Genomic DNA, 144,179 nt, shown 5'->3' on the forward strand with positions numbered 1-144,179 from the left:
TTGCTTAGATCGGATAATAGAGGCTTAAATTCATCTTGTTTGCATAGGCAAGTATGCCAAGAACATTCACGAGTTTGAATTGTATAAATAATTAACACATGTTGCTCAAGCCTTTTTTAAAAATAGAATTTTTGGCGATAGAAAAAATTGAGAAGAAATGGAGAAAAAAATGGAGACTTTAGAAAAGCAATAAAGCTTATTTGCGAATAAATAAATGGTGATGTTTCAATCAACCAATTAAAACATAAAATTTTAGTAAAGTTCTAATATATTTTATATCAAATGTAATCAATTTAAATCATAAGGACTAAAATGCTTTATTTAGTATTTCTTGAACAAAACTAAATTAGTGTTGGGCGGTAATTTTACAAGAGGTCCATGGCAGGAATCCATTGCATAATTCCTCTCTTGGAAAGCTAATCTTTTGGTATCAACACCAAGGTTTAGTATTTGTCCTGCAATGTACCAAAATCTACTCAGTTGAAGATAAATGTGATTATTCATGAGGAGGCATTTGTTGGTTCTATTATGATCTCAAAATGACGTAAATCTATTTTCTGTCTCAAAATCTCACACAAAAAGAACAATATTTTTGTATTTTCTAAGTTTTCAATAAATGCAATCTAACAGTGCAACTAAAATGAGTTCCTATTCTAACAAGGGGTTAGCAAAGAAAATAACGAAACTAAAAGAAAATAACATGAAATCGAAATAGCTTGGAATTGAAATTCTAAACAGACATAAGCTACATAAAACAACATGTTGCAATTTAAACTTTCAAAGAAATCAGTAGGAAACAAATGAAAATGGGAGTAGCGCTTCTTAGAATCCACTGATGCAAACGTCGATGAGAAATTTCAGTAACCGAATGATGTTTCACTCTTCATCAAATTGCAAGGCCACGAAAAGTGCGCTCATGTGAGACAAAGAGTTATGCAAGCACAATTTGTGATCTCTACTCAAGCTAGATACGTTAGTGAAATTTGTAAATCTGTAGCAAAGACAAAAACTAAAAGATCACACAACTAGAAACAATGCAATACCTTTGGCTCAATCACAATCTCATGAATAAAATCTACAAAACAATGACACATCCAGGCAAGAATGACTACACTCCAAATGTGAGCACCAAAAGCATAATTTTATTGCATAATAATGGCAGCCTTTATTACATCTTACAATGGGGTATTTGTAAGAAATAATCTCCTCAATTTGTGTTGAGAGTGAGAGATATCTTCATGCAATAAAATGATTTTAAAACATTAAAACAAACTAAATATATATAGACTAACAATTAATCTAGTGCTTAGAGGGACTCCATCCATATTTTATTCAGTAATTGGATGCATGAGCACTTTACATGTCAAAAAAACTAAAAGCATCAGAGATAAAGTAGGAGGAAGCCTTCAGTCGAAGTGGAAGTGCATGGAGGGACCAAAAATAGAAGTTGGCATGTCACTAGGCATGTGTCAAAGTTAAACTTGCCATGAAAATGCACTCCTGATGCATGGAAAGTGCCATTTTTGGAACTGGCAGTCAACTATTGGTGAACCTCTGAATTGTAGAGCTATGGTCCTCAAACCTATGGAGCTATAGACCTATGGTGTTATGGACCTATAGATCTGTAGACCTCGACAGGGTCAAAATCTCAAAATTTTACTAAGTGTCAAAATTGAAATTCTGACATTTGGGTTTTGTTCTTGTTCATCCCAAAGCTATGTTTAGATGTTTGACATTGAATTTCTCTATCATATTAGTAATTTTTAGCTATTTCTAGAAGATCTAAAGTCTCATACTTGTCCTTGACCTTCTATCTATAGTTTTCTACCTCAATTTGAGTCTTTGCAAAGTCTTCGAGTTTGGTGTCCGATTCCAATAGTGCTTCTTCTATCCTGAAGGCTTCTCTGATATCCTCATCACTAGATGCTTCCTCTAAAGTCTTCTTGAAATTCTCCACTACTACCTCAACTAGCAATGGCTTCTCTCATTCTTCATCTTCAAGTATGTCCAAGCACGCATCACTGTACAACTTTTCTACTTCCAAAATTTGCCCCCGAGCTTGGTCCTTGAGCCGATGGATCTTCTTCTACAATCTTTCCATTACTTTATTGCCATCTGCTATCTTCTCTATCCAATCATCTATCATGTATAGCTCTTCTCTGGTATATATATCAATTAAAATGTGGTACCTTTTCCCTTTTATGGGTTGTAGAGTTTTCAAATCTTTTCTCCATGCCCATACCTCATCTATGATACTAAAGTCTTGCCTCAAAATTGCCACAATCTTATCAACATTCTCTTGCATAGCATGCAATAAATTCAAATTCCCTATCATTGTGGTGACACCTCTATCCTCAACACTTTCTCGCCATTCCTAACAAGCTTTCAAAAACGGGTTAAGCCATACACCTTCCCCTTCTTTAAGAATTGTATTTAGAGTCTCCTCGAGGTGCTTAGGATCATGAGTACCAACAAATTTGGCTAGATATCCCTTTAGGATCTCAACTTTCCTTCAAAGAGTTTAGAGTTCAACTTCATCTTGCTCCATGTGCTTGAGAACTTCTTTGACTCCCATAGTCATCATCTATCGAGTTGAATCTCATGTAGGCTTTCCCAACATAACATCCTTCACTTCATAATCCTCTAGACTAATAGTTTCTTCATCTATACCTTCAGGAGGGAGAGCCACTTGTGCAAATAAATCCGGGTTCTGTATGGTAGTTACAAATATGAATGGTGTTGCATCATGTAATAGAGACTGAAGTTTTTCAAGATCTATACAATATCATAAATATCATCCTCTGAAGCATGGAACTAAGGCTTAGCACTCCTCATTATCTCCTTTCAGAACCATCTTGGAATGTGTTTCTCTACAACCTTGGCTCTTGATGACAAAGGGGTGTGTTCAACTACATCCTTCCCCTTATCACTTTTTCTTGGAGTCGCCTCCTATTTTAAGGACTCTCCTTTTTTAAATTCAATCTTCGTAGATCCTATGAATTTCTCCTCAACATCTTGGGAAGGTTGTTGTGCATATTCTACCATATATCCCTCTTTTGACACTTCTTTAGTAGCCCTTGGCTCTGGTTGCTCTTGTGGTGATGGTTCCTTTTGAACTTGTTCCTCTTTTGAACTTGGAGGTGGGGGAGTTACTAAACCCTTATCTACCACTGTAATCTGTGGTGGAGATGGAGGAGTAAGATCTGGTAGCATCTATGTCTAGTCTTCCTGTTGGAGTTCACCTATAGGGGTGTCTCTAATCTTATCCCCAACCAACTTTGTACCCATGGGCATGAAATAAAAATCCATCATGGAGAAAACATCCTCATCTCCTTCCCTTTGCTCATTCACCCAGTGCTACACTTCATCTTCCAAAGAAGAGAGTTCTAATGGTTCTACTTGGGTGGATGGTGGGTTACTGGTGGCACTCTTTCTTCTTTCTAACTCTATATCTTTAGCCAACTAAGTTCTTCTTTGTAAGGTTATTTGTTCCTCCTCATCTAATTCTATTTCTTCCTCATCTTCTTCTTCCTCTAGAATAGTTTTAAGAATAGATGGATTAGGTACTAACCTTCTACTGATCCTTTGCCTTTTCTTCATCTTAATCTTGATCCTCTTATGTTTCTCAGAGATGGAAGGAGAAGTGGGCTCTTCTTGTATAGGAGGAATGGAGGCTTCTAGAATCTCTCCCTCTTCTGGTTGGCTTGGCACAATAGGAGGCAACTAATGTTCATCCTAGATTTGAGAGGGTCCAATACCTTGGGAATCTTGTGAGCTTTGTTCATACTACTAGGAAGACACATGTTCTATAACCTATTCTATCTGAATCCTCTGAGGAAAGGTTCTCTTCTTCTTTCCCTTCCTTTCAGGAGGGTGATAATATCCCATTGGGTGATCAAGCTTGTAAACTATCTTTGGCCTAATAGGAGACTGGAATGCAAAGATAGGAATTGTGACTTTCCTTCCCTTACCCCTTTCTGGGTGAGCATTTGCATGGAAAATTATAGTATCAGGAATTGGATCAAGTGGAAAAGGTTTCTTGATCCAATTCTTTATCATTCTAACGACATGTCTCACTCGATGATTGATGTAATCTCTTTCCTCTTTGTCAACCTCAACATTCAAAATGGTTCTTTCACCAACCTTATCTGTATTGAACAAGGGAAGCTATAATTTTTTAGAGCCTTGTAGCCTTATCTCATTAGGGATAGTCAAATGGAGAGACTTTTTTGCTAGATATAAAGTCATCCTACAATAGTCTCTTATGTGAACATCATAGTCATTTGTGGCATTCATCCAATGATCTTCAATTGCATCTTCATGACGAAAGTCCTTTCCTGCTAGGCTTTCTACTTTACCCACATTGTGAAAGTATGGCCAAGGAGAGTTGTATTCTTCAAGAGGATAGTTCTCCCATTCCCACTCAAAGGTCAGAATGTCCTATTTCCACTTCACCTCATATGTCCCAATAACCAATGGCCATTCCAAGTAGGGTCTCTATTGTCTTTTGATCCTCTCATAAGCTAACTCAATCTACCAGGAGATTTCTAATAGGACCAAATTGTCACTTGGATATCTTAGAAGCTTCTTAGGATTGATAGATGAACCACCTACTTGAATATATGTGAATGTCTTGAATTGAATAAAGTAAGCTCTGAGAGCCATAATCTGTGCTTTGGCTTCATCAGATAATCTCTTCCCATAGTCCCCCTCAATGAATCAAATGATTGCAAAGATGAAAGCATCATTTACAATTCTATACTCTTTATTTTGTGCTAAGAGCTTCTTCTTCACTGAGGGTAGACTATGTATGGCTAGGCATTGAGATCCTGCATACTGCCCTTCCTGTAAAATCTGAGATAGTTCATTACCCTTGCTGCATGTAGGTACACCAAATAAGAAGTCATGTTGAACTTTTTCTTATCATTTATCATTTTCAGCTACTCACACAGGTTTTCACTTAGTGTGGTGGCACAATCTAGTAGTATCTTTGCATGCCTAATGGTCTCAATGAAGTTGACCATGAATGAAGTCAGATGACCCACTGTAGGTAAGCCCATGACTCTACTCAGGAGAATGATAGAGTATCCAAATGAAGTGCCAAGATACGGTCATGACTACTCTTGACTACTCTTTTATTAGGAACAAAGTGCCAAGATAGGGTGATGACCAATTCAGTTGATTGCACCAACATAGGATCTGACGCTACACTCACTAATTCAGATCAGATCAATGTAGACTCTAAGGTTGACCTTTGTGTCAGATTGTTGCAAACTTTCAAGAACTTGCCCAAGTCCTTGTCTTCGAGGTCATTATCTTTTGATCTTAGCATAATCATCATGTAACCTTGACTTTGGGGGTACATTGTGGAATTTGAAAACTACGGGCTTGGTTGTTGCTTCCAATGTGGATGCCATTTGATCACGTTATGTGCACATCACGAGAAAAGAAAATGTCATTAGTCACCAGATAACATAATTAAAAAAATGTAAAAGAAAAAAAAAGTCCCCCTTGGGGGCTTTTTTTTTTGTTTTTTTTTTCAAATTTATATATATATTTTTTAAAAAATTATTTAATATTTTTTAAAAAGAATTTTACAAAAAAATAAATAAATAAAAAATGTGACATAGGGCATGGGCACACAATGCAAGCATGGGCATTCCACACATGCCACGCGAGTGCAATGCGTTGGTATGCCACACGGGCACGCAAAGTGCTCCGCACAAGCACACTGCGGCGAACGCCTTGCGCCGTCACCTCTGAATGTCTACACAGGTGCAGTGCATGCATGCCAAAAAAGGGTGTAGCGTGCAAGTGCCACCACCTAGATGCACTCAAAGGGCACTGTGCGGGTGCTATCTATGGACCGTCACATGGGCATTTTAAAGCAGAAGCGCTGAATAGAAGTAGTGCGCATATGCCTAATAGGGGCACTGCATGCAGGAGGGAAGGGTTGGTTCACCTTGCTCCCCTCAATGAGTCAATTGAAAGAATGAAGGAAAGAGATAGGGGGGGAGGGTTTTATAACCTCTCCTCCTTGCATGCACCAAACAAAACTGTGATCTGTGCCTCAATGTGCGTGCGTAGGGATGAGGGGAGGATTTTTTATTTTTTATTTTTTTGAAATTTGCATTTCAAATTTTTATATTTTCTAATTTTTTTTGTTTTTTGACTTTTCTTTTCTGTTTTTTTTTGGTTTTTTTCAATTTTTGTGTTTTTTTTTTTTTTTGACTCTACAATTCAAACATTTAACTACATTTTCTTCTCCTGACTCTTGAACTATGAGTCCGAGAGTCAAAAAAAGTAGGGGGTCCCCATTCTTGGCAAGAAATGGGGTATGTGTTGTGGACACCACAACAAAAAGCCCTGAAAAAGGGAAGAAATGACCAAGGCATTTCTTTATTAGCAAACATTCCTCCAACGTGTGTCAAACACCAACTAGACTTTGGATATCTCTAGCATCTTTTGGATGACTAATATCAAAACTTGAAACCTACAAACTCAGTGTGTGTGTTTGTCTATTCATTCCCTTTGATGTGTCAGGATGCGATCAATCAAAGTTTTCTGACAACTCGAAACAATCTTCCACTCCTCATAGCTCTTTCATTCAGAATCTCTAGGAAGGCTTTTATCAATCAATTACTTGACCAGATGAAAGAATCAGTTTGAAGATTCTTGGCAGGATGCCATGTTCTTTTAAATTTTTGGCTTTTGAATAATCGCTCCATGTTGTTCAAAATGTTACTTTTGATGGAACAATACTTTGAATACAAGATACTGTAGACACCTAAATTTGATTACACTATTTTAGTAATCCTATTTAGTTATCTAAAAAGGGATTATTAATTAAATTTCTATTTAATTAATCCTTTGTCATCCCCTAGTTGATTAATTTAATTAATCATCTATAGTCCTAATTGATAAATCAAATAATCTATTATTTATCAATTAAATCCTTAAATAAATCTATTTGATAAATGAAATCCTCAAATTCAAAAACCCCTAACCTATCTCTAATCCTCCATTTAGCCTAATCCACCCCATCCACCCATACTAACCAAGCTTAGCCACTAACTCATCCACCCTCATTAATGTCATCCACTTGTACATCTCTAACTTCCCTAATCTAATCCTAAACCCAAGCCTAATCTAGCCCCTAATGTTGTCACATTCCCTAAACAAGTTTAAGACTTTCCTAAACCAAATCAAAGTCTCCCCTCAAAAATCCCAACCACCAAGTCATGAGTGCTCTTACAAACCATAAAAGACTCTTAGAAGCCCACTCATGACTCTTACATCCATCTTCCACACTCTTCCCTCTTCCACACTCATTCCTCTTACACCTCTCTTACATACTCAACCCCACTCATCATGCCCTTAACCAACCCTTTACCTTACCCTCTCACACTCATCCTCCTTGTGACAAGTGTCACCTTCCCATTGGTGCTAAACAAGCACAATCCATGTGCTCTCCTTTGAGTGCATCCTAGCCCTCCTTAAGCCTTCATCCATCCTTGCATCTAAGCCCTCCATCCCTCTACCCCTTGGCCTATAAATTGAATCCCATCCCAAGCCATTTCATCAACAATCTTGGAGCTAAAGTTACCATGCTATTTTGAGAACCAAAGCCATACCCATACCCTTATAATGCCAAATTGAGAGCTCACAAAGCTACCAATTTGCTATTATCCATCTCCACCATTGAAGCAACTTTGAGCATTTGAGCATACATCCACATCAAAGGACACATCTTCAAAATCAAAGAAGCATGGAGTGTTTCCTTTTTTGGGTTTGCATTCCTTAATTGTTTCTTTTCTCTAATCTCATATGTGAATATAGTTTTAGTTTGTGAATGTTTGCTTTAATGTTAATGTTCTTTGCACACTAAGATTCTTGTTCTACAGATACCTTGTTTTAAGAATGTATCTTTTTCCATTTCTAGATCTTTAAAATCCTTCAAACTTAACACCATATTTTGGCTCTTTTTTTTTTTCCCTTTTTCTTTTTCCTATAGCCTAACTACGCTTAGACTGTGTAGTTAGAACATTAGTGTCATTTCTTAGATTTGATCTCTTGTGAACATCCCTTGCATTCCACTTTTAAAACTTTTGAGAAAACTCTCACGCCAAATCAATGATCTTAGTAACCTTTGAACTAGTTGAAATTTGGATCATCTCTCACCATCTTTTACTTTAAATCAACAACACCTAAAATAATCAAATATTTAAATTTGCAAAGTGTTGAGAACTTGGTGGTCTAGGCCTCTGATTTCCAAATTGAGAGTCCCCTATTTCCACAAGAAATATCTGTTTCTTGGTTGGTATAAGACACACAATCATCCAAATTTTTTGACAAAGAAATACCTCTTCCTGAAATGAGAACCAAGAAGTGGTTAGTGAAATCTTAAGAGAAAACCTCAAGTGCACCTTACCCTTAGGACTGAAAAACCTTTGAAAGTAAACACACAACTGAAAGGAAACATGCAACATGAAAGAAAACAAACCCATAGAAATAAAATCTAAACTAAATGTGAAAATAAAATCTAACTATTTTATTTTTGTTTTTTGTCTTTTAGGCATCAAAATAATGCTTCAAAAACTATCCATTTATGGAAAAGGGAAGAAATTCCCCTTGTAAGGAATTGAGCCTAAAAGTATTTTCTCCCAGAATTTCTGTGATTTGATAAGGGCCTATCCACAAGCGTTGAAATGTGGTATGCCTACTCAGCTTTTCTTTCACCTTATCCTAGAGTAGAATAAGGTTGAAAATCCAGAATGATTTGATCATGTCCCTCTTGTTGAACCATCTTTTCACAACAGCTTGATGTTTAGCTATGTGCTTGAATGCAACTATTCATTTTTCATCCATATCTAAAAGATTCATCAATCTAATTTGTACTATTTCAGCATCTTTAGCATACCCACTCATGGATTTCAAAATGGGAATTCTAAGGTTAAGTGGGAATACTAGTTCTTGCCCGTAAACAAGAAAATATAGAGAAGTCCCCAAGGCATTTTTTTACTCTTACTCGATATGTCCATAGGGCATATTTTAGTTGTGTATGCCAATCCCTAGGATTCTCCTTTAGCAATCATTTTATTACTTAGACCAAGTTCTTGTTTGTAGATTCTGCTACCCCATTTCCTTGCAGGTAGTAGATAAAATGTCCATTGGTTCAAGAATGAAGACACAAATGCAGACCCATTATCACAAACAAGGGCTAAAGGCATTCCAAATTTTGTAACAATGTGTTCTTCTAGAAATATCCAAGGAATATGCCAATGCTTGAATGTGCAGATCTGACAAGTGGAGAAAGTTTTTAGTTGAGTTCCCATGAAAGCCTCAATTTATTGTTTGAGATAACAATGATCTTGTTACCCATGAGTTTATGGGTGGTTTGAAGACTGTCTATGTCATTGGTGCTGGGAAGTTTCTCATTTTTTATTATTTCTCTTGAAGTGCATTCAGTTGTGTTTGGTAATACAATTGCAAACATAATGACCATTTTTTTATGCACAAATTCTTGGAGATCATATTGGCATGTGAATGCATCTTCTGTAGCAAATATTTGTGTTTTTTAGGATTACCAATGTTGAATTTACCATTCAAACTTTACTAAATTATTGTGAAGGCATCATAATTTTAGTTGTCCTTTTTTTCTATTGTCTCTCAATATGCATATGTTCCACACAAACATAAACATGTGTTACTCCATCAAAAGTCAAGGGAAGTAGGCACAGGGAGAATTTAGTGTCTATGATTAATGGACTGCCTGTGGTTATGTATCAATCAACAAATGAGATCGAATTAGTGTGTGAAGAATAAAATCCATGGTGGATACTAGAAAAGTTCTGAATCTCAAATTTTGACATTGTAAATTGGTAAATACTCACATGTATCTTCTAGTTTATATATATATATATATATATATATATATATATATATATATGTATGTATGTCATGTTTTACAAAATGAAAACAGACACATACTTTCCTAAGAGATGCATCAGTGGAATGTATGTAAGGAAGGTGGACACCATCTCATCAACGTCCAGTGTAAATTAGAACAATTTTCTTTTTTAAGGAAAACATAATAATTTTGAATTTTCTAATCCTAAGAGCCTAGGTCATCACTGCAGAGTTAAAACCTCTAAATCATTGAAAGGCCATAGAGAAGAATATATGTACTGCCTATTTTAAAGCTATTTTGTCATCAGAAACTAGCTAAAACCTAACCCGCTTTGCCAAAAAGTATAAATCTTGCTTTTTCCTCTATTTTTCTAGATGGAACATTATATGTTATATTATGTTCACTTTTTAATCTTCATAATAAATTACAATAAATTAGTAGAGGTCTCTACAACATGGTCCTCTAGGAACTAGAATCGTATCCATACCTCGCACGAGCTCTGAGATATGCCCTTTCAAATATTTTAGCTCTACGAAATTTATTTACCCTTAGGGACATTCCAGTTCAACATGCCTGAGAATGTTCGAGTGTTGAATAGGATGGGACAAGGTTGGGGATAGGGTTTGCCTAGCCACTCAGAGCTAACAGAGTAGATAGTTTGATCCCACAATGAAATGTAAGAGAGATTTGGTAGTTGGAAACTTTTTACTAGCCAACACTAAAAGTGTCAGCATCACTCGATATGGCATCACAAAATCAAAATAGAGTATGATCTCTAAAAGGTGAGAGAGATTATTGTAGGTCTCCACAACACAGTTCTATAGGAACTATAATTGCATCCATACCTCGCACAAGCTCCAAGATATGCCCTATCAAAGATTGCAACCCTATGGCATTTAGTGACCCTTAGGGACATTGTAATTCGGTGTGCCCAAGAACATTTGAGCACTCAATAGGATGGGACAAGGTTGGGGATTGGGTTTACCTAGCCACTTGAAGCTAACAAAGTAGATAGTTTTATCCCACAACGAAAGGTGAGAGAGATTTGGTAGTTGAAAACTTTGAACTGACCAACATTACAAGTTTCAACATCACTCGAGATGTCATCACACAATCAAAATAGAGTATGATCTCCAAAAAGTGAGAGAGGCTAGTGTAGGTCTATGCAACATGGTCCTATATGAACTAGAATTGTATCCATACCTCATATGAGCTTTGAGATATGCCCCATCAAAGATCGTAGCTCTATGGCATTTGGTGACCCTTAGGGACATTTTGGTTCAGCATGCCCAAGAAGTTTGAGTGTTGGAAGGGATGAGACAAGGTTGGGGATAGGGTTTATTTGGCCACCTGGAGCTAAAAGGGTAGACAGTTTGATCCCATGACAAAAGGTGAAAGAGATTTGGCAATTAGCAACTTTGTATTGGCCAACACTACAAGTTTCAGCATCACCCGAGATGGCATCACAAAATCAAAATAGCATATGATCTCTAGAAAGAGAGGGAGGTTATTGTAGGTCTCCACAACATGGTCCTATAGGAACTAGAATTGCATCCATATCTTGTAGGAGCTTTGAGATATGCCCCATCAAAGATCACAACCCTATGGCATTTAGTGACCCTTAGAGACATTCTAGTTTGGCATGCCCAAGAATGTTTGAGAACTCAATGGGATGGAATGAGGTTGGGGATAGGGTTTACCTATCCACCTAGAGCTAATAGAGTAGATAGTTTGATCCCACGATGAAAGGTGAGAGAGATTTGGTAGTTGGCAACTTTGTACTGGCCAACACTACAAGTTTCAGCATCACCTGAGATGGCATTATAAAACCAAAACGGAGTATGATCTCTAAAATGAGAGAAAATTTAATATAGGTCTCCACACCATGGTCCTATAGGAACTAGAGTCACATCCATACCTCACATAAGCTCCAAGATATGCCCCATCAAAGATCGCAGCCCTATGGCATTTAGTGACCCTTAGGGATGTTCTAGTTATGTGCACCCAAGAATATTTGAGCACTCAACAAGATGGGAAAAGGTTGCGGATAGGGTTTACCTAACCACCTGAAGCTAACAGAGCAGACAGTTTGATCCCACAATGAAAGCTGAGAGAGATTTGGCAGTTGGCAACTTTGTACTGGCCAACCCTACAAGTTTCAACATCACCCGAGATGGCATTACAAAATCAAAACAGAGTATGATATCTAAAAAGAAAGAGAGGTTAGTGTAGGTATCTGCAACATGGTCCTATAGGAATTGGAATCACATCCATACCTCATATGAGCTCTAAGATATGCTGTGTCAAAGATCGCAGCTCTATGGCATTTAGTGACCCTTAGGAACATTCTAGTTTGGCATGCTCGAGAATGTTCAAGCACTGAACATGATGAGACAAGGTTGGGAATAGGGTTTACCCAACCACTTGGAGCTAACGGAGTAGAATGTTCGATCCCACAACCCTTTTTCGAATAAGTTGCAAATTTGAGCATCTTTTACAACTTTCAATAATGCAACTTTGCACAAAAAATGCAATGTTTAAATTTTTCACTTGATTCCAATTCTACAACTTGGAAAAGGTTCAGCAATAGTAAAATGACTAATTTCCAAATGCTCAATCCTTCACCAATTTCCAAACTCTTGCAAAGTTGTCAACATTTTTTCAATTTTGCTTTAATAACTTTTGCAATTTTAGAAATCTTAACTCCTAGATGCCTAAAACTTAACCTAATGACCCCAAGGACCTTTATAACCTTCTAAAAAATCCAAGCACTCTTAAGAATCCCCAATCACAAGGAAAACCTATCACAAAGACAACTAATCACTAGTTGCTCTTAAGGGCATCATAAGGCTTATTTGACACAAAACCTCTCAAATACAAATAATGACTAGGGGTGACTTCCAAGCATGAAAAGGCTCTATTTAGGCCCAAACTAACAAGAATTCAACATTAGATTAAAACTATGCAACTTTCATTGGCTAGTTGCTTCACAAACTCAAGACTAGGCTTGTAGCCCTCAACATGGAAAATCACAAACATATCCTCACAACCCAAATAAAGGAATCACTGATGTGGATACCCTTTTTAGTTTTATACAACATACTAAAGCCTTGGGATCTCAAGAGAAGTATGCATAACTGAGTTTTTTAAGGCTCACTTAGGAATGCAGGCAATTAGGCCGCCTTGAGAGAAACTTCAATTCAGAAATTGGAACATGAGGGGAATCATTTCAAATGATCATATACCAATTTTCAAGCCTCAAAACCTTCTCTTCAGCAAGTTACAGAAGATGTTGCTACAAATTTCTAGCATGCACATAGATCTTGCATGCCTAGGGGATCAAGTTTTTCTCTCCAACCTCATTCTTTTGAACTAAAACCAAAAGGAACATAAAAGAGATTTTCCTAACTCAAATTCCACCAAGGGTTTTTAATTTCCCATGGTGGAATCTCAAGATATGATGAAAAATAGATGAAACCCTAGGTAATGGCACAAAATGGGGACAACAATTAGTAAAATAGGAATATCTTGAGTTGTAGAGTGAATTAGAACCTCATTCCAAGTGCAATAGAAATAAGATTCACCATACTAGATATCTCTTTCTTAGAAATAATAATAATAGTTGGCATGAGTAGATTTTCACTGTGCATTATCTTTAGTGTTGAGATTGAGATTGTTGTTAGAGGAATGAAGATAACTCAGAGAAAAAGAGGTGTCATTTCTAGGTTCTCTTACTTGTTTTAGAATATACTAACTATATTTCATATTGACCAACTCTAAAAAGAAACTGATTTGAAAAGAATTATTTTTTGGAACACTGAATCAATAATTTAAGAAAGGACACGTGAGAGTGGCTTGTTTTCAAATTTGAACCCAAAACACATAAGGCAATAAAGATTGTAAGAAGGAACATAACCAAATAAATGTAATATCCTTGTTTGTTCTTTTCAAGGAATCTAAAGGACTAATGTCCTACTTGGTTACAAGTAAATTACTTACCAGTGAACACACTAGGCCCTCTTCCACTAGACCTTCTTCTACCATTGGATCTTCTACCCCTAAATGTCCCTCTATTAGTAGACTCACTTTCAGCATTTGAACCACTAGATTCCTCCTAATTTTTATTAAAAGATATAAGCATGTTAGTCATAATATCATTATTGGTAACAATGTTCCAAATGCAAAGAATTATTTTTTTGAGCTTCTAGCAATGATCAAGCAGCTGACTGAACATGCCTTGATGAGTCTTGGAAACCTCTCCCATTATAGATGGACTATGTATGTATGTATCCGAGTACTATGAGTGATATCATATGTTCCCAATAACAATACAAACATGACTTTAATATGAATGAAGACACCCCACATAGGGGCATGACACTATGTGGTAAGGCCATGACCCTATGTGTTCTTAATTAATTACAATCATAATATATGTTAGTATAGAAGCCCATGGATGTGAGTCTGAATCCTAAGTGGTTGTGAAGTTGCTTACTTTGTAAGCACTTAAGGATGTATGTTGGCCTCTAGCTTTAGTTGTTAATCAATCTCTTCTCTTTTGTAGAATTTTGGAATTTGCTTGATTTACTTACATCCCTCAAGAGTGGAATAGAGTTGTGGACTTCTTGGCTAAATGGGCTTCTGGTAATGTCCAAGATTGGAATATTATGCATAGGGAGAAATTACCCCCAAATTATCTCATGAAATTGATGCCCTTGTTGATTGGGATAGAGCTCTTTGCTATCTCCCTTTTGTATCTCTTCTTGTCTTGATAAATTTTTTACCCGTCTTTTAACTAAAAAGTATAGCAGCCCATGGATATTCGAGGCTTATCATATTTACTTGAAATGAGACATTAATGATGTTTCTCAATTAGATGTAAATAATATTATTATAATAATTAATTTATCAATGCACACACAAACACACTCATGTGTGTGTGTATACACATATATAGACATGTATATATACATGTAAATATATGTATGTATGTATATATGTGTGTGTGTGTGTGTGTGTACATACATAGATACATACATATGTGTGTGTGTGTGTGTGTGTGTGTGTGTGTGTGTGTGTTTATATATATACATCTAATTGAGTAACATCATCAGTGTCTCATTTCAAGTAAATATGATAAGCTTCAATTATTCATGGGCTGGTATACTTTTTTACTAAAAGAGGGGTAAAATTTTTACTAAGACAAGAAGAGATGCAAAAGGGAGAGCTCAACAAAGAGCTCTATCTCAATCAACAAAGTCATCACTATCACAATCATTATACACACACACACACACACACACACACACACACACACACACACACACACACACACACACACACACACACACACACACGATTGAAGCTACATCGTTAACATATTGATTCAATGATTACAACTCTTACAATTCATTCAATAACACCTACTCTAAACTATGATTGTAACAATTTCAAAAATACTAATGACCCCTTGATCACTTTTACAATTGGCAATTATAAGATCGATAGAAATCTCACTATCATAAGATATTCAAGATATCTAATAGAGATAGCATCTCATGTATAGATGCATAAGTATACACTCCTTAAAATTTGTACATGCCTATATTCCTATAGAAGATAATTTTTTTACTAAGTTTCATCTGAGGAAACCTCTATGCTACTGTTCTCATGGTGACCTAAAGAACAATTTTTTCAAAACTTGTCAGAGAAAGAATTGCATGGTAAACTCTCATAGGGTTTGGATTTGTTAAGAAATCTTTAAACAAAAAATATTAAACACTTGTGCTAGAGTGTACATGAAACTATTTTATTTCCACAACCAGCCAATATATCATTTACCAAGCTATAGTACACATTATATATAAATTTTACATCTACATACATTTCATACATCAACCAATATTCTAGCAATCTTTTAAATTTAGTTGCTAAGAACTCCATATTTCAACCATGATCTATCCTACACTTTAATTATGGGCCACCCTTAAACATTACACACTAACAAGAAATTAACTTCAAAACAAAAAGTCAACTTTGACTATTTAACACTTCTAACATAAAAATCAAGCCTTAGTGTGATGTTTAAGCCATCTAATAATTATGTACATTTTTTTCTAACATAAATAATTATCTTATTTTTTGTTAGAGTCACATATTTTTCTCTCTTTCTAGGTATTTGTATATAAAATGTAAAGGTTTTGGGGTAGATTCTATGTCTACTTTCCAGTTCTTGGTTGTTTTGTATTTGTGCAAACTTTTGATCTATTTTTAAAATCAAAATTTTTGTTAATAAATCAATTTTCTATCAAATTTTCTCTACAAAATACTAAGTATTAGTCAAGAGAACATGAGATTAATGGTAAAATCAAACCTTTGACATCAAACATTGAATTTTAGATTTCAATTCATTATTTAAACAATCAATGATTTCAAAGCTTTAAAAATTATTTTGTTTTGTAAAATTACATCCAAATTTAATTTGTATTTCCTACTTTTTAGATATTGAGATATTCTTTGTTAATGTTTGAAGTCCAATTCCTAGAAACTTTCATGAAAAACTATTTGGACAAGTACAAATGAATGTTATCATATTTTTCAATTATTTGATCTCAAATATTGTAAAAATTATATGGACCAAATCATTTCAAATAGTCGAGAGTCCAACCATCTCTACTTACAATTGAAAATAATCACTAGCAATTGTACTTAAACAAAGTGTATTGATTATATTGATAGAAATATATACTTACATTATAATATATTGAAGAAAAAGGAATTTCCAATTTTTTCCTTTAAGATTTTCTTTTAAGTAAAATAAATATAAATTATTATTTGACTTTTACATATATAATTCTAGTCTCTTCTTACTTTTTTTTCTTTAGAATCTATTCAATTACAATATGCTTTTGTCAAAAGTTCAATGTATTATGCACATTGGGTAACCTTCTTCCACTAAAATTGCATGATTGAATGCAAAAGGTACTTCACTAATTGAAAAAGTGATAAGAACATCCCCACAAACACCATTTGGTGCATACCATGCAATCAATGAAATAAAATATTAGATATAAACAAAATATAATTAAATCACAACATTGCAAATGTATATGAAAACAAAGGAGAACCATAATCCCAAATCTAGGTAGCATGGCAAATGTAGAATGCAAACAAAGGAGAAAGATAATCTCAAATTTGGGTAGCATTGCAAATGTAGAATGGAAACAAAGGAGAGATAATGTCAAATTTGGTTGAATTAAAATTGACAAGTTTGACAATCTTGATTAATCCTCACTCATAAATGTCCCACACAAATGTTTAATACTCCAATACAAACACTGAAAAACCAATTTGAAAAAGGATAAACATGGTAATCTACTTATAATTAAAAATAACCATTACTTTCTCATTCACATTTAGTTTGACCAAATGTGTACAAACCCTTTTTTATTGCCTATATAAATTTCATTTTCATCCTCATCATATAATAAGATGGTAATTTCTTGAAGAACCGCTTAAATTTTGGTCTTAGTAAATGACAGATTCATGCAAGTTTTATCATTCGCATCAATCTTACAACAACAATGATCACTGAAGGTGTTGGTAATGCATATTGAATAATCTATTTTATCATCATCTTCTTCAACTTTGCTGTAAGAAATGAGCATCTCATTACCACTAGTGTCATAAAGGTACCTAGCTTTTAAACCATAAATATTTGGTAGTTGATTTTATAAGATCTAACTAGCTCTCCTTACCAATTCCATGGTCACTTTAAATGTTTATTATTAAATTTATTTCAGGTTCAGAGAATATATGTATGTCTTCAATTTCAAAATCTTATTTTTTTGATAATTGATATATTAAGGATGAGATATGCTCTAATACTTAAGTTACTTCCAATGCTCCAAATTATGCTAAGCATTTATAGATTTCAATGCCCGACAAGAATGGATTGTTTAGATATAAATATCATAGGGAGGAATGGGAGTGAATGTGCATGTCTCCATTTTTTAAATTCAACTCTCAATGATTAAAGTTTTCTTTAAATATTTTTTCATTTATAAAGTTTATTAAAAATTTGGTAATAGCCAATAAGCTATTATGGATTGAACTCCCACCATAGAGTCGCATTTCCTGCAATTCATCTCAACTGTGACATTTTAATATACTGTTCATATTCTTTTTTATATGCATCCAAATTTTACATACATGTCTATCATAGTTGCAACCTATGTCAAAATTGCTCTTATCAAATTGCTATCGAGTCTATGAATATTCATACAAAAAATTCATTTTTTTTTAAAAATGCATAAAATTAGGATAAAACAAGTGGCCAATATTTTTTTATAGAATTTTTTTCGGTAAACTATAATATTAAATAAATTTAATAATTATAAAATAGAAAATTTAATTTGAGAATTTTGAAATTTTGAAGAAAATAAAATTGGATGGAATGACACCAAATCTCACAACCTTTACCAACATCGTCCTAACATCCTGCCAACATGTGATAAAATAGAAGTTTTAACATTGAGAATGAACATCCATCAAAGTATAGCAGTTTTAATATTGAGTATGAACATCCATGAAAGTATAATTGACAATTTTTTTTGTGGTCATCTATGATCATTTGAAATGCCTTGTTAGACATGTATGCAAAATATGCAGATGTCATGTATACTCTTTGACAAAATTCCATCTAAATTTAACCCTCTCCAGATCATCTCTAACCAAACAACCCACACCACCTAAGCCTCAAACACCACTAGAGTCTTGCACCTCCTCCCTACAAGTATATAGCCACTAATACCCAACAAAACCTAGAAGAGGATGAAGGAGACTCTCATGCATCTTGGTGATGATCGAGATATCTACAAAGACAACAACATCATGGAGGAGACCCTATAGGGGCCACAAAGAGACATTACCATTCTAATAGTTTACAATAAGAGAGTCAAATTAGGGTCCACCATTATCCAACTACTGGTGAGAATTTCATGTAGCCTTGGGGCCCTGTCTCGATATCCAACTGCTAAGAGGAGATGTTAGAATATATAGTCCACCACTATAACTAAGAGTGGGGGGTAAATAAATTATCCAACTAATATCACAATTAAAAACCTTAAATAAACTTAACCATGTAAGCAATATAATCAACAACACAATAAGATACTAATGTATAATAACATCACATATGTTAACTAGGGCAACCCTTGATTAGAGGGAAAACCTTGGTAGAGATGGTACCCACAAGATGATGTACTAATATAAATATTCCTTATTAGAGGATGCACCCTATTAGGAGTCTATAATAACATTCAATACATATATGTCCTTATTAGGGGACTTTAAATCCCTGTTAGGAGTTGTAGAAGATAGATGGACCCATTGTCCAAATAGCTTCAGGGGTAAGACCAATGAACCCATTGTCCAAATGATCTCTATATTATTTGTTGTAGAATAATAGAAATGAATATTATTTCTCCTTCCTCTTTCTATGTCCTATAAATCAAACTTCTACTCCTTCTGATCTTGTAACCAAATTGCAAATGGCACATGCAATAATCCCTTGGATCGCTTACTCACATTCACCAAACACTTTGCTCCTTTTCACACTTTACATAGAACATATAGAAAATACTTTACAAACAAGGAAAACGTCTTTCCTTTATATGATATCTTCAAAATAATTCCTTGAGTTGGCCTTGAAGCTTTCCTAATTAATTATAATAAGATAATTAATCAATTCATTATTACAATAGAACTACTAGCTCACAGTCTATACAACTTCTCACATGTGCAATACTAGGACTTGCACATTCACTGACATCATCATCAGACTATCTTATGTCAGTGGGTAACTGCACATCTCCAAATTATATGTTTGTTAGAAGATACAATACAAACATTAGAAATTGCTTCTCAAGTACTTTGTCTCTATAATGCTCTTGTAAATCAAGCATAGCTTTTGTACATCTTTGACTTAGATACTATGTATAGAACATGTCCATGAATACGCACCACCAAATGCTCAAAACATTAATCTATACAAATAAGATCTATATATGCTACTCTATTAGTCTTCACAGACTTACTATTGTTCTGACATCAATGAAAAACACAGTTATGAATGTAACATGTCAATACTCTCTAATGCTTAGGATACTACCCCAAAGGAATATAATTCCCTGAGGTTATGGATAACTACCCACTTACCATTGTGCCTAGCCTCAGCCATGAGGCTTCTTAGAATGCTTCAATTTCTTCCATTTGGGATTTTGTGAGGTCCTCGTCTAAGTTAATCTTAGTGTGAAGAGGGAATAAATTCCTCTAAGCCCTAAAAGCCTGTAACATATCAAAGAGGGAGAGAAATTGAATAAAGAGAGTGTTTTTTGGGGCTAACCAACACTTGTCAAGTGTGATGTCCGAGATACAAAGCTAGTTCATGAGAAAGGAGTACCCAGCTAATTATAGGTCTACCAAAGACCCATAGGATCAATTCATGAGTTTTCTGCACACACTCATCATCCATCATCCCTTGAACCAACTTCTCAACACCAAAAAGGGGTACAACAGCAGCAGAGTTGCACAAGGAGGCATGAGTATTCACCTTGTCTTCAATTTCCATCAACAAAAGAAGAATGCATGCCTTTCTAAAATCTTCATTTGATCCTCTTTGATAGAAATTTATACAAAAATAGATCATCCAATGTGTCTATTTTTGTTATGGAAAGTTTTAAATAATTATTTTAGCACAAGAACATACATTGTAATACAACTCTAAGGTGTGATCCTCTCATTTCATCTAAGGGAAAAAATAGTGTAATAAGAATTTCAATCTTTCCTTTTGGTAAAGTTTATTAACATTTTAAATAGATATGGAATATTTACATTCATTAATAGATGTATTTAAACACAAAAATTTGTTCTATTTTTAAAATATTAGAAGTCAAATTTTAACCAGTTCCACAAAGTGGCTAAGTACTTCCTCTAGTTATATAAAAATTAGTATAATTATTTGAATTATATTTTTGTAATTATCATTATAAACAATCAGTATATAGTATTATAATAATACACTATATAAACAATATTAAGCACACTATATAAATAAGATTAAGTAGAAGTATGATCAACGGAGTTATAAATATGCAAAAGGAAGAAAAGGTGGGGAGAATACTGATAGACAAGTAAAAATTCTATTTGGAAGATGTAAGGAAAGTTTTCATGATTAAAATGCAAACCTCAAGGAAGAAATCCACTATTTTTGGTAATATGAATATAAAGCAATAAAAGGACTAATCAAGCTCGCAAAGAAATTACTACATCTTCCATTTATAAAGGAGAATAGTAGTAAGCTCAATATTGATATAGAATTGCAGTATTAAAGTAAATAAAATTTAAAATGAGGTAGGACAAGACTTTAATTTAGAATTAATTAAGATACAGGGTCCTTGAGAGACCTCCACAAAAGAAAAGAAAACTCCTCATATCCAATGTTGATTATGTGTACTTTCAGCCCTCTAAGTAGTATATTCATCAATTATTTATGAGAATTGATGTGCACTTGTCATTGTCAAAATCACTTTTTATAGGAAAAATATATTAAAAAATAAATAAATTTCCTTCATAAATTTGAAAAAACATCACCAAATCTGAAACTAACATTGATTTAGCTTTTGATCGAGCTATTCATTGCTTAGATCGGATAATAGAGGCTTAAATTCATCTTGTTTGCATAGGCAAGTATGCCAAGAACATTCACGAGTTTGAATTGTATAAATAATTAACACATGTTGCTCAAGCCTTTTTTAAAAATAGAATTTTTGGCGATAGAAAAAATTGAGAAGAAATGGAGAAAAAAATGGAGACTTTAGAAAAGCAATAAAGCTTATTTGCGAATAAATAAATGGTGATGTTTCAATCAACCAATTAAAACATAAAATTTTAGTAAAGTTCTAATATATTTTATATCAAATGTAATCAATTTAAATCATAAGGACTAAAATGCTTTATTTAGTATTTCTTGAACAAAACTAAATTAGTGTTGGGCGGTAATTTTACAAGAGGTCCATGGCAAGAATCCATTGCATAATTCCTCTCTTGGAAAGCTAATCTTTTGGTATCAACACCAAGGTTTAGTATTTGTCCTGCAATGTACCAAAATCTACTCAGTTGAAGATAAATGTGATTATTCATGAGGAGGCATTTGTTGGTTCTATTATGATCTCAAAATGACGTAAATCTATTTTTTGTCTCAAAATCTCACACAAAAAGAACAATATTTTTGTATTTTCTAAGTTTTCAATAAATGCAATCTAACAGTGCAACTAAAATGAGTTCCTATTCTAACAAGGGGTTAGCAAAGAAAATAACGAAACTAAAAGAAAATAACATGAAATCGAAATAGCTTGGAATTGAAATTCTAAACAGACATAAGCTACATAAAACAACATGTTGCAATTTAAACTTTCAAAGAAATCAGTAGGAAACAAATGAAAATGGGAGTAGCGCTTCTTAGAATCCACTGATGCAAACGTCGATGAGAAATTTCAGTAACCGAATGATGTTTCACTCTTCATCAAATTGCAAGGCCACGAAAAGTGCGCTCATGTGAGACAAAGAGTTATGCAAGCACAATTTGTGATCTCTACTCAAGCTAGATACGTTAGTGAAATTTGTAAATCTGTAGCAAAGACAAAAACTAAAAGATCACACAACTAGAAACAATGCAATACCTTTGGCTCAATCACAATCTCATGAATAAAATCTACAAAACAATGACACATCCAGGCAAGAATGACTACACTCCAAATGTGAGCACCAAAAGCATAATTTTATTGCATAATAATGGCAGCCTTTATTACATCTTACAATGGGGTATTTGTAAGAAATAATCTCCTCAATTTGTGTTGAGAGTGAGAGATATCTTCATGCAATAAAATGATTTTAAAACATTAAAACAAACTAAATATATATAGACTAACAATTAATCTAGTGCTTAGAGGGACTCCATCCATATTTTATTCAGTAATTGGATGCATGAGCACTTTACATGTCAAAAAAACTAAAAGCATCAGAGATAAAGTAGGAGGAAGCCTTCAGTCGAAGTGGAAGTGCATGGAGGGACCAAAAATAGAAGTTGGCATGTCACTAGGCATGTGTCAAAGTTAAACTTGCCATGAAAATGCACTCCTGATGCATGGAAAGTGCCATTTTTGGAACTGGCAGTCAACTATTGGTGAACCTCTGAATTGTAGAGCTATGGTCCTCAAACCTATGGAGCTATAGACCTATGGTGTTATGGACCTATAGATCTGTAGACCTCGACAGGGTCAAAATCTCAAAATTTTACTAAGTGTCAAAATTGAAATTCTGACATTTGGGTTTTGTTCTTGTTCATCCCAAAGCTATGTTTAGATGTTTGACATTGAATTTCTCTATCATATTAGTAATTTTTAGCTATTTCTAGAAGATCTAAAGTCTCATACTTGTCCTTGACCTTCTATCTATAGTTTTCTACCTCAATTTGAGTCTTTGCAAAGTCTTCGAGTTTGGTGTCCGATTCCAATAGTGCTTCTTCTATCCTGAAGGCTTCTCTGATATCCTCATCACTAGATGCTTCCTCTAAAGTCTTCTTGAAATTCTCCACTACTACCTCAACTAGCAATGGCTTCTCTCATTCTTCATCTTCAAGTATGTCCAAGCACGCATCACTGTACAACTTTTCTACTTCCAAAATTTGCCCCCGAGCTTGGTCCTTGAGCCGATGGATCTTCTTCTACAATCTTTCCATTACTTTATTGCCATCTGCTATCTTCTCTATCCAATCATCTATCATGTATAGCTCTTCTCTGGTATATATATCAATTAAAATGTGGTACCTTTTCCCTTTTATGGGTTGTAGAGTTTTCAAATCTTTTCTCCATGCCCATACCTCATCTATGATACTAAAGTCTTGCCTCAAAATTGCCACAATCTTATCAACATTCTCTTGCATAGCATGCAATAAATTCAAATTCCCTATCATTGTGGTGACACCTCTATCCTCAACACTTTCTCGCCATTCCTAACAAGCTTTCAAAAACGGGTTAAGCCATACACCTTCCCCTTCTTTAAGAATTGTATTTAGAGTCTCCTCGAGGTGCTTAGGATCATGAGTACCAACAAATTTGGCTAGATATCCCTTTAGGATCTCAACTTTCCTTCAAAGAGTTTAGAGTTCAACTTCATCTTGCTCCATGTGCTTGAGAACTTCTTTGACTCCCATAGTCATCATCTATCGAGTTGAATCTCATGTAGGCTTTCCCAACATAACATCCTTCACTTCATAATCCTCTAGACTAATAGTTTCTTCATCTATACCTTCAGGAGGGAGAGCCACTTGTGCAAATAAATCCGGGTTCTGTATGGTAGTTACAAATATGAATGGTGTTGCATCATGTAATAGAGACTGAAGTTTTTCAAGATCTATACAATATCATAAATATCATCCTCTGAAGCATGGAACTAAGGCTTAGCACTCCTCATTATCTCCTTTCAGAACCATCTTGGAATGTGTTTCTCTACAACCTTGGCTCTTGATGACAAAGGGGTGTGTTCAACTACATCCTTCCCCTTATCACTTTTTCTTGGAGTCGCCTCCTATTTTAAGGACTCTCCTTTTTTAAATTCAATCTTCGTAGATCCTATGAATTTCTCCTCAACATCTTGGGAAGGTTGTTGTGCATATTCTACCATATATCCCTCTTTTGACACTTCTTTAGTAGCCCTTGGCTCTGGTTGCTCTTGTGGTGATGGTTCCTTTTGAACTTGTTCCTCTTTTGAACTTGGAGGTGGGGGAGTTACTAAACCCTTATCTACCACTGTAATCTGTGGTGGAGATGGAGGAGTAAGATCTGGTAGCATCTATGTCTAGTCTTCCTGTTGGAGTTCACCTATAGGGGTGTCTCTAATCTTATCCCCAACCAACTTTGTACCCATGGGCATGAAATAAAAATCCATCATGGAGAAAACATCCTCATCTCCTTCCCTTTGCTCATTCACCCAGTGCTACACTTCATCTTCCAAAGAAGAGAGTTCTAATGGTTCTACTTGGGTGGATGGTGGGTTACTGGTGGCACTCTTTCTTCTTTCTAACTCTATATCTTTAGCCAACTAAGTTCTTCTTTGTAAGGTTATTTGTTCCTCCTCATCTAATTCTATTTCTTCCTCATCTTCTTCTTCCTCTAGAATAGTTTTAAGAATAGATGGATTAGGTACTAACCTTCTACTGATCCTTTGCCTTTTCTTCATCTTAATCTTGATCCTCTTATGTTTCTCAGAGATGGAAGGAGAAGTGGGCTCTTCTTGTATAGGAGGAATGGAGGCTTCTAGAATCTCTCCCTCTTCTGGTTGGCTTGGCACAATAGGAGGCAACTAATGTTCATCCTAGATTTGAGAGGGTCCAATACCTTGGGAATCTTGTGAGCTTTGTTCATACTACTAGGAAGACACATGTTCTATAACCTATTCTATCTGAATCCTCTGAGGAAAGGTTCTCTTCTTCTTTCCCTTCCTTTCAGGAGGGTGATAATATCCCATTGGGTGATCAAGCTTGTAAACTATCTTTGGCCTAATAGGAGACTGGAATGCAAAGATAGGAATTGTGACTTTCCTTCCCTTACCCCTTTCTGGGTGAGCATTTGCATGGAAAATTATAGTATCAGGAATTGGATCAAGTGGAAAAGGTTTCTTGATCCAATTCTTTATCATTCTAACGACATGTCTCACTCGATGATTGATGTAATCTCTTTCCTCTTTGTCAACCTCAACATTCAAAATGGTTCTTTCACCAACCTTATCTGTATTGAACAAGGGAAGCTATAATTTTTTAGAGCCTTGTAGCCTTATCTCATTAGGGATAGTCAAATGGAGAGACTTTTTTGCTAGATATAAAGTCATCCTACAATAGTCTCTTATGTGAACATCATAGTCATTTGTGGCATTCATCCAATGATCTTCAATTGCATCTTCATGACGAAAGTCCTTTCCTGCTAGGCTTTCTACTTTACCCACATTGTGAAAGTATGGCCAAGGAGAGTTGTATTCTTCAAGAGGATAGTTCTCCCATTCCCACTCAAAGGTCAGAATGTCCTATTTCCACTTCACCTCATATGTCCCAATAACCAATGGCCATTCCAAGTAGGGTCTCTATTGTCTTTTGATCCTCTCATAAGCTAACTCAATCTACCAGGAGATTTCTAATAGGACCAAATTGTCACTTGGATATCTTAGAAGCTTCTTAGGATTGATAGATGAACCACCTACTTGAATATATGTGAATGTCTTGAATTGAATAAAGTAAGCTCTGAGAGCCATAATCTGTGCTTTGGCTTCATCAGATAATCTCTTCCCATAGTCCCCCTCAATGAATCAAATGATTGCAAAGATGAAAGCATCATTTACAATTCTATACTCTTTATTTTGTGCTAAGAGCTTCTTCTTCACTGAGGGTAGACTATGTATGGCTAGGCATTGAGATCCTGCATACTGCCCTTCCTGTAAAATCTGAGATAGTTCATTACCCTTGCTGCATGTAGGTACACCAAATAAGAAGTCATGTTGAACTTTTTCTTATCATTTATCATTTTCAGCTACTCACACAGGTTTTCACTTAGTGTGGTGGCACAATCTAGTAGTATCTTTGCATGCCTAATGGTCTCAATGAAGTTGACCATGAATGAAGTCAGATGACCCACTGTAGGTAAGCCCATGACTCTACTCAGGAGAATGATAGAGTATCCAAATGAAGTGCCAAGATACGGTCATGACTACTCTTGACTACTCTTTTATTAGGAACAAAGTGCCAAGATAGGGTGATGACCAATTCAGTTGATTGCACCAACATAGGATCTGACGCTACACTCACTAATTCAGATCAGATCAATGTAGACTCTAAGGTTGACCTTTGTGTCAGATTGTTGCAAACTTTCAAGAACTTGCCCAAGTCCTTGTCTTCGAGGTCATTATCTTTTGATCTTAGCATAATCATCATGTAACCTTGACTTTGGGGGTACATTGTGGAATTTGAAAACTACGGGCTTGGTTGTTGCTTCCAATGTGGATGCCATTTGATCACGTTATGTGCACATCACGAGAAAAGAAAATGTCATTAGTCACCAGATAACATAATTAAAAAAATGTAAAAGAAAAAAAAAGTCCCCCTTGGGGGCTTTTTTTTTTGTTTTTTTTTTCAAATTTATATATATATTTTTAAAAAAATTATTTAATATTTTTTAAAAAGAATTTTACAAAAAAATAAATAAATAAAAAATGTGACATAGGGCATGGGCACACAATGCAAGCATGGGCATTCCACACATGCCACGCGAGTGCAATGCGTTGGTATGCCACACGGGCACGCAAAGTGCTCCGCACAAGCACACTGCGGCGAACGCCTTGCGCCGTCACCTCTGAATGTCTACACAGGTGCAGTGCATGCATGCCAAAAAAGGGTGTAGCGTGCAAGTGCCACCACCTAGATGCACTCAAAGGGCACTGTGCGGGTGCTATCTATGGACCGTCACATGGGCATTTTAAAGCAGAAGCGCTGCATAGAAGTAGTGCGCATATGCCTAATAGGGGCACTGCATGCAGGAGGGAAGGGTTGGTTCACCTTGCTCCCCTCAATGAGTCAATTGAAAGAATGAAGGAAAGAGATAGGGGGGGAGGGTTTTATAACCTCTCCTCCTTGCATGCACCAAACAAAACTGTGATCTGTGCCTCAATGTGCGTGCGTAGGGATGAGGGGAGGATTTTTTATTTTTTATTTTTTTGAAATTTGCATTTCAAATTTTTCTATTTTCTAATTTTTTTTGTTTTTTGACTTTTCTTTTCTGTTTTTTTTTGGTTTTTTTCAATTTTTGTGTTTTTTTTTTTTTTTGACTCTACAATTCAAACATTTAACTACATTTTCTTCTCCTGACTCTTGAACTATGAGTCCGAGAGTCAAAAAAAGTAGGGGGTCCCCATTCTTGGCAAGAAATGGGGTATGTGTTGTGGACACCACAACAAAAAGCCCTGAAAAAGGGAAGAAATGACCAAGGCATTTCTTTATTAGCAAACATTCCTCCAACGTGTGTCAAACACCAACTAGACTTTGGATATCTCTAGCATCTTTTGGATGACTAATATCAAAACTTGAAACCTACAAACTCAGTGTGTGTGTTTGTCTATTCATTCCCTTTGATGTGTCAGGATGCGATCAATCAAAGTTTTCTGACAACTCGAAACAATCTTCCACTCCTCATAGCTCTTTCATTCAGAATCTCTAGGAAGGCTTTTATCAATCAATTACTTGACCAGATGAAAGAATCAGTTTGAAGATTCTTGGCAGGATGCCATGTTCTTTTAAATTTTTGGCTTTTGAATAATCGCTCCATGTTGTTCAAAATGTTACTTTTGATGGAACAATACTTTGAATACAAGATACTGTAGACACCTAAATTTGATTACACTATTTTAGTAATCCTATTTAGTTATCTAAAAAGGGATTATTAATTAAATTTCTATTTAATTAATCCTTTGTCATCCCCTAGTTGATTAATTTAATTAATCATCTATAGTCCTAATTGATAAATCAAATAATCTATTATTTATCAATTAAATCCTTAAATAAATCTATTTGATAAATGAAATCCTCAAATTCAAAAACCCCTAACCTATCTCTAATCCTCCATTTAGCCTAATCCACCCCATCCACCCATACTAACCAAGCTTAGCCACTAACTCATCCACCCTCATTAATGTCATCCACTTGTACATCTCTAACTTCCCTAATCTAATCCTAAACCCAAGCCTAATCTAGCCCCTAATGTTGTCACATTCCCTAAACAAGTTTAAGACTTTCCTAAACCAAATCAAAGTCTCCCCTCAAAAATCCCAACCACCAAGTCATGAGTGCTCTTACAAACCATAAAAGACTCTTAGAAGCCCACTCATGACTCTTACATCCATCTTCCACACTCTTCCCTCTTCCACACTCATTCCTCTTACACCTCTCTTACATACTCAACCCCACTCATCATGCCCTTAACCAACCCTTTACCTTACCCTCTCACACTCATCCTCCTTGTGACAAGTGTCACCTTCCCATTGGTGCTAAACAAGCACAATCCATGTGCTCTCCTTTGAGTGCATCCTAGCCCTCCTTAAGCCTTCATCCATCCTTGCATCTAAGCCCTCCATCCCTCTACCCCTTGGCCTATAAATTGAATCCCATCCCAAGCCATTTCATCAACAATCTTGGAGCTAAAGTTACCATGCTATTTTGAGAACCAAAGCCATACCCATACCCTTATAATGCCAAATTGAGAGCTCACAAAGCTACCAATTTGCTATTATCCATCTCCACCATTGAAGCAACTTTGAGCATTTGAGCATACATCCACATCAAAGGACACATCTTCAAAATCAAAGAAGCATGGAGTGTTTCCTTTTTTGGGTTTGCATTCCTTAATTGTTTCTTTTCTCTAATCTCATATGTGAATATAGTTTTAGTTTGTGAATGTTTGCTTTAATGTTAATGTTCTTTGCACACTAAGATTCTTGTTCTACAGATACCTTGTTTTAAGAATGTATCTTTTTCCATTTCTAGATCTTTAAAATCCTTCAAACTTAACACCATATTTTGGCTCTTTTTTTTTTTCCCTTTTTCTTTTTCCTATAGCCTAACTACGCTTAGACTGTGTAGTTAGAACATTAGTGTCATTTCTTAGATTTGATCTCTTGTGAACATCCCTTGCATTCCACTTTTAAAACTTTTGAGAAAACTCTCACGCCAAATCAATGATCTTAGTAACCTTTGAACTAGTTGAAATTTGGATCATCTCTCACCATCTTTTACTTTAAATCAACAACACCTAAAATAATCAAATATTTAAATTTGCAAAGTGTTGAGAACTTGGTGGTCTAGGCCTCTGATTTCCAAATTGAGAGTCCCCTATTTCCACAAGAAATATCTGTTTCTTGGTTGGTATAAGACACACAATCATCCAAATTTTTTGACAAAGAAATACCTCTTCCTGAAATGAGAACCAAGAAGTGGTTAGTGAAATCTTAAGAGAAAACCTCAAGTGCACCTTACCCTTAGGACTGAAAAACCTTTGAAAGTAAACACACAACTGAAAGGAAACATGCAACATGAAAGAAAACAAACCCATAGAAATAAAATCTAAACTAAATGTGAAAATAAAATCTAACTATTTTATTTTTGTTTTTTGTCTTTTAGGCATCAAAATAATGCTTCAAAAACTATCCATTTATGGAAAAGGGAAGAAATTCCCCTTGTAAGGAATTGAGCCTAAAAGTATTTTCTCCCAGAATTTCTGTGATTTGATAAGGGCCTATCCACAAGCGTTGAAATGTGGTATGCCTACTCAGCTTTTCTTTCACCTTATCCTAGAGTAGAATAAGGTTGAAAATCCAGAATGATTTGATCATGTCCCTCTTGTTGAACCATCTTTTCACAACAGCTTGATGTTTAGCTATGTGCTTGAATGCAACTATTCATTTTTCATCCATATCTAAAAGATTCATCAATCTAATTTGTACTATTTCAGCATCTTTAGCATACCCACTCATGGATTTCAAAATGGGAATTCTAAGGTTAAGTGGGAATACTAGTTCTTGCCCGTAAACAAGAAAATATAGAGAAGTCCCCAAGGCATTTTTTTACTCTTACTCGATATGTCCATAGGGCATATTTTAGTTGTGTATGCCAATCCCTAGGATTCTCCTTTAGCAATCATTTTATTACTTAGACCAAGTTCTTGTTTGTAGATTCTGCTACCCCATTTCCTTGCAGGTAGTAGATAAAATGTCCATTGGTTCAAGAATGAAGACACAAATGCAGACCCATTATCACAAACAAGGGCTAAAGGCATTCCAAATTTTGTAACAATGTGTTCTTCTAGAAATATCCAAGGAATATGCCAATGCTTGAATGTGCAGATCTGACAAGTGGAGAAAGTTTTTAGTTGAGTTCCCATGAAAGCCTCAATTTATTGTTTGAGATAACAATGATCTTGTTACCCATGAGTTTATGGGTGGTTTGAAGACTGTCTATGTCATTGGTGCTGGGAAGTTTCTCATTTTTTATTATTTCTCTTGAAGTGCATTCAGTTGTGTTTGGTAATACAATTGCAAACATAATGACCATTTTTTTATGCACAAATTCTTGGAGATCATATTGGCATGTGAATGCATCTTCTGTAGCAAATATTTGTGTTTTTTAGGATTACCAATGTTGAATTTACCATTCAAACTTTACTAAATTATTGTGAAGGCATCATAATTTTAGTTGTCCTTTTTTTCTATTGTCTCTCAATATGCATATGTTCCACACAAACATAAACATGTGTTACTCCATCAAAAGTCAAGGGAAGTAGGCACAGGGAGAATTTAGTGTCTATGATTAATGGACTGCCTGTGGTTATGTATCAATCAACAAATGAGATCGAATTAGTGTGTGAAGAATAAAATCCATGGTGGATACTAGAAAAGTTCTGAATCTCAAATTTTGACATTGTAAATTGGTAAATACTCACATGTATCTTCTAGTTTATATATATATATATATATATATATATATATATATATATGTATGTATGTCATGTTTTACAAAATGAAAACAGACACATACTTTCCTAAGAGATGCATCAGTGGAATGTATGTAAGGAAGGTGGACACCATCTCATCAACGTCCAGTGTAAATTAGAACAATTTTCTTTTTTAAGGAAAACATAATAATTTTGAATTTTCTAATCCTAAGAGCCTAGGTCATCACTGCAGAGTTAAAACCTCTAAATCATTGAAAGGCCATAGAGAAGAATATATGTACTGCCTATTTTAAAGCTATTTTGTCATCAGAAACTAGCTAAAACCTAACCCGCTTTGCCAAAAAGTATAAATCTTGCTTTTTCCTCTATTTTTCTAGATGGAACATTATATGTTATATTATGTTCACTTTTTAATCTTCATAATAAATTACAATAAATTAATGATTTCTAAAAAAATTGTTATTCTTTTTATTGGAAAATCCACTTTTGAGCAGCAGGTGCATAATTACATTTTTGCAGATTACATAAGATGGCAGCACGTCTGCAGGGTTTTTTGAATAAAGGTTCTTTGCAATGCTACACTTCAACCTTAAGGGTGATTTCCAAATAATGTTTCACACATTGTTTCTATTCTTAATATGTTCATTTCCTTAATACTTTCCTTTATTCCTAATCTGATGGATAGCTTCTTGTTTTGCTTTTTTTTTTTCATCATTTGACCTGCATATTAAAGAATTAGCAACAAATGTTAGGGGTATTTAAATCTTACATATTCTTCAAGAGAATTTCATATTTGACTTCTTAATCTTTACTTAGTTGTGGAGTAAGTATCACTTTTTCTCAATGTATAAATAATTTTAAAGGGTGCCTGCACACTTCCTATAGTTTCACCATAATTTAGAAGTAGGTGACTTATATGCTGCATCTGAGGTGTCACTGCTGGTAGATTATTTTATTTTGTATTTTTTATGTAAGGCATGGTTGCAGCTTTGACAAATGATAGTGCAACTAGTAAACCAGTCTATTTTTCCCATTGCACCTGAGAAATGATATTTTTAACGAATATGCTTTCTAAACAACCTAAAAATTGGCTATTTTTTTGATGGCTGATACATATGTTACATTATTGAAGGGATGTATTGCATGGTATGGGAAGAGTCTAAACTAAGTTGCCGGTTCATGGTTCGGTTCCGAGTTCGGGTTCGAGAACCAGTTCACTGGTTCGACAAAATTTTGGAAAGTGGTTTGGGTTCGTTTGGGTTCGTTAGTACAAAAATATGTAAAAATTATATATATATATATATATATATATATATATATATATATATATATACATTTTTATGAAGCATGAGTTAAAATTAGAATGTAGCATAGTACCATAAACACATTTAAAACTTTAAAACAACATAAACAATAACATATCAATGTATCATGGTGAGCATACCATCATATAGTAACATAATTCAATCAACTTCAACATCAAAGATGAAAGATTCAAAACATTTAAAATATCAATTTCAAGTGTCATTGTTTCACGTTCAATGTTTAACAGTAACTAATAGAATGAAAATCTATTAAAATTCTGAATTTCTAGTTCTAAGTTCTTCATTCTTCATCTTCATCTTCTTCATATTCATCTTCTTCTTCTTCTTTATCTCCTCCTTCTTTGCCTACGCTATTACTTGCACCAAGGCCAATGGGATCAGTAGTAGAATCAACAATGGTATTGGCATCAAAGTTATCAAAATCATCAATTGTAAGTGCAGCAGTGGAAGCATCCAAGTCCGCAATCTCTGCATCTACATCCCACTTCTTTGTCTCCCCTTCCTTGTATTCTTGACTCTTGTGTGAAAGAAGGCGCAAGTTTTTATGCACAAATACCAGGTTCTCGACTTTTTTTTATTGCAACCTATTGCGCTTCACCGAGTGGATGAAAGAATAGGTGCTCCAATTTCTTTCTAATGCAGAAGAAATAGCAATCTATAAAGACAACATAGGGTAGGCAATTAAAAAGGAATTAATTCAATCTTATTAAAAAATTATTTTGAAGATAAAGTGAGCTAATTTAAAAGAAAATAAAACTTACTTGTGATATAACTTTGATTGCAAGGGGCTGCAATGTTCAAAAATTTTGGCCATGGTGGTACCACCAACCATGAGCATGCTTCTTGGACCGATGACAAAGAGCATCATTACTTAGACCTATAGCATTGACAAATGCTATGAACTCATCCATGATTACATCTCTTATATCATCATCAGGAAATATTCTTCTAAATGCTGCCTGGTACCCGTCAGACACTTCCATATCTCTGTATGGTGGCAACCTTCCTGGTAGATCACAATATTGTGAGCTATAGTATTTGGGGGTCAAGGCATAGGCAAGCAAATGTAATGGAGTGGTCATTTTGTTCCATCTTTCATCAATAATTTTTTGCACTTGTTTCAAAAAGGTCTCTTGCGGATCTTGCTCCTTCTCATTTATAACTTGCCTGATCTTCTCAATCATTGAGTCTATGCCATCATAGATCTCTCCAAGGCAAGGCCTATCCATGTCAGTGTACCTAAGCATGCTCATAATGGGCTCGGTGATCTTAAGGAGATATTCCACACGTTCCCACCATGAGTCAGCCAATAGCCTATCCTTTATTTTGTTTGCCCTTTCAGTGTTCTTTTGCTTCCATACACCCCAATTATTGCTGATTACCATACCTTGAAGTGCATCTTTCACTTGCACAAGTCATCTTAAGATGATTATATGTGATGCAAAATGGGTCTCAGCAACCTGTGACATAAATTAGAGCACAAAAAAACTATTAGATACATATTTTAGAAAACTAAGAAAAGTATACACATTGGCAATTGCACAAGTAAAATATGAAAAATCAGAAATTGTCAAATATTAAAAATTAAATTACTAATTTGAGTTCAAGTTCATTTACCTTCAATAGCTCCAATTTTGAGTAGTTCTTGAAAAGAGATTGAGTCATGTGGTGGTTTGTGACAAACATTTGTATGTCCTCAGCCTCTTCATACACTGTTTTGATCCACTCAATTTGGTTCCCAATCTTTTGTAGCATAAGATTGAGTGAATGGACTGCACAAGGTGTCCAAAAGATAGGTGGATATCGTGATTCAACCAACAAACCTATTGCTCTACAATTCTTTGCATTGTCCGTTATGACTTGGACAACGTTTCTTGCACCCACTTGTTCAATGGCCTCAATTAAGATATCAGCAATAAATGGCCCATCTTTTACTTTGCCCTCACAATCTACCGCTTTCAGAAACATTGCCCCTTTAGGGGACACTGCAAGGACATTGATCAAGGGACGGTTCCTAGAATCCTTCCAGCCATCTGAAACAATTTTCACCCCTGTCTCAACCCATGAGTCCCTTATGGGCTTCAATTGATTTTCAACCCGTTGGACCTCATCATCCAACGAGGTGGTGTGCACTTTTTCATAACCGGGGCCACAATACCCTTTTGGAGCTTCATTGGCACCCCTCTACATGTCCTTCCAAAATAGAGAGCGGACAACATTAAAAGACAACCCATTTGCATAGAGGCATCTTCCCACCTTAATGTCAGCAATATCTCGAGCCTTGTTTTGAAAAGAAGTTTCTATTGGCCCCTTTCTTTTGTGTACAATGGGGACAGATTTAGTGTCAGTGTCCATTGTAGTATTGAAGAAGGGATGGTCTTGTACAATAACATCTGAGGGGGGCTGCATTCCCTTAGCTTTTTTACTTTTATTGCTACTACTACCGAGTTCTATTGCCCTGTGTCCTTCTCTCTCTTCTGCTGCCTCATGCTCTTCAATATATTTTAACATGGTGTGATTTGGTATAGGGACACCATTTTTGCCAGGGCATTTCTTGACTCCTCTTCCAGTATAACCACATAGATGGCCTACCACACGATAATAAGAACTATTTCTTTCTACATCACATCATCGACATCTCCAACGGAATGCACCACCTCCTGGAATGGGTTTTATAATGTCTACATACTTCCATAGAGGAGAATCAGAGTTGGTTTCCATTCTTTGTTCGGAGTTGCCTATTGATGAAGAGGTAGATGACATTAATTTCGAACCTTTCCCTATGGCAATAAATTACTAATTAGATATATGTTCATAATCTATATGCAAGAAAATGACGAATTTTGAAATAATGGAAAAGATTCAAGAACTTAGAACATATGAAGATTGAAAGAGAAATGAAAAAAAAATGGAAAAACTAGAACAAAACATAGTAAATGGAATAAGATCTTACCTCTTGGTCCTTTTCCAGCCATTGCAAGTTTGCAAATGTGTATAAACGATGCACAAACACTTCAAGAACACCAACAAGTCAATCTTCAAACTCCTCCTTGCACAACCGGATGCTTGCTCAAAAAATTATGTGCTCTCCTTCAAGGCAAAACAACCTATTTAGAAACAACAAATGACTATGAGAGAGCAAAAAACCAATTCATAACACCTTTTTAGGGTACGTGGACCCTAAAAATTATTTAAAAATGCAAATAAATAACTTTAATTTTGCGTCCGTGGGCGGGTTCTTGGCTGGGTTCGAACCTGGTTCGATTTTCCCAGCCTGGTCTGCCTGGGTTCGAACCAGGATTCAAAAATCAAACCTTGGACGAACCGTGGTCGAACCGGACCTGAATCTCGAACCGGTTCGAACCAATTCGAGGTCCGGAGGGGGGGGAGGGGTACCCATGTAACTTAGTGTTAGACAAAAGGGAATTGAGGCTAGAAATGGGTGAGAACCTCAAAGGCAAGGAAATGATGCAGGTAATAATATTATGGCTTTTCATAGGTTCTAAAGTAATCTCCTCTATTCTTACTTCCAATAGAAAATGATTGACCTCTTCAATACTAGATGCCTGCTCAAAATATTTACACCAATATTCCCTGTGCATTTCTTTCTTCCATGGACCATCAAGAGACTATATAATTGACCCTCCATATGTAGAATATAAGCAAAAATGTCTGGAAATTGACAATGTCTACAAGTTTTCTACAAAAATTGAAAATGTTGGAATTCTCTGTCTCAACAAAATAATATCATATTTTTCACTAAATCATCATGCACCACAAACCACATCCACTATCTAGTCCACCCAACCGTCCAACCATCCATCCCACTCATCTGCCTACTTTAGTTTAATATTATTGTTTGTGCAGGTTGTTTTAAACTACAATGATTCACAGATTTTGGCCAAGGGGAGTTTCTTCATGGAGGATCTAGATATCAATGATACCAAACTAGTGCAGAGCAACTGGATTTTGGGATCAAACTAAATTTTATCTTCGAGGGAATTTTTCTATCAATTGAATGTTGTTGTTTACGTATTATGTTATATCTAGGGTTTCAGATTGAGAGAAAGAATGAGGATGTTCTTTGAGATAAAGCGTCATATGATAGTTCATTAAGATGTAGTGTCATCTATAGGAAAATGGATGTTCTTTTCTTATTGTTGGGAAGAAGTACGGGCACCAAATTTCAGCGACATAAGATTCAAATACATGAGGATAGGTAGGTGGATTCATTTGCTGCAGACCGTAAATATGTGTTTTTTTAAATTTTCATGATTCCGATTTGCCAATAAATTTGTATGGTTTTGGTAAATGTGTGTAGGGCATAGTAAATGATAACATTAAGCCAGTGGGCTTGGATTATAGAGAGAGCTTGTCTTATAAACATTGGGATGCATTGACATCTACCATTGCAGGTTGCTCTACTATTCCCTTCTTCTACAAATGCACCAAATACTCCTTAACGCTTAGAGTCTATTGTATGGAAAAAGTACACTTCTTGCAGTAGGATGGCTTCTATGGAACACTTCATACTTAGGGGGTCCTTAATACTTGTTTATAGTGCAAGTTGAACACTCAAACTGAATAATATCTAGTATTAGGTTGTTTTCTTATATGGTTTGTATTTGTACATTTTGCAGGTTGCTAAAGATGGCGGTGAGAAATGGAAATCTCTCTCATAAGAGGTTTGCACCTAGGCTAAAATATGTTTAGTAGAATGTGTAATTCTATTATCAATTATGCAAGATTTTGATGGTTTGTGTTTTTATCTTTTTGATTGGTTTTAGGAGAAGAAGAAATATATCGAGAAAGTTATTGAGTTGAAGGAAGAGTATGAGAAGGCCATGGAAAAGTATGGAAAGGTATTTAATCTCAAAAGTTGGATTGACATGATCTATATTTTAGATGTGATACCTTACTAAAACTTTTAGTATACAATTTACAGGAGGATAGTGCAGTGTCAGGGGAAGCCAATGATCAAGAGATGGTTAGTTTGACTATTTATTTGGTTAAAGTTTATAAAAGGGCTGAAATGATTGTGTTGTAGGATGGTGAGGTAAATGGATTTGAAGCATAGGAAAGTGAACGTGATGACTCAAATTTCACATTATATGAGTTTTTGCATAATAAAGTGATGACAAATTACCCACACATGTACTTTCTTAAGCTTGGTAATTCTCAAATCTCTATTTTAGCACGACTCTTTGTCTTTCTGTTGAGTTTTTTTTGTTTCCTACTATTAATATTTTTCTTTATTTGATTTTGATATCATATCATGTTGTTTTAATCTTAGATTTTTTTCAATTTATAGTTATAATTTACTTTTGTTCTGTACCAATTGGTAGGGTACTAAATTGGTCTTTTGAACAGGTTCCTTGGCACACACCTTGTGGTGGTGTATGTAATGGGGATTGTAACTTGGTATGGTATCTTTCTATTTCTAATTTGTTAAGTATAAGGATTTCTTTTAAAAGACAAATTTTGTCTTTTTGTACATCTCCATGAAGTGATTTGGGACAAATTATTATGTCGAATAGCTAACTTCAAGTTTATGCAATGCAGGTGTTTTAATTGCTTAGTGAAGGACATCTTTTGGGTCTAGTGGATCCAAAATTGGGAGATAATTATTGTGTAGAAGATGTTTTGAGATTTATTCAAGTGGCCCTTTTGTGCACTCAAGGAATGCGTGCATTTTTTCCAACCATAAATGAGCTTGACGCTTTCAGTGCTATTAGGGGAGGCTTCCATTGAGGATATATGTAGAACAAGCTTTGAAAATTCTAAAGAGAGATTCACTACACTTATCAAGTACAAAATCATTTCAGACCACTAGCACTTACTTGAACTCCTATGGTTCTTCAATCACTTTTTAAAAATGTGGAGGGCTATTTGGTGGGCTCTATGGTTCTTCAATCACTTGTCAACCTTTTTTTCTCATTGCAGAAAAAATATAATCCTATTGGCTCTCTGTTGCATGCACATAAACATGGAACTGCTAGTGCTTAATGTTGTGTTCATGTTATGCTCCTTTTCCTTGTGGATTAACTCCCACATTATTTTGTAAGACAACATTGATAATAAATGCAATAAAAATGATTTTTTGATTCAAGTTAGTTTTATAATATTTTGTTGAGTGCTTTGCAAGAATAAAATATTGGGAATAATTATGGTGAATATTCGATTATTCATATTTGGAAACATTAAATGTTTAAAATAATATTAAATAATTTTAAATTTTTATTATTATGATATTTTAAAAGATATTATCTCTCTACAAACAATTGCTAGTCTACAATGAAATAACTTTTACCTTTAGATAAAAACACAAGTGAAATTGTCTCTACAAGACAATAAACACCTTAGTTTTATATTGTCTTTAAGAGACAATAATTAAAGATGACAATTAAAGGTTTTATATCGTCTTAAAGACATTGAATTAAACACAATATTTACGACAATAAACAACTTTTATTTCATCTCAAATTAAGACCAATTTCCAAAGCAAAACTGAATGTGGACATAGTGATACAAATGGCATAGGGAAAAATTAGGTCAGAGGAGAGGAAGATGAGAAAGATGATCCAAGATCTGGCTGAGCAAAATGTACAGTTGCAAAAAGAAGTTTCATCTTGGAAGAATAGTGTGTGGATGCAAGAAGAAATCTTGAAAGAAAATTCTTGTATATCCTATGATGAATCTCTCAAGCAAAATGCAGAAAATCCAGAGGCATATCAACAGGAACAACAGCATAGAGAGGTAATTAATGTTATTTATTTTGCTATTTTAGGGAGTTTTCATTAACATGTTTTTGTGATCAACCATTATTCTTCATTGCTATTTTAGAGTGAGGAGGTTTTCAAACAACTAAAACAAGAACTTAAAGCCAAAACTTTACTGGTCAAGCTTCTACGAGAGAAATTATGTTCCAATGTGGCTGATGTAGAACAAACTGAGGAGAAAGTTGCAACTTTTGAAAGGAGTCAAGAGGTTTTGAGGAGTAACATTGAAAGACTACAGGCTAGGCTCACTTTCTCAAACCAGAAAGAGAAAGATTTGGAGCTTCTGGTATGTGTTGTCATGCTTTCAATTGTTTATATTTAGGATGTCAAACAGTTCCTTAAATGGAAGATTAACTTACTTTTGAAAAGCATTATATTTAGTTCAGATTATGAGCACTAATGCTATGATATATTTTATCTACAGCTTGGAGGGAAGGAAAATACCATAAAATGTTTAAAGACTGACTTAGAAGAATGTCAGAAAGAACTGACGTTGTTAAGAGCAGAGATACCCAAAGTTTCAGAAGAAAGGAATGGATTTCAGCAAGATGCAGAACAACTTACCTTGCAAAACATTAAACTCATCGCTGAAGTTGGAACACTTAAGCTCAGAGAAAACAAACTAGATGAAGATGTATTAGTTAGGGAGGGACAGTTGTCGATTTTGCAAGAATACCTAAGGGAAAAGTTCTTTAAAGAACTGTAGTATTGTCTGGGTTCATTCCTTTTCCACTGACATGCAATTTTCAACATTCTTGGTGGTTGTATTCTAGTTCTCACATTTGTAATATAGCTGATTTTAGTTTCTAAGTGAATTTAGCAAGAACTCCTTCGATGTATAGTTAATCTCTATTTTAAATGTATTAATTTGAAGAAAATATTAGAGGCATTCTGAGACATTAATATTCATACTAATTATAGGAAGACTTCAAGTTTCTGTAATATGTTAAAGGAAAGGTCTCTATAGCTGTATCTCTCTCTATCTATGGCTAACATTTTATTGTGCTGAGAGGCATTCTATAGTGGTATATGTGTTGAACAACCCATCTACAGAAAAGCTCACAAATGGTAAATTAAAACTAGTGCTACCCCAATTTTCTGGGATGGGTACAGCATGGGACGAGTTTTTGGGATGACAACTTTTTTGTGCAATTTTGGGGACAACTATATAACAATAAGTAAATCAAATTAGAATATGTAGAAAAATTTAGAGATTCATATATGTCCCTAGTGGTTCTAAGACCCCCTTTGACCCATATGAATAATTCGAATATGTCCCTAGTGGTTCTAAGACCCCTAGAGACATATGTCATCGTTTAATGGGTCAAAGGGGGTCATAAGTCACCCTATGACCCCCTTTCACCCATATGACCCATTCAAATAAGTTCTTAGGGGTCCGAGGACCTCTAGTGACATATGTCATCGTTTAATGAGTCAAAGGGGGCCATAGGTCACCTTATGACCCACTTTGATTGATATGAATGATTCGAATATATCTTTAGGGGTCCTAGGACCCCTAGGGACATATGTTGTCATTTAATGGGTCAAAAGGGGTCATAGGGTGACCTATGACCCCCTTTGACCCATATGAACAATTCGAATATGTCCCTAAGGGTTATAGGACCCCTAGAGACATATGTCATTGTTTAATGGGTCAAAGGGGGTCGTAGGTCACCCTATGACCACCTTTGACCCATATTACGTATTTTAATATGTTCCTAGGGGTTCGAGGACTCCTAGCGACATATGTCATCATTTAATGGCTCAAAGGGTGTCATAAAGCACCTTATGACTCCCTTTGACCCATATGAATGATTCGAATATGTCCCTAGGGGTTATAGGACCCCTAGAGACATATGTCGTTGTTTAATGGGTCAAAGGGGGTCATAGGTCACTCTATGACCCCCTTTGACCCATATGAATGATTAAGATATGTTCGAATGGGTCTTAGGACCCCTAGGGATATATGTCATCATTTAATGGGTCAAAAGATGTCATAAGGCACCCTATGACCCCCTATGACCCATATGAATGATTCAAATATGACCATACAAGTCTTAGGACCCCTAGGGACATATGTCATCGTTTAATGGGTCAAAGGACCTATGACTCCCTCTGACCCATATGGCCCATTCAAATATGTCCCTAGGACCCTTATGGACATACGTCATCATTTAATGGGTCAAAGGGGGTCATAGAGCACCCTTTGACCCCCTTTGACCTATATGAACAATTCAAATATGTCCTTAGGGGTACCACAACCCCTAAGGACATATGTCATCATTTAATGGGTCAAAGGGTGTCATAGGTCACCCTATGGCCCCCTTTGACTTATATGAACGATTCAAATATGTCCCTAGGGGTTATAGGACCCCTAGAGACATATGTCATCGTTTAATGGGTCAAAGGGGGTCATAGGTCACCCTATGACCCTCTTTGACCCATATGAATGATTCGAATATGTTCCTAGGGGTCTTAAGACCCCTGGGGACATATGTCATCATTTAATGGGTCAAAGGGTGTCATAGATCACCTTATAACCCCCTTTGACCCATATGAATGATTTGAATATGTCTCTAGGGGTTATAGGACCCCTAGGGACATATGTCATCATTTAATGGGTCAAAGGGCGTCATAGGTCACCCTATGACCCCCTTTGACCCATATGAACGATTCAAATATGTCCCTATGGATCCTAGGACCCCTATGGACATATGTCATCATTTAATGCATCAAAGGGTGTCATAAGGCACCCTATGAGTCCCTTTGACCCATATGAATGATTCAAATATATCTCTAGGGGTTATAGGACCCCTAGAGACATATATCGTCGTTTAATGGGTCAAAGGGTGAGCTATGACCCCCTTTGACCCATATGAAAAATTTGAATATGTCCCTAGGGGTTTTAAGAACCCTAGAGACATATGTCGTCGTTTAATGGGTCAAAGCGGTCATAGGTCACCCTATGACCCCCTTTGACCCATATGACCCATTCAAATATGTTCCTAGGGGTACGAGGACCCCTAGCGAGATATGTCATCATTTAATGGAAAAAAGAGGGTCATAGATCACCCTATGACCCCCTTTGACCCATATTACCCATTCGAATATGTCCCTAGGAGTTCTAGGACCCCTAGAGACATATGTTGTCATCTAATGGGTCAAAGAGAATCGTAGGTCACCATATGACCCCCTTTGACCCATATTACCCATTCGAATATGTCCCTAGGGGTCATAAATCCCCTAAGGACATATGTCATCGTTTAATGGGTCAAAGGGGGTCATAGGTCACCCTATGACCCCCTTTGACCCATATGAACGATTCAAATATGGCCCTATGGGTCTTAGGACCCCTAGGGACATATGTCATCGTTTAATGGGTCAAAGGGTGTCATAAGGCACCATATGACCCCCTTTGACCCATATGAACGATTTGAATATATCCCTAGGGGTCCTAGGACCCCTAGGGACATATGTCATCGTTTAATGGGTCAAAAAATGTCATAGGTCAACCTATGACCCCCTTTGACCCATATGAATGATTCAAATAGGTCCCTAGGGGTTATAGGACCCCTAGAGACATATGTTACCGTTTAATGGGTCAAAGGGGGTCATAAGTCACCCTATGACCCCCTTTGACCCATATGAACAATTCAAATATGTCCCTAGAGGTTCTAGGACCCCTAGAGACATATGTCATCATTTAATTCGTCAAAGGGTGTCATAGGTCACCCTATGACCCCCTTTGACCCATATGACCAATTCGAATATGTTCCTAGGGGTTCGAGGACCTCTAGTGACATATGTCATCGTTTAATGGGTCAAAGGGGGTCATAGGTCACCCTATGACCCCCTTTGACCCATATGAATGATTCGAATGTATCCCTAGGGGTCTTAAGACCCCTAGGGACATATGTCATCGTTTAATCGGTCAAAGGGGGTCATAGGTCACCCTATGATCCCCTTTGACCCATATGAACAATTCGAATATGTCCCTAGGGGTTATAGGACCCCTAGAGACATATGTCATCATTTAATGGGTCAAAGGGACCTATGACCCCCTTTGAACCATATGACCCATTCGAATATGTTCTTAGGGGTCCGAGGACCTCTAGCGACATATATCATCGTTTAATCGGTCAAAAGGGGTCATAGGTCACCCTATGACTCTCTTTGACACATATGAACAATTCAAATATATCCCTAAGGGTCCTAGGACCCATAGGGACATATGTCATCATTTAATGGGTCAAAGGGTGTCATAGGTCACCCTATGACCCTCTTTGAACCATATGAACGATTTGAATATGTTCCTAGGGGTTATAGGACCCCTAGAGACATATGTCAATGTTTAATAGGTCAAAGGGGGTCATAAGTCACCCTATGACCCCCTTTGACCCATATGAACAATTCGAATATGTCCCTACAGGTTCTAAGAACCCTAGAGACATATGTCATCGTTTAATGGGCCAAAGGAGGTCATAGGTCACCCTATGACCCTCGTTGACCCATATGACCCATTCGAATATGTTCCTAGGGGTCTGAGGACCCCTAGCAACATATGTCATCATTTAATAGGTCAAAGAGTGTCATAGGTCACCCTATGACCCCCTTTGAACCATATTACCCATTGAATATGTCCCTAGCTGTTCTAGGACCCCTAGAGACATATGTTGTCATTTAATGGGTCAAAGAGAGTCATAGGTTACCCTATGACCCCATTTGACCCATATTACCCATTCGAATATGTCCCTAGGGGTCCTAAAACCCCTAGGGACATATGTCACCATTTAATGGGTCAAAGGGAGTCATAGTTCACCCTATGACCCCATTTAACCCATATGAATGATTCAAATATGTCCCTAGGGGTCCCAGGACCCCTAGGGACATATGTCATCATTTAATGGGTCAAAGGGGGTCATAGGTCACCCTATGACCCCCTTTGACCCATATGAACAATTCAAATATGTCCCTAGGGGTTCTAGGACCCCTAGAGACATATGTCATCGTTTAATGGGTCAAAGGGGGTCATAGGGTGACCTATGATCCTCTTTGACCCATATGACCCATTCGAATATGTTCCTAGGGGTCCGAGGACCCCTAGCGACATATGTTGTCGTTTAATGGGTCAAAGAGAGTCATAGGTCACCCTATGACCCCCTTTGACCCATATTACCCATTTGAATATGTCCCTAGGGGTTCTAGGACCCCTAGAGACATTGTGCAGTTCCATGATTAATATGCAAGAAGTAACATTTACTTAACAATGCAAAATTAAACTCGCACTAAGAATAACCCATAAATGAATCATATATATATATATATATATATATATATATATATATATATATATATATATATATATATATATAATGAGGTGTCATCGTTATGGCTCTAAGATTCTGCATCCATATATGGTATGCCCAAAGTCAACACATAATGGAAATCTCTATTATACTTGTCAATTACAGAATAGAGATATGCCTTTTCTCTGTACTTAACCATATAGGTTAAATCATAGGTAAGGCCAATTATCTTTTTTTATGTAATTCACCCACCCAGTTTATTTTAAAGTTATCACTGAATTAATTAACTGAACAAAGTAAAACAAATTCAGCCACCTCGATATACGTTCATCAAAGCTATCCTTAAAATACACATCAAACAAAATTACAAGAGAATGTACATGCAACAGATCTAACATTAGTTTACAACATGATAATACATCCTTTAATCCATTTGTAATTCATCTTATTCTGCCAAGTTTCAAGGAAAATATAGATAATAATAACAACAGAAACGTAACCTACAACATTAAGATCATGCAAATACAATTAAATCGTTATCTCAGTTTAACGGTACTTACCTAATCTTAAAACCATACAATTAACTTCCTGCTGTCATAATCACCTACATCTAACTTCGAAATGACCAAAGTAACCAATCAAAATTCCTATGATATTCTTGCTTAAAATGAGATATCATTAAACATACATATAAAATCTATCCCATTACTTGAAACAACTTTCATTTCTATCTATAATCTAAAATACATCCTCAGTCCAACTTTTCATTAAGAAAAATCCTTAATTTAATATTGAAAAGAAAGAAAAACATCATTATAAAAATAATTTCATTTCATATTCAAATGATTTTTAGACGACTAATATTTCATATCCATTCAGCACAGTATAAAATGGCATTAATATATCCCCTTCCAATCTAACTTCATTAATAGAATATCACATACTACACCTTATATTAATTTCCCCATAGCATTCATATAACAACTGTTTAATTTAATAGAAATGTTTTCAAACATATATAACTAGATTAATAGTGCTAAACAATCATTTATCTTAAATCCAAACTCAAAAAAATTAAGTTCAACTTTATTCAAACACATAAGATATCTACAGTCTCTATGACAAACAGGAATCTAATTGTCTACTCAAAACAAAGTATATGTTCAAATGATATACGACTATTTCTCTGGTTCAATACAGTTTAACACTAACTGTGATAGATTTAAGTTATCAAAACAAAACTTAGCTATATATTAAGACTATACACAAACCATTTACTAGATTATCCATCTCGCGAAAAAAAAAATCATTAACTACTTTATTCACAGTCATCATACAATTTGAAACTAATCACGTTTAATAATTAAACATCAGGTAATGAATCTTGAAGTCCTAATAGCCTATTTCCTACCGATAATAAGTAACTTTGCTGTTGCAAAAATGTTTACTACTTACTACAAGTTTCCACCTAACTGTTTGTCAAAATGTCTCGACTGACATCAAAATAGCAAATTACTAAATTCCCAAACTTCAAATGATCACTCAATACAGATAACACATAATTCAAACTCCAAAATAATTCCACGACATCGAATAATGTTAGTCAAATGAATTCACATTAACACTATGATAGCAACCACCGAAAATAGCTAAATTCGAGTTTCATGCCATATATTTTGACGACTATTTGATCAAATGACTGTCACAAATTTATGTTGTGGTTCGACCATTAGACTACGTTTTAGGGTTCAACTATTCAAATGCCATTAAAACCACAAAGTAACAAACTCACTGGATTCAAACTTAACAAAAACTAACAGCCACAACCCAAGCACATTAACACAATACAATACAATATAATACACCTCCCAGGCGCAACATAGAATCTGAAAATATCAACACCCTCACACCCAACTCTAAATAGAAACATAACTTCAAAACAAATTTCTGAGTTAAGCATATACTTTATAGTTTGATGTCGAAGTCAACCATATATCATCTATTACATCTACTGAAAACTTAAACACCTTGAACTCGGCTCTATGAAAGCTGCAACCTTAACATTACACATTTCCACAGCATAAACCAACATTCTACTGCAAATAACATTTTCAAATACCGACATCCAAGTATGCAAATAAACACAACTCGACAACTTCACTGTCGAACTCTTCTTACACCCACACCTGGGTGTTGATATAAAACCTCATACAATAGATTTTAACATACAAAAACTAAAAATCCAAACATAACAGGAATAAGATAGACTTTAAGAGAGAGGCCCCCTACCTCAAAACTCAGTTGATGGAGAAAAACGTTCAACTCAAGCTCCAAAATACACCTTGACTCCAAAGCACCAAACTAAACAAAATCTCCACAATGCAAATAACAACAGAATCCAAATTTCCAACCGCAATAAAACTCCCACTGAGTTTCCTTTTTGCTCGATTACATATTCAAGAATATCCTTCCAACTGAAACCCCTCATTTTGCCAGAAACCCAGCAAGAACACACAAGTGTAACTCGAAACAGAGGAAAAAGGCCCAAATTCAGGTCGTTAGCATTGAAATCCATTTTTCAAACCATAGTGGTCGACATTCCTTCAAGGATAATAAAGCCTCAATAAAAGAGCAATTAATAAATCTGCAACTCCCAAAGAGTTGTGCATACGGCTTTCCTTATAGCCTAAAAACAATAAACATATTTTACCTATTCAAAGCATGTGAAACCCTCTAGGGTTTAAGGGTAAATGATTTTTATTCATATATATATATATATATATATATATATATATATAATAAATGCATAACATAATCACCTCCAATGTTTATTGCCATAGTATTTAAACATTACAAGCTCCCAAAACCATTACTCCACACTAGAATTTATGTAAATATATGTGCGAATATCTCATACCTATATTTATACGAATTTTATGTGTGACTTATCAAATTATCCCTTTATATAAATATATTCACAAGTCAAGAACTTAAAGGCATGAAATGAATTTCTCAAAAATAATAAAGATAGCAATATACCTGAGAAATTCCTTATAATACTAGAACGCATTTGTCATACATGTAACAGATATGTTTACTTTCCATCAATAAGATAAAGATTAACATGTACGTAAACATATACATAGTTACATAAAAACACAAAAGAGTTTTACAAGCATCCTTTTAACATTATACTCACAATCTAATATATCTGTAGAAGAATATGAAAATCAAATGTACCAATACATAAGTTATACCAAATAAACATGAAAGATACCAATTCTGATTTTCACAAGCATAGCCATAACTAGAAATCCTACAATTACAATCCTGTAACAAGAATTTCATGAAAACATCAATACTAATCAAAACCTAACTTAGTTCAGAGATCAAGTGATCTATTTCAAAATCAACACTACAACTAAAACTGATTAGCTGTAAACCCAAGAACAGTCCAATTGCAATACAAAAGCAGTATCCAAAATAAAGGTCTCTCATAAAACCAAAACTAACCTATCTGATCATAAACAAAGCAGTGTTCAGAATATAAAATCTCCCAGCCACAGAACTTGTGTCCAAAACAACATCTATAGTAAATAAAGAAAAACAGGAAGAAGTAGGGTCAGGCATGACATCCTTCCCCACTAGGGTTCGACTTTCTCCTGGAAGTCAACAAAAAAATGCGAATGAGTTGTTCTCATCTTCTCCATGTCCTCCCAGGTAGCAGATGTTTCATCATTGGGGTCCCATAGGACTTTTACCTACCTTATTTCTCTTCCTCTTAAACTCATAGTTCCACTTTGCATGATCTGCACTGGTTCCAGCATGATTTGACCATCCAAAATTTGCAAATTTTTCCAGTCAAGCATGTGAGTAATATCAGGGATATACTTACGCAAAATTGAAACATGAAATACATTATGAATGCGAGAAAGACTCGGTGGCAAGGCAAGTTTGTAGGCAACAGGTCCAATCTGTTCCAAAATTTCAAATGGGCCTACAATTCGTGGTGCTAACTTGGATCCTTTTCCAAAGAAAAAAGGAATTTTATGTGGTCTAACCTGGAGAAACACTTTATCACCTACTACGAATTGACGGTCAATCCTATGCTTATCAACATACTTCTTTTGTCTATCTTGAGCAGTAATAAGGTGTTCTTTGATCCTCTTAACCTACTGCTCCAACTCTAGCAACATATCAGGTCCTAGAAGAGTCCTGTCCTCCAAACTGTCCTAGCTAAGAGGTTTCCTATAAGGTCTACCATGATGCAGAGCCACACCTTGGAAAACTCAGGAGGAATCAATCACTCAACTGAGTTGCTTCAAGGGGCATCTACAACCTTCAGGATCACACACAATATATTATAACCACCCATTGTGATTTGAACCAACTGTTCTTATCATTATTATTATTATGAAAACACAACCAGAGATACCTTAGACTCAACTCATAAGACTCCTATAACCATCCACTAGATTCAAAACTTTGAAAATAAATCCCCCCAAAAATTTCTTCTTGCTGCCTCCAGAAAGACCTGCACTCAGACATGAATAAATTTCGAACCAGTAAAGATTTACTCAATCCAACCATTGAGATTTGGTGTAACTAGGTTTCAAACAACATATAAATTTTTTAGAGAGATCCAACAGTTCAAACCCAAGATATTGACCATGCATCAGAGTACATTTTTCTGCAAAACATTGCTTCTTGTTGTCTCTAGATAAGCCTGCACTCAGACATGAATAACTCTTGAACCAAATCAAAACTCTTCAATTGCTCTAGTGACGATGGGCGTAATTAGGCCTATAATAACATATCCAAAGCTCATGAAAATCCAACAGTGCATTTGGGAGATATTACCCATGCACTGAGACTAATTTTTTGCAAACATACCAAATTCGACCCAAAACTAAATTTTTTTTTAATCTTCTGCAAACTATCAACTTGTTTCCAGTGAAAAGATAAGAAAAATGCGTTCAAAACTCAGACCATCAAAAACTTGCACCAAGAAAAAATAAAAAACATTCCATATCTCTCCAAATTCGATTCATGTCTTACATAGCCGACTGGCTCTTTTTTTAAAACTAACTCTCTTTTTCTAACTAAAGGATGTGAAATGTTTTCTTCTTATTTAGAAAAGAAGAACGTCTTCTATCCAAAAAAAGGATAAGAATCTGAAACATTTTTTCTACCAATATTAGACAGTCATTTTCTAAGTCAGGAATATTCCAAAAACTGCCTACTACCTATTATTGGATTCTAAAAATCATTAAACACTCCACCTATGAACTAAAAAAAACTATTCTAATTTAAGATCCACACACCTGGTCCTAGGTGGCTATATCTGGAGAGCTTATCAAACTGCTACTCTAGGTATGCCACCACATGTAGGACGTTATTACAAACTTCAAAAACTAAAAGCATTTAAAACATAACATTAAATTTCCTATTACATTTTCAACAATGTTGCCTCCTATAGCGTTTCTCTTCTCTTCCACTTCAGCATACCATACAATGCTTGAAATGGTGCCATAGCTATGGAACTGTGATATCCATTATTATACGTGAACTCAACCAAGTGCAGATATTCCTCCCATTTATTTTGTCTATCCATTGTGTACATCCTAAGCATGTCTTCCAGAATCTGGTTGACATGTTCAGTTTGTCCGTCCATCTCAGGGTGATAGGCTGAACTGAAATTTAGCTGAGTACCTAACTATCGCTGCAAGGATTTCCAAAGAGATGAAGTAAACACTGGATCCCTGTCAGAAATAATCTTTTTAGGAATTCCGTGTAACTTAACTATCTGTTCCATATAAACTTTGGCAACCGTTGCTGCATTATAGGATGACCTAATAGGAATAAAATGAGTAGCCTTCGAAAAACAGTCCACTACCACCATAATAGCATCATGCCTTCGAGCTATCATAGGTGATCCAGTAATAAAATCTATCAAAATGGTGTCCCATTTCCATTTTGGAATGCTATGTGGCTGTAATAAACCTGCAGGAAGCTGATGTTCAACCTTAACTCGCTAACGTTCCAAGCATCGAGCCACAAAATCAAATATGTCTCTCTTCATTCCAGGCCAATAGTAATGTTGCTTAAGGTCAGCATGCATTTTCTTGACACCTGGATGAGCCAAATATGGTGCTTTGTGGGCCTCAATCATAACCAAATTTCTCAGTTCACCAACGATCTGTAGAAAGATTTTGTAAGATCCTATCCTTAAGATCCATAGTTAAGATCAAAGAAGATAGTTCATGTCACCTTCTACTAAGAGCATCAGTAACCACATTCTCCTTCCCTTGTTCATATTTAATCTCGAAGTCATATTCACATAGGAATTCCATCCATCTTTGTTGTCTAGCATTGAGGTTTGGTTGCGTGAAAGGATACTAAACACTTCGATGATCAGAATGTAACTCAAAAAGTTGACCCAGAAGAAAATGCCACCACTTGGTCAAAGCATGCATAATCGCAGCAAGTTCAAGATCATGAGTAGGGTAATTCACCTCTGGACTCTTTAGTTTTCTGGACTCATAAGCTATGACATGTCCCTCTTGCATCAAAACTGCCCCTATGCCATCTAATGATGCATCAGTGCAAACCACAAACTCCTTAGTTGAATCAGGGACTACTAGAACTAGTGCACTGGTCAAACATTCCTTAAGTTTCTGAAATGCTGCCTCACACTCATCTGTCCACACAAATTTCTTCCCTTTTCTCTGAAGAGATGTGATAGGATGCGCTATACTGGAGAAATTTAATACAACTCTATGGTAATAGCTTGCTAAGACCATGAAACTTCGAACCTCGGATACATTCATAGGTGCTGGCCAATCAACAATAGCCCAAATTTTGGATGGATCTACTTAAATTCCATCTCTTGAAATGATATTTCCTAAGTAGGAAATCTCTGATTTGAAGAATTCGCACTTCTCAAGATTGGCATACAATCTGTTCCTATGAAGGCATTCCAAAACCTGCTCTATATGCTGCTCATGCTCCTCAACAGAGTTAGAATACACCAAAATATCATCCACAAATACCACTATGAACTTATCTAGGTAAGTCCTAAATACACCATTCATTAGGCTCATGAATACAGAAGGTGCATTAGTTAACCCAAAAGGTACCACTGTGAACTCGTAGTGTCCATACCTGGTGTGAAAAGTTGTCTTATGGATATCAGCTTCCTGGATTCTAAGTTGATGATACCCAAATTTCAAATCAATCTTCGAAAAGATTCGGGCACCCTTGACTTGGTCAAACAAGTCATCAATTCTAGGCAAAGGATACCTGTTCTTAATTGTGACCTTATTTAACTGCCTATAATTGATACAAAGTCTTAAGAAACCATCTTTCTTCTTGACAAAGATCACTGGAGCACCCCAAGGAAAAATACTAGGACAAATCAAACCTTTTTCCAAAAGCTCTTCCAACTGAAATTTAAGTTTGACTAGCTCTTGAGCTGTCATTCTATATGGAGTCTTGGAAATTGATTCCATTCCTGGCACTAAATCGATTCGAAAATCAATTTCTCTCTTCGGAGGTATCCCAAGAATCTCCTCAACAAAAACATCTAGAAAGTTTTGCAAAACTGGATGATCGAGAGAAGATCTCTTAACTACGAAATCTTCTAAGTTGTTTACCGAAATGGCAAACAAACTGTAGCCTTTCCAAGCACACCTTGCCAATTGCTTGGTAGAAATTGTTCGCAAAGAGATAGGTCTCTTGATTCCTATGATAACTCTGGCTGATCCAGAATCATCAACGCAACTGATTGACTTATCTTTGCAATCCAAAATAGCTTGATGTTGTTCTAACCAATCCATACCCAAAACTATATCATATGATCCTAAAGGTATAACCCTAAGGTTCACTAAAGTTGAGAAAGATTTCATACAAATCTTACAGTCAGGAGCAATAATATCAACGTTTACCTTAGACCCTAACACTAACTCCACTTGCCATCTATTCCTTGCCTTAACCACAGGTATACCACAATGTGCAACTAAAGTAGAAGAAATGAATGATTCTATAGCTCCTGAGTTGAATAAGATAGAAACTTTTATACCTTGAGCTTCTATAACTGAGTTCTAGTGTTCGACCTACTTCTGATCCAAAGTTGCAAAGATATAGTGGTTCCTGGCAGAATCACCAACTGTCGCTTCAGACCTAGCTGGTTTAGGTCCAACCTTCAGCTTATCCCAATTAGGACACTGAGACTGATAATGCCCTAGCTATCTGCAATGGAAACACTCAATAGATTTCCTAAATCTCATGTTTTGACCAGAACGATTAGAAAATGGCTTGCTACTCTGCACACTCTGAGGTGGTTGAGATGGTTTAGGCTGTTCTAAAACCTTGGAATTCTTATCAAACTTCCTCTTCTTGAATTTCCCACCTAAAAATCCTAATTTCACACTACTCTATGGAGGCTTTTGATTCTTACTAACATCTAGAGTAGGTGGATTCATGCTGGTTTTGTATGAAGCCCCATGATATCCAAACTTGATTTCAATGAGCTTTGCTTGCTCCAAAGATTCCTGCATAGTCAGCAGTTTGAAAGTTCTCACTTCCTCCCAGATCTTGGGCATAAGACCTCTGATGAAGTGTTGTATCATGGCCTTATCATTTTCAGCCCACCCAAAAAAATTCTTAAGCTCGTAGAACCTACGTTCATAAGTTTCCACTGTAGAGCCAGACTGCATACTCTGAAAGAACTCCTCAGCATGTGCCTGATGCCAATACTCTGACATGAATCTCTCCTTGAAATGCTCAACAAAGAGCTTCCATGTGACCAAAGAGATATAAATGCCAAGCTTTTCCAACACCTATTCCCACCACTAGGAACCAAATCCTCTCAAATGTATAACTGTCCATCTGACCTTCACGTTACTCAGGTAATGGTGTAAGACAAAACATCGCTCAATATTCAGCAGCCAAGCTTCTATCATTGTACCCTATTTCATACCATAGAACAATGGTCCTTTCATCTTGGAAAGGTCTTTGAGCTAAGCTCTTGCCATTAGATCTTCCTCTACAAGAAGGTTAATGCCCTGCACAAGAGGTCTCCTATCATTCGCTCCCCCACCAGGAATTTGGTTATTAGCCTCAATAGTATCAAGATGTTCCATTATCCTCTGAAGTACCATAGCTTGGACAACTCGATTATCCTGGTTGTTTCCAAACCCAGCATTCTGATCAAACTGATCATTCCCAACATCATTATGGTACCTAGGACCTCTACCACGGCCCCTACCCCTGCCTCTGCCTCTACCTCTGCCAGCAAAGTTATCCTCAGGAATGCCGCATCCACGAGTTCCTCTAGTGATGGGAGGCATGATAGCAACCTAAAAACAAAAATCTATTAATAACGCATCGATGACGGGTTAAACCCTATAACCCAAGAGTCCTGGTTATTCTAAACTGGCTCTGATACCAAATGTAATGCCACACAAGACATAACCGAAAGAATCTAAAAACAAAATAGAATTCCATAAATGCAATATTTTTTATTTATTAAATCAACTTATTACTACCATAGTACAAAGATTGAGCCACATTCAATCTGAAATCCTCAAAATGAAAGATGATATCATCCAAGTACATTTCTACTATAATGTGAATACACATAGAGTTTAGTACAATAATGAAGTACACCATCTTTTCTTTAACACTAATGTCCATCATATAGACTCTACAAGATACAATTTCTGCTATAAGAAGTAACTTTAGTATTCATCCTTAAGCTAAATGTTAATCAACTCGAAGCACCTGTAAATACACATAGAAGTACAACACAACACAAAGAAGGGGGCTGAATACATACTGAATAGAAAAGCGTAATCCACCTGCATACACATTAAACTTAAACATATACATAATCATAATGCAGATGTCTGATTCACTTAACATTCTGCAGTTCCATGATTAATATGCAAGAAGTAACATTTACTTAACAATGAAAAATTAAACTCGCACTAAGAATAACCCGTAAATTAATCATATATATACTGAGGTGTCATCTTTATGGCTCTAAGATTCTGCATCCATGTATGGTATGCCCAAAGTCAACACATAATGGAAATCTCTATTATACTTGTCAATGACAGAATAGAGATATGCCTTTTCTCTGTACTTAACCATATAGGTTAAATCATAGGTAAGGCCAATTATCTTTTTTTATGTAATTCACCCACCCAATTTATTTTAAAGTTATCACTGAATTAATTAACTGAATAAAGTAAAACAAATTCAGCCACCTCGATATACGTTCATCACAGCTATCCTTAAAATACACATCAAACAATATTACAAGAGAATGTACATGCAACAGATCTAACATCAGTTTACAACATGATAATATATCCTTTAATCCATTTGCAATTCATCTTATTCTGCCAAGTTTCAAGGAAAATATAGATAATCATAACAACAGAAACGTAACCTACAACATTAAGATCATGCAAATACAATTAAGCTGTTATCTCAGTTTAATGGTACTTACCTAATCTTAAAACCATACAATTAACTTCCTGCTGTCATAATCACCTACATCTAACTTTGAAATGATCAAAGTAACCAATCAAAATTCCTATGATATTCTTGCTTAAAATGAGATATCATTAAAGATACATATAAAATCTGTCCCATTACTTGAAACAACTTTCATTTCTATCTATAATCTAAAATACATCCTTAGTCCAACTTTTCATTAAGAAAAATATTTAATTTAATAATGAAAAGAAAGAAAAACATCATTATAAAAATAATTTCATTTCATATTCAAATGATTTTTACACGACTGATATTTCATATCCATTCATCACAGTATAAAATGGCATTAATATATCCCTTGCCAATCTAACTTCATTAATAGAATATCACATACTGCACCTTATATTAATTTCCCCACAACATTCATATAACAACTGTTTAGTTTAATAAAAATGTTTTCAAACATATATAACTGGATTAATAGTACTAAACAATCATTTATCTTAAATCCAAACTCAAAAAATTAAGTTCAACTTTATTCAAACACATAAGATATCTGCAGTCTCTATGACAAACAGAACTCGAAATGTCTACTCAAAAAAAAGTATACATTCACACGATATATGACTATTCCTCTGGTTCAATACAGTTTAACACTAACAGTGATAGATTTAAGTTATCAAAACAAAACTTAGCTATGTATTAAGACTGTACACAAACCGTTTACTGGATTATCCATCTCGCAAAAAACAAATAATCATTAACTACTTTATTCACAGTCATCATACAGTTTGAAACTAATCACCTTTAATAATTAAACATCAGCTAATGAATCTTGAAGTCCTAATAACCTATTTCCTACCGATAATAAGTAACTTTGCTATTGTAAAAATGTTTACTACTTACTACAAGTTTCCACCTAACTATTTGTCAAAATGTCTCGACTAACATCAAAACAGAAAATTACTAAATTCCCAAACTTCAAATGATCACTCAATACAGATGACATGTAATTCAAACTCCAAAATAATTCCACGGCATCGACTGATGTCAGTCAAACGAATTCATATTAACACTATGATAACAACCACCGATAATAGCTAAATTCAAGTTTCATGTCATATATTTTGATGACTATTTGATCAAATGCCTGTCACAAATTTATGTTGTGGTTCAACCATTAAACTACGTTTTAGGGTTCAACTATTCAAACACCATGAAAATGACAAAGTAACGAACTCACTAGATTCGAACTTAACAGAAACTGACACCCACAACCCAACCACATTACCACAATACAATACAATACAATACACCTCCCAAGCGCAACACAAAATCTGAAAATATCAACACCCTCACACCTAACTCTAAATAGAAACATAACTTAACAACAAATTTTTGAGTCCAGCATATACTTTATAGTTTGATGTCGAAGTCAACCATATATCATCTAATACATCTACTGAAAACTTAAACACCCTGAACTCGGCTCCATGAAAGCTGCAACCTTAACATTACACATTTCCATAGCATAAACCAACATTCTACTGCAAATAATGTTTTCAAATACCCACATCCAAGTATGCAAATAAACACAACTCGATAGCTTCACTGTTGAACTCTTCTTACGCCCACACCTGGGTGTTGATATAAAACCTCATACAATAGATTTTAACATACAAAAACTACAAATCCAAACATAACAGGAATAAGATACGGTTTAAGAGAGAGGCCCCCTACCTACAAACTCAGTATATAGAGAAAAATGTTCAACTCAAGCTCCACAATACAGCTCGACTCCAAAGCCCCAAACTGAAAAAAATCTCCACAATGCAAATAACAATAGAATCCAAATTTCCAACCTCAATAAAACTCCCACTGAGTTTCCTTTTTGCTCGATTACATATTCAAGAATATCCTTCCAACTGAAACCCCTCATTTTGCTAGAAACCCAGCAAAAACACACAAGTGTAACTTGATACAGAGGAAAAAGGCCCAAATTCAGGTCATTAGCATCGAAATCCATTTTTCAAACAGTAATGGCCGACATTCCTTAAAGGATAATAAAGCCTCAATAAAAGAGCAATTAATAAATCTGCAACTCCCAAAGAGTTGTGCATACAACTTTCCTTATAGCCTCTGCCATTTTGGCCACATAAAACAATAAACATATTCTACCTATTCAAAGCATGTGAAACCCTCTAGGGTTTTAGGGTAAATGGTTTTTATTCAAATATATATATAATAAATGCATAACACAATCACCTCCAATGTTTATTGACATAGTATTTAAACATTGCAAGCTCCCAAAACCATTACTCCACACTAGAATTTATGTAAATATATGTGCAAATATCTCATACCTATATTTATATGAATTTTGTGTGTGACTTATCAAATTATCCCTTTATATAAATATATTCACAAGTCAAGAACTTAAAGGCATGACATGAATTTCTCAAAAATAATAAAGATAGCAATATACCTGAGAAATTCCTAATAATACTAGAATGCATTTGTCATACATGTACCAGATATGTTTACTTTCCATCAATAAGATAAAGATTAACATCTACGTAAGCATATACATAGTTATGTAAAAACACAAAAGAGTTTTACAAACATCCTTTTAACATTATGCTCACAATCTAATATATCTGCAGAAGAATATAAAAATCAATTGTACCAACACATAAGTTATACCAGATCAACATGAAAGATACTAATTCTAATTTTCACAAGTATAGCCATAACAAGAAATCCTACAGTTACAATCCTGTAACAAGAATTTCATGAAAAAATCAACACTAATCAAAACCTGATTCAGTTCAGAGATCAAGTGATGTATTTCAAAATCAACACTACAACTAAAACTGATCAGCTATAAACCCGAGAATAGTCCAATTGCAATACAAAAGCAGTATCCAAAAAAAATGTATCTCATAAAACCAAAACTAACCTATCTGATCATAAACAAAACAATGTTCAGAATATAAAATCTCCTAGCCACAAAACTTGTGTCCAAAACAACATCTATAGTAAATAAAGGAAAATAGGAAGAAGTAGGGTCAGGCATGACATCCCTAGGGGTCCTAGAACCCCTAGGGACATATTTCATCATTTAATGGGTCAAAGGGGGCCTTTGACCCATATGAACGATTCAAATATGTCCTTATGGGTCCTAGGACCCCTAGGGACATATGTCATCATATAATGGGTATATCAAGAGGATTGTCCTTGGTATGCTTATGTGATTTTTATGCTATCTAATTGTAATAATGGATTCAACTATTTATAATGAAACCTTGTTCATATATTTATGATGGTTTTTACTTATGGGAACTTATGTATGTGTTTCTAGTAGTGATGTTTGGGAACCTATAAGAACTTGGTTGTTGAGTTAGTATAGAATATTCATATATTTAATCAAGTTAGATATATCAAAATATTTAATGTTAGAAGAATTGAAAATGAAATGTATGTGCTTCAATGTTTTGTTAAAAATAGAATAAAATTTATTCCACTTTTACTTTTATTAGTTATGTGATCTCTTAGGTTCCCTGTCAAGGGGATACAAGGAAGTATTACTCTCTAGATTTCCTAGATTACTAGATGGATTTCTTGTAATATTATGGATATTGAAATTGAGACTTGTGATGCATTTGATTCTTTAGGTGTAGATAGGCCACAAAACTTACAAGCAAGTTAAATTTACTAGTCTATTTTAATTTTTAAATAACTTATATATATATGTTATTTAAATATATATGGTGCAAGGTACTCAAGGCACTCAAGGTCTCAATGAAGCATTTTTAGGGACTCTGCATCATTCCACCTTTCTAGGTAAAGGTGGATTTGGTGTTTAAATAGTCCCTAGAAGATATCCTAAGCCCTGCACCTAATGTAGAGCCTCCCACTATTCCCCTAGGAATAACAACTCAACTCTGAGACTCCTTTGTACTCTTGGAATCTACCAAGGAATCTAACTCTACTAGGGTTCAAGAGGAGGTCTTTGACTTGGTAATACCTTTCCACAACCATATCTAAGAGGTTATAATTGAGTTCTTCAGTTTGTCTTCAAAACACCCACGTTGCTACCTATGCACCTAGTGTACCCTGGTGCCTCCAACATACCAAAACCCATCCTAGGCATCACACCATGACCCCAAAACCTTGGTTCATCTCAAAACATCCCATCTAACATGTTCCAACTCATCTCTTACACTTTCCCAATTATTCCTATTCTAGGCTTGACTCAACTAGCCCTTGCCAAACAATAATTCTCAGTTTTATCCAAACGTTTCCATTGACCTTCCCAAACCCTTTGGTATTCTAGATAACCTTTATTACATTCTAAAACATACCAAAATTTCAACTATAGTTTCTTTGGAAAGTATCTCTCAAATCTTGCTATCTCAATTACACAACTAGGCTTAATTAGTGGATATTTACAAAGCAACTCATATCCCCTTATTTTTTGGAACCTTAAAAACATCAAATAGTCTCGCAATATGAATCAAAGGAAAGGATTTCAAAGTTTTTTTGGTCACTCTAGCATTTATACATCCCCTTTCACCAAACCCTCACTTCTATGCCCTTTACCATAGGGCTTTCCCAAAAGCTCATCTCCCAATCTTTCTAGATGTTGTAAATTGACCAAAACATACTTAAAATCATTCGAATAGATGATATCAAACATAAAAATTATCCTTGTTTGAAGAAAACTCTTACTTCTGTACTTGGGGCAGTCACCCATGCCCATGCTCTTCACTGCCCAACTAGTCTTTGGTTCTTTCTCTCTGTCAAAACTCTTACCCTACACACAAAATCATCATATATACATTCATTACAATTGTAACACCCTCTCCCACAAGTTACATCTACATCATAGATAGTGGGAGGGGTAAATCCATTAATCTAGCCTCAAAATAGTGAAGGATTGTCATGTGACAGAGATAGACAATGATGTAGAGCCAGAATAGGATTCTCAAGGTTCAGTTATGATGTAGACCCTAATAGGATTATCAAATTGTGATAGTACTAATGGAATTCAAGTGTGTAATTTTTTAGTCAATCTTAGTATCCCATGTTTCACGAGTAGTGGGACACAAGAACCCATCTCTCGTGAGAGTAAATAGAACGCTTAGCACTCATTGGATCTAGGTGATTCTCATAGAGTTGAGGTACATGGACTTCCTAAGATGTCAGCCACCTCAGTACTACTCTTGCTTTAGCACACTTAACTATAAAGTTTCCTTTATGGTGAAACCCACTCTTCCTATAACATAATTTGCAAACCCTTCACCAAGTGTTGTGCCTTATGAACCGTTCATTAGAATTCTCCTTAAGCTCATTGATTGACAAGTAGAAGACATTTCTACAAGAAGTTAAATTGTGATATTGCTGTCAAAATTCAACTATGTAGTATTTGAGACAAATTCATTGACCCATGTTTCATGAGTAGTGATTTACACAAACTAATCTCTCATGATAATGAATAGAACACTTAGCACTCATTGAATCTAATTGATTCTTAAAGAGGTGAAGTACGAATACTTCTTAGGAGGTCACCTATCCTAGTACTACTCCAACTCAAGTGTGCTTAACTAAAAAGTTTCCCCCATGGTTAAAGCCACTCTTCTTGTAACTCCATTTGTAAAAGCTTCATCAAGTTTTGTGCCTTATGAACCATTCATTAGTAATCCCCTTAAGCTTGTTAATTGATAATTAACATATATATTCCACAACATGTCAAATTGTGATATTTCTATCAAGATTCTACTATGTTGTTTTTGAGTCAAATTCATTGATCCATGTTGCACGAGTAGTGGTTTGCATGAACCCATCTCTTATGAGAATGAATAGAACATTTAGGACTCATTGGATTCTTACTTATCAATTAACACTCGCCAATCCAAACAATACACTACACTATCCCCTGAGCTCCTAGAAGTAGTAATCTGTATGCCACATGCTAGCAATTGTCGCAACACAAACTAAATGAATTGCAAATCCCAAATCATGCACTATTCCAAGTCTTCTACCATGCTTTATGCTCCCAAACCTTAATTCTAGGTCACCAACAAGTTATAACCAAAATATAGTAACAATACCTGACATATTTCTCTATCACTAGCCTGCAACTAGTCTTTACTAAAACATCTATAACTTACTCAAATCATTACATAAAGTATTGAAATTGTAGACATAAGGTCTATACTCATCTTGCAACACATATCCAAGCTCAAATATCCATGAACATTGTACACTATTTGTATTGTTCTAATCACTGACCTTAAAACTATTCATTTTGATAGGGTTTACCTAGCCACCTGGAGGTAATGGAGTAGATAGTTTGATCCTACAATGAAAGGTGAGAGAGATTTGGTGGTTGGAAACTTTGTACTGGCCAACACTACAAGTTTTAGCATCAACCGAGATGGCATCACAAAATCAAAACTGAGTATGATCTCCAAAAAGTGAGAGAGGTTAGTAGAGGTCTCTACAACATGGTCCTTTAAGAACTAGAATCGTATCCATACTTTGCACGAGCTCTGAGATATGCCCTTTCAAATATTTTAGCTCTATGGAATTTATTTACCCTTAGGGACATTCCAGTTCGACATGCCTGAGAATGTTCAAGTGTTGAATAGGATGGAACAAGGTTGGGGATAGGGTTTTCCTAGCCACTCGGAGCTAACAGAGTAGATAGTTTGATCCCACAATGAAATGTAAGAGAGATTTGGTAGTTGGCAACTTTTTACTAGCCAACACTAAAAGTTTCAGCATCACTCGAGATGGCATCACAAAATCAAAATAGAGTATGATCTCTAAAAGGTGAGAGAGATTATTGTAGGTCTCCACAACACAGTTCTATAGGAACTATAATTGCATCCATACCTCGCACAAGCTCCAAGATATGCCCTATCAAAGATTGCAACCCTATGGCATTTAGTGACCCTTAGGGACATTGTAATTTTGCGTGCCCAAGAACATTTGAGCACTCAAAAGGATGGGACAAGGTTGGGGATAGGGTTTACCTAGCCACTCGAAGCTAACAAAGTAGATAGTTTTATCCCACAATGAAAGGTGAGAGAGATTTGGTAGTTGGAAACTTTTAACTGACTAACATTACAAGTTTCAACATCACTCGAGATGTCATCAGACAATCAAAATAGAGTATGATCTCCAAAAAGTGAGAGAGGCTAGTGTAGGTCTATGCAACATCGTCCTATATGAACTAGAATATTATCCATACCTCACACGAGCTTTGAGATATGCCCCATTAAAGATCGCAGCTCTATGGCATTTAATGACCCTTAGGGACATTTTGGTTCAGAATGCCCAAGAAGTTTGAGTGTTGGACGGGATGAGACAAGGTTGGGGATAGGGTTTATTCGGCCACCTGGAGTTAAAAGGGTAGACAGTTTGATCCCATGATGAAAGGTGAAAGAGATTTGGCAGTTAGCAACTTTGTATTGGCCAACACTACAAGTTTCAGCATCACCCGAGATGGCATCACAAAATCAAAATAGCATATGATCTCTAGAAAGAGAGGGAGGTTATTGTAAGTCTCCACAACATGGTCCTATAGGAACTAGAATTGCATCCATATCTTGTAGGAGCTTTGAGATATGCCCCATCAAAGATCACAACCCTATGGCATTTAGTGACCCTTAGAGACATTCTAGTTTGGCATGCCCAAGAATGTTTGAGAACTCAGCGGGATGGAATGAGGTTGGGGATAGGGTTTACCTATCCACCTAAAGCTAATAGAGTAGATAGTTCGATCCCACGATGAAAGGTGAGAGAGATTTGGTAGTTGGCATCTTTGTACTGGCCAACACTACAAGTTTCAGCATCACCTGAGATGGCATTGTAAAATCAAAACAGAGTATGATCTCTAAAATGAGAGAAAATTTAATATAGGTCTCCACAACATGGTCCTATAGGAACTAGAGTCGCATCCATACCTCACATAAGCTCCAAGATATGCCCCATCAAAGATCATAGCCCTATGGAATTTAGTGACCCTTAGGGATGTTCTAGTTATGTGTGCCCAAGAATATTTGAGCACTCAACAAGATGGGAAAAGGTTGGGGATAGGGTTTACCTAACCACTTGAAGCTAACAGAGCAGACAGTTTGATCCCACAATGAAAGGTGAGAGAGATTTGGCAGTTGGCAACTTTGTACTGGCCAACCCTACAAGTTTCAACATCACTCGAGATGGCATTACAAAATCAAAATAGAGTATGATCTCTAAAAAGAAAGAGAGGTTAGTGTAGGTATCTGCAACATGGTCCTATAGGAATTGGAATCACATCCATACCTCACATGAGCTCTAAGATATGTTGTGTCAAAGATCGCAGCTCTATGGCATTTAGTGACCCTTAGGAACATTCCAGTTTGGCATACTCGAGAATGTTCAAGCACTGAACATGATGAGAGAAGTTTGGGAATAGGGTTTACCCAACCACTTGGAGCTAACAAAGTAGAATGTTCGATCCCACGACCCTTTTTCCAATAAGTTGCAAATTTGAGCATCTTTTACAACTTTCAATAATGCAACTTTGCACAAAAAATGCAATTTTTACATTTTTCACTTGATTCCAATTCTACAACTTGGAAAAGGTTCAGCAATAGTAAAATGACTAATTTCCAAATGCTCAGTCCTTCACCAATTTCCAAACTCTTGCAAAGTTGTCAACATTTTTTCAATTTTGCTTTAATAACTTTTGCAATTTTAGAAATCTTAACTCCTAGATGCCTAAAACTTAACCTAATGACCCCAAGGACCTTTATAACCTTCTAAAAAATCCAAACACTCTTAAGAATCCCCAATCACAAGGAAAACCTATCACAAAGACAACTAATCACTAGTTGCTCTTAAGGGCATCATAAGGCTTATTTGACAAAAAACCTCTCAAATATAAATAATGACTAGGGGTGACTTCCAAGCATGAAAAGGCTCTATTTAGGCCCAAACTAACAAGAATTAAACATTAGATTAAAACTATGCAACTTTCATTGGCTAGTTGCTTCACAAACTCAAGACTAGGCTTGTAGCCTTGAACATGGAAAATCACAAACATATCCTCACAACCCAAATAAAGGAATCACTGATGTGGATACCCTTTTTAGTTTTATACAACATACTAAAGCCTTGGGATCTCAAGAGAAGTATGCAATAACTGAGTTTTTTAAGGCTCACTTAGGAATGGAGGCAATTAGGCATCTATTAACATAGGAAGTACCCTACCCCTTGAGAGAAACTTCAATTCAGAAATTGGAACATGAGGGGAATCATGTCAAATGATCATATACCAATTTTCAAGCCTCAAAACCTTCTCTTTAGCAAGTTATGGAAGATGTTGCTACGAATTTCTAGCATGCACATAGATCTTGCATGCCTAGGGCATCAAGTTTTTCTCTCCAACCTCATTCTTTTGAACTAAAACCAAAAGGAACATAAAAGAGATTTTCCTAACTCAAATTCCACCAAGGGTTGTTAATTTCCCATGGTGGAATCTCAAGATATGATGAAAAATAGATGAAACCCTAGGTAATGGCACAAAATGGGGACAACAATTAGTAAAATAGGAATATCTTGAGTTGTAGAGTGAATTAGAACCTCATTCCAAGTGCAATAGAAATAAGATTCACCATACTAGATATCTCTTTCTTAGAAATAATAATAATAGTTGGCATGAGTAGATTTGCACTGTGCATTATCTTTAGTGTTGAGATTGAGATTGTTGTTAGAGGAATGAAGATAACTCAGAGAAAAAGAGGCATCATTTCTAGGTTCTCTTACTTGTTTTAGAATATACTAACTATATTTCATATTGACCAACTCTAAAAAGAAACTGATTTGAAAAGAATTATTTTTTGGAACACTGCATCAATAATTTAAGAAAGGACACGTGAGAGTGGCTTGTTTTCAAATTTGAACCCAAAACACATAAGGCAATAAAAATTGTAAGAAGGAACATAACCAAATAAATGTAATATCCTTGTTTTTTCTTTTCAAGGAATCTAAAGGACTAATGTCCTACTTGGTTACAAGTAAAGTACTTACCAGTGAACACACTAGGCCCTCTTCCACTAGACCTTCTTCTACCATTGGATCTTCTACCCCTAAATGTCCCTCTATTAGTAGACTCACTTTCAGCATTTGAACCACTAGATTCCTCCTAATTTTTATTAAAAGATAAAAGCATGTTAGTCATAATATCATTATTGGTAACAATGTTCCAAATGCAAAGAATTATTTTTTTGAGCTTCTAGCAATGATCAAGCAGCTTACTGAACATGCCTTGATGAGTCTTGGAAACCTCTCCCATTATAGATGGACTATGTATGTATGTATCCCAGTACTATGAGTGATATCATATGTTCCCAATAACAATACAAACATGACTTTAATATGAATGAAGACACCCCACATAGGGGCATGACACTATGTGGTAAGGCCATGACCCTATGTGTTCTTAATTAATTACAACCATAATATATGTTAGTATAGAAGCCCATGGATGTGAGTCAGACTCCTAAGTGGTTGTGAAGTTGCTTACTTTGTAAGCACTTAAGGATGTATGTTGGCCTCTAGCTTTAGTTGTTAATCAATCTCTTCTCTTTTGTAGAATTTTGGAATCTGCTTGATTTACTTACATCCCTCAAGAGTGGAATAGAGTTATGGACTTCTTGGCTAAATGGGCTTCTGGTCATGTGCAAGATTGGAATATTATGCATAGGTAGAAATTACCCCCAAATTATCTCATGAAATTGATGCCCTTGTTGATTAGGATAGAGCTCTTTGCTATCTCCCTTTTGTATCTCTTCTTGTCTTGATAAATTTTTTACCCATCTTTTAACTAAAAAGTATAGCAGCCCATGGATATTCGAGGCTTATCATATTTACTTGAAATGAGACATTAATGATGTTTCTCAATTAGATGTAAATAATATTATTATAATAATTAATTTATCAATGCACATACACACACACACTCATGTGTGTGTATACACATATATAGACATGTATATATACATGTAAATATATGTATGTATGTATATGTGTGTGTGTGTGTACATACATAGATACATACATATATATATATGTGTGTGTGTGTGTGTGTGTGTGTGTGTGTGTGTGTTTATATATACATCTAATTGAGTAACATCATTAGTGTCTCATTTCAAGTAAATATGATAAGCTTCAATTATTCATGGGCTGGTATACTTTTTTACTAAAAGAGGGGTAAATTTTTTACTAAGACAAGAAGAGATGCAAAAGGGAGAGCTCAACAAAGAGCTCTATCTCAATCAACAAAGTCATCACTATCGCAATCATTATACACACACACACACACACACGATTGAAGCTACATCGTTAACATATTGAATCAATGATTACAACTCTTACAATTCGTTCAATAACACCTACTCTAAACTATGGCTGTAACAATTTCAAAAATACTAATGACCCCTTGATCACTTTTACAATTGGCAATTATAAGATCGATAGCAATCTCACCATCATAAGATATTCAAGATATCTAATACATATAGCATCTCATGTATAGATGCATAAGTATACACTCCTTAAAATTTGTACATGCCTATATTCCTATAGAAGATAAATTTTTTACTAAGTTTCATCTAAGAAATCTAAATGCTACTGTTCTCATGGTGACCTAAAGTACAATTTTTTCAAAACTTGTCAGAGAAATAATTGCATGGTAAACCAGTTCGAACCAGGATTCAAAAATCGAACCCTGGGCGAACCGTGGTCGAACCTGACCCGAATCTCGAACCGGTTCGAGGTCCGGAGGGGGGGGAGGGGTACCCGTGTAACTTAGTGTTAGACAAAAGGGAATTGAGGCTGGAAATGGGTGAGAACCTCAAAGGAAAGGAAATGATGCAGGTAATAATATTATGGCTTTTCATAGGTTCTAAAGTAATCTCCTCTGTTCTTACTTCCAATAGAAAATGATTGACCTCTTCAATACTAGATGCCTGCTCAAAATATTTACACCAATATTCCCTTTGCATTTCTTTCTTCCATGGACCATCAAGAGACTATATAATTGACCCTCCATATGTAGAATATAAGCAAAAATGTCTGGAAATTGACAATGTCTACAAGTTTTCTACAGAAATTGAAAATGTTGGAATTCTCTGTCTCAACAAAATAATATCATATTTTTCACTAAATCATCATGCACCACAAACCACATCCACTATCTAGTCCAGCCAACCGTCCAACCATCCATCCCACTCATCTGCCTACTTTAGTTTAATATTATTGTTTGTGCAAGTTGTTTTAAACTACAACGATTCATAGATTTTGGCCAAGGGGAGTTTCTTCATGGAGGATCTAGATATCAATGATACCAAACTGGTGTAGAGCAACTGGATTTTGGGATCAAACTAAATTTTATCTTCGAGGGAATTTTTCTATCAATTGAATATTGTTGTTTACATATTATGTTATATCTAGGGTTTCAGATTGAGAGAAAGAATGAGGATGTTCTTTGAGATAAAGCGTCATATGATAGTTCATTAAGAGGTAGTGTCATCTATAGGAAAATGGATGTTCTTTTCTTATTGTTGGGAAGAAGTACGGGCGCCAGATTTCAGTGACATAAGATTCAAATACATGAGGAGAGGTAAGTGGATTCATTTGCTACAGACCATAAATATGTGTTTTTTTAAATTTTCATGATTCCGATTTGCCAATAAATTTGTATGGTTTTGGTAAATGTGTGTAGGGCATAGTAAATGATAGCATTAAGCCAGTGGGCTTGGATTATAGAGAGAGCTTGTCTTATAAACATTGGGATGCATTGACATCTACCATTGCAGGTTGCTCTACTATTCCCTTCTTCTACAAATGCACCAAATACTCCTCAACGCTTAGAGTCTATTGTATGGAAAAAGTACACTTCTTGCAGTAGGATGGCTTCTATGGAACACTTCATACTTAGGGGGTCCTTAATACTTGTTTATAGTGCAAGTTGAACACTCAAACTGAATAATATCTAGTATTAGGTTGTTTTCTTATATGGTTTGTATTTGTACATTTTGCAGGTTGCTAAAGATGGCGGTGAGAAATGGAAATCTCTCTCATAAGAGGTTTGCACCTAGGCTAAAATATGTTTAGTAGAATGTGTAATTCTGTTATCAATTATGCAAGATTTTGATGGTTTGTGTTTTTATCTTTTTGATTGGTTTTAGGAGAAGAAGAAATATATCGAGAAAGTTATTGAGTTGAAGGCAGAGTATGAGAAGGCCATGGAAAAGTATGGAAAGGTATTTAATCTCAAAAGTTGGATTGACATGATCTATATTTTAGATGTGATACCTTACTAAAACTTTTAGTATACAATTTACAGGAGGATAGTGCAGTGTTAGGGGAAGCCAATGATCAAGAGATGGTTAGTTTGACTATTTATTTGGTTAAAGTTTATAAAAGGGCTGAAATGATTGTGTTGTAGGATGGTGAGGCAAATGGATTTGAAGCATAGGAAAGTGAACGTGATGACTCAAATTTCACATTATATGAGTTTTTGCATAATAAAGTGATGACCAATTACCCACACATGTACTTTCTTAAGCTTGGTAATTCTCAAATCTCTATTTTAGCACGACTCTTTGTCTTTCTGTTGAGTTTTTTTTGTTTCCTACTATTAATATTTTTCTTTATTTGATTTTGATATCTTATCATGTTGTTTTAATCTTAGATTTTTTTCAGTTTACAGTTATAATTTACTTTTGTTCTGTACCAATTGGTAGGGTACTAAATTGGTCTTTTGAACAGGTTCCTTGGCACACACCTTGTGGTGGTGTATGTAATGGGGATTGTAACTTGGTATGGTATCTTTCTATTTCTAATTTGTTAAGTATAAGGATTTCTTTTAAAAGACAAATTTTGTCTTTTTGTACATCTCCATGAAGTGATTTGGGACAAATTATTATGTCGAATAGCTGACTTCAAGTTTATGCAATGCAGGTGTTTTAATTGCTTAGTGAAGGAAAGCTTTTGGGTCTAGTGGATCCAAAATTGGGAGATAATTATTGTGTAGAAGATGTTTTGAGATTTATTCAAGTGGCCCTTTTGTGCACTCAAGGAATGCGTGCATTTTTTCCAACCATAAATGAGCTTGACGCTTTCAGTGCTATTAGGGGAGGCTTCCATTGAGGATATATGTAGAACAAGCTTTGAAAATTCTATAGAGAGATTCACTACTCTTATCAAGTACAAAAGCATTTCAGACCACTAGCACTTACTTCAACTCTTATGGTTCTTCAATCACTTTTAAAAAATGTGGAGGGCTATTTGGTGGGCTCTATGGTTCTTCAATCACTTGTCAACCTTTTTTTCTCATTGCAGAAAAAATATAATCCTATTGGCTCTCTGTTGCACGCACATAAACATGGAACTGATAGTGCTTAATGTTGTGTTCATGTTATGCTCCTTTTCCTTGTGGATTAACTCCCACATTATTTTGTAAGACAACATTGATAATAAATGCAATAAAAATGATTTTTTGATTCAAGTTAGTTTTATAATATTTTGTTGAGTGCTTTGCAAGAATAAAATATTGGGAATAGTTATGGTGAATATTCGATTATTCATATTTGGAAACATTAAATGTTTAAAATAATATTAAATAATTTTAAATTTTTATTATTATGATATTTAAAAAGATATTATCTCTCTACAAACAATTGCTAGTCTACAATGAAATAACTTTTACCTTTAGATAAAAACACAAGTGAAATTGTCTCTACAAGACAATAAACACCTTAGTTTTATATTGTCTTTAAGAGAAAATAATTAAAGACGACAATTAAAGGTTTCATATCATCTTTAAGAGACAATAATTAAAGATGATAATTAAAGACATTGAATTAAAGACAATATTTACGACAATAAACAACTTTTATTTCATCTCAAATTAAGACTAATTTCCAAACCAAAACTGAATGTGGACATAGTGATACAAATGGCAGAGTCAAAGGCGCAGTGACAGGAATCCTGTAGCATATATTTTCTATATCCAATTTCAGATTTTGTTGAAACAATATTTCCAGTTTTTTAATCCGTAAGATCTTTTACAGTATGAGGCGAAACTGTCTCATCATATTGCTCCCATTTTTGTGGACATTGGTGGGATTTTTCTACTGTTCCCACTTGTTTTGTCACCTGTTTTGAGCACGCCCTGTGTCATAAGTGGGTATATAATTGTGATGATGGTGGCACTTTATATGATCTACATCCAGGCGGGGAAAGAAGAAAATATAGTGCCTGACGTGTCTCTTCCTCTACGTAGTGTTTTGATGACGGTGATGAATTACAGGCGCGGGCAGATGGAAGAAATAGCAGTGTGTGTGATATGCCTCAGCGAATTTGAGGAAGAGGAGAAAATTGCGCGAATTGACTGTTGTGGAAGCAGATATCACGAGGAGTGTTTGGGAAGGTGGGGTGAAAGCAAAGACAGGAGAAGTGTATGAACGCGTATGGAAACGAGTTCTTCAATCTTAAAAGATATGCAGTTTTAGTTTGGGAATCTATGTAAGATTTTCCAACTAGATACTGCATAATTTTTGACAGTAAAAAGATTGAGGGATAAACAGGGTATAAATGCTCCTCCAACATATCCATCCTTCAGTATCTATGCAAAATTAAGTCCCTACATTAATATTTCTCAGGCCCTCCGAGAATTTAAATCCGCGGAATTGAATGAAATTAAAGAGGACATGTGTCCTAATTCGCATTCAAGACAGCTGCAACGGCTTCATAAAATTACAGGATATATAGATCAGTATGCAATGAGATTTCTGTATACATACGAACAATTTAGCTATCCTTCTCCTAAAACTAACCGTTCATCCTCTCACAGGTTCAAGGCAAGGGTCGCAATTACATAAACAAAATGAATGCAATTACCCTAAGGCACGTGGTTTCCATAGTTTTTCTTTTATGCATGGGAGTCTTGCACCTGGGGGACTTGCAGGAGAAGCAGAATATCAGCGCTTCCATTTTATCCGAATGTTCTGGTGCATATCTCGTCACTCTAGTTTTTACTTTGTGCCTTTTATTTCTCATTATTCAAATTTTTGCTTCATTGTCGCGCTTCTCAACCTGGTACCCTCTTTAACTGTCGCCAAGATGTTTGAAACCCCCAATGTTTCTTCACCTGCATCGCCATACTCTTTTAGCTTTGTATTCTTATATTTCCTGATGTTTATATGTTTACTGGTTTGAACAGGATCCAAGCCGCCCCTGTCGTCCATGTGGAGCAGCGATGCGAGCAAGAGTGTGAAGCTCCGCTCAAAATTCACCGTCATTAGGGTCCTCATGTGCTGTCTGGTACTATAATGCCATCTTTCAAATCTAACGGCCGAGGCTGTAACCATTCGCTTTTGGTGTGAATGTGTTCGACTATGCTTTTTATAATTCAGTTTACTTCCGGCTTGAAAATGACACGGATTATTTTTTACAGGTTATTGCTAGTGTTGCAGCGATGCGGAGGTTATTTCCATTGAAATGGGTCTCTACATACAACAATATCAGTAATAATTTACCCTGCCAGAGGGTTGATAAGGATGGGCCGCCTTGTTTGGAGAAGGGAAGCGATAGCCCAAAGGAGAATTTTCTTGAAAAGCAGTTGATGGCAGATAATTCTTCTGCTATTCCAAAGGAAACTATCTCTGGGGGAGGGGATTTGAAGCGTTCATCTCCACATTTGAATCGGTCATCTCCCCATTCAGTACGCCATCACAGAGAAAGTCATTCATCAACAACTTCCATCTTTTCCAGTGACAAGAGAGAAACATCTTCAGCAACTAAATCGCTAAGGTTGATTGAAGAAGAGATGGAATGTCGAACAAAGATACTAGAGAGTGAGAAGAATGATTTGCAGTAGACATTAGAAAAGGAGATAGATAGGCGGTCAAATGAATGGGCTTCTATGCTGGGAAAAATTAGGTCGGAGGAGAGGAAGATGAGAAAGAGGATCCAAGATTTGGCTGAGCAAAATGTACAATTGCAAAAAGAAGTTTCATCTTGGAAGAATAGTGTGTGGATGCAAGAAGAAATCTTGAATGAAAATTCTTGTATATCCTATGATGAATCTCTCAAGCAACATGCAGAAAATCCAGAGGCATATCAACAGGAACAACAACATAGAGAGGTAATTAATGTTATTTATTTTGCTATTTTAGGGAGTTTTCATTAACATGTTTTTCTGATCAACCATTATTCTTCATTGCTATTTTAGAGTGAGGAGGTTTTCAAACAACTAAAACAAGAACTTAAAGCCAAAACTTTACTGGTCAAGCTTCTACGGGAGAAATTATGTTCCAATGTGGCTGATGTAGAACAAACTGAGGAGAAAGTTGCAACTTTTGAAAGGAGTCAAGAGGTTTTGAGGAGTAACATTGAAAGACTATAGGCTAGGCTCACTTTCTCAAACCAGAAAGAGAAATATTTGGAGCTTCTGGTATGTGTTGTCATGCTTTCAATTGTGGGAAACCTTTTTATTATCTTATGTCTTCATAAGAGCTTCTTTTTGTTGTGGACAATTCTGTAACATGTTCCCTTTATTTAGATCATTGCGAGCTTCGTTGCAACTGGGCTCATGACTCTGTAATAACTTTGAAAGCGTCATTTCTATCATTTATTGCTTGATATATTGGATGGTTATTTATTGGAATAAGGCTTTATCATGACTGTTAATGAGGATTTCTCCTCGTTGCGATCTGTTTCTTGAAGGCTTCTCCTACATCTAATGATTGTCATATGATTTTACTTTTCTTATTATATGGCTTGCACAATGAGACAATTACGTGGGTTGACATTAAACAACTTGTAAAGACAGTGCCCAGAAATTTAAACAAGAATACTATATGTTTGACTTCTTGTTGGTCTAATCATGTAGTAATTGAATTTTTCTTGTGAACCCTAGAATCATGTTCAGTAAGATTTTATTAAAAATGCCCATAAAAGATACATGCCACAGTAATGTTCCCTGTTGGGAATCTGCTCAAATTTCAGAGATAAACATGTTATACTATGTCTTGAAATTAAGTTCACCATAAAAATAATCAGGGTACATATGCTATTTAGCATACTCAGTCCCGAAATTTCCTATTCCTTTCCCAATCAATAACCTTAAGTAGGATGGGGAATTACTTCTATGTTGTCAAGTCCTTTCGAGAAGACAGACAGTGCAGCTTTCACATCCTATTGAGGGTTTAATTATTTTCTGGTTCTTGAAATTTTAGGTTATTTCTTCACAAGATTGGTCTAAACTCAAAAAGGATGCAAATTTGGTAATATGTTGAAGCACATTGGTGACAATTGGCTCAAGAACTGGAAAGACCATGTGAGAGGCAGAGTGTTTGGTCTTATAGAACGTCAACATGAACTCTAAGGGCTTTGGAAGTGAAATGTGGATTAGGGAGACACATAATCAACTTCAGATGTTGGTACTAGACAAAAGTCATCAAGATCAAGACAAAAAACTAATTCATCCACTCAAATATTTCAGCACCTATTCATTAATAATCTTTGAGAAGCTCTTATGGATTAGGACCTGGTCAATCTTAGTGGACTGGATTGGAGATACTGGATGAGAGTGCTGGCAAGATATCAGGTAAAATCTCACCCTCCCGAGACAAGTATCTACAAGACCATGGTCAAAATAGAGGTCTTCTCTTACAAACAAAGATATATCCATAGAAGAAAAGCTTCAAGAGTTTTTGGCTAATGTAGAGGAAAAAATGACAGACTCTACATCAAAGATGACAACAGCTGCAAACTAGTCTCTTGTAACACCACCACCGACCCTTCGTGGAGTTGGTGGTAGCTCTCTAGGTTCTATCACCTCAGGATCTATCTTGGGCACTCCAAGAACAACTCCCTTGCGGTCTGTCAGAATGTTGCCAAATTCACAAAAATTTAAGACATCTCCAAATAAGGGAGATGTGACCTCCCACCTCCTATGTTGATAGAACAATCAATAGAAGCCTTTCAAAATCTGGGATTGTATCCTCATATAGAACAATGGAGAGACCAGCTTTGGTAGTGGTTCTCTAAAGTTCTGCTAAATCATTTGTTCAAAAAATTGCTGCCTGTCATATCCAGGTTATGTAAGCAAGCTTGGTACCTTTATCACCATAACACAATTAGGGAATAACGTACCAGATTTTGGAGCATCCCCTGTAGCTTTATCTAATAATTCTTCTAATCAATGGCACACAGCATATACTCTTGATGAGAATACTATCCTCCATCAATTATGAGCTACTCTCAGACAAGCATGGGATGCACCTCCTACTCCACAGCCATCATTACTAGACCTTCAACCTCCACAAGAGAAACCTTTCGATCCTGTTATATAGGAATTCTTGGATGCTGTAATAGAGCATCAGAGGCTTTGTGGACTAATGAAAGGGGAGCAAGTTAAGGGATTTCTATCGCAAAGTAGTGTTCATGCTGATTACATTGTACGGCAGATCAGAGACCTTTCTGAAGGAATGATGCAGAGCTACACCTTAGGAACACTTCCCAAGGAATAATCAACTCGATGAGACATCAAGACATCAAATGACTCTATCACATCATTTCAGTATCACAATCCTCAAAAGCATTGTGAGATACAGCTTCCCACATCAAATATCCTTATTCAAAGCACTAATCAACTTCCCATAACAGGGGACAACATTAAGGTTCTCCTTTTACCTCCAAATCCTATCATTCAATAGGCCTTTAAATGGCCACTCAACACCTAATAGTCACCTGGTTCCACATATTAAATAATTCTCTCACTGTTTCAGCATCTATACTCTACAATTCACCAACATCCTATGCAATCATTTGTATATCAGCATTCATATAGCAACATCCTATAATCTTTGTTGGTTCTCGTTCCAGAACTCCTCTACATGCCTCATACTAGGGATCTAAGACCCGATTGTTCAGTGTTCTGTGTCTACCAACATGAGACAACACCAAGCTTGTTGACTGAACCCAAACTCTTAACCCTACTCTAAACCTTGTGACAACTCGTAATTCCTTAATAGTTACCAGCACACTCTGTTCTTACACATTAACCACTCTTAACCCAACAATCTGATTGGCGTACCACCTACCTAGCATCAAGCACAATGTACTCAAGGAAGTGTTTCATTATTCTTCTACCAAAGACTTACCAAAAACCTTCTATGCAATCAAACAAACACAACTTACCAGTTGCTATACTTTATCATAAAAATGCACTCCAGTTTGCAATTCCTTTGCATCAGCTCATCTACTTGGCGGATCTGATCTCTTCCAATTTTCCAAGTCTTTACAATCATCTCTCCACATTTCTCTTATGGATTCAAACCACCTTTATACTCCAACTAAGTGGACAAAGCCCAGATGCAGTGTTGCTTTATCAAAACAAGAACTTCATGGCTTATCCCATAGATCTGTACTGAATTGTTTGTATCTTTGGAACCCAATAATATTTCTTCGATCGCTCTGGTGAGCGTCTTCTTAATTTGGTTCCTACAAACATATCAAAAACTTAGCACTATCCAATGGTTGGTTGGAAAGATGTGACCTCCGCACTGGGACTATTTTCTCAGATAGTCATCCTTTCTTCTTCAACAAGCTTCCATTTTCCACTCAAAACACATTTCCTGCACCTTCAATATAGTTCCCTGCCACACTTCTTTCATGAAACTATAATACATTTGTATGGCCAGCTATTGGGCCTTATTCCACATTAAGTAGATTACTAAACTACATTGTAATGATACCTAATGCCCTACCCCATGGTTAGTGGATCGATTTCAATTCAAGATTTTGACTTTTTATAACAATGAAGTGGAATTCTTTAAATTTCAAAAGATGCTGCACTCAATGGAAAGAACATGTGCAATCCAAGTAACTTCAAAATATTACCATATTAAAGATCATGATCATGCTTTCAAGGCACAATAACAAGAAATCAGAATAACATAATTTGCAGAATACTTCAATTTATTGTTTTTAAAATATCCTTATACATCAATTCATGTATATGTATTGGGTTTCACTATTTTTATAGACTCACTCCCTTTTTGGGGGCAACCAACAACTATTTATAATTGTCATTGAACTGACTGTAACTGTTCCTCAACAGTGTTAACCTTACTATTTTTTTGGGTTGTCTAGTTGACAACAGCTCGACAAGCTTTACTGTTATCCTTGCATCTGTCATTACATATTTGTCATAGTACATTTAAATGACCATATTAAGACTCCTCTAACATCAGACCTTAAACTATCAACCCTTCCATTTAGCCCATGTAGGCCTTTTGACAAGTAAAATAACTATAGTTCTCAACTATTGAATGCATTGCAAGAATAAAATAAGCTCAACCATGCATAACTGGTTTTCCGGAAAATTAGTATAGCATAAATTTGGGTTTGGGAGCTGTCATCATTGACTGCGGTTTGAAGCCCCAGTCATGTCTAATTTAGTTAGAGGAAAAACAAAGAAATAGATGCAACATTATCATTTAATATAAATGCAGAAAAAATAGATTTACGTTTCAGTATAGCTCAGGGATTTGTATATGATCTCATCCTTGTTTGGAAGATGCTATTTGGGTAGGACTTGTATTTGACTTGGTATATGCATACCACTTTTGGCTTGCTGGATATCATAGATGTAGAACACGTTTTGAGGGAATCGATCAACTCACAAAAAAGTTCACTAAAACCTTCTATTATCTTTTCTTGGAAGGAATAAGCATAGGGTCAAAGCTATTGGATATCCCTTCTGATACCTTTTCTTTTCAGGCTAATGGGTCTGGTGGAATTATCATAGACTTTGGAACAACCATCACTTATTTGGAGCAGAGTGGTTATGATGTCCTGAAGAAAGGATTGGAGTCCATAGTTAAGCTTCCATAGGCTGATGGATCTTCTATTGGATTGGACCTATGTTATACTTCTGCAGCTGCCACTACAGAATTTCCAATTGTTACTTTCCATTTCAAAGGAACTGATTATTTTTTGCCAAAGGAGAATTACTTGATTCAGGATACCAGTGGTGTTCTCTGCCTTACAATGTTGCCCAACTTCTGGCCTCTCTATATTTGGGAATGTTTAACAGCTGAACTTCCATATCCTTTACAACCTTGGTGAAAACACCTTGCCCTTTGCTCCCACTGTTTGTGAAGGCCAGTAAATAATTAAGCATGGATCTATGTAATGTATTATTCTAGAGATCCCTTAAATTTGGAGTGAATTTCTTCGTTATGTATCTAAAATTGAAAGCAACTTCTCTCACTTTATAACTGGCACATAAATCTCTAATAGATTGTAAATGTTTGCATTGAATATGATAAATATACATCTTGTTACTGTCCTTTTAATGAATTAGATCCTGGAAGAGTTGATTGATGCATATGTCTTATAGTACAGAAGAATGATCATATATCCATATATTGGAAGAAGAATAACCATAGGTATGTCCAATGTATATTGGTGTATGAATACTAATGTACTTGTTCTCTCAGAACAATTCTCTATATCTTACTTATGTTTATAGCTGAGCTGTGATTGCAATTAAGTGCTCTCATTCATATCTTCTAGTCACCACAGATGATGTTTACACTACTCTAGGATTAGCCTGTACATATCTCTAATTGCTGGCTGTACTTCTTCCTTGCCACTGATTGGATACTTCCCTCAAACACAATGTGTATTGCTAGCTTCTTAATTGCTGCTTATGATCAACCAGTCCATGAAGATAATAATTGATGACTTTAATATTGACCCCAAATTTTGCGTGCTAATTTGTATTGTGGTTGTTGATGTGTGTGTCCCTTTATGACTTACTTTGAGGTAGTGCTAACTGAGTTTCTCGCCTTGCATATGTCCTCGATATGATATTTTGTGACTCATACTATAGTCTGCAAACTTGTCTTTTCCAATCGAATGCAAATGTCTATATGGACCAACTAGAACATCAGAAATATTAAAGGAATATGCCAATGCTTGAATGTGCGGATCTGACAAGTGGAGAAAGTTTTTAGTTGAGTTCCCATGAAAGGCCAAATTTATTGTTTGAGATACCAATGATCTTGTTACCCATGAGTTTATGGGTGGTTTGAAGACTGTCTATGTCATTGGTGCTGGGAAGTTTCTCATTTTTTATTATTTCTCTTGAAGTGCATTGGGTTGTGTTTGGTAATACAATTGCAAACATAATGACCATTTTTTTATGCACAAATTCTTGGAGATCATATTGGCATGTGAATGCATCTTCTGTAGCAAATATTTGTGTTTTTTAGGATTACCAATGTTGAATTTACCATTCAAACTTTACTAAATTATTGTGAAGGCATCATAATTTTAGTTGTCCTTTTTTTCTATTGTCTCTCAATATGCATATGTTCCACACAAACATAAACATGTGTTACTCCGTCAAAAGTCAAGGGAAGTAGGCACAGGGAGAATTTAGTGTCTATGATTAATGGACTGCCTGTGGTTATGTATCAATCAACAAATGAGATTGAATTAGTGTGTGAAGAATAAAATCCATGGTGGATACTAGAAAAGTTCTGAATCTCAAATTTCGACATTGTAAATTGGTAAATACTCACATGTATCTTCTAGTTTATATATATATATGTATGTATGTCATGTTTTACAAAATGAAAACAGACACATACTTTTCTAAGAGAGGCATCAGTGGAATGTATGTAAGGAAGGTGGACACCATCTCATCAACGTCCAGTGTAAATTAGAACAATTTTCTTTTTTAAGGAAAACATAATAATTTTGAATTTTCTAATCCTAAGAGCCTAGGTCATCACTGCAGAGTTAAAACCTCTAAATCATTGAAAGGCCATAGAGAAGAATATATGTACTGCCTATTTTAAAGCTATTTTGTCATTAGAAACTAGCTAAAACCTAACCCGCTTTGCCAAAAAGTATAAATCTTGCTTTTTCCTCTATTTTTCTAGATGGAACATTATATGTTATATTATGTTCACTTTTTAATCTTCATAATAAATTACAATAAATTACAATAAATTAATGATTTCTAAAAAAATTGTTATTCCTTTTATTGGAAAATCCACTTTTGAGCAGCAGGTACATAATTACATTTTTGCGGATTACATAAGATGGCAGCATGTCTGTGGGATTTTTTGAATAAAGGTTCTTTGCAATGCTACACTTCAACCTTAAGGGTGATTTCCAAATAATGTTTCACACATTGTTTCTATTCTTAATATGTTCATTTCCTTAATACTTTCCTTTATTCCTAATCTGATGGATAGCTTCTTGTTTTGCTTTTTTTTTTTTCATCATTTGACCTGCATATTAAAGAATTAGCAACAAATGTTAGGGGTATTTAAATCTTACATATTCTTCAAGAGAATTTCATATTTGACTTCTTAATCTTTACTTAGTTGTGGAGTATCACTTTTTCTCAATGTATAAATAATTTTAAAGGGTGCCTGCACACTTCCTATAGTTTCATCATAATTTAGAAGTAGGTGACTTATATGCTGCATCTCAGGTCTCGCTGCTGGTAGATTATTTTATTTTGTATTTTTTATGTAAGGCATGGTTGCAGCTTTGACAAATGAAAGTGCAACTAGTAAACCGGTCTATTTTGCCCATTGCACCTGAGAAATGATATTTTTAACGAATATGCTTCCTAAACAACCTAAAAATTGGCTATTTGTTTGTTGGCTGATACATATGTTACATTATTGAAGGGATGTATTGCATGGTATGGGAAGAGTCTAAACTAAGTTGCCGGTTCGTGGTTCGGTTCCGAGTTCGGGTTCGAGAACCGGTTCGCTAGTTCGACGAAATTTTGGAAAGGGGTTTGGGTTCATTTGGGTTCGTTAGTACAAAAACATGTAAAAATTATTATATATATATATATATATATATATATATATATATACATACATTTTTATGAAGCATGAGTTAAAATTAGAATGTAGCATAGTACCATAAACACATTTAAAACTTTAAAACAACATAAACAATAACATATCAATGTATCATGGTGAGCATACCATCATATAGTAACATAATTCAATCAACTTCAACATCAAAGATGAAAGATTCAAAACATTTAAAATATCAAGTTCAAGTGTCATTGTTTCACATTCAATGTTTAACAGTAACTAATAGAATGAAAATCTATTAAAATTTTGAATTTCTAGTTCTAAGTTCTTCATTCTTCATCTTCATCTTCTTCATATTCATCTTCTTCTTCATCTCCTCCTTCTTCGCCTATGCTATTACTTGCACCAAGGCCAATGGGATCAGCAGCAGAATCAACAATGGTATTGGCATCAAAGTTATCAAAATCATCAATTGTAAGTGCAGCAGTGGAAGCATCCAAGTCTACAATCTTTGCATCTACATCCCACTTCTTTGTCTCCCCTTCTTTTTATTCTTGATTCTTGTGTGAAAGAAGGCGCAAGTTGTTATGCACAAATACCAGGTTCTCGGCTTTTTTTGATTGCAACCTATTGCGCTTAACCGAGTGGATGAAAGAATAGGTGCTCCAATTTCTTTCTGATGCAGAAGAACTAGCAATCTATAAAGACAACATAGGGTAGGCAATTAAAAAGGAATTAATTCAATCTTATTAAAAAATTCTTTTGAAGATAAAGTGAGCTAATTTAAAAAAAAATAAAACTTACTTGTGATATAACTTTGATTTCAAGGGGCTGCAATGTTCATAATTTTTGGCCATGGAGGTACCACCAACCATGAGCATGCTTCTTGAACCGATGATGAAGAGCATCATTACTTAGACCTGTAGCATTGACAAATGCTATGAACTCATCCATGATTACATCTCTTATATCATCATCAGGAAATATTCTTCTAAATGTTGTCTGGTACCCGTCAGACACTTCCATATCTCTGTATGGTGGCAACCTTCCTGGTAGATCACAATATTGTGAGCTATAGTATTTGGGGGTCAAGGCATAGGCAAGAAAATGTAATGGAGTGGTCATTTTGTTCCATCTTTCATCAATAATTTGTTGCACTTGTTTTAAAAAGGTCTCTTGTGGATCTTGCTCCTTTTCATTTATAACTTGCTTGATCTTCTCAATCATTGAGTCTATGCCATCATAGATCTCTCCAAGGCAAGGCCTATCCATGTCAGTGTACCTAAGCATGCTCATAATGGGCTCGGTGATCTTAAGGAGATATTCCACACGTTCCCACCATGAGTCAGTCAATAGCCTATCCTTTATTTTGTTTGCCCTTTCAGTGTTCTTTTGCTTCCATACACTCCAATTATTGTTGATTACCATACCTTGAAGTGCATCTTTCACTTGCACAAGTCATCTTAAGACGATTATATGTGATGCAAAATGAGTCTCAGCAACTTGTGACATAAATTAGAGCAAAAAACAACTATTAGATACATATTTTAGAAAACTAAGAAAAGTATACACATTGGCAATTGCACAAGTAAAATATGAAAAATCAGAAATTGTCAAATATTAAAAATTAAATTACTAGTTTGAGTTCAAGTTCATTTACCTTCAATAGCTCCAATTTTGAGTAGTTCTTGAAAAGAGATTGAGTCATGTGGTGGTTTGTGACAAACATTTGAATGTCCTCAGCCTCTTCATACATTGTTTTGATCCACTCAATTTGGTTCCTAATCTTTTGTAGCATAAGATTGAGTGAATGGACTGCACAAGGTGTCCAAAAGATATGTGGATATCGTGATTCAACCAACAAACCTGTTGCTCTACAATTCTTTGCGTTGTTCGTTATGACTTGGACAACGTTTCTTGCACCCACTTGTTCAATGTTTCTATATACAATGTGGCATATGCCATCTCAAAATGTCTCATGATGCATCCTACGAAAACTATACTATCCTAAGGTGCTAGTGGATGATCAAAATGCAGCCTCTTCGCTGCACTAGGTGGATCAGATGCCTCCTACATAAACAAAAAAGGAAAACCCAAAGTTAGAGTACTAAATTTATATGATTCTACGTATCTAACATTGAATTACTCAAATGCATAATGATCTTTTCTGTAATGGAGATTAATACTATCAAAATTTTATAATAAATACCTCTCTCGTCAACCTCCTACGTCGGTCAGGAGTCCTCTCGTATGCCCTCGACAATGTTGGTACCTCTCTGATTGTGGGCTGTATATGTTCAAATACCTTTGTCAGATGAATCTACAATTTAAACTATAATATTATAATTCATAGCATGCTAAATTTATAACATATTTAATCATGAATTCAAACTACAACTTACTATTGTAGGCTCCTCCTCAGGAGTGAGTGGCCGCGTCATCAAATCTACATAGTTGTCCCGTCGAACCTCATGTGCACTAGGAGTCTCCTATGAGATACAAAATAGTAGTTGTTAATATCATAGAAACTAGTTTTGAATTTATTTATGAAGATAAGTGATGCAGCAACATCCCATGCTCATCAAGGGAGCATTGAAGATCCAAGGCATTACAGAGGTCATGGAACATCTCTTGAAGTCAATTGTGCAATCCTTGCACCAATTATGGCTCATGGAAGCATACAAATTTATAATGTTGGACCCATATGTGGAAAAAAGTTGTAATTGGGCATGAGATAGGATTTTAGGATTTCATATGGTAGATGAGTCATTTGATAGGTTCATGTAGGTTGTCATGATCATATCTTGTCATTAGACAAGTCAAAATGTTCTAGAATTGAGTTTTGGGGTTTGAACAAGCGGGCCCTAGTTTTTAAGCCATTTTAAGGAGGATTTTGAAGTTTGGGTGTTTAGGAGTGTGATCAAGACCTATAATCTTGAAAATCCTTAGTGTGTTGGTCCCTTTGTTGAAGCCTTGGTGTGTCTAATTCCTCCTTGTGTGTCCCAGAGTTGAAAGGTACATAAGTGGTGTCAAGAGATTTCTTGGTGAGGAAAGAAAGAGAATCAATGAGTTGGCCCTTGGGAAGGAAGAAAACTTGTTGTGAAAATGCCTCCTAAAAATCAAATGGCTAGAGAACTTGAAGAATTGAGAGAAGAGTTGGCAAAAGAGAAAAGAGAGAGGAGAGAACTTGAAGCATCTAGAGTGAGGGAAGAAAGATAGATGAGAAGAGAGAGGCTGAAACTTATTGCAAGGAAAGAATCCTTAGAAAAGGAAAGGCAAGAACCTAGAGGAGAAGAGGTTAGAGGAAGAAATGGAGAGAACCATGAAGAAGAAGAGGTTGGTAATGCAAGGCAAGAGCATGAGACAACAGATGATCTTGAAGAAAGGAGATTTATAAGAATCATTAAGGTAGTACAAGGTAATGGTGGGAAGAACCATATTGATTTTCAAATATACTAGGGTAAAATGGATAGTGAAGAAGTGCTAGGGTGGATAGAGGCCCTTGAGAACTACTTTGATCTTGAAGACATAGAGGCAGATAAGAAGGTAAAAGTAGCAACAGCAAGATTGAGAGGAACATCACTCACATGGTCGACTAGTGTTCAAAATGAGAGAGAGGAAAGGTGGTGCAGGGCAACTAACTAATGTGGCAGGGGGGAACAAGTATCTATGTTGTCGAACACCTTGCCACTCCATGAAAGCGAGGATTCAAGTAGATTAGGAAGTTGGAATAAAGGTTTGGTTCATATTTTACAAGTTGGTCTATGTTTTTTAATAAAAGCACATGTAATGCCCACAAGCATTTTGGTGTGGTTATAAACTAAGTGACTCCATGGGACCAAAAGGCCTTAGAATAGGGTATTTAGAGTCTAAACAGTATTAGCAAAAAGTGGTTGTTTGTTTGTTTTATTGTTGGGAACACCTATATGGTTGTTCCAACGGTCATGTAGACCTTTATATATGTCATATGTGATCTCAGTTGAAAGGGGGAGATCAGTGTGTACGGTGGTTTGGAGAAAAAACAATAAAAACATCAATTTTCTTGAAATTTACTGGTAATTGCTTGGCTATTACGCTGGTACAGATCCGTACAGAACTTTAATGATTGCTAAGTGTATGAAATAGTTGTAGGGGTGAGTTAGGAAAGTTTTGGTTTTGGTTTGACTCAAAAAGGAGTTGGGGTTTAAAAGTTATCTGCATTTTAGTAGAAGTTGGTCTGAAAAGCCTTGTTTCCTAGACCCTTCCACAAATGCATCCCTAACTTGCATTCCCACCAGTGACACCCTCTAAAACTGAGGGATATGCAAGTTAGGAGACTAGGCAACATAATGCCATAGGTTGGAGGCCTAGAGAGAAGGGCAACTATTTTTCCAAGTCGGCCCTAGATCAAGCAAGCATATGTGCTTGACTGGTTTTTGCAAGGTAATTGGTGACAGTCATGGTTGCAAGCACTTCTGATAAGTTTGAGTGCTGGAGTTAGATGCATTGACTACGTTGGAGATTTCCTTAAGTGTTTTGGGTCTTGGGAACCCACCTTTCCCATTCTTCCTTGAAGCCCTAGCCTAACTTGATCAACTAGGCACAGGTACCAAGAAACAGTTTGGAGGGTGCTGGAGCAAGATCAGCCCAAAAGCTTTTGGATTCTTAGTAGGTTCCAAGAAGGGTGTTAGGGCCTATGGAGAAGTCCCTATGCTATTAAGGGATACTAAGAGAAAAGTGCAAAGAAGCTAATTGGAAGGCTACAAGGTTTGTAGGCCTAGAAGTGCAAAGGTGTGTTGGGAGTTTGGTGGAACCAAACAAATTGATGAGTTTGGGTTGGAATTGTATGTCCATGATTTTCTCCATTTCTAGTGATAGTTGGTGAGGCTTTTGAAGTGGGATTTCCTTGTTTGGCTTGGTGGTTGAGTATACCCAGAGTGGGTAAGAGGACTTGTGAGAAGTCCTAGAATCCTAAGTTGGATTGTGACAGCCATTTATTGGCTTATGGAAGGTAGTTGCTGCAAACTCTGCATCAAAAGGGGATTGAATAAGATTTCAAATTAGGAGAGAATGAAGACCATGGTGAGAAATCAATTCTTGCCATCTAATTTAACAATCCAAATTTAAAGATAAGAAGGAACAATTTGAAACAGAGGGATATGGATGTCATGTCCTATACTGAGAAATTCCATACCCTGAGTATTAGGGGAGGATTAGAAGATGAAGATGAGAAGGTGGATAGATACATTAATGGCCTCAAGTACAATATTCAAGATGAAATAGGATTGAATGTACCAAGGACACTTGGAGAATGTTTTCAATTGGCAATCTGGGAAGAGAAGAAGTTGAAAAGAAAGAATGAGAGGTAAGCAAATCAGAGAGGAGGTGGAAAAATGAGAGGAAGAGGTGTAAGAAGTTAGTTTGACACTTCAAACAATCAAGACAAAGATAAAGGAAAAGAGATTACATCTGAGACAAGAGGAAGTTTCAGGGGAGGAAGATTTGGAAGTGGAAGAGGTAATAGTGTTTTCACAGGTAAATGCTTCACATGTGGAGGAGTAGGCAATCAATCCTACAAGTGCCCTGAGAAAGGTGTGGATTTCAAGAAGGAGGAGAGGAGAGTCACCTTGACCCAAGGAGAAGAGGAAGAAAAGAAGTACGATAATGCAGACCCTGAACTTAAAGGAGAATCTTTGATGGTGAGAATAGGACCACAAATGCAGCAGCAAAAGGAGACCAGACCATCCATTTTTAGGACAAATTGCATGAGCCATGGTAGGATTTGTAAGATGATAATAGACTCTAGTTCCTTTGATGATTTAGTGTCTTATGAAATGGTAAATAAACTAGTATTGAAGAAGTATCCTATTGATAGACCATATAGGGCATTTTGGGTCAGTGATGCACAAAATATTGTTGTAAGGGAGCAAGCAATAGTGGATTTCTCTATAGGAGAATATAAAAGATCAAGCTATATGTGATCACATTCTAATGACATGCTGCCATGTAATCCTTGGAAGGCCTTGGCAAGCCTCAAGGAACACTATTCATTTTGGCTCATCAAATGTTTATATAGTACACAAAGATGGTGTGAAGTTTAAGCTAAATCCTTTGACTGGTCATGATGAGGAAAGAGGTATTTGTTTTGGCAAGAAAGAGTTTGTGGACTTGCAGGAGCAGAGGGAGAGTAAACATGATATGACAGATCTACCACTAAAGCCATCTCTTTTGGTTATGAAGGATGAGATTGTTCAAGACAAAACTCAGAATTTTTCTTACAAGCAGATAGTGACAGCAAAAGGAGTGATGATAGGAATAGTATGGTGTCCTTTAGTGATGAGAGTGAACAAAGAAGTGAACATATCCATGGAGGATAAGAGACAAGGTCAGCATGACCTCAGACAACAAGTTACTCAGTCTTTGTCAAGGATAAAACATGACTATTCACAATCAGCAGGCAGTAAGGTTACCATGACTGGTAACAAGGATCCAATGCTTTTTGTTTCTAATGATTTGTATGCAGGTGTGCAGGGTAATACATTGCAGGTGCAAAGTATCAAACATCCCTCTAGAAGGATGGGAGGAAAGAAGATAGTACCCCTTAACTCTTGGAACAAGAGTTGCTTTGAAGGTGGGGTGTTTGGTGCAGGGGCACCTATTAAATCATTTAAGAGAGCCTTGGTACTAGATGAAGATAGAGGATCAAAGACATCATTGATTGTTAATTGGGATATATTAAAACCAATAATAGAATTATGTAATAAATGATGTACTTTGAAAGACAAAAGTCATAAAAAATCCTAGTAAGGACCTAAGGGCAACATGATGTAAAATGGCCAAAAGAGCCATATGGGGTAGTCTTAGGATAGTTTCATACTCAGTTGCATTTAATAAATGCATATGACCAATTTTGAGTCAATGGAATAGTTTAGAAAGTTGGGGAATGCATAAAAACTATAGTTTTAAATTTGAATTTCAAATTCAAATGGTCATATTAGTTTTGGAGGGAAAGTAGTAATTTGGTATTTGTTTGATTAAATAAACCTTTGTAACCAACTTGGTTGGTTGGGCAGGTGCATATAAGCCTATTTAAGTTGTAATGAACATATGCAAGACATGAATCATTATTGGTACGGAAAAAATTGCAGAAATTGTATAGAACAACAATCATACTTTCCTCGGCATCAATAAAAAAAAAAAAAAAAAATGATACTTATACATACAATGGGGCTCTTTGTGCGAATGAAAATCCCTAATGATCTAGGACGCTGAATCTATACAGGCTCTTTGCCAGTAGCCACACCCTATATACAATAAAGAATGTAATTAAATGAGATTAACACAAATATTTTACAAGAATGCATCAATATTTAATCAATTAGAAAAAAATTAATTACCTTTCCTTTGTCAATGCATGCTGGCTCACCCCCCGCACTTTGTCCCCCCGAGGTAGGTGGTATCTACAAGATAAAAGAAAGATTAGCAACCATATATGCTACAATATCAAATTAAAAAAAAAAATGTGAACACAACATAATGTACCGTAGATGTCTCAAGGCCAAATGAAATGGCCGAGAGTGTAGCATCATCCATCTGTCTGAGCTCCTCCTCGGTCATCAACTAAACATGAATGAAGATCACATACATGTAAAAGTCAGTATGGCTTAAAAATTAAAATTACTCTATTATAAAAATTAACCTTAAATCACATATGTCATAAGAAAAAAATGTATACACGTACCGACACCGAAGGAGTCCATGCCTCTGTATTCCCCTCCTCTCTCACATTAGGGTCTATAGCCTCTGCACGTGCGTCTAGTGTATCCTCGTCTAATGCAAAATGATATTCAGGAAGATCACCTATGTGACCCAGGCAAATATTCTTGCATCTAATGCAAGTGTGAGTCACACAAACGTGTGATGAGCTAACCAATGATGAACTGGAACCAACATCATCAACACAAGGAGGCAGGACTAACCTAGCCAAAGATATCATTAGGCTACTTAGCCTATGAATGGCTCTGATGGTCTGAGAGCTAGCCTCTGCCATAATATTTGGATGCTGGACTCGAGGAGGGGGGGAGATATCATGGGGGGGGACAAAAGTGCCAAGTTTCTTCCACTGGGAAGAGGGTCTATCCTGAGGAGCTCCTAGTCCTAAGCCCATGTTGGGCTTCATGCTCCAATAGTTCACTTTAAGTTTCAACACAAATTTTGCATATAATTTTCTAAGGAAATAAAATGGTATGTCTAAATTGCCATGTGGAGGGATATCAAAGACCATCCACCAACAGTCCCAAAAATTTGCAAGTATGGCGTCATTTGTGCACCATTTAATCGATAGTTTGACTTTTTTTGGGTCAACTGGTATACCCATTTTTGGGTTAGCAAAAAGGCTAGCCAAATCGTCTTTGGTTATGTTGAGGGCCGTGACCTCATCATAATCCAAACCATCATCAAACATCTGGTGCATTTCATCACGCCAACGAAGAGCGGCATTTTGCTGGTTTGTAAGGGTTTCAATGTAATCCACTATGGTGTTTAACGTGGATAACATAGGAGCCAGTGTAGGTACATTATTGTATGTTCTATGCAAACAACATCTCAACTCAGTGAGATTTTCATTTATCAATTCCTTGATTCGAGGAGGGTTTTGAGGAGGTAGAGGATCATTTGGTGGAGGGTTTTGTGGGGATACTAGATCGTTTGGTGGTGGGTTACAAGGAATATTATTTCCTGCCTCAGTGTCATCATTTTGATCAGCCATTTCTATTGAATTGCAAAATATAATATATATCTAAAAAAATCTAAATTTTAACCATTTTTGTCAAAAAAGAACCCTAGATTCAACTAAAACAAACAAAATCATGTTAAAATCTATTAAATTTAGCTTAAAAATGAGTCGAGGGGGGGGGAGGGGGAACATACCTGATATCTAATATCCGATCTCGTATCTGATATTCAATCCGCAATGCAATATTGGCTCCAAACTTGTGTAAAATGAGGGCCCGCGGGTCTGTGATTTTATTTAATCCAATGTATAGGTATCGGATATCCGATATGGCACAATAACATAAAATGAGTACAATATATATAATATAACATATAATATATAATATATATTACATTTTATATATTATTATATTATATTTTATATTTATTATATTAATTTACTATATATTATAATATAAAATATTATATTATATAATAATAATATTATTATAATTTATAATATATTATACTTTTTTATTATATATTATATTATAAGATATTACTTTTTATTATTATATTATATCTTATATATATATATTATTACATTACTATATATTATAATATATGAAATATTATATTATATTATTATAATATAATATGTTATTATAATATAATACATTATAATGTTATTATTATAGTATAATATTATATGATTATAATATATTATTATTATTATTATTATTATATGATTATAATATAATAATATTATTATTATTATATGATTATAATATAATAATAATATTATTATTATATTATAGTATAATAATTATAATAATAATAACATTAAATAATAATAATATTATATTAAATAATAATAATAATATTATTATAATATAATAGTATGATATATTATTTAATATTATTATTATTATTATATCTTATTATTATTTAATAATATTATCATATTAAATAATAATAATATCATTAAGTAAATATTAATATTAAATAATAATAATAATATTAACTAATATATCATACTATTATATGATTATAATTATTAGTCGGATATTTGATTTAAAATCAGATATCCAATATTATCGGATATCCGATATCAAATCAAATATCCAATATCATATCGGATATCTGATAAGGCTCGGCTTAACCTTCCAGGTTTGGTTCCTGGATAGGTAAAAAAAAGTCAGAGTGGATTTTGAAGCGCTTTTAGGCGTCTTCAAACTCTCTTTTTTTCACATCGCCACTTTTTGGCACACCATGATCCTGCACATACCCTCATTATACATATGAAATGTGATCAAATTAGTAAATTATAATTGTAATTTACTTGTGTTTCAATGCCAAATGTGTCATTCAAGAACTGATCAGTGACAAGCTCATCATCTGCACCATCTCTAGCATGAGTGCTAAATGTGCATAAGGATCCACATGATGTGCACATGTGATCGTGGTGCATTGAAGGCTCCCCCTTAACTAATGGACTCGTGCAATGGATGAGGGTTTGTGTCAAAGCACTAATGGTCCCTAGAGCGTTGGCCTCTACATGTTCCTTCACAACTAAAGGAATAGTCACATGCTCACCTTGTGGCATGACCACAGGTGCCCTAACTACATTAGGGTCACGACCTGCCCCTGGCCTTTTAAATGATGAACCCCCACCTCTACGCTGGGAGTCTAATATATCAAAATAATTGGGGATCTCCCTAAGGACAAACTCACAATACAATTTCTTTAAAAAATACATGGGGATCTCGTGAGTGTTGCAAGGAGGGGCATCAAAAACCATCCACCATCTATCCCAAAAATTATTTATAATAGCATCGTGTATGCACCAATGGATGGGGAACCATTTAGTACCTTCTCTAATAGTATTTTGTTCACCAGATTTTCTAAAAAATGCACATATTCTACCTTTTGGTTTTTCTTTTTTTTTTTAACATCTTGATATGACAATTTATTTGCATAAAATCCTTTTTGTTCATCCCTCTTAACCCACCAAACATCTAACTAATCACTAATTGAAGCTATCTAGGTCTTAATGGATTCGAGAGACAATGCCAATTGAGCCCTCATTAGATTGGTTAGTCCAGATTCTTTCAACCAACCAATGAGTCCTTCTAATTCTGTTTTGCCTCTTTCTATTTCATTTATTATATTTTCTTGTGTGCTAGGTGGAAGTCTTTCAATTGGTTTAGGTTGCAAAATTTGTTGTTCTTCTTGGGGAGGGTGTTGGTATTGATTTTCTTGAGGGTTTTGAGTTTCTTGGGGATTTGTCGGTTGATTATTGACATTTTCTAATAAAAAATTAATTGAAATCTAAATAAATAAACAAATCTAAAGAAAAATTGTAAAAACCCTACAAAACAATATAAAAAACCTACAAAACAATATAAAAAACATATCAAACAATGCAAAATAAAATTTAGATCATGTACGACATGTTTGTGATCTTGTATTTCATTGGTGAGGAGGCACATTGGCAAGGCAGGTGGTGAAAACTTTGATTTTCTACAATTCGTGTGCGTGCTACTATGTGGAGAGGGCAAAAAAAAGAGTTAAAATGAATGGGCTACAGGTATGTAGCCCATTTATAAGATTTTTCTTTTTTAAAACTGTGTACACGCTATTGAAAATTGAAAAAAAAGGGTTGTCACCTTTTTGGCACCACAACTTGGTGTACATACCCAATGCTAAGTTCAAAAATATGCTAATAAGTGTAAGGATTGCAACCTAAAATGAGTGTCATATGAAAAATTAGCATAAAATGAGTAAAAGTCTATAAGAGTCAAGGTTGATGTGCACATTCACTAGTCAACAAAATATTAAAATTAAATGAAAGAAATTCAAGCATGAAAAGGAAGATAAACCAGCAAGATCTTAATTTACAAAGAGAGTTTTTAAAAAGATTTTGCAACTGAGCAACCTAAATATAAACCAAAGAGACCATAAGTGGGTTACAAAGAATACCATAAGGTTATGAACATATGACCTTCCTAACAAGAACTCTAGACACTTGTTCAAACAAACACAAAGGGTGAGAACATTTTAGGAGAGCTTTTCCATCCTACCACAAAATTCTTAAGCTTCTCTGAAATCTTTCCTAACATGAAAGACACCCAACCCAACATCGAGGAAGACTAACCAAGTTCCCCCCTTCTTATGATGTGTTATTCCATCTATTTCATCCATTGAAACAACACCAAAATATCAATCCACATCACATCATAAATCAATTATTCCCTTATCTCAATGCTTTCAAATAAGTTGCACAATACCTTAAAATCACAACAATGCACACACATACCTTTGCTTGCTTACCATACCTTGGTATTACATAGAATTGACCGTATTAGTGGATAATTCATATCTACTTCATATTATACTCATAAATATATATTCACAATCATTTCGGTTCATTCACAATGTCAAGAGTAACCTTTTTTATTTTCTTGGGATATGATTGAAAAATTTGATTAATGCATTGAAGAAAACACATTAATTAAAGGGGGAAGAATGTCACTACCCATTTTTCAGATACCTAATAAAGTGATATTTTCATTGCCACCTTGGATTAGTTGAAGTCATTTGGAATCAAAATAATATTAATAACAGATGCATATTGTAATGCCCCGCCCAAAGATCCTTGGAACACAAGGATAAAATGTGCACTGAATAATTTTTTTTCTCTTAAGATAAGTTATTAAATCAACAACATAAAGTAACCACATACAATAATGAAACATCAAAACAAGGTGATAAGAATAGGGAACATGGCTAAACTCACATATTGACCTACACCAACAGAAGTCTTACAACACTTCCAAGGATCTCCAAGCACTAAACCATAACTCACAAACCAAAGATCACACGAATTTTGAGATTATACAAGGGGATTTTCTCTTTCAAACCCAAAGTAAAAGCTCCTAGCATGGTTAGACAAAAAAGTCCATTTCCACTAGTTACAACATGATAAAGAATTACAAGTAGGGACCAACAATGGTCATACACAACACAAGGGCTCAAAGTTACAACCTCACTCTTGAAATTTGGCTAAGTCTAAAATCCTAAAGCCTTGAAATTTGGCGAAGTCTAAACTTTTGAAGTTCTAAAATTTCACAGAATATTTATCTTAACTCGGAGAGCTCTGGACCTATCTCAAACGAATCATCACATATATTAAAATATTTCTTAAGAATATATTAAAATATGTCAACTTATACTTAAATGACATATTTTAAACTCCATAGAAAATATGTTTTGAACTAGGAAGGTGTGGAACCTAGTAGGGTGTCCAAAACCAACTTCCAAACTTTCCTCAGCCAAGCCAAAATGCCATTATTTTTCATACGAGGAGACATTGATCTATAGTCTGGCATGAGACTTTGCTTCTCCACATGAGACCTTGCCTAATTGCGTGAGAGGATTTGTATTGCTTCACACACAGCTTCGCAATGTCATGCAGTCTTTGCATCATATCGCACAACCCTTGCATCACATTGCACGAGGAATGCCAATAACACAACATTGAGGCCTTGCCCTTCTAAGGATGTGTCTTCTCCTTGGTCATCGTTCCTCAAGGGTTATTAGAATGTTCATGTCGAAAGCTAATATTTTCACCCATTTGGTTGCTGAGATTTACTTTAGCCTCTTTTTCTATTTTCTCCATAATTTGCAGTAGTTTGTTTGATTTTAGTATCATTATGATTTTATCGTCAATTCCTATGCAAATTCTTACTTTTTAAGGAAGATTTGTGTATTTATATCGCATATGGAGTTTCTATTCCATTAGATTGTTCAATCCAGCTCAAACTTGGAGATGCTTCAAAAAGATTTGATGGTTTAGCCTGACTTGTACTTTTAGAAGTTCAATTATTCAAGTAGATTGTGGATTGTGGGCTTGCAATTTTCACTGCAAATTTTTGTTTGACATCATTATGCTTTGATTATTGCAATTATCTGTTACATGGTCAAATATTTGTTCATTGAGAAATATGCTCTCTAGTCTTACTCATTTTCTCCAAGTTAACTCTTAAGGAAATCAATAATTCCCTTGTATCCTTGTGTTGTCATGGTTCTTATTTGGCCATCCAAAATGTTTTCTCTTGATGGGCCACGTTCCTTGTTGTGGCACCATCTCAATCCATCGCCTATTTTCTAGTCTTAATCATCTAACACTAGTTATACCTACTTTCTCTTATTACCATATCTAATTCTTGTATGTTAAGATATGATGTTGTTTTCCCATTTTGATCTTATTGATTATCTATTCTTCATATTCAAATTAATCACTCCTCTAATTGATATCTTCTTTCTCATCCCTTAGCTATTTAGATCTAGTGGAAAATCGAGTCTTCTTTTACATTTAATTAAGTAGTTGGTATTTGTAAAGTTTGAATTATAAGGGATAGTTTGTGAATTTGAATTAGTTGATTAATAGTAATGATTCTTTTAATTCATATTATGAAAAAGCATGAAGCAATTTATTTATATAGTAATTTGTTCATAATATATATAGACACACACACACACACACACACACACACACACACACACACACACACACACACACACACACACACACACAAAACACACACACACACACATACATACTTGTAATTTATTAATTAATTAGTATCATCATCCTGTAGCATTTGATAGTTCACTGATAGCCCTCATGAGCTCTAAATTATGACCCTCGAAAGATCGACCTCAAAATGCACTTAGAGCACCTTGGAGACTCCACGGTTCAAGGTGGCCGCAAATGATGGATGGTCTTCGTGGCTAGAACAAGGGTGTGACTAGGGTTCACCCACCCATCCGGAGCTAATGGCACTAACGATTCGATGCCAAGATCAGCGGTTTCAAAGTTACACTGTGGTGCACCTATGAACTGAGGCACACTGCGAGTTTTGGCATCAAGCGAGATCGATGTGCTAAATCCAAACGAAATGTGATCTCTTAAAAATGAGATAGGTTATTTTAGGCCTCAGTATCACTGTCTTGTAGTATTTGATAGTTCATTGATATCCCTCATGAGCTCTGAGTTATGACCCTCGAAAGATTGACCTCAAAATGCTCTTGGAGACTCCTCGGTACGGGGTGGCCGCAAATGATGGATGGTCTTTGTGGCTAGAACAAGGGTGTGACTAGGGTTCACCCACCCATACGGAGCTAATGGAACTGACGATTCGATGCCAAGATCAGCGGTTTCAAAGTTACGTTGTGGTGCACCTATGAACTGAGGCACACTATGAGTTTTGGCATCGAGCAAGATCGTTGTGCTGAATCCAAACGAAATGTGATCTCTTGAAAATGAGATAGGTTATTTTAAGCCTCAGTATCACCATCCTATAGCATTTGACAGTTCATTGATAGCCCTCACGAGCTCTGAGTTATGACCCTTGAAAGATCGACCTCAAAATGCACTTAGAGCACCTTGGAGACTCCTCAGTATGGGGTGGCCGCAAATGATGGATGGTCTTCATGGCCAGAACAAGGGTGTGACTAGGGTTCACCCACCCATTCAGAGCTAATGGCACTGACGATTCGATGCCAAGATCAGCGGTTTCAAAGTTACGCTGTGGTGCACCTATGAACTGAGGCACACTGCGAGTTTTGGCACTGACTTGTAGCCGTTAGGAGTTAGATTTTGAAAAGTTGTCAAGAAAGGTTGACCCTTTTGACTTGTATAATGAAAGGTTGCTTTGTGCCTTGCTTGATTGTCTGAAGACTACTCCATGTGTCACTATCTTTCTTGGAAAAAAAATTGCTTTTGAACATCAAGCTTGCAATATTATCACTTATTGTAAAACTTTTTCAACCAAGTCAAAATGTCAAATGCAAATATTTGTTTGCATTTTTTGCTAAGGGGAGTTTCATAAATTGACTTTGGTTTTCTATGTCTCTAGTACTTAAACATGCTTAAAAATTACACATTTTACATCATAATACATCATAAATTTTAGAAATTCTCCCCAATACCACCCCCCTCCAACTCTTCATGATGTACCTACATTCCAATATCATAAAAAAATTACTAACTTATTGTATTAAACAAGATAATCATCAATTCATTAAATCATTATGAAGAAAATAACATAAGAAGTATATATACCTAGTCGAGTATTCCAATAGGGCCCTTTCTCTGTTTTAGGGTCTCCAAGAGGGCTTAATGATCAGCATTAGCAATAGTAAAAAGTTCTTTTACTTTTGGTCTTCCTTGATGATTCAATAACTTTACATTTGTTGCTATAATAAGATGCAAATATATGAGAATTAATTTGTACTTCTGATAGTCTTCAAATGCAGGAATTCCATTCCTTCTAAGTATGTATGTCCGTAGCCATGTTCCAGCAACAACCCTTGAACCAGTAGGATACATGAATCCATCATCATCTGTGATCGGTTGTGCAAGTTTTTTTTTGCCTCTTACACAATGTGCTAACCAATAATCAGATTTCTCATCATTCCCCTGTGGTGCAACCAATGCAAAGACATGTCCTGGCTGAAGTAGATCTGATAGATGGTTATGCTCAAGTGAACTTTCCATGTCATCATTTTTGATAGAGGGTATGATAGACAATGGAGTAAGATAATGTGGAGCCCATGTGTCCACCCACTCACTTGACTCACAATGATCCCAATCACACTAAAAACAAGTACGACAAAAACAAGCTAGTTGTCATGTCCAAATGGTCCATGTACTAGAATTAGAGCTCCGAAATGAATGCATTTTTTATGAGTCTCTCACTGTAGCACAATCTGATCTATCACCTATGGACCATTCCTCAACCAACCAAAACAACCTACGTACCACTGAATCAAGAGTCCTCCCCTGTGATAATGCTAAACTACACCAATCAACAATGCTATGAGCATCAAGAAGCTCTGTTGTTGAAATCTTCAGTTGCTCCTTAACTAGAGCTCTCTTCACACATGCCCTTGCTCCATAATGTTCCCCTTTTCCATGGCCGAACTCAAAAAAACTTCAAATATGAGGCACCCCTCTCTCTACGTGCATCCTACACAATCAATAAAACATGCGAGCATTCTTGAATTGACCTATACAGTTATCTGACCAAATGATATGTCTATTCATAGCAATTGCGTGCTCATGTAAGAAATCAAAAAAAATCTCAAAACAATGTTGCACAAACTCATGAGAGTGAGATCTATCATCACTCATATAAAAATGATACTGTCTAATAATCTTTCGATTGTCTTTTGCACTATGAGGGGTATGTCTATATGTTATGTGAACAAAAATTGCAATCTGAATGGAGTTGTAATACTGAGATTGTATCTCATTTTGAGGTTGCAATGTGTAGTTCTTAGCAAAATCAACTACTAATATAATAGTGCCAATGGGAAAAGTCTCCTTACACATTCTAAATTGTTGATCCAACCACTCAAACCTGTGACTATGTCTTGCATACTTGTAAAAAAGATTTTCCTTAAAATCTGAAATAAAATTAGCCACACTGATATCTTTTCCAACCAATTCACATCTAGAGCTCTCGCTCCCACTCTTCAATGTGTATTTCACCATTTCATATACCTTTTTTTTTAGTATTGTCTTTCCAAGATCTTGTTCACACCCCTCATCGAAACATGTGTCAAACTTGGATAAGCCACCACATTCTGAACACTTCTCATTTAAGCAAGCATTTCTATAAAAGGAACAACCATCAACTCTATGACATAAGAGTTGATTTAGCAAGTCTCTTGATGATTTTGGAAGCCCACTAGCCCCACAATCCTCCAACATTTCTTTACTATGCAAAGTAGAACAGATGGAGCGTAATAGTTCATGGTGCATAGAAAACTCAACATGATATTTGCAACATGTATTTTGAATTTTGAGTGGCACACAATAAAATGGCTTCAAAGATCATTTCAAACTAGCAATAGATCTTTATGATTTTTTTCCTTCCAAACTAGCAATAATCATTTCATCAATTTCAATTATCCATTTTGGTGTTTTAGAACCTTCATGCCAATTATAATTAGGAGATATGTAACGTTCTTGTCCATTAGGTTCCTGTGCATTGTCATCTTCGACATGGTCAATTATGCAATTTGAATTATGACTTGGTGGCATTTCTTCTTCAAAATTTTCATTCTCCAAATTTTCAATTTCGACATTATCATTTTCAATAGGTACATTTTCATTTCCCAACTGTACATATTCATTGTTTGATTCTATGATTTCACCTTCGATTAATTCATCATCAACTTGACTGATATTGAGCATACCTTGTCTTTTTCTTCGGTGTTCGATTTTGTCCCTTTCTCTATATGTCGTAATGTCTTCATTGGATATCTTCCTTTTGCGTTTATTCTTTCGATGACTGCTGCTCCCCATTCAGATGACAAATTCGAACACCTAAGGTTATATTTTTGAATTTTTTTTGATTAGTTGGGCCCCAAAATGCGACTTTTTTCAAAACCTGTGAAAAAAAAAGTGGAAAAGTGATGTTGTCAGGTCTGTAGGGACAAGAAATTATTAGAAATTGGTGCCAGTAAAATCGGATATCCGATTTGAAATTGAATTTTCAATTTGAAATCGGATATCCATATTGCAAAGTGAATTTTTGGAGTGAAAACTTGCTATAATTTCCCTCTTTTTCCATAATTATATTAATATTATCAAAATCAAAACTAGCTATAATTTTTTGACTATGGTTTATTACTAAGCTAATAGTATAGTAGTATTAATATATAATAGTATTAATAGTATAATAGTATTAATATAAAGTATCAATAGTATTAATATATAATAGTATTAATATATAGTAATATTAATATATAGTATTAATATAGCTATAGTATCAATATTATTATATCGATAATAGTATTAATATTATTACTATAGATATAATAGCGTGAATATTTAGTGTTTATTTATATTATTATTATTATGCTACAATATAGTATTAACATATATTATTATAGCTATAATAGTATTATTATTATTACTATAGATATGATAATATTAATATTTAAAGTTTATTTATATTATTATTATTATTATCAAAAAATAGTATAAATACTATATATATTTTCTTTCATTTTTTAACCCATATACATACGAATGATTTGAATATGTCCGCAGGGGTCCTAGCACCCCTAGGGACATATGTCGTCATTTAATTGGTCAAAGAGGGTCGTAGGTCACCCTATGACCCCCTTTGACCCATATGGTCCATTCGAATATGTCCCTAGGACCCTTAGGGACATATGTCATCATTTAATGGGTCAAAGGGGGTCATAGGGCAGCCTATGACCTCCTTTGACCCATATGAATGATTCGAATATGTTCTTAGGGGTCTTAGGACCCCTAAGGACATATGTCATCGTTTAATGGGTCAAAGGGTGTCATAGGTCACCCTATGACCCCCTTTGACCCATATGAACGATTCAAATATTTCTCTAGGGGTTATAGAACCACTAAAGACATATGTCATCGTTTAATGGGTCTAAGGGGGTCATAGGTCACCCTATGAACTCCCTTTGAACCATATGAATGATTCAAATATGTTCCTAGGGGTCCTAGGACCCTTAGGGACATATGTCATCATTTAATGGGTCAAAGGGTGTCATAGGTCACCCTATGACCCCCTTTGACCCATATGAACGATTCAAATATGTCTTTAGGGGTTATAGGACCCCTAGAGACATATGTCATCATTTAATGGGTCAAAGGAGGTCATAGGTCACCCTATGACCCCCTTTGACCCATACGAACAATTCAAATATGTCCCTAGGGGTTCTAGGACCCCTAGAGACATATGTCATCGTTTAATGAGTCAAAGGGGGTCATAGGTCACCCTATGACCCCCTTTGATCCATATGAACAATTAGAATATGTTCTTAGGGGTTCTAAGACCCCTAAAGACATATGTCATCATTTAATGGGTCAAAGGGGGTCATAGGTCATCCTATGACGCCCTTTGACCCATATGACACATTCAAATATGTTCCTAGGGGTCCGAGGACCTCTAGTGACATATGTCATCGTTTAATGAGTCAAAGGGGGCCATAGGTCATCCTATGACCCACTTTGATCGATATGAACGATTCAAATATATCTTTAGGGGTCCTAGGACCCCTAGGGACATATGTTGTCATTTAATGGGTCAAAAGGGGTCATAGGGTGACCTATGACCCCCTTTGACTCATATGAACAATTCGAATATGTCCCTAAGGGTTATAGGACCACTAGAGACATATGTCATCGTTTAATGGGTCAAAGGGGGTCGTAGGTCACCCTATGACCCCCTTTGACCCCTATGACGTATTTTAATATGTTCCTAGGGGTTTGAGGACTCCTAGTGACATATGTCATCATTTAATGGCTCAAAGGGTGTCATAAAGCACCATATGACTCCCTTTGACCCATATGAATGATTCGAATATGTTCCTAGGGGTTATAGGACCCCTAGAGACATATGTCGTTGTTTAATGGGTCAAAGGGGGTCATAGGTCACTCTATGACCCCCTTTGACCCATATGAATAATTCAGATATGTTCGAATGGGTCTTAGGACCTTTAGAGATATATGTCATCATTTAATGGGTCAAAGGATGTCATAAGGCACCCTATGACCCCCTATGACCCATATGAATGATTCAAATATGACCATACAAGTCTTAGGACCCCTAGGGACATATGTCATCGTTTAATGGGTCAAAAGACCTATGACTCCCTCTAACCCATATGGCCCATTCAAATATGTCCCTAGGACCCTTATGGACATATGTCATCGTTTAATGGGTCAAAGGGGGTCATAGGGCACCCTATGACCCCCTTTGACCCATATGAACAATTCAAATATGTCCTTAGGGGTACCACGACCCCTAAGGACATATGTCATCATTTAATGGGTCAAAGGGTGTCATAGGTCACCCTATGGCCCCCTTTGACTTATATGAACAATTCAAATATGTTCCTAGGGGTTATAGGAGCCCTAGAGACATATGTCATCATTTAATGGGTCAAAAGGGGTCATAGGTCACCCTATGATCCCCTTTGACCCATACGAATGATTCGAATATGTTCCTAGGGGTCTTAGGACCCCTGGGGACATATGTCATCATTTAATGGGTCAAAGGGTGTCATAGGTCACCCTATAACCCCCTTTGACCCATATGAATGATTTGAATATGTCTCTAGGGGTTATAGGACCCCTAGGGACATATGTCATCATTTAATGGGTCAAAGGGCGTCATAGGTCACCCTATGACCCCCTTTGACCCATATGAACGGTTCAAATATGTCCCTATGGATCCTAGGACCCCTATGGACATATGTCATCATTTAATGCATCAAAGGGTGTCATAAGGCACCCAATGACTCCCTTTGACCCATATGAACGATTCAAATATGTCCCTAGGGGTTATAGAACCCCTAGAGACATATATCATCGTTTAATGGGTCAAAAGGTGACCTATGACCCCCTTTGACCCATATGAAAAATTTGAATATGTCCCTAGGGGTTTTAGGATCCCTAGAGACATATGTCATCGTTTAATGGGTCAAAGCGGTCATAGGTCACCCTATGACCCCCTTTGATCCATATGACCCATTCAAATATGTTCCTAGGGGTCCAAATACCCCTAGTGACATATGTTGTCATTTAATGGAAAAAAGAGGGTCATAGGTCACCCTATGACCCCCTTTGACCCATATTACCTATTTGAATATGTCCCTAGGAGTTCTAGGACCCCTAAAGACATATGTTGTCATTTAATGGGTCAAAGAGAGTCGTAGGTCAACCTATGACCCCCTTTGACCCATATTACCCATTCGAATATGTCCTTAGGGGTCATAAAACCCCTAAGGACATATGTCATCGTTTAATGGGTCAAAGGGGGTCATAGGTCACCCTATGACCCCCGTTGATCCATATGAACGATTCAAATATGGCCCTATGGGTCCTAGGACCCCTAGGGACATATGTCATCGTTTAATGGGTCAAAGGGTGTCATAAGGCACCATATGACCCCCTTTGACCCATATGAACGATTCGAATATATTCTTAGGGGACATATGTCATCGTTTAATGGGTCAAAAAGTGTCATAGGTCACCCTATGACCCCCTTTGACCTATATGAACAATTCAAATAGGTCCCTAGGGGTTATAGGACCCCTAGAGATATATGTCATCGTTTAATGGGTCAAAGGGGGTCATAAGTCACCCTATGACACCCTTTGAACCATATGAACAATTCGAATATGTCCCTAGAGGTTCTAGGACCCCTAGAGACATATGTCATCATTTAATGCATGAAAGGGTGTCATAGGTCACCTTATGACCCCCTTTGACCCATATGACCCATTCGAATATGTTCCTAGGGGTTCGAAGACCTCTAGTGACATATGTCATCGTTTAATGGGTCAAAGGGGGTCATAGGTCACCCTATGACCCCCTTTGACCCATATGAATGATTCAAATGTATCCCTAGGGGTCCTAAGACCCATAGGGACATATGTCATCATTTAATCGGTCAAAGGGGGTCATAGGTCACCCTATGATCCCCTTTGACCCATATGAACAATTCGAATATGTCCTTAGGGGTTATAGGACCCCTAGAGACATATGTCATCATTTAATGGGTCAAAGGGACCTATGACCCCCTTTGACCCATATGACCCATTCGAATATGTTCTTAGGGGTCTGAGGACCTCTAGCAATATATATCATCGTTTAATGGGTCAAAGGGGGTCATAGGTCACCCTATGAATCTCTTTGACCCATATGAACAATTCAAATATATCCCTAGGGGTCCTAGGACCCCTAGGGACATATGTCATCATTTAATGGGTCAAAGGGTGTCATAGGTCACCCTATGACCCTCTTTGGCCCATATGAACGATTTGAATATGTTCCTAGGGGTTATAGGACCCCTAGAGACATTTTTCATTGTTTAATGGGTCAAAGGGGGTCATAAGTCACCCTATGACCCCCTTTGACCCATATGAACAATTCGAATATGTCCCTAGAGGTTCTAAGACCCGTAGAGACATATGTCATTGTTTAATGGGTCAAAGGAGGTCATAGGTCACCCTATGACCCCCATTGACCCATATGACCCATTCGAATATGTTTCTAAGGGTCTGAGGACCCCTAGCGACATATGTCATCATTTAATAGGTCAAAGAGGGTCATAGGTCACCCTATGACCCCCTTTGACCCATATTACCCATTGAATATGTCCCTAGCTGTTCTAGGACCCCTAGAGACATATGTTGTCATTTAATGGGTCAAAGAGAGTCATAGATCACCCTATGATCCCGTTTGACCCATATTACCCATTCGAATATGTCTTAAGGGTCCTAAAACCCCTAGGGACATATGTCATCATTTAATGGGTCAAAGGGAATTATAGTTCACCCTATGACCCCCTTTAAAGCATATGAATGATTCAAATATGTCCCTAGGGGTCCCAGGACCCCTAGGGACATATGTCATCGTTTAAATGGTCAAAGGGGTCATAGGGTGACCCATATGAATAATTCAAATATGTCCCTAGGGGTTCTAGGACCCCTAGAGACATATGTCATCATTTAATGGGTCAAAGAGGGTCATAGGGTGACCTATGACCCTCTTTGACCCATATGACCCATTCAAATATGTTCTTAGGGGTCCGAGGACCCCTAGCGACATATGTTGTCATTTAATGGGTCAAAGAGAGTCATAGGCCACCCTATAACCCCCTTTGACCCATATTACCCATTTGAATATGTCCCTAGGGGTTCTAGGACCCCTAGAGATATTTGTTGTCATTTAATGGGTCAAAGAGAGTCATAGGTCACCCTATGAGCCCCTTTGACCCATATTACCCATTCGAATATGTCCCTTGTAATGCCACACAAGGCATAACTGAAAGAATCTAAAAACAAAATACAATTCCATAAATGCAATATTTTTTATTTATTAAATCAACTTATTACTACCATAGTACAATGATTGAGCCATGCTCAATCTGAAATCCTCAAAATGAAAGATGATATCATCCAAGTACATTTCTACTATAATGTGAATACACATAGAGTTTAGTGCAATAATGAAGTACAACATCTTTTCTTTAACACTAATTTCCATCATATGGACGCTACAAGATACAATTTCTGCTATAAGAAGTAAGTTTAGTATTCATCCTTAAGCTAAATGTTAATCAACTTGAAGCACCTGTAAATACACACAGAAGTACAACACAACACAAAGAAGGGGGCTCAGTACATACTGAACAGAAAAGCGTAATCCACCTGCATACACATTAAACCTAAACATATACATAATCATAATGTAGATGTCTGATTCACTTAACATTGTGCAGTTCCATGATTAATATGCAAGAATAACATTTACTTAACAATGCAAAATTAAACTTGCACTAAGAATAACCCATAAATGAATCATATATATACTGAGGTGTCATCGTTATGGCTCTAAGATTCTGCATCCATGTATGGTATGCCCAAAGTCAACACATAATGGAAATCTCTATTATACTTGTCAATGACAGAATAGAGATATGCCCTTTCTCTGTACTTAACCATATAGGTTAAATCATAGGTAAGACCAATTATCTTTTTTTATGTAATTCACCCACCCAGTTTATTTTAAAGTTATCACTGAATTAATTAAATGAACAAAGTAAAACAAATTCAGCCACCTCGATATACGTTCATCACAGCTATCCTTAAAATACACATCAAACAAAATTACAAGAGAATGTACATGCAACGGATCTAACATCAGTTTACAACATGATAATACATCCTTTAATCCATTTGTAATTCATCTTATTCTGCCAAGTTTCAAGGAAAATATAGATAATCATAACAACAGAAACGTAACCTACAACATTAAGATCATGCAAATACAATTAAACTGTTATCTCAGTTTAACGGTACTTACCTAATCTTAAAACCATACAATTAACTTCCTGCTGTCATAATCACCTACATCTAACTTCGAAATGACCAAAGTAACCAATCAAAATTCCTATGATATTCTTGCTTAAAATGAGATATCATTAAACATACATATAAAATCTGTCCCATTACTTGAAACAACTTTCATTTCTATCTACAATCTAAAATACATCCTCAGTCCAACTTTTCATTAAGAAAAATCTTTAATTTAATATTGAAAAGAAAGAAAAACATCATTATAAAAATAATTTCATTTCATATTCAAATGATTTTTACACGACTAATATTTCATATCCATTCAGCACAGTATAAAATGGCATTAATATATCCCCTTCCAATCTAACACCTATTACATCTACTACATCATCTATTACATCTACTGAAAACTTAAACACCTTGAACTCGGCTCTATGAAAGCTGCAACCTTAACATTACACATTTCCACAGCATAAACCAACATTCTACTGCAAATAACATTTTCAAATACCGACATCCAAGTATGCAAATAAACACAACTCGACAACTTCACTGTCGAACTCTACTTACACCCACACCTGGGTGGTTATATAAAACCTCATACAATAGATTTTAACATACAAAAACTAAAAATCCAAACATAACAGGAATAAGATAGACTTTAAGAGAGAGGCCCCCTACCTCAAAACTCTGTTGATGGAGAAAAACGTTCAACTCAAGCTCCAAAATACACCTCAACTCCAAAGCCCCAAACTGAACAAAATCTCCACAATGCAAATAAACACAGAATCCAAATTTCCAACCGCAATAAAACTCCCACTGAGTTTCCTTTTTGCTCGATTACATATTCAAGAATATCCTTCCAACTGAAACCCCTCATTTTGCCAGAAACCCAGCAACGACACACAAGTGTAACTTGAAACAGAGGAAAAAGGCCCAAATTCAGAGATCAAAACCTAACTTAGTTCAGAGATCAAGTGATCTATTTCAAAATCAACACTAAAACTAAAACTGATTAGTTGTAAACCCAAGAACAGTCCAATTGCAATACAAAAGCAGTATCCAAAATAAAGGTCTCTCATAAAACCAAAACTAACCTATCTGATCATAAACAAAGCAGTGTTCAAAATATAAAATCTCCCAGCCACAGAACTTGTGTCCAAAACAACATCTATAGTAAATAAAGAAAAATAGGAAGAAGTAGGGTCAGGCATGACATCCTTCCCCACTAGGGTTCGAATTTCTCTTGGAAGTCAAAAAAAAAATGCGAATGAGTTGTTCTCATCTTCTCCATGTCCTCCCAGGTAGCAAATGTTTCATCATTGGGGTCCCATAGGACTTTTACCTACCTTATTTCTCTTCCTCTTAAACTCATAGTTCTACTTTGCATGATCTGCACTGGTTCCAGCATGATTTGACCATCCAAAATTTGCAAATTATTCCAGTCAAGCATGTGAGAAATATCAGGGATATACTTACGCAAAATTGAAACATGAAATACATTATGAATGCGAAAAAGACTCGGTGGCAAGGCAAGTTTGTAGGCAACAGGTCCAATCTGTTCCAAAATTTCAAATGGGCCTACAAATCGTGGTGCTAACTTGGATCCTTTTCCAAAGCAAAAAGGAATTTTACGCGGTCTAACCTGGAGAAACACTTTATCAACTACTACGAATTGACTGTCAATCCTATGCTTATCAGCATACTTCTTTTGTCTATCTTGAGCAGTAATAAGGTGTTCTCTGATCCTCTTAACCTGCTGCTCCAACTCTAGCAACATATCAGGTTCTAGAAGAGTCCTGTCCTCCAAACTGTCCTAGCTAAGAGGTATCCTACAAGGTCTACCATGATGCAAAGCCACACCTTGGAAAACTCAGGAGGAATCAATCACTCAACTGAGTTGCTTCAAGGGGCATCTACAACCTTCAGGATCACACACAATATATTATAACCACCCATTGTGATTTGAACCAACTGTTCTTATCATTATTATTATTATGAAAAAACAACCAGAGATACCTTAGACTCAACTCATAAGACTCCTATAACCATCCACTAGATTCAAAACTTTGAAAATAAATCCCCCCAAAAATTTCTTCTTGCTGCCTCCAGAAAGACCTGCACTCAGACATGAATAAATTTCGAACCAGGAAAGATTTACTCAATCCAACCATTGAGATTTGGTGTAACTAGGTTTCAAACAACATATAAAAATTTTAGAGAGATCCAACGGTTCAAACAAAAGATATTGACCACGCATCAGAGTACATTTTTTTGCAAAACATTGCTTCTTGTTGTCTCTAGATAAGCCTGCACTCAGACATGAATAACTCTTGAACCAAATCAAAAATCTTCAATCGCTCTAGTGATGATGGGCATAATTAGGCCTATAATAACATATCCAAAGTTCATGAAAATCCAACAGTGCATTTGGGAGATATTACCCATGCACTGAGACTAATTTTCTGCAAAGATACCAAATTCGACCCAAAACTTAATTTTTTTTTAATCTTCTGCAAACTATCAACTTGTTTCCAGTGAAAAGATAAGAAAAATCCGTTCAAAACTCAGACCATCAAAAACTTGCACCAAGACAAAATAAAAAACATTCCATATCTCTCCAAATTTGATTCATGTCTTACATAGCCGACTGGCTCTTTTTTTAAAACTAACTCTCTTTTTCTAACTAAAGGATGTGAAATGTTTTCTTCTTATTTAGAAAAGAAGAACGTCTTCTATCCAAAAAAAGGATAAGAATCTGAAACATTTTTTCTACCAATATTAGACAGTCTTTTTCTAAGTCAGGAATATTCCAAAAACTGCCTACTACCTATTATTGGATTCTAAAAATCATTAAACACTCCACCTACAAACTAAAAAAAACTATTCTAATTTAAGATCCACACACCTGGTCCTAGGTGGCTATATCTGGAGAGCTTATTGAACTGCTACTCTAGGTATGCCACCACATGTAGGACGTTATTACAAACTTCAAAAACTAAAAGCATTTAAAACATAACATTAAATTTCCTATTACATTTTCAACAATGTTGCCTCCTGTAGCGTTTCTCTTCTCTGCCACTGCAGCATACCATACAATGCTTGAAATGGTGCCATAGCTATGGAACTGTGATATCCATTATTATACGTGAACTCAACCAAGTGCAGATATTCCTCCCATTTATTCTGTCTATCCATTGTGTACATCCTAAGCATGTCTTCCAGAATCTGGTTGACATGTTCAGTTTTTCCGTCCGTCTCAGGGTGATAGGCTGAACTGAAATTCAGCTGAGTACCTATCTCTCACTGCAAGGATTTCCAAAGAGATGAAGTAAACACTGGATCCCTGTCAGAAATAATCTTTTTAGGAATTCCGTGTAACTTAACTATCTGTTCCATATAAACTTTGGCAACCATTGCTACATTATAGGATGACCTAATAGGAATAAAATGAGTAGCCTTCGAAAAACAGTCCACTACCACCATAATAGCATCATGCCTTTGAGCTATCATAGGTAATCCAGTAATAAAATCTATCGAAATGGTGTCCCATTTCCATTTTGGAATGCTATGTGGCTGCAATAAACCTGCAGGAAGCTGATGTTCAACCTTAACTCACTAACGTTCCAAGCATCGAGCCACAAAATCTGCTATGTCTCTCTTCATTCCAGGCCAATAGTAATGTTGCTTAAGGTCAGCATGCATTTTCTTGACACCTGGATGAGCCAAATATGGTGCTTTGTGGGCCTCAATCATAACCAAATTTCTCAGTTCACCCATCTTCGAAACGTACACACTCCCTCTATACAATAGTAAGGCTTCAGGATTCACCAAATACCCTTCAAAATGTCCTTCCAATACACTACCACTATCAATAACCGCCTTAACATCCTGAAACCAATGATCTGCAGAAAGATTTTGTAAGATCCTATCCTTAAGATCCACAGTTAAGATCAAAGAAGATAGTTCATGTCACCTTGTGCTAAGAGCATCAGCAACCACATTCTCCTTCCCTTGCTCATATTTAATCTCGAAGTCATATTCACATAGGAATTCCATCCATCTTTGTTGTCTAGCATTGAGGTCTGGTTGCGTGAAAGGATACTAAAGACTTCGATGATCAGAATGTAACTCAAAACGTTGACCCAGAAGAAAATGCCACCACTTGGTCAAAGCATGCATAATCGCAGCAAGTTCAAGATCATGAGTAGGGTAATTCACCTCATGACTCTTTAGTTTTCTAGACTCATAAGCTATGACACGTCCCTCTTGCATCAAAACTGCCCCTATGCCATCTAATGATGCATTAGTGCAAACCACAAACTCCTTAGTTGAATCAGGGACTACTAGAACTAGTGCATTGGTCAAACATTCCTTAAGTTTCTGAAATGTTGCCTCACACTCATCTGCCCACACAAATTTCTTCCCTTTTCTCTAAAGAGATGTGATAGGATGTGCTATATTGGAGAAATTAAATACAAATCTACGGTAATAGCTTGCTAAGACCATGAAACTTCGAACCTCGGATACATTCATAGGTGCTGGCCAATCAAAAATACCCCAAATTTTGGATGGATCTACTAAAATTCCATCTCTTGAAATGATATGTCCTAAGTAGGAAATCTCTGATTTGAAGAATTCACACTTCTCAAGATTGGCATACAATCTGTTCCTATGAAGGCATTCCAAAACCTGCTCTATATGCTGCTCATGCTCCTCAACAGAGTTAGAATACACAAAAATATCATCCACAAATACCACTACGAACTTATCTAGGTAAGTCCTAAATACACCATTCATTAAGCTCATGAATACAGAAGGTGCATTAGTTAACCCAAAAGGTACCACTGTGAACTCGTAGTGTCCATACCTGGTGTGAAAAGCTATCTTATGGATATTAGCTTCCTGGATTCTAAGTTGATGATACCGAAATTTCAAATCAATCTTCGAAAAGATTCAGGCACCCTTGACTTGGTCAAACAAGTCATCAATTCTAGGCAAAGGATACCTGTTCTTAATTGTGACCTTGTTTAACTGCCTATAATTGATACAAAGTCTTAAGGAACCATCTTTCTTCTTGACAAAGATCACTGGAGCACCCCAAGGCAAAATACTAGGACAAATTAAATCTTTTTCCAAAAGCTCTTCCAACTAAAATTTAAGTTCGACTAGCTCTTGAGCTATCATTCTATATGGAGTCTTGGAAATTGGTTCCATTCCTGGCACTAAATCGATTCAAAAATCAATTTCTCTCTTCGGAGGTATCCCAAGAATCTCCTCAACAAAAACATCTAGAAAGTTTTACAAAACTGGATGATCGAGAGAATAACTCTTAACTACGAAATCTTCTAATTTGTTTACTGAAATGGCAAACAAACTGTAGCCTTACCAAGCACACCTTGCCAATTGCTTGGCAGAAATTGTCCGCAAAGAGATAGGTCTCTTGATTCCTGTGATAACTCTGGCTGATCCAGAATCATCAACGCAACTGATTGACTTCTCTTTGCAATCCAAAATAGCTTGATGTTGTTCTAACGAATCCATACAAAAAACTATATCATATGATCCTAAAGGTATAACCCTAAGGCTCACTAAAGTTGAGAAAGATTTCATACAAATCTTATAGTCAGGAGCAATAATATCAATGTTTACCTTAGACCCTAACACTAACTCCACTTGCCATCTATTCCTTGCCTTAACTACAGGTATACAACAATGTGCAACTAAAGTAGAAGAAATGAATGAGTCTATAACTCCTGAGTCGAATAAGATAGAAACTTTCATACCTTGAGTATTACCTTGAGGTTCTATAATTGAGTTCTAGTGTTCGGCCTAATTCTGATCAAAAGTTGCAAAGATATAGTAGTTCCTGGCAGAATCACCAACTATTGCTTCAAACCTAGCTGGCTTAGGTCCAACCTTCAGCTTATCCCAATTAGGACACTGAGACTGATAATGCCCTAGCTATCCGCAATGGAAACACTCAACAGATTTCCTGAATCTCATGTTTTGACCAAAAGGATTAGAAAATGGCTTGCTACTCTGTACACTCTGAGGTGTTTGAGATGGTTTAGGCTGTTCTAAAACCTTGGAATTCTTATCAAACTTCCTCTTCTTGAATTTCCCACCTAAAAATCCTAATTTCACACTACTCTATGGAGGCTTTTGATTCTTACTAACATCTGGAGTAGGTGGATTCATGCTAGTTTTGTATGAAGCCCCATGATATCCAGACTTCATTTCAATGAGCTTTTCTTGCTCCAAAGATTCCTTCATAGTCAACAGTTTGAAAGTTCTCACTTCCTCCCAAATCTTGGGCATAAGACCTCTGATGAAGTGTTCTATCATGGCCTTATCATTTTCAGCCCACCCAAAAAAATTCTTAAGCTCGTAGAACCTACGTTCATAAGCTTCCACTGTAGAGCCAGACTGCATACTCTAAAAGAACTCCTTAGCACGGGTTTGATGCCAATACTCTAACATGAATCTCTCCTTGAAATGCTCAACAAAGAGCTCCCATGTGACCAAAGAGATATAAATGCCAAGCTTTTCCAACACCTGTTCCCACCGCTAGGAACCAAATCCTCTCAAATGTATAATTGTCCATCTGACCTTCACATTACACAGGTAACGGTGTAAGACAAAACATCGCTCAATATTCAGCAGCCAAGCTTCTATCGTTGTACCCTATTTCGTACCATAGAACAATGGTCCTTTCATCTTGGAAAGGTCTTTGAGCTAAGCTCTTGCCATTAGATCTTCCTCTACAAGAAGGTTAATGCCCTGCACAAGAGGTCTCCTATCATTCGCTCCCCCACCAGGAATCTGGTTATTAGCCTCAATAGTTTCAAGATGTTCCATTATCCTCTGAAGTACCATAACTTGGACAGCTTGGTTATCTTGGTTGTTTCCAAACCCAGCATTCTGATCAAACTGATCATACCCAGCATCATTATGGTACCTAGGACCTCTACCATGGCCCCTGCCCCTGCCTCTGCCTCTACCTCTACTAGCAAAGTTATCCTCAGGAATGCCACATCCACGAATTCCTCTAGTGATGGGAGGCATGATAGCAACCTAAAAAAAAAAATCTATTAATAACGCATCGATGACAGGTTAAACCCTATAACCCAAGAGTCCTGGTTATTCTAAACTGGCTCTGATACCAAATGTAATGCCACACAAGACATAAATGAAAGAATCTAAAAACAAAATACAATTCCATAAATGCAATATTTTTTATTTATTAAATCAACTTATTACTACCATAGTACAAAGATTGAGCCACACTCAATCTGAAATCCTCAAAATGAAAGATGATATCATCCAAGTACATTTCTACTATAATGTGAATACACATAGAGTTTAGTACAATAATGAAGTACAACATCTTTTCTTTAACACTAATGTCCATCATATGGACTCTACAAGATACAATTTCTGCTATAAGAAGTAACTTTAGTATTCATCCTTAAGCTAAATGTTAATCAACTCAAAGCACCTGTAAATACACACAGAAGTACAACACAACACAAAGAAGGGGGCGCAGTACATACTGAATAGAAAAGCGTAATCCACCTGCATACACATTAAACTTAAACATATACATAATCATAATGCAGATGTCTGATTCACTTAACATTCTGCAGTTCCATGATTAATATGCAAGAAGTAACATTTACTTAACAATGAAAAATTAAACTCACACTAAGAATAACCCGTAAATGAATCATATATATACTAAGGTGTCATCATTATGGCTCTAAGATTTTGCATCCATGTATGATATGCCCAAAGTCAACACATAATGGAAATCTCTATTATATTTGTCAATGACAGAATAGAGATATGCCTTTTCTCTATCCTTAACCATATAGGTTAAATCATAGGTAAGGCCAATTATCTTTTTTTATGTAATTCACCCACCCAATTTATTTTAAAGTTATCACCGAATTAATTAACTGAATAAAGTAAAACAAATTTAGCCACCTTGATATACGTTCATCACAGCTATCCTTAAAATACACATCAAACAAAATTACAAGAGAATGTACATGCAACAGATCTAACATCAGTTTACAACATGATAATACATCCTTTAATCCATTTGCAATTCATCTTATTCTGCCAAGTTTCAAGGAAAATATAGATAATCATAACAATAGAAACGTAACCTACAACATTATGATCATGCAAATACAATTAAACTGTTATCTTAGTTTAATGGTACTTACCTAATCTTAAAACCATACAATTAACTTCCTGCTGTCATAATCACCTACATCTAACTTTGAAATGACCAAAGTAACCAATCAAAATTCCTATGATATTCTTGCTTAAAATGAGATATCATTAAAGATACATATAAAATCTGTCCCATTACTTGAAACAACTTTCATTTCTATCTATAATCTAAAATACATCCTTAGTCCAACTTTTCATTAAGAAAAATATTTAATTTAATAATGAAAAGAAAGAAAAACATCATTATAAAAATAATTTCATTTCATATTCAAATGATTTTTACACAACTGATATTTCATATCCATTCAGCACAGTATAAAATGACATTATTATATCCCCTACAATTCTAACTTCATTAATAGAATATCATATACTGCACCTTATATTAATTTCCCCACAGCATTCATATAACAACTGTTTAGTTTAATAAAAATGTTTTCAAACATGTATAACTGGATTAATAGTACTAAACAATCATTTATCTTAAATCCAAACTCAAAAAATTAAGTTCAACTTTATTCAAACACATAAGATATCTGCAGTCTCTATGACAAACAGAACTCGAAATGTCTACTCAAAACAAAGTATACATTGACACGATATATGACTATTCCTCTGGTTCAATACAGTTTAACACTAACAGTGATAGATTTAAGTTATCAAAACAAAACTTAGCTATGTATTAAGACTGTACACAAACCGTTTACTGGATTATCCATCTCGCCAAAAACAAATAATCATTAACTACTTTATTCACAGTCATCATATAGTTTGAAACTAATCACCTTTAATAATTAAACATCAGCTAATGAATCTTGAAGTCCTAATAACCTATTTCCTACCGATAATAAGTAACTTTGCTGTTGTAAAAATGTTTACTACTTACTACAAGTTTCCACCTAACTATCATCTAATACATCTACTGAAAACTTGAACACCCTGAACTCGGCTCCATGAAAGCTGCAACCTTAACATTACACATTTCCATAGCATAAAGCAACATTCTACTGCAAATAATGTTTTCAAATACCCGCATCAAAGTATGCAAATAAACACAACTCGACAACTTCACTGTTGAACTCTGCTTACGCCCACACCTGGGTGTTGATATAAAACCTCATACAACAGATTTTAACATACAAAAACTACAAATCCAAACATAACAGGAATAAGATAGGGTTTAAGAGAGAGGCCCCCTACCTACAAACTTAGTAGATAGAGAAAAATGTTCAACTCAAGCTCCACAATACAGCTCGACTCCAAAGCCCCAAACTGAAAAAAATCTCCACAATGCAAATAACAACATAATCCAAATTTCCAACCGCAATAAAACTCCCACTGAGTTTCCTTTTTTCTCGATTACATATTCAAGAATATCCTTCCAACTGAAACCCCTCATTTTGCCAGAAATCCAGCAAAAACACACAAGTGTAACTTGACACAGAGGAAAAAGGCCCAAATTCAGGTCATTAGCATCGAAATCCATTTTTCAAATAGCAATGGCCGACATTCCTTCAAGGATAATAAAGCCTCAATAAAAGAGCAATTAATAAATCTGCAACTCCCAAAGAGTTGTGCATACAATTTTCCTTATAGCCTCTGCCATTTTGGCCACATAAAACAATAAACATATTCTACCTATTCAAAGCATGTGAAACCCTCTAGGGTTTTAGGGTAAATGGTTTTTATTCAAATATATATATAATAAATGCATAACACAATCACCTCCAATGTTTATTGCCATAGTATTTAAACATTGCAAGCTCCCAAAACCATTACTCCACACTAGAATTTATGTAAATATATGTGCAAATATCTCATACCTATATTTATATGAATTTTGTGTGTGACTTATCAAATTATCCCTTTATATAAATATATTCACAAGTCAAGAACTTAAAGGCATGAAATGAATTTCTCAAAAATAATAAAGATAACAATATACCTGAGAAATTCCTAATAATACTAGAATGCATTTGTTATACATGTACCAGATATGTTTACTTTCCATCAATAAGATAAAGATTAACATCTACGTAAGCATATACATAGTTACGTAAAAATACAAAAGAGTTTTCCAAACATCCTTTTAACATTATGCTCACAATCTAATATATCTGCAGAAGAATATAAAAATCAATTGTACCAACACATAAGTTATACAAGATCAACATGAAAGATACTAATTCTAATTTTCACAAGTATAGCCATAACAAGAAATCCTACAGTTACAATCCTGTAACAAGAATTTCATGAAAAAATCAATACTAATCAAAACCTGATTCAGTTCAGAGATCAAGTGATGTATTTCAAAATCAACACTACAACTAAAACTAATCAGCTATAAACCCGAGAACAGTCCAATTGCAATACAAAAGCAGTATCCAAAAAAAATGTATCTCATAAAACCAAAACTAACCTATCTGATCATAAACAAAACAATGTTCAGAATATAAAATCTCCTAGCCACAAAACTTGTGTCCAAAACAACATCTATAGTAAATAAAGGAAAATAAGAAGAAGTAGGGTCAGGTATGACATCCCTAGGGGTCCTAGAACCCCTAGGGACATGTTTCATCATTTAATGTGTCAAAGGGGGCCTTTGACCCATATGAATGATTCAAATATGTCCTTATGGGTCCTAGGACCCCTAGGGACATATGTCATCATATAATGGGTATATCAAGATGATTGTCCTTGGTATGCTTATGTGATTTTTATGCTATCTAATTGTAATAATGGATTCAACTATTTATAATGAAACTTTGTTCATATATTTATGATGGTTTTTACTTATGGGAACTTATGTATGTGTTTCTAGTAGTGATGTTTGGGAACCTATAAGAACTTGGTTGTTGAGTTAATATAGAATATTCATATATTTAATCAAGTTAGATATATCAAAATATTTAATGTTAGAAGAATTGAAAATGAAATGTATGTGCTTCAATGTTTTGTTAAAAATAGAATAAAATTTATTCCACTTTTACTTTTATTAGTTATGTGATCTCTTAGGTTCCCTGTCAAGGGGATACAAGGAAGTATTACTCTCTAGATTTCCTAGATTACTAGATGGATTTCTTGTAATATTATGGATATTGAAATTGAGACTTGTGATGCATTTGATTCTTTAGGTGTAGATAGGCCACAAAACTTACAAGCAAGTTAAATTTACTAGTCTATTTTAATTTTTAAATAACTTATATATATATGTTATTTAAATATATATGGTGCAAGGTACTCAAGGCACTCAAGGTCTCAATGAAGCATTTTTAGGGACTCTGCATCATTCCACCTTTCTAGGTAAAGGTGGATTTGGTGTTTAAATAGTGCCTAGAAGATATCCTAAGCCCTGCACCTAATGTAGAGCCTCCCACTATTCCCCTAGGAATAACAACTCAACTCCGAGACTCCTTTGTACTCTTGGAATCTACCAAGGAATCTAACTCTACTAGGGTTCAAGAGGAGGTCTTTCACTTGGTAATACCTTTCCACAACCATATCTAAGAGGTTATAATTGAGTTCTTCAGTTTGTCTTCAAAACACCCACGTTGCTACCTATGCACCTAGTGTACCCTGGTGCCTCCAACATACCAAAACCCATCCTAGGAATCACACCATGACCCCAAAACCTTGGGTCATCTCAACACATCCCATCTAACATGTTCCCACTCATCTCTTACACTTTCCCAATTATTCCTATTCTAGGCTTGACTCAACTAGCCCTTGCCAAACAATAATTCTCAGTTTTATCCAAACTTTTCCATTGACCTTCCCAAACCCTTTGGTATTCTAGATAACCATTATTAAATTCTAAAACATACCAAAATTTCAACTATAGTTTCTTTGGAAAGTATCTCTCAAATCTTGCTATCTCAATTACACAACTAGGCTTAATTAGTGGATATTTACAAAGCAACTCATATCCCCTTATTTTTTGGAACCTTAAAAACATCAAATAGTCTTGCAATATGACTCAAAGGAAAGGATTTAAAAGTTTTTTTGGTCACTCTAGAATTTCTACATCCCCTTTCACCAAACCCTCACTTCTATGCCCTTTACCATAGGGCTTTCCCAAAAGCTCATCTCCCAATCTTTCTAGATGTTTTAAATTGACCAAAACATACTTAAAATCATTTGAATAGATGATATCAAACATAAAAATTATCCTTGTTTGAAGAAAACTCTTACTTCTGTACTTGGGGCAGTCACCCATGCCCATGCTCTTCACTGCCCAACTAGTCTTTGGTTCTTTCTCTCTGTCAAAACTCTTACCCTACACACAAAATCATCATATATAAATTCATTACAATTGTAACACCCTCTCCCACAAGTTACATCTACATCATAGATAGTGGGAGGGGTAAATCCATTAATCTAGCCTCAAAACAGTGAAGGATTGTCATGTGACAGAGATAGACAATGATGTAGAGCCAGAATAGGATTCTCAAGGTTCAGTTATGATGTAGACCCTAATAGGATTATCAAGGTTTAATTATGATGTAGAGCCTAATAGGATTCTCAAGGTTTCATTAATTCCATATGTTAGATCTACCATCATAGAGTACCAATTATAATGGGCACTCACATGTATATGTGCATCTCATAAATCAATCTATCTATCACCATGGAGACTAGTTATCTATGTATATTCCAGGATAGGTCAAATGGTCTAGCAAATTTTGTTATTGATAAGTAGGCTTAGATCTTTTTTCACAAGTCAAATTGTGATAGTACTAATGGAATTCAAGTGTGTAATTTTTTAGTCAATCTTAGTATCTCATGTTTCACGAGTAGTGGGACACAAGAACCCATCTCTCGTGAGAGTAAATAGAACACTTAGCACTCATTGGATCTAGGTGATTCTCATAGAGTTGAGGTACATGGACTTCCTAAGATGTCAGCCACCCCAGTACTACTCTTGCTTTAGCACACTTAACTATAAAGTTTCCTTTATGGTGAAACCCACTCTTCCTATAACACAATTTGCAAAACCTTCACCAAGTGTTGTGCCTTATGAACCGTTCATTAGAATTCTCCTTAAGCTCATTGATTGACAAGTAGAAGACATTTCTACAAGAAGTTAAATTGTGATATTGCTGTCAAAATTCAACTATGTAGTATTTGAGACAAATTCATCGACCCATGTTTCATGAGTAGTGATTTACACAAACTAATCTCTCATGATAATGAATAGAACACTTAGCACTCATTGAATCTAATTGATTCTTAAAGAAGTGAAGTACGAATACTTCTTAGGAGGTCACCCATCCTAGTACTACTCCAACTCAAGTGTGCTTAACTAAAAAGTTTCCCCCATGGTTAAAGCCACTCTTCTTGTAACTCCATTTGTAAAAGCTTCATCAAGTTTTGTGCCTTATGAACCATTCATTAGTAATCCCCTTAAGCTTGTTAATTGATAATTAACATATATATTCCACAACATGTCAAATTGTGATATTTCTATCAAGATTCTACTATGTTGTTTTTGAGTCAAATTCATTGATCCGTGTTGCACGAGTAGTGGTTTGCATGAACCCATCTCTTATGAGAATGAATAGAACATTTAGGACTCATTGGATTCTTACTTATCAATTCAATCATTTAGGACCCATCGCCTCCTATTTTGAGGACTCTCCTTTTGTAAATTCAATCTTCGTAGATCCTATGAATTTCTCATCAACATCTTGGGAAGGTTGTTTTGCATATTCTACCATCTATCCCTCTTTTGACACTTCATCAGTAGCCCTTGGCTCTGGTTGCTCTTGTGGTGATGGTTCCTTTTGAACTTGTTCCTCTTTTGAACTTGGAGATGGGGGAGTTACTAAACCCTTATCTACCACTGTAATCTATGGTGGAGATGGAGGAGTAAGATCTAGTAGCATCTATGTCATTTCTTCCTGTTGGAGTTCACCTATAGGGGTGTCTCTAATCTTATCCCCAACCAACTTTGTACCCATGGGCATGAAATAAAAATATATCATGGAGAAAACATCCTCACCTCCTTCCCTTTGCTCATGCACCCAGTGCTACACTTCATCTTCCAAAGAAGAGAGTTCTAATGGTTCTACTTGGGTGGATGGTGGGGTACTGGTGGGACTCTTTCTTCTTTCTAACTCTATATCTTTAGCCAACTAAGTTCTTCTTTCTAAGGGTATTTGTTCCTCCTCATCTGATTCTATTTCTTCCTCATCTTCTTCTTCCTCTAGAATAGTTTTAGGAATAGATGGATTAGGTACTAACCTTCTGCTGATCGTTTGCCTTTTCTTCATCTTATTCTTGACCCTCTTATGTTTCTTGGAGATGGAAGGAGAAGTGGACTCTTCTTGTATAGGAGGAATGGAGGCTTCTAGAATCTCTCCCTCTTTTGGTTGGCTTGGCACAATAGGAGGCAACTAAGGTTCATCCTAGATTTGAGAGGGTCCAATACCTTGGGACTCTTGTGAGCTTTGTTCATACTACTAGGAAGACACATGTTCTGTAACCTATTCTATCTGAATCCTCTGAGGAAAGGTTCTCTTCTTCTTTCCCTTCCTTTCAGGAGGGTGATAATATCCCATTGGGTGATCAAGCTCGTAAACTATCTTTGGCCTAATAGGAGACTGGAATGCAAAGATAGGAATTGTGACTTTCCTTCCCTTACCCCTTTCTGAGTGAGCATTTGCATGGAAAATTATAGTATCAGGAATTGGATCAAGTGGAAAAGGTTTCTTGATCCAATCCTTTATCATTCTAGCGACATGTCTCACTCGATGATTGATGTAATCTCTTTCCTCTTTGTCAACCTCAACATTCAAAATGGTTATTTCACCAACCTTATTTGTATTGAACAAGGGAACCTATAATTTGTTAGAGCCTTGTAGCCTTATCTCATCAGGGATAGTCAAATGGAGAGACTTTTTTGCTAGATATAAAGTCATCCTACAATAGTCTCTAATGTGGACATCATAGTCATTTGTGGCATTCATCCAATGATCTTCAATTGCATCTTCATGATGGAAGTCCTTTCTTGCTAGGCTTTCTACTTTACCCACATTGTGAAAGTATGGCCAAGGAGAGTTGTATTCTTCAAGAGGATAGTTCTCCCATTCCCACTCAAAGGTCAGAATGTCCTATTTCCACTTCACCTCATATGTCCCAATAACCAATGGTCATTCCAAGTAGGGTCTCTATTGTCTTTTGATCCTCTCATAAGCTAACTCAATCTACCAGGAGATTTCTAATAGGACCAAATTGTCACTTGGATATCTTAGAAGCTTCTTAGGATTGATAGATGAACCACATACTTGAATATATGTGAATGTCTTGAATTGAATAAAGTAAGCTCTGAGAGCCATAATCTGTGCTTTGGCTTCATCAGATAATCTCTTCCCATAGTCCCCCTCAATGAATCAAATGATTGCAAAGATGAAAGCATCATTTACAATTCTATACTCTTTATTTTGTGCTAAGAGCTTCTTCTTCACTGAGGGTAGACTATGTATGGCTAGGCATTGAGATCCTGCATACTGCCCTTCCTATACAATCTGAGATAGTTCATTACCCTTGCTGCATGTAGGTACACCAAATAAGAAGTCATGTTGAACTTTTTCTTATCATTTATCATTTTCAGCTACTCACATAGGTTTTCACTTAGTGTGGTGGCCCAATCTAGTAGTATCTTTGCATGCCTAATGGTCTCAATGAAGTTGACCATGAATGAAGTGAGATGACTCACAGTAGGTAAGCCCATGACTCTACTAAGGAGAATGATAGAGTATCCAAATGAAGTGCCGAGATACGGTCATGACTACTCTTGACTACTCTTTTTTTAGGAACAAAGTGCCAAGATAGGGTGATGACCAATTTAGTTGATTGCACCAACATAGGATGTGATGCTACACTCACTAATTCAGATCAGATCAATGCAGACTCTAAGGTTGACCTTTGTGTCAGATTGTTGCAAACTTTCAAGAACTTTCCCAAGTCCTTGTCTTCGAGGTCATTATCTTTTGATCTTAGCATAATCATCATGTAACCTTGACTTTGGGGGTACATTGTGGAATTTGAAAACTACTGGCTTGGTTGTTGCTTCCAATGTGGATGCCATTTGATCACGTTATGTGCACATCACGAGAAAAGAAAATGTCATTAGTCACCAGATAGCATAATTAAAAAAATGTAAAAGAAAAAAAAAGTCCCCCTTGGGGACTTTTTTTTTTGTTTTTTTTTGAAATTTATATATATATTTTTAAAAAAATTATTTAATATTTTTAAAAAAGAATTTTACAAAAAAATAAATAAATAAAAAATGTGACATAGGGCATGGGCACACAATGCAAGCATGGGCATGCCACACATGCCACACGAGTGCAATGTGTTGGTATGCCACACGGGCACGCAAAGTGCTCCGCACAAGCACACTGCGGCGAACACCTTGCACCGTCACCTCTGAATGTCTACACAGGTGCAGTGCACGCATGCCAAAAAACGGTGTAGTGTGCAAGTGCCACCACCCAGATGCACTCAAAGGGCACTATGCGGGTGCTATCTATGGACCGTCGCATGGGCATTTTAAAGCAGAAGCACTGCATAGAAGTAGTGTGCATATGCCTAATAGGGGCGCTGCATGCAGGAGGGAAGGGTTGGTTCACCTTGCTCCCCTCAATGAGTCAATTGAAAGAATGAAGGAAAGAGATAGGAGGGGAGGGTTTTATAACCTCTCCTCCTTGCATGCACCAAACAAAACTGTGATTTGTGCCTCAATGTGCGTGCGTAGGGATGAGGGGAGGATTTTTTATTTTTTATTTTTTTGAAATTTGCATTTCAAATTTTTCCATTTTCTAATTTTTTTTGTTTTTTGACTTTTTTTTTCTATTTTTTTTGGTTTTTTTCAATTTTTGTTTTTTTTTTTTTCTTTTCGACTCTACAATTCAAACATTTAACTACATTTTCTTCTCCCGACTCTCGAACTATGAGTCCGAGAGTCAAAAAAAGTAGGGGGTCCCCATTCTTGGCAAGGAATGGGGTGTGTGTTGTGGACACCACAACAAAAAGCCCCGAAAAAGGGAAGAAATGACCAAGGCATTTCTTTATTAGCAAACATTCCTCCAACGTGTGTCAAACACCAACTAGACTTTGGATATCTCTAGCATCTTTTGGATGACTAATATCAAAACTTGAAACCTTCAAACTCAGTGTGTGTGTTTGTCTATTCATTCCGTTTGATGTGTCAGGATGCGATCAATCAAAGTTTTCTGACAACTCGAAACAATCTTCCACTCCTCATAGCTCTTTCATTCATAATCTCTAGGAAGGCTTTTATCAATCAATTACTTGACCAGATGAAAGAATCAGTTTGAAGATTCTTGGCGGGATGCCATGTTCTTTTAAATTTTTCACTTTTGAAAAATCGCTCCATGTTGTTCAAAATGTTACTTTTGATGGAACAATACTTTGAATACAAGATACTGTAGACACCTAAATTTGATTACACTATTTTAGTAATCCTATTTAGTTATCTAAAAAGGGATTATTAATTAAATTTCTATTTAATTAATCCTTTGTCATCCCCTAGTTGATTAATTTAATTAATCATCTATAGTCGTAATTGATAAATCAAATAATCTATTATTTATCAATTAAATCATTTTCTCCTATCTAATTCCAAAAATCCCCATTTATTAAATAAATCTATTTGATAAATGAAATCCTCAAATTCAAAAACCCCTAACCTATCTCTAATCCTCCATTTAGCCTAATCCACCCCATCCACCCATACTAACCAAGCTTAGCCACTAACTCACCCACCCTCATTGATGCCATCCACTTATACATCTCTAACATCCCTAATCTAATCCTAAACCCAAGCCTAATCCACCGCCTAATGTTGTCACATTCCCTAAACAAGTTTAAGACTTTCCTAAACCAAATCAAAGTCTCCCCTCAAAAATCCCAACCACCAAGTCATGAGTGCTCTTACAAACCATAAAAGACTCTTACAAGCCCACTCATGACTCTTACATCCATCTTCCACACTCTTCCCTCTTCCACACTCATTCCTCTTACACCTCTCTTACATACTCAACCCCACTCATCATGCCCTTAACCAACCCTTTACCCTACCCTCTCACACTCATCCTCCTTGTGACAAGTGTCACCTTCCCATTGGTGCTAAACAAGAATAATCCATGTGCTCTCCTTTGAGTGCATCCTAGCCCTCCTTAAGCCTTCATCCATCCTTGCATCTAAGCCCTCCATCCCTCTACCCCTTGGCCTATAAATTGAATCCCATCCCAAGCCATTTCATCAACAATCTTGGAGCTAAAGTTACCATGCTATTTTGAGAACCAAAGCCATACCCATACCCTTATAATGCCAAATTGAGAGCTCACAAAGCTACCAATTTGCTATTATCCATCTCCACCATGTGAAGCAACTTTGAGCATTTGAGCATACATCCACATCAAAGGACACATCTACAAAATCAAGGAAGCATGGAGTGTTTCCTTTTTTGGGTTTGCATTCCTTAATTGTTTCTTTTGTCTAATCTCATATGTGAATATAGTTTTAGTTTGTGAATGTTTTCTTTAATGTTAATGTTCTTTGCACACTAAGATTCTTGTTCTACAGATACCTTGTTTTAAGAATGTATCTTTTTCCATTTCTAGATCTTTAGAATCCTTCAAACTTAACACCATATTTTGGCTCTTTTTTTTTTTCCTTTTTCTTTTTCCTATATCCTAACTACGCTTAGACTGTGTAGTTAGAACATTACTGTCATTTCTTAGATTTGATCTCTTGTGAACATCCCTTGCATTCCACTTTTAAAATTTTTGAGAAAACTCTCACGCCAAATCAATGATCTTAGTAACCTTTGAACTAGTTGAAATTTGGATCATCTCTCACCATCTTTGACTTTAAATCAACAACACCTAAAATAATCAAATATTTAAATTTGCAAAGTGTTGAGAACTTGGTGGTCTAGGCCTCTGATTTCCAAATTGAGAGTCTCCTATTTCCACAAGAAATATCTGTTTCTTGGTTGGTATAAGACACACAATCATCCAAATTTTTTGACAAAGAAATACCTCTTCCTGAAATGAGAACCAAGAAGTGGTTAGTGAAATCTTAAGAGAAAACCTCAAGTGCACCTTACCGTCAGGACTGAAACAACTTTGAAAGTAAACACACAACTGAAAGGAAACATGCAACATGAAAGAAAACAAACTCATAGAAATAAAATCTAAACTAAATGTGAAAATAAAATCTAACTATTTTATTTTTGTTTTTTGTCTTTTAGGCATCAAAATAATGCTTCAAAAACTATCCATTTATGGAAAAGGGAAGAAATTCCCCTTGTAAGGAATTGAGCCTAAAAGTATTTTCTCCCATAATTTCTGTGATTTGATAAGGGCCTATCCACAAGTGTTGAAATGTGGTATGCCTACTCAGCTTTTCTTTCACCTTATCCCAGAGTAGAATAAGGTTGAAAATCTAGAATGATTTGATCATGTCCCTCTTGTTGAACCATCTTTTCACAACAGCTTGATGTTTAGCTATGTGCTTGAATGCAACTATTCATTTTTCATCCATATCTAAAAGATTCATCAATCTAATTTGTACTATTTCAGCATCTTTAGCATACCCACTCATGGATTTCAAAATGGGAATTCTAAGGTTAAGTGGGAATACTAGTTCTTGCCCGTAAACAAGAAAATATAGAGAAGTCCCCAAGGCATTTTTTTACTCTTACTCGATATGTCCATAGGGCATATTTTAGTTGTGTATGCCAATCCCTAGGATTCTCCTTTAGCAATCATTTTATTACTTAGACCAAGTCCTTGTTTGTAGATTCTGCTACCCCATTTCCTTGCAGGTAGTAGATAAAATGTCCATTGGTTCAAGAATGAAGACACAAATGCAGACCCATTATCACAAACAAGGGCTAAAGGCATTCCAAATTTGGTAACAATGTGTTCTTCTAGAAAGTTAGTCACCACCTTAGTAGTGAAATTCTTGACTGTCTCTGCCTCCATCCATTGTGTACAATAATTTGTAGTTGTAAGGATGAATGCATGGGCAGTTGATGAGGGTGGATTGAATGGACCTATGAAATCTAGTCCCCACTTTGTGAAGGGGCGTACCTTGTACACCAGTTGTACTGGCATTGCTGGGTGCCTCTCTTTGTTAGCATCGGTTTGACATATATGGAAAGAACACACATGCTCAAAAGTATCCTTGAATATCGAGGGCCAAAAATAACCCAATCTTAAAATCATGTGAGCTATTGCTTCTACTGAACCATGTCTTGTACCATACTTGTCATGATAATGTTCCAAGACATCCTTAGCTTCTTCTCGTATAAGCATTTTAGATAAATCCCTTCATAGTTCCTTTTATACAACTTGTTATCAAGTAACATGTAAGACTCACATTTCATCTTAAGTCCCCTATGTTGTGAACTATTCATCCATTTGGGGGCATTGGTCTTGTAAGAGATAATAAATAATGTCTTGGTACCACAAATCTATCACCACTCCTTGGTTAATATAAACTTGTGATACAACCATCTTCTTTTGATCATCTTCATCTATCTCATCGTCAAACTTGAATTCCTTTTCATTTCCCTCTTGGTTATCAACTATCATTTTTGACAACCCTGGACCTCTGACTAATCTCATAGATTGAATTTCGAGATCCAATTCTTGAAGTATGGTCATTCACTTTCCTCTCCCTTCACCAAGTTCATTTTGCATCAAAAGTGTCTTTACTGATGGATTAGGTACAATTTCATACACCTTAATTCTAAGTATGTAGTGACGAAACTTCTTTACTGCCTTGATTAACACAAAGGACTATTTATCAAGGTTTGAATATTTCAACTCTACATTCTTCAAAGGAAAACTCATAAAAGTAATTGGTCTCTCATCTTCCTTCTCTCTTTTTTGTGTTAGGCTCCCTACACAAGAGTGTTTGGAAGCAAAGGAATAGATATTGAAAGGTAACTCATAATTTGGACTCACCAAAATTGGGGCTGTTGAAATGGAAACATTGATATATTCAAATGACTTCTTTATCTTAGGCACCCATTTCTTCTTAGCCCCTTTCTTGAGTAATTCATTAAGGGGATGAACTATCTCTTCAAATCCACTTATGAATTTTCATACAAAATTTATCTTTTTGAAGAAAGACTTTAATTCCTTCTGACTGTGTGGAGGTGCTAACTTCAAAATAAACTCAACTCTATCCGGACCAATGGAGATTCTAGCCTCAGAAATAACATTTGTCAGGAGCTTTCCTTTAGTAACACCAAATGAACATTTCTTTGGATTGAGAGATATGTCATATTTACGACATCTATTGAATACCTACGTTAGATCAGAAATATGGGTACTTCGATCTTTTGAAAAGATATTCAAGTCATCCATGTAGATAACTATACACCTATTAATTAACCCTTTGAAAGCTTCATCCATTGCACATTGAAATGTAGCTCTTGCATTAATTAGTCCAAAAGGCATCCTTCTGTAGGAAAAAGTTCCCTACTTCATTGTGAAAGCCGTCTTTAGCCTATCTTCTTTGTCAACCATCACTTGATTATATCCTGAGTAACCCCCCAAGAATGATATCATTTTTGAATTATTGAAAATTTTCAAAACCTCATCTAGTGAGGGTAAAGGATAATTGTCTTTTTGGGATGCTAAATTCAAGTTGCTAAAGTAAACACAAAGATGAATCTCTCCTATCTTCTTCTGCACAAAAACCAAATTGGCCACCCATGTGGAAGGGCAGACAGGAAATATGATCTTAGCATCCAATAACTTCTTTACTTCTTTCATGATCAGTGGTTCAATGAGAGGATTTACTAGTCTTTGTCTTTGTTGGAATAGCTTTGCATCAGGATTTAGTGGGATGTCATATGTGATAATCTTGGGATCATAAGTCTTTATCTCTTCATAGTTCTAGGCAATGGCATCCTTATACTCGGTGAGTAATTTGAGCATGTCATCCCTTTCTTGTGAGTTGCAAGCTTTTCCTATCTGTATCATTCTTGGTTCTTCATTAGTACCCAAATTGTATGAGTCACATTCTTCGATTCCCTTTTCTTGTGTTTCCCTTCTATTAAGTGTTGATTCATCATGGTCAAAGATACATTCAAGTTCAACCATTCCCTTTGGAATAGTTTTAGTTTTTAAATTCAAAATCTCATCATCATCTTCAAGTTTTTCATCTTTAGGTCTATCATCTAGTGTATCATCAATTTCTTGGTCCTCAAAATGGTGACTACACATGATAAACTCAAGTATATGTTGATCATCTTGAAAGACTTGAAAGTTTGTGATATTATCACGGATGGATGGAACAATGACCAATTCTATTGAAAATCTTTTCAACTTGGTTCTCTCAAATGGTTTCAATGCACTAGCTAAGATAGAAAGAGCATCTGCTACCATGTTCTTTCTTCTTGGAATGGACTTGAAGTTTAAGGCCTCAAAGTCATCCAATATGTTCCATACTATTTCTCTGTAAGAAAGTAATCTTTTGTCATTGCAAGAATTTATGGATTTTACTTGTCATATGACCAATTGGGAATCCCCTTCAATTTTAAGAGCTATGATTCCTTTCTCCAGTGCAAAGAGGAGTCCTCACATTATCACCTCATATTTTGAACCATTGTTAGTACATCTAAATTGCAATTGATATGCAACATAGAAAGACCTACCTTTTAGGTTGATTAATTTGACACCTACACCGGCTCCCATCTTGCACCTAGAACCATTGAAATAGAGTGTCCAAATTGCATTTTCATTGGGTTTTCTTACTTTAGGCTTATTCATCCTTAACTATTCTTTCACTAGAGCCTTGAATGATTTTTTCTTGGGAACCCAATGTAACTTTCCTTGTGCAGGACTTGATGAGTCCCCTTCATAACCTATAGATAAAGGAAGTGTGTGTTTTTCTTGTTTATCTTGAATTTCACCTATTAGCTCTTTGATTTCCTCAACTTTAGGTTGAGGATGAATGACTATTGAAGTCCATCCTTTACCTTTCACATATCCTCTTCTTCTTTTGACTTTGATAATCTGTGGAAGAGGAGGAGACAAACCTCTAGGAACAGAATTTTTACTTTCTGTGAGTTCATTTGTTGAGGTCATTGTATCCTTGTTTTCCATCATGTGGGTCAATACCTTCACAACTGCTTCTTGACATGGTGAAAATTCAAATTCAGAGTGACCGACTTTGTGTAATCGAAAAAATCCCAAAAGGAGGAGAATGTTGTGATCAGTTTCTTCTCCTAAACATTGTAAATTTGTTACCATACTATCTTTGAACTATGTTATAGTTTCACTTTTTGGTACCAACACCTTAGGTTCTTCATTCTAATCTTGAGGTGTATTGTTTGGAACCATATCAATTACCATCACTTTGTATGAACTCAAATCCAATTTTAAGAATGCTATCTCATTCGGGGAATTGCAATCTATGATCATTATTTTTGATTTGAGCTCACCAACTATCTTGATTTGATTGTTCAACCCTTTCCATGGCAACCATAATTGAGGAAAGTCTGTAGAAAACCATCCTCTCAGACATTTTGTCCATTCTCTTCTCAAAAGTAATCCATATATCTCTGTGATGTCAACCACATGTATATCAATAACATCTTGAATGCGAGGGTCAACTGTTAACTGTATTCACACATCTTCCAATACAACAATGACTTTTACCTCTATTTTATCCAACCATATCATTGCTCAATTAGAGGGTTGAGGACTAACTCCTACCCTTTGGGCTATTTGATAATGGCATTACATTACATGAAGCTCCTGAATCAATGAGGTAATTGTGAAGATTCTTCCCATATATCCTTATGCTCAACAAAAATGGGGTACCTCAACTTTATCTTTGAACACAGTGGGCATCACTTCTACAACATTTACTTGTTGCGACACTATCTTTTGAGGGACAACATTGATATTGTGGGAAACCTTTTTATTATCTTATGTCTTCATAAGAGCTTCTTTTTTTTGTGGACAATTCTGTAACATGTTCCCTTTATTTAGATCATTGCAAGCTTCATTGCAACTGGGCTCATGACTCTGTAATAACTTTGAAAGCATCATTTCTATCATTTATTGCTTGATATATTGGATGGTTATTTATTGGAATAAGGCTTTATCATGACTGTTAATGAGGATTTCTCCTCGTTGCGATCTGTTTCTTGAAGGCTTCTCCTACATCTAATGATTGTCATATGATTTTACTTTTCTTATTATATGGCCTGCACAATGAGACAATTACGTGGGTTGACATTAAAAAACTTGTCTTACAAGACCATGGTCAAATTAGAGGTCTTCTCTTACAAACAAAGATATATCCATAGAAGAAAAGCTTCAAGAGTTTTTGGCTAATGTAGAGGAAAAAATGACAGACTCTACATCAAAGATGACAACAGCTGCAAACTAGTCTCTTGTAACACCACCACCGACCCTTCGTGGAGTTGGTGGTAGCTCTCTAGGTTCTGTCACCTCAGGATCTATCTTGGGCACTCCAAGAACAACTCCCTTGCGGTTTGTCAGAATGTTTCCAAATTCACAAAAATTTAAGACATCTCCAAATAAGGGAGATGTGACCTCCCACCTCCTATGTCGATAGAACAATCAATAGAAGCCTTTCAAAATCTGGGATTGTATCCTCATATAGAACAATGGAGAGACCAGCTTTGGTAGTGGTTCTCTAAAGTTCTACTAAATCATTTGTTCAAAAAATTTCTGCCAGTCATATCCAGGTTATGTAAGCAACAAGAAAGCTTGGTACCTTTATCACCATAACACAATTAGGGAATAACGTACCAGATTTTGGAGCATCCCCTGTAGCTTTATCTAATAATTCTTCTAATCAATGGCACACAACATATAATCTTGATGAGAATACTATCCTCCATCAATTATGAGCTACTCTCAGACAAGCATGGGATGCACCTCCTACTCCACAGCCATCATTACTAGACCTTCAACCTCCACAAGAGAAACCTTTCGATCCTGTTATATATGAATTCTTGGATGCTGTAACAGAGGATCATAGGCTTTGTGGACTAATGAAAGGGGAGCAAGTTAAGGGATTTCTACCGCAAAGTAGTGTTCATGCTGATTACGTTGTACAGCGGATCAGAGACCTTTCTGAAGGAATGATGCAGAGCTACACCTTAGGAACACTTCCCAAGGAATAATCAACTCGATGAGACATCAAATGACTCTATCACATCATTTCAGTATCACAATCCTCAAAAGCATTGTGAGATACAGCTTCCCACATCAAATATCCTTATTCAAAGCACTAATCAACTTCCCATAACAGGGGACAAAATTAAGGTTCTCCTTTTACCTCCAAATCCTATCATTCAATAGGCCTTTAAATGGCCACTCAACACCTAATACTCACCTGGTTCCACATATTAAATAATTCTCTCACTGTTTCAGCATCTATACTCTACAATTCACCAACATCCTATGCAATCATTTGTATATCAGCATTCATATAGCAACATCCTATAATCTTTGTTGGTTCTCGTTCCAGCACTCCTCTACATGCCTCATACTAGGGATCTAAGACCCGATTGTTTAGTGTTCTGTGTCTACCAACATGAGACAACACCAAACTTGTTGACTGAACCCAAACTCTTAACCCTACTCTAAACCTTGTGAAAACTGGTAATTCCTTAATAGTTACCAGCACACTCTGTTCTTACACATTAACCACTCTTAACCCAACAATCCGATTGGTGTACCACATACCTAGCATCAAGCACAATGTACTCAAGGAAGTGTTTCATTATTCTTCTACCAAAGACTTACCAACAACCTTCTATGCAATCAAACAAACACAACTTACCAGTTGCTATACTTTATCATAAAAATGCACTCTAGTTTGCAATTCCTTTGCATCAGCTCATCTACTTGGCGGATCTGATCTCTTCCAATTTTCCAAGTCTTTACAATCATCTCTCCACATTTCTCTTATGGATTCAAACCACCTTTATACTCCAACTAAGTGGACAAAGCCCAGATGCAGTGTTGCTTTATCAAAACACGAACTTCATGGCTTATCCCATAGATATGTACTGAATTGTTTGTATCTTTGGAACCCAATAATATTTCTTCGATCGCTCTAGTGAGAGTCTTCTTAATTTGGTTCCTACAAACATATCAAAAACTTAGCACTATCCAATGGTTGGTTGGAAAGATGTGACCTCCGCACTGGGACTATTTTCTCAGATAGTCATCCTTTCTTCTTCAGCAAGCTTCCATTTTCCAGTCAAAACACATTTCCTGCACCTTCAATATAGTTCCCTGTCACACTTCTTTCATGAAACTATAATACATTTGTATGGCCAGCTATTGGGCCTTATTCCACATTAAGTAGATTACTAAACTACATTGTAATGATACCTAATGCCCTACCCCATGGTTAGTGGATCGATTTCAATTCAAGATTTTGACTTTTTATAACAATGAAGTGGAATTCTTTAAATTTCAAAAGATGCTGCACTCAATGGAAAGAACATGTGCAATCCAAGTAACTTCAAAATATTACCATATTAAAGATCATGATCATGCTTTCAAGGCACAATAACAAGAAATCAGAATAACATAATTTGCAGAATACTTCAATTTATTGTTTTTAAAATATCCTTATACATCAATTCATGTATATGTATTGGGTTTCACTATTTTTATAGACTCGCTCCCTTTTTGGGGGCAACCAACAACTATTTATAATTGTCATTGAACTGACTGTAACTGTTCCTCAACAGTGTCAACCTTACTATTTTTTTGGGTTGTGTAGTTGACAACAGCTCGACAAGCTTTACTGTTATCCTTGCATCTGTCATTACATATTTGTCATAGTAAATTTAAATGACCATATTAAGACTCCTCTAACATCAGACCTTAAAATATCAACCCTTCCATTTAGCCCATGTAGGCCTTTTGACAAGTAAAATAAATATAGTTCTCAACTATTGAATGCATTGCAAGAACAAAATAAGCTCAACCATGCATAACTGGTTTTTTGGAAAATTAGTATAGCATAAATTTGGGTTTGGGAGCTGTCATCATTGACTGTGGTTTGAAGCCCCAGTCATGTCTAATTTAGTTAGAAGAAAAACAAAGAAATAGATGCAACATTATCATTTAATATAAATGCAGAAAAAATAGATTTATGTTTCAGTATAGCTCAGGGATTTGTATATGATCTCATCCTTGTTTGGAAGATGCTATTTGGGTAGGACTTGTATTTGACATGGTATATGCATACCACTTTTGGCTTGCTGGATATCATATATGTAGAACACGTTTTGATGGAATCGATCAACTCACAAAAAAGTTCACTAAAACCTTCTCTTATCTTTTCTTGGAAGGAATAAGCATAGGGTCAAAGCTATTGGATATCCCTTCTAATACCTTTCCTTTTCAGGCTAATGGGTCTGGTGGAATTATCATAGACTTTGGAACAACCATCACTTATTTGGAGCAGAGTGGTTATGATGTCCTGAAGAAAGGATTGGAGTCCATAGTTAAGCTTCCATAGGCTGATGGATCTTCTATTGGAGTCCATAGTTAAGCTTCCATAAGCTGCCACTACAGAATTTCCAATTGTTACTTTCCATTTCAAAGGAACTGATTATTTTTTACCAAAGGAGAATTACTTGATTCAGGATACCAGTGGTGTTCTCTGCCTTACAATGTTGCCCAACTTCTGGCCTCTCTATATTTGGGAATGTTTAATAGGCGAACTTCCATATCCTTTACAACCTTGGTGAAAACACCTTGCCCTTTGCTCCCACTGTTTGTGATGGCTAGTAAATAATTAAGCATGGATCTGTGTAATGTATTGTTCTAGAGATCCCTTAAATTTGGAGTGAATTTCTTCGTTATGTATCTAAAATTGAAAGCAACTTCTCTCACTTTATAACTGGCACATAAATCTCTAATAGATTGTAAATGTTTGCATTGAATATGATAAATATACATCTTTTTACTGTCCTTTTAATGAATGAGATCCTGGAAGAGTTGATTGATGCATATGTCTTATAGTACAGAAGAATGATCATATATCCATATATTGGAAGAAGAATAACCATAGGTATGTCCAATGTATATTGGTGTATGAATACAAATGTACTTGTTCTCTCAGAACAATTCTCTATATCTTACTTATGTTTATAGCTGAGTTGCAATTGTAATTAAGTGCTCTCATTCATATCTTCTAGTCACCACAGATGATGTTTACACTGCTCTAGGATTAGCCTGTACATATCTCTAATTGCTGGCTGTACTTCTTCCTTGCCACTGATTGGATACTTCCCTCAAACACAATGTGTATTGTTAGCTTCTTAATTGCTGCTTATGATCAACCAGTCCATGAAGATAATAATTGATGACTTTAATATTGACCCCAAATTTTGCGTGCTAATTTGTATTGTGGTTGTTGATGTGCGCATCCCTTTATGACTTACTTTGAGGTAGTGCTAACTGAGTTTCTTGCCTTGCATATGTCCTCGATATGATATTTTGTGACACATACTATAGTCTGCAAACTTGTCTTTTCCAATCGAATGCAAATGTCTATATGGACCAACTAGAACATCAGAAATATACAAGGAATATGCCAATGCTTGAATGTGCGGATCTGACAAGTGGAGAAAATTTTTAGTTGAGTTCCCATGAAAGCCTCAATTTATTGTTTGAGATAACAATGATCTTGTTACCCATGAGTTTATGGGTGGTTTGAAGACTGTCTATGTCATTGGTGCTGGGAAGTTTCCATTTTTTATTATTTCTCTTGAGGTGCATTGGGTTGTGTTTGGTAATACAATTGCAAACATAATGACCATTTTTTTATGCACAAATTCTTGGAGATCTATAATTAATAAATTGCCTGTGGTTATGTATCAATCGACAGATGAGATCGAATTAGTGTGTGAAGAATAAAATCCATGGTGGATACTAGAAAAGTTCTGAATCTCAAATTTCGACATTGTAAATTGGTAAATACTCACATGTATCTTCTAGTTTATATATATATATGTATGTATGTCATGTTTTGCAAAATGAAAACAGACACATACTTTTCTAAGAGAGGCATCAGTGGAATGTATGTAAGGAAGGTAGACACCATCTCATCAATGTCCAGTGTAAATTAGAACAATTTTCTTTTTTAAGGAAAACATAATAATTTTGAATTTTCTAATCCTAAGAGCCTAGGTCATCACTGCAGAGTTAAAACCTCTAAATCATTGAAAGGCCATAGAGAAGAATATATGTACTGCCTATTTTAAAGCTATTTTGTCATCAGAAACTAGCTAAAACCTAACCCGCTTTGCCAAAAAGTATAAATCTTGCTTTTTCCTCTATTTTTCTAGATGGAAAATTATATGTTATATTATGTTCACTTTTTAATCTTCATAATAAATTACAATAAATTAATGATTTCTAAATAAATTATTATTCTTTTTATTGGAAAATCCACTTTTGAGCAGAAGGTACATAATTACATTTTTGCGGATTACATAAGATGGCAGCATGTCTGCGGGGTTTTTTGAATAAAGGTTCTTTGCAATGCTACACTTCAACCTTAAGGATGATTTCCAAATAATGTTTCACACATTGTTTCTATTCTTAATATGTTCATTTCCTTAATACTTTCCTCTATTCCTAATCTGATGGATAGCTTCTTGTTTTGCTTTTTTTTTTTTCATCATTTGACCTGCATATTAAAGAATTAGCAACAAATGTTAGGGGTATTTAAATCTTACATATTCTTCAAGAAAATTTAATATTTGACTTCTTAATATTTACTTAGTTGTGGAGTAAGTATCACTTTTTCTCAATGTATAAATAATTTTAAAGGGTGCCTGCACACTTCCTATAGTTTCATCATAATTTAGAAGTAGGTGACTTATATGCTACATCTGAGGTCTCATTGCTGGCAGATTATTTTATTTTGTATTTTTTATGTAAGGCATGGTTGCAGCTTTGACAAATGAAAGTGCAACTAGTAAACCGGTCTATTTTGCCCATTGCACCTGAGAAATGATATTTTTAACGAATATGCTTCCTAAACAACCTAAAAATTGGCTATTTGTTTGTTGGCTGATACATATGTTACATTATTGAAGGGATGTATTGCATGGTATGGGAAGAGTCTAAACTAAGTTGCCGGTTCGTGGTTCGGTTCCGGGTTCGGGTTCGAGAACCGGTTCGCTGGTTCAATGAAATTTTGGTAAGGGGTTTGGGTTCATTTGGGTTCGTTAGTACTAAAACATGTAAAAATTATATATATATATATATATATATATATATATATATATATATAATATCAATGTATCATGGTGAGCATACCATCATATAGTAACATAATTCAATCAACTTCAACATCAAATATGAAAGATTCAAAACATTTAAAATATCAAGTTCAAGTGTCATTGTTTCACATTCAATGTTTAACAGTAACTAATAGAATGAAAATCTATTAAAATTCTGAATTTCTAGTTCTAAGTTCTTCATTCTTCATCTTCATCTTCTTCCTATTCATCTTCTTCTTCTTCATCTTCTTCTTCATCTCCTCCTTCTTCACCTACGCTATTACTTGCACCAAGGCCAATGGGATCAGCAGCAGAATCAACCATGATATTGGCATCAAAGTTATCAAAATCATCAATTGTAAGTGCAACAGTGGAAGCATCCAAGTCCGCAATCTCTGCATCTACATCCCACTTCTTTGTCTCCCCTTCTTTGTATTCTTGACTCTTGTGTGAACGAAGGTGCAAGTTGTTATGCACAAATACCAGGTTCTCGACTTTTTTTTATTGCAACCTATTGCACTTCACCGAGTGGATGAAAGAATAGGTGCTCCAATTTCTTTCTGATGCAGAAGAACTAGCAATCTATAAAGACAACATAGGGTAGGCAATTAAAAAGGAATTAATTCAATCTTATTAAAAAATTCTTTTGAAGATAACGTGAGCTAATTTAAAATAAAATAAAACTTACTTGTGATATAACTTTGATTGCAAGGGGCTGCAATGTTCGGAATTTTTTGCCATGGAGGTACCACCAACCATGAGCATGCTTCTTGAACCGATGATGAAGAGCATCATTACTTAGACCTGTAGCATTGACAAATGCTATGAACTCATCCATGATTACATCTCTTATATCATCATCAGGAAATATTCTTCTAAATGCTGCCTGGTACCCATCAGACACTTCCATATCTCTGTATGGTGGCAACCTTCCTGGTAGATCACAATATTGTGAGCTATAGTATTTGGGGGTCAAGGCATAGGCAAGAATATGTAATGGAGTGGTCATTTTGTTCCATCTTTCATCAATATTTTTTTGCACTTGTTTGAAAAAGGTCTCTTGCGGATCTTGCTCCTTCTCATTTATAACTTGCCTGATCTTCTCAATCATTGAGTCTATGCCATCATAGATCTCTCCAAGCCAAGGCCTATCCATCTCAGTGTACCTAATCATGCTCATAATGGGCTCGGTGATCTTAAGGAGATATTCCACACGTTCCCACCATGAGTCAGCCAATAACCTATCCTTTATTTTTTTTGCCCTTTCAGTGTTCTTTTGCTTCCATACACCCCAATTATTGCTGATTACCATACCTTGAAGTGCATCTTTCACTTGCACAAGTCGTCTTAAGACAATTATATGTGATGCAAAACGGGTCTCAGCAACCTGTGACATAAATTAGAGCAAAAAACAACTATTAGATACATATTTTAGAAAACTAAGAAAAGTATACACATTGGCAATTGCACAAGTAAAATATGAAAAATCAGAAATTGTCAAATATTAAAAATTAAATTACTAATTTGAGTTCAAGTTCATTTACCTTCAATAGCTCCAATTTTGAGTAGTTCCTAAAAAGAGATTGAGTCATGTGGTTGTTTGTGACAAACATTTGTATGTCCTCAGCCTCTTCATACACTGTTTTGATCCACTCAATTTGGTTCCCAATCTTTTGTAGCATAAGATTGAGTGAATGGACTGCACAAGGTGTCCAAAAGATATGTGGATATTGTGACTCAACCAACAAACCTGTTGTTCTACAATTCTTTGCGTTGTCCGTTATGACTTGGACAACGTTTCTTGCACCCACTTGTTCAATGGACTCAATTAAGATATCAGCAATAAATGGCCCATCTTTTACTTTGCCCTCACAATCCACCGCTTTCAGAAACATTGCCCCTTTAGGGGACACCGCAAGGACATTGATCAAGGGACGGTTCCTAGAATCCTTCTAGCCATCTGAAACAATTGTCACCCCTGTCTCAACCCATGAGTCCCTTATGGGCTTCAATTGATTTTCAACCCGTTGGACCTCATCATCCAACGAGGTGGTGTGTACTTTTTCATAACCGGGGCCACAATACCCTTTTGGAGCTTCATTGGCACCCCTCAACATGTCCTTCCAAAATGGAGAGCGGACAACATTAAAAGACAACCCATTTGCATAGAGGCATCTTCCCACCTTAATGTCAGCAATATCCCGAGCCTTGTTTTGAAAAGAAGTTTCTATTCGCCCCTTTCTTTTGTGTACAATGGGGACAGATTTAGTGTCAATCTCCATTGTAGTATTGAAGAAGGGATGGTCTTGTACAATAACATCTGAGGGGGGCTGCATTCCCTTAGCTTTTTTACTTTTATTGCTACTACTACCGAGTTCTATTTCCCTGTGTCCTTCTCTCTCTTCTGTTGCCTCATGCTTTTCAATATATTTTAACATGGTGTGATTTGGTATAGGGACACCATTTTTGCCAGGGCATTTCTTGACTCCTCTTCCAGTATAACCACATAGATGGCCTACCACACGATAATAAGAACTATTTCTTTCTACATCACATCCTCAACATCTCCAATGGAATGCACCACCTCCTAGAATGGGTTTTATAATGTCTACATACTTCCATAGAGGAGAATCAGAGTTGGTTTCCATTCTTTGTTCGGTGTTGCCTATTGATGAAGAGGTAGATGACATTACTTTCAAACCTTTTCCTATGGCAATAAATTACTAATTAGATATATGTTCATAATCTATATGCAAGAAAATGATGAATTTTGAAATAATGGAAAAGATTCAAGAACTTAGAACATATGAAGATTGAAAGAGAAATGAAAAAAAAATCGAAAAACTAGAACAAAACATAGTAAATGGAATAAGATCTTACCTCTTGGTCCTTTTCCAGCCATTGCAAGTTTGCAAATGTGTATAAATGATGCACAAACACTTCAAGAACACAACCAAGTCAATCTTCAAACTCCTCCTTGCACAACCGAATGCTTGCTCAAAAACTTATGTGCTCTCCTTCAAGGCAAAACAACCTATTTAGAAACAACAAATGACTATGAGAGAGCAAAAAACCAATTCATAACACCTTTTTAGGGTACGTGGACCCCAAAAATTATTTAAAAATGCAAATAAATAACTTTAATTTCGCGTCCGTGGGCGGGTTCTTGGCTGGGTTCGAACCTGGTTCGATTTTCCCAGCCTGGTCCGCCCAGGTTCAAACCATGGTTTGAACCAGTTCGAACCATGGTTCGAACCAGGATTCAAAAATCAAACCCTGGGCAAACCGTGGTCGAACCGGACCCGAATCTCGAACCGGTTCAAACCAGTTCGAGGTTCGGAGGGGGGGGAGGGGTACTCGTGTAACTTAGTGTTAGACAAAAGGGAATTGAGGCTGGAAATGGGTGAGAACCTCAAAGGCAAGGAAATGATGCAGGTAATAATATTATGACTTTTCATAGGTTCTAAAGTAATCTCCTCTGTTCTTACTTCCAATAGAAAATGATTGACCTCTTCAATACTAGATGCCTGCTCAAAATATTTACACCAATATTCCCTGTGCATTTCTTTCTTCCATGGACCATCAAGAGACTATATAATTGACCCTCCATATGTAGAATACAAGCAAAAATGTCTAGAAATTGACAAAGTCTACAAGTTTTCTACAGAAATTGAAAATGTTGGAATTCTCTGTCTCAACAAAATAATATCATATTTTTCCCTAAATCATCATGCACCACAAACCACATCCACTATCTAGTCCACCCAACTGTCCAACCATCCATCCCACTCATCTGCCTACTTTAGTTTAATATTATTGTTTGTGCAGGTTGTTTTAAACTACAATGATTCACAGATTTTGGCCAAGGGGAGTTTCTTCATGGAGGATCTAGATATCAATGATACCAAACTGGTGCAGAGCAACTGGATTTTGGGATCAAACTAAATTTTATCTTCAAGGGAATTTTTCTATCAATTGAATGTTGTTGTTTACATATTATGTTATATCTAGGGTTTCAGATTGAGAGAAAGAATGAGGATGTTCTTTGAGATAAAGCGTCATATGATAGTTCATTAAGATGTAGTGTCATCTATAGGAAAATGGATGTTCTTTTCTTATTGTTGGGAAGAAGTACGACACCAGATTTCAACGACATAAGATTCAAATACATGAGGAGAGGTAAGTGGATTCATTTGCTGCAGACCATAAATATGTGTTTTTTTAAATTTTCATGATTTCGATTTGCCAATAAATTTGTATGGTTTTGGTAAATGTGTGTAGGGCATAGTAAATGATAACATTAAGCCAGTGGGCTTGGATTATAGAGAGAGCTTGTCTTATAAACATTGGGATGCATTGACATCTACCATTGCAGGTTGCTCTACTATTCCCTTCTTCTACAAATGCACCAAATACTCCTCAACGCTTAGAGTCTATTGTAAGGAAAAAGTACACTTCTTGCAGTAGGATGGCTTCTATGGAACACTTCATACTTAGGGGGTCCTTAATACTTGTTTATAGTGCAAGTTGAACACTCAAACTGAATAATATCTAGTATTCGGTTGTTTTCTTATATGGTTTGTATTTGTACATTTTGCAGGTTGCTAAAGATGGCAGTGAGAAATGGAAATCTCTCTCATAAGAGGTTTGCACCTAGGCTAAAATATGTTTAGTAGAATGTGTAATTCTGTTATCAATTATGCAAGATTTTGATGGTTTGTGTTTTTATCTTTTTGATTGGTTTTAGGAAAAGAAGAAATATATCGAGAAAGTTATTGAGTTGAAGGCAGAGTATGAGAAGGCCATGGCAAAGTATGGAAAGGTATTTAATCTCAAAAGTTGGATTGACATGATCTATATTTTAGATGTGATACCTTACTAAAACTTTTAGTATACAATTTACAGGAGGATAGTGCAGTGTCAGGGGAAGCCAATGATCAAGAGATGGTTAGTTTGACTATTTATTTGGTTAAAGTTTATAAAAGGGCTGAAATGATTGTGTTGTAGGATGGTGAGGCAAATGGATTTGAAGCATAGGAAAGTGAACGTGATGACTCAAATTTCACATTATATGAGTTTTTGCATAATAAAGTGATGACCAATTACCCACACATGTACTTTCTTAAGCTTGGTAATTCTCAAATCTGTATTTTAGCACGACTCTTTGTCTTTCTGTTGAGTTTTTTTTGTTTCCTACTATTAATATTTTTCTTTATTTGATTTTGATATCTTATCATGTTGTTTTAATCTTAGATTGTTTTTAGTTTACAGTTATAATTTACTTTTGTTCTGTACCAATTGGTAGGGTACTAAATTGGTCTTTTGAACAGGTTCCTTGGCACACACCTTGTGGTGGTGTATGTAATGGGGATTGTAACTTGGTATGGTATCTTTCTATTTCTAATTTGTTAAGTATAAGGATTTCTTTTAAAAGACAAATTTTGTCTTTTTGTACATCTCCATGAAGTGATTTGGGACAAATTATTATGTTGAATAGCTGACTTCAAGTTTATGCAATGCAGGTGTTTTAATTGCTTAGTGAAGGAAAGATTTTGGGTCTAGTGGATCCAAAATTGGGAGATAATTATTGTGTAGAAGATGTTTTGAGATTTATTCAAGTGGCCCTTTTGTGCACTCAAGGAATGCGTGCGTTTTTTCCAACCATAAATGAGCTTGATGCTTTCAGTGCTATTAGGGGAGGCTTCCATTGAGGATATATGTAGAACAAGCTTTGAAAATTCTATAGAGAGATTCACTACACTTATCAAGTACAAAAGCATTTCAGACCACTAGCACTTACTTCAAGTCTTATGGTTCTTCAATCACTTTTTAAAAATGTGGAGGGCTATTTGGTGCGCTCTATGGTTCTTCAATCACTTGTCAACCTTTTTTTCTCATTGCAGAAAAAATATAATCCTATTGGCTCTCTGTTACACGCACATAAACATGGAACTGCTAGTGCTTAATGTTGTGTTCATGTTATGCTCCTTTTCCTTGTGGATTAACTCCCACATTATTTTGTAAGACAACATTGATAATAAATGCAATAAAAATGATTTTTTGATTCAAGTTAGTTTTATAATATTTTGTTGAGTGCTTTGCAAGAATAAAATATTGGGAATAATTATGGTGAATATTCGATTATTCATATTTGGAAACATTAAATGTTTAAAATAATATTAAATAATTTTAAATTTTTATTATTATGATATTTAAAAAGATATTATCTCTCTACAAACAATTGCTAGTCTACAATGAAATAACTTTTACCTTTAGATAAAAACACAAGTGAAATTGTCTCTACAAGACAATAAACACCTTAGTTTTATATTGTCTTTAAGAGACAATAATTAAAGATGACAATTAAAGGTTTCATATTGTCTTTAAGAGACAATAATTAAAGATGATAATTAAAGACATTGAATTAAAGACAATATTTACGACAATAAACAACTTTTATTTCATCTCAAATTAAGACTAATTTCAAAACCAAAACTGAATGTGGACATAGTGATACAAATGGCAGAGTCAAAGGCGCAGTGACAGGAATCCTGCAGCATATATTTTCTATATCCAATTTCAGATTTTGTTGAAACAATATTTCTAGTTTTTTAATCCGTAAGATCTTTTACAGTATGAGGCGAAACTGTCTCATCATATTGCTCCCATTTTTGTGGACATTGGTGGGATTTTTCTACTGTTCCCACTTGTTTTGTCACCTGTTTTGAGCACGCCCTATGTCATAAGTGGGTATATAATTGTGATGATGGTGGCACTTTATATGATCTACATCCAGGCGGGGAAAGAATAAATATAGTGCCTGACGTGTGTGTGATATGCCTCAGCGAATTTGAGGAAGAGGAGAAAATGCCTCAAGGCAGGTGGGGTGAAAGCAAAGACAGGTGAAGTGTATGAACACATATGGAAATGAGTTCTTCAATCTTTAAACATATGCAGTTTCAGTTTGGGAATCTATGTAAGATTTTCCAACTAGATACTGCATAATTTTTGACAGTAAAAAGATTGAGGGATAAACAGGGTATAAATGCTCCTCCAACATATCCATCCTTCTAACTTCTTACACCTCTTCCTCTCATTGTTCCACATCCTCTCTGATTTTCTTACCTCTCATTCTTTCTTTTCAACTTCTTCTCTGCCCAGATTGCCAACTGAAAACATTCTCCAAGTGTCCTTGGTATAGTCAATCCTATTTCATCTTGAATATTGTACTTGAGGCCATTAATGTATCTATCCACCTTCTCATCTTCATCTTCTAGTCCTCCCCTAATACTCAGGGTATGGAATTTCTCAGTATAGGACATGACATCCATATCCCTCTGTTTCAAATTGTTCCTTCTTATCTTTAAATTTGGATTGTTAAATTAGATGGCAAGAATTGATTTCTCACCATGGTCTTCATTCTCTCCTAATTTGAAATCTTATTCAATCCCCTTTTGATGAAGAGTTTGCAGCAACTACCTTCCACAAGCCAATAAATGGCTGTCACAATCCAACTTAGGATTCTAGGACTTCTCACAAGTCCTCTTACCCACTCTGGGTACACTCAACTACCAAGCCAAACAAGGCAATCCCACTTCAAAAGCCTCACCAACTATCTATAGAAATGGAGACAATCATGGACATACAATTCCAACCCAAACTCATCAATTTGTTTGGTTCCACTACACTCCCAACACACCTTTGCACTTCTAGGCCTACAAACCTTGTAGCCTTCCAATTAGCTTCTTTGCACTTTTATCCTAGTATCCCTTAATAGCATAGGGACTTCTCCATAGGCCCTAACACCCTTCTTGGCACCTACTAAGAATCCAAAAGCTTTTGGGCTGATCTTGCTCCAGCACCCTCCAAACTGCTTCTTGGTACCTAGGCCTAGTTGATCAAGTTAGGCTAGGGCTTCAAGGAAGAATGGGAAAGGTGGGTTCTCAAGACCCAAAATACTTAAGGAAATCTCCAACATAGTCAATGCATCTAACTCCAGCACTCAAACTGATCAGAAGTGCTTGCAACCATGACTGTCACCAATTACCTTGCAAAAACCAGTCAAGCACATGGGCTTGCTTGATCTAGGGCCGACTTGGAAAAATAGTTTCCCTTCTCTCTAGGCCTCCAACCTCTGGAATTATGTTTCCTAGTCTCCTAACTTGCATATCTCTCAGTTTTAGAGGGTTTCACTGGTGGGAATGCAAGTTAGGGATGCATTTGTGGAAGGGTCTAGGAAACAAGGCTTTTCAGACCAACTTCTACTAAAATGCAGATAACTTTTAAACCCCAACTCCTTTTTGAGTCAAACAAAAACCAAAAATTTCATAACTCACCCCTACAACCATTTCATACACTTAGCAATCATTAAGGTTCTGTACGAATCTGTACCAGCGTAATAGCCGAGCGATTACCAGTAAATTTCAAGAAAATTGATGTTTTTATTGTTTTTTCTCCAAACCACTGTACACACTGATCTCCCCCTTTCAACTGAGATCACATATGACATATATAAAGGTCTAAATGACCGTTGGAACAACCATATAGGTGTTCCCAATGATAAAACAAACAAACAACCACTTTTTGCTAATACTGTTTAGACTCTAAATACC

Source organism: Cupressus sempervirens, chromosome 10 (genome assembly GCF_028749045.1).
Source record: "Cupressus sempervirens isolate cs-2001-9-10 chromosome 10, ASM2874904v1, whole genome shotgun sequence".
Taxonomy (NCBI): domain Eukaryota; kingdom Viridiplantae; phylum Streptophyta; class Pinopsida; order Cupressales; family Cupressaceae; genus Cupressus; species Cupressus sempervirens.